Raw genomic sequence first — 144,179 nt, 5'->3', positions numbered from 1 at the left:
TATTTTCCATATTAATAAAATAAATTAATTAACTAACACATCGTAAACGCGGGTTCAACATAAACCGGTCGTTAGCCGTAAGGCACCCGTATCCTACCTCTGTAACAAATTTTACTACCAACTAATCCGACCCTTTCGTATACCCTTGTACGTACATGCATATACTTTTGAGTAAATCGCTGCTTAGACTCGGTTATTCAAAATTAAGCAATAATAATATTACAGCCTCTAATTTCTATATTTGTCACTTATATGTAAATAAATTAATAAAATATATATGCATATTTGTAATTGTTTTTCATTTTATTTTGTAATTGTTTTAGTAAAAAATATAAATGGATCGGCCTAGACTTTAAAATAATGGATACAAGATTTAAATAGTGCAATGTATCGCATGTCATTTTCACGTATGTAAATTCTTTTGCAAAAAAATCCGGGTATAAGAAAATATAAACTATTCTTTAGGTTTTAGGTATTAGGTAGGTTTGCAACCTTCAAGTAGGGCAATGTATGTGCGCTGTACCCTTATCGACTTATTTATCATATATTTATATATATATCAGGAAGTGGTATTATATGCAAAAATAAATATTTAATTTGGAGAAAATATCCAAAAAGTTTTGAAATTTTAGTTATCAGTTAAAAATCGTTCTAGCAATTTGCGAAGCCAATAGTGAAGCCATTTAATTTTCTTCTGTTAGTTTTATATTTAGAACGTCTAAATATTGCCAGATATAAAGTAACACGCCAATACTTTAACAAATTAATAAAACCTCTTTCTTGTAATATTCATTGAATTAGAGAAAAAAATGTAAAGTACTCGATTATTTTTCCAAAGAGTAGGTATATATACAAGATGTCTGAGATATTTTATACTTTGATTGACTCCGATGTAAGATGTTAGAGAACATAAATTAATTTTTATTTTAAAACATACAGCGGAATACTTTGACTTATATATCACCTATCGGTACAATCATATCGAATCTAATTACAATCACCGAATAACTTCGACAGATGTGTTAGAACTATCGTTAAATCAGACATTTCAAACTATCATTAGTCGAAGCAGATCCTACATGTCAATCCGGGAAAACCACACATTACGCTAAATGGTTCGCGAAACGGGATCCCAAGAAAGGGGAGGAAATAGTAATGTAAGGATGCTACTCATGGACAATAAAGCAATGTTACACGAATGGAACCCCGGATATGGGTTATGTTATCTAATTTTATGTTGGAATATGTGTAATTGGTGATAAATATGTTTTTTTTTATAGAATAGGGGGCAAACGTGCAGGAGGCTCATCTGATGTTAAGTGATACTGCCGTCCATGGACACTCTCGATGCTAGTGGGCTCGCGAGTGCGTTGCCGGCTTTTTAAGAATTTGTACGATCTTTTCTTGAAGGACCTTAAGTCGAATTGGTTCGGAAATACTTCAGTGGGCAGCTGGTTCCACAAGGTGGTGGTGTTTTAAAAACTCTTATTAATAATGGCTTTGTTATTCTTCCTTTACTTATAATGGTCAATGAAGCTTAGAATTTAGAATTTTTTATAAATACACTTTGTTATATTTTTGTATAAATAGGTAAAACTGTACTTAAATATATTTTTATACGTTTGAATGTGTATTCCGTTTTGGCTTTTGTGTAAAATGTAATTGTTTGAATATTGTTTAATAATTAGCTGTAAGAATACTGTTGAGCAAATAAATAAAAAAATTCAAAACGTTGTGATAGTCTTTGCAGACAATATTTTATAAGCCTACATTTTACTTTTCAGCTGGTCATAGTGTTTTCAATGATTTATTAGTAGCTAACAAAATGTTTTGACTGCAATTAAACGACGTGTATACAATAATATTAAATTATGTATGCATACAATGGCCGTAATACACGCAACAAAATCGCATACAATACTCCCAAAAATACTGCCATATATAATTGGTTACGCACTATTCAAATTAGAAAACAGGCCCTTTTCAAAAATCGAACTTTCACGAAACGAAAAACAAACATCAATTCAGCAATATTATTCAGTCTGGAACATTATCGCTGTTTGACTTCACATTAAATCTTCGCGGCTGCCCATAAATAACGCAAACTTTTATCCCGCTCGAAATAAGCACTCAAAAATGCAGAGCAGTACGGCATAGAGCACGTCTACTAAATTTATTTTGTTTCGTACAATTCAAATAACCATAATTCAAGTTACGTAACCGACTAAGCCTATCTAACGATATAATGAAACGCCGTTAAGTTTCCGAAGTGTAGCTTAAGTTTAAACGAATCGTACTTACCTTTGAGATAAAGATGTGACTTTCGATTTATTGATTGGGGGATACTTGTGGGAGTTAAGGCTTTAAAATAACGAACAATTTTTCTTGAGTGAAAGTTATAAATAATATTTATCTTTGGTAATGTTATTCTATGAATTTTCCAGTTGTTTTAGGAAATCTCTTCAACGTACGTTTGTTACTAGGAAGAAAACTCGACCTAAAAGTTGATACAGAAATTATTTTCACGACATAACTACTTATGGTTACCTGGAAATAAATAAAATAAATAACGCTACAAACCATGCCTTAGATTTCTGTATCGGTTCCCTGATCATTTGTAATAGACAAGTAGGATCAACTTGTGTGATACACATCGTCAATGTTTTAAGTCTACGGCATGCCGGTTTCCTCATGATTTCCAACGTACAAGCGAATGTTAAATAGATAAAAAGTCCATTGGCGCACAGCCGGGTATCGAATCCGCCAACGCAGGGATGAGAGTCGCACGTTAAAACTTCTTCAACACTGCGTAATACAATTTTATATACATATTTATAAAATCTCGTAAAGGGGCATTCGACATACTTCTAGGAATTAGCTGTCAACCAAAACATTAAAAATATAATGATTTAAATTAATATTAGAAGTTACAATAAATAAAAGCCCGCCATCTTGGCAATATAATTAGGCGCTTAGTATTCAGAACGCGCGGGCCGTATGAATTCTACCTATTGTCTGACATTGGACCTCGAAAGCTATATCATTTTGCACCTACCTTATCCTTAAGGGGATGGAATCGAGAGTGAAAGACGGCCCGGTTATTTTAAAAGAAATTGTATTGTTTGTGCTGAAATTCAATTATTTTAAAAGTTTCTAAGTTTAAACTAAAAAAATATTTGTGGGGCAATAATGATAATTTTATTAATTTCAATAAGACAGTAAGTCCACATGGTTATTATTGTGTTAGTTACAATATTATCTTAAATATTATATTACTTTTCATTTGTTGTAAATAACATCATTCCCGCTTATTTGAAATTCTTCCTAAAAACAAAATAATTATGTAAACAGAAAATGGTACACTGCTACATTGACTTTTTTAAATTAAATTAAATTTTCTTTTTAATAATTTCCATTTTTTATTATTACTATGTAGATACTGTATATTTGAATATTATGTTTAGGTTTTAATAAATGCAAACATAAAATATATTTCCCCGCTAACTAGCTCCCCTGTTTGCCGAGACGCATTGCCTATACCCAGACAATCCCTTAGAGTTAAACAAATGCTTCCATTGAAAAATATTAATCTCCCAATGCCGCTTAATAGATATTTATGCATGGTTGGAAGCAATTTAGATGAAGGCTCCTCAGAATATATTTCAAAGTATCTAAATCCAATCAACAAAGCTGTTTACAGGCGATACAACCGCCTGCCTCATTATCTAGAAAATTGTCTGATAATTAATTTTATGTAGTATATCTCATACTAATACTAATACTAAGGTAAGCTTTTTATCTTCCATATAGCAATAATGTATGTGAAATTTACGTTAGATCGATTTTGAATAATAATATAATAATATTTTTCAAGCTAGCAAGAGAGTGAGAAAGTTTGTAGGAGATAGGTCCTGTGATTGACTTCAGTTGTGCTTGCACGCTTGAATTATATTACACTCTAAGATTGACGTACTATAAATGCTTGAACTTGCAAGAGTATTTAAAACAAATAAATAAAACTGATCTACAATTCCCAGGACTTTTTTTAATTTTCTCTAAATCTGACTTTTTAACAACCATTTATCCCAATGATATAATAATATTTGAAAAGTGAACAAAAAAAAATTCTAAATATTGGTTTCATCTCTTCAAATATTAATTGTATGTAGTTTTAAAAACGCCAATTATAAAAATGAAACGTCGCTGTTATAATGCTATTAAAATATGTAGTCGCTTAGTCGATACAACCACTGTCTAGACATGTCTGTGTTAGGCGAATATTTGATGATGATGTATCCAAATTTATATAAGAAGTACGTTTTTTGTTTTCACTTATATGTCATGTCGTGGCCAGATTAGAATTGATCATTTTATAATGCAGTATGAATTAACAATTTCAAAAAATTATTTAATTCACATCTTTTACCGTAAACACCTTAAGATTAAATTTACAAGATATTATCACGTCATTTTTCTTCTATCTTGTGAATCGTTGATGGTTAATTATAATAATACATAAGGTTTTTTCTTATTACATATGATAGGTACCTCAATAACATGCCGACAAGGAATGAAAATTACTTGACTGTCAACCAGTTAAAATTCCAGTGAAAGGAACGTGCGAAGGAACAAAAGCATGAAAATCCAAATTAAAAATGTCCGAAAAAGAGTCGCCGGAGACAGGTTATGACAAATATGTGAGCCGATGGCGCTAATTAAAATGAACCTTTTGAAAAAGATACACTGAAAAGTGTAATTGTGTAACGTGTGCCATCTTTACACCGTTATTTTTTGGCGGGAAATTTATAAATTCTGTGATAAAAGAGTTCGATTTTTGGTTAAAAAAATATATATTTGATAATAAACTTTAATAGATAGTCAATCTTTAAACCATAACATAAGGGCACGCTTACAACAAAAACAAAAAAAAAACAAAAATTATCTTTATTAAGTTTCTGGTCTTAAATATACATTTTTGTACATCCCTTTTAAGTTCTATAACCTGTGTTAGGGATGCACACTCTTTCCTATATGTTGTTTCTTAACAAAGGTCTAATCTAAAATAAAAACAATGAACTTACATACTAAGTAGTAACCTTACCTTAATATAACTTAATGTAACTTAATAAACTTTCCAATACATAATATATTTCAAAAAAAAACCCAAAATCTAAACAAAAATTTACACCAAATCGTAAAAAGTAGAAGTAAACTACAAAAGTAGGGTAGATAAGTAAGTAGATACGATCGCACCATCATCTTTTGATAGAGTGCAAGTGCAACTACAAGACCAGGTATTTCTTTTTGATGTATAATTATTTTGTTATAAGTTCATTTCTCATTACTTACGAAGTTTGTTGTACGCTCCTTTCGTTAGGAGCGCGGTACAAACTTCGAATCTGTATAAAAAAACATCAGTAGCCTTACAAGCCTTGATCTTGGCCAACCATTTTTGTATATGTTTCTTGAACATTTGTTTTTGTAATAGGTAAGTAGGTGATCATCCTTCAGTGGCCTACACACTCGACTATTACCGTTTCGGAACCTATTAGTTTTCTTTCACCGTTTGAGCGAGTCTTAAATACCGATATAGACAGAAAATCAATTGGTTTAAAAACCCGGGGTTCAAGCATATGACCATAGGGCTGGGAGTCACATGCTGAAGCTAAGCCTTCTTAGCTTTTTATAAAATTAATATAAACATGCATGGCCTCCTGGAAAAAAAAATGTATGCCGTTTCTAAAGCTTTTGGCCAGTGCTTATTTATGTTAGGCAATAATTCGTTTATTCTGTATTTTCTGTGGAGCAAGGGATAGCCAGACAAATGGTTTAATTAACCTGATGGTGCTGTGACTGATCGCCTTGAATTCGCAAATTTCAACGCAATTAGAAACACTTGCAAATCTCATACCAATTAGGCAGGCACCCAAAATCGCGCCCTCGTAATTGTTTTTGAATGCGTAGTTTGTAATTCTGGTGATTTATTGTTGATATTAACAAATACCAGAACTTAATGTAAATCTGATTCTATATTCGAATTTATATTTAAAATTCTATATAAAAATTACATTCTTGCTGATAAGGATGCACTAAAATTATACACCCAATCTGACATCTCTTGCTGATAATGCTTTAACTCGAATTAATTATAACTATTTTCTAAGCATTTGAAATTGGTAAGTCAACATATAATTTGAAGACAAATGCATGAAGATTTGAAAAGAGGAGTATTTAGGAAAGTAAAATATAATTTTAAAAGTCGTACATAATTATATTTGATACCTACAAAAAACGTACACTATGTATTTTAATATAAGTGTTAAAACACTCTTTTTATACTTTAGTAAAGATCTTTTTTTGCTAAGACCATAGTCGCCACTGTCATTGTCACAGCTTACGTCAACTAGAATTAACGATAATGAATTTGTCAGTTCATTATCGTTAATTCTAGTTGTTTATTTCATTTACCAATACATATGATTAGATTCATTATCTCTGCAATGGTCGATACAGTCGTTATTAATAGATAGATTATACATATATTTACACCTAAAATCTTTAAAACTTAAAACAAACTATGTATCTTAAAGTAATCATTTGACAATTCTAGGACTGCCGTTCAATAATGATTTTACCTTCTGTTTCCCAACATGTAATTGTGATCTTCCTGTGTCTTCTTGTTCCTGGTTCCCTGTTGCTCTCTAGCTCACAGCAGTTCTACAGCTCGAGTCTGCTCGTCATGCTTAAGTTTTATTGTCTGCTCGAAAAAAGAACTCGACTAGATATAGGCATTTATTAATAAGGCGACTTTATTTAATTTTTCATGTTCACTACATGCACTTTAAGTCATTAACATTAGTATGAAAACATTAGGAAATCTGTCATCAACAAAACAATTCTTTCCAATCCCCACTGTCCTTTGAAAGAAATCGCTGGAGACATCCCTTGAATTATTCTGGGACAAACGAACGGAGAGCCTTGACAGCTAATTAGTGCTTTCTTTGTTAACCAAATCTTGCAATTTTAAAGTTATTCGAGGCAGTTAAATCCAAATCTTTCAGTGTTACGGTCCAATATTGTGCAGCGCTCTTCGGCTTATTAGCCGTTTCTTTAAACTGAAAAATACAATAATCCTGTGAATGGCGGGCATTGTATTGAGTCAGTGTCCAGGAAGGATGTTTTGTCGGGGCGGTCTTTTTATTGCCGAATTTGCGTTTTATGGTCTGTCACGAAAGGGAGTGTGACAATTCTTCGTTTTTCGTATAGCCGTCTTGGCTGGGTAATCAACTATTAATGTTGTTCATATGAAATACGTTACTTATGAGGATTATATATTCTTTTATAGTGTGATTGAATTCAAAAATTATTTAATGATAAGAGTAATATTTCTGACATATTAGTAAATTCAGAATTGTTTTTGAAATTTTTGTTCGTCTAAACTTAGTGTTTTGAGCCATATTTTTCTTTTAAATATATTTTCTTGTTCATCGTTTCCAGTGACATATATGATATATAGTTTTAAGTATTAATTAGTTTCAGGTTATAACATATCTTAATATATATATAAATCAGGTGTCACGTTGTTTGTCCGCGATGGATACATACATACAGAATACAGATACAGAACCGATATCAATCAAATTTGCACACCGTGTGCAGTTTAAACTAACTTAAAAGATAGGATAACTTACATCTCAATTTATACCCGCAATATTATTGTATTTCAAATATTTGTTTATTATTTGATACAATTCTAACAGATGTCACTGTGTTAAAAGTACCAATGTTTCACATAAGTTCTCCTACTGTATCCCTAGAATAGTTTACTACTATGTAATACAACAAAAACCTTAGCCATAGCAATGCTTGGCCGAGTCCGCTAGTATATTATGAAGATATATATACCTATTCACTTACACAGTATTATTCGAATTCAATTCTAATATTCATATTCAAAACGCAAGTGACTAATTGGTCAAATAAAGTAAACTGAAATAATAGCTGAGCCCTAAACAATTATTTATGAAGTATCCCCCATCTCAGTAGCCAGTGTCCAGATGCAAACGACTTTGAAATATGAAGGATATTTGTCGTTTGGAACATGTTATTAACTTCTTTTGAGTAATTCTATTTCATTAAGGGGAGTTAACGGATTCATATCTTCGCTCACTTTATTTTATGGTCAGTTTTATGCTATGTTTATCATAATTATAACGATTAGGGTCACCTGGCTCTTAAATGTCAATTTTACTGATAATTGTCAGCCCTATTTTGCTCTCAGCGATATATCGCAACCACACGTTGTATAAGATTAAAAAACTTTCTAAACAAAAGAATGAAATTCGTTCGCGCAAACGATTCCGTGAGAAAATCAACGTGACGTAATACACGCGTCATATCTCTGTGACGTAAATGCAAACGTAAGCACAAACAGTTACATAAACCAGCTCGATTTTCACTTTCAATCACACAAAATGTCACCAGGAATGCAGAGACCGCAAGAGTCAATAAAACATATTCGAACGAGGGTCATCACGACCTCTCACCGCACCGGACGTGACGAAGCCTGACGAAGGTCAGTTTATTGCTGACCTCTGTCTGCATCTGCGCTCCTAATTACACTTGTCGATACCTATTCGATAACCATTGTTTTTTATTTAAAAAGGACAAACTTTTATTCTTTTAGCACATTGACTGTTCTTAAAATTCGATTGACTTTTAAAATTTAACACAAATAATAAATATTACAAATATTATTTATTTTATTTATTAACACTTCGCATTACATAAAAGAAAAAAAATGAACATAATTTAATGAAAAGAAGGGCAACTGGCGGCCTTATCGCTTTCGAACGATTTCTTCCATGCAACCACTGAATTTATATTATATGAAATATTAAACGTAAAAAATATGAAAAACTGCATTGTATAATTACCAATTTTAATATAATTTTATAATTATTTGACATTTTTAAATATTCGTAATGCTTCTTTTAAAAAAAAATACAAATGAAGTGAAATTTATTTTGATGTGTATGGTATAAAAATTATAAAATAAATAAACAGATAAGTCTCAATGAAGGCAAAACACATGTAACTTTAATTAAGGTTGTATATGCACGAGCTCAGTCCATTAGACGAAAGACAAACAACGACCAGTTATAATAATCTCTCATCAAATTTGCTTGACCCCTCAACGTCCGTGTATATTAGGGCTCTTCATTTTGTACAGCTTAGACGTCTTTTCTTTCGCCATTTTAATATTTAAAGGCTTAAATCAGCTATTGAAATAATGTGACTTGTTAAATTGTAGTGCACTATATATTAGTTATTAATATTAGTTGTTTCTACTTTGTATCTGCGTGTTGTTCCCACGAGAATATAAGTGCGTGCTATTACACCATGCCTCCTGCTCATAGAGGACAAATCTTTGTTTCTAATTTCTTTTATTATTCTTTATTACTTAAGATGTCATATGGAGCATGGTGTAATGGTTGCAGCTCCTTACAAACGTTGTGTAAAAGAAAAAACTTGGCGATTAAAAAGAGTGGCGGAGAGTTAATTAATACTTTCTTCCGTTCTAGGCCCTTGATTTTGAGAACGGGCAGTAAATGTAAAATTAGAAGCATTTAATGTATATTTCTTTTCTGACGTTCATAAGTGTACAATATTGCCTACATTTTGAATTTTAAATTTTAATTAATATTTGAATAATGTTTTAAAAATAAGCTGTGTACTGACTGTATCCTAACGATTACAAATGACGATCAAATATTATTTATAGAATAATAACTACTTAGTTTTCACTCAAATTGGTCTACATATATATTCTGGTGTGTATATGGCATAAATCGGGAATCTAATTGTAAAACTTTTATTGCTATAATAAACGTTTTGATTAAATATTTTAACTTTGAATATCGAACTTTAAACTTCTATGTATTTTATATAAATCCTCTCAGATACAGCATATATTTGGATTACGCTTGCCCATTTAAACTTTTCTCAACTGTTCCGGCCGGAGCTCGTTACCGACGGATTATTAAATATTGAAACAGAGTTCGGATTAAATCCGATCCTAGACAACCATCAAGATAAGAGAATAAAGACAAGGTTTTAATAAGCATGTATAATAACTGGATTTGTTTCAATCAACCAATGCGATTAGGAGAGCCCGCTCACCAGTGTGATGCGATACCAAGACGCAGGTTGATGCTAACAAAAACAAATGGCGGCTTATATTGTAATTATCAATATAGAATTCGTAGATACGATTATAGTGTGCCTAGTAGCAGTATAGGCACATAACTTGGCTTATGTGGTCATGAAATTGATACCGAAAAATAATTGAAAAAGAAGGAAGAAGTAAGTTAAAAAAGTAGGTAGAACGAAGTCAAAGATGTTAAGTTAAAATTTATTAAATTGGTCTTTTATAGAACTTTATGGGTACTACGAATATTCAATAACTTAAACATACTTAACTATGTTATAAAACTTGTGGTAGTCCCATTAAACTATATAAAATGTACTTATACATAATTGACACGCTTAAATGTATAGTGATAGAATGTTTACTTGAAAATATAAATTTCATAAGAAGTATATAGCATCGCTGTACCTATACCCAACCTTAACAAGATTTACTTAAATTTAAACGTCTCGCTTTGTTTAGTATTCATCATCACGATCTGTCCATCCCAGGTGGTATTAAGCCCTGATCCTGTTGTAAGCTCCGCAAAATTGTGGGATCAGAAATGTATGGACTAAAAAAGAAACAAGAAATTTTGTGTTTGGCCACTTTCATTTCAATTCAAACGTAAACATAGGGATAGTGTTGGCAATTGAACCAGTACTTGTCAGTACTACAATATCCTCCACATTTAACAGAAGCTTGTAGCGTCATCGATAAATTTGATCCTTTAACTATACTCATTAAGGCTGATTAGAATGTTAAACACTTGAACCCCGAATTTTTTTTTTTTTTTGTAAATAAGAGGACGCATTTTTGTTCTAAACCATAATCTGATGATTTGATTGATATTTTTATGTGATGACGTATCTATAATAGACTTCGTTACTTTGATTAAAATATCTAAGAATCTAACCCGAAGTCAGTGTAATTCAAATATTCCATTATAATTCCAAATACGGATATCACTAGTAAATCATTAAAGTTAATCATAAGGTCATCGAAAAACTAATTAAATCAAACTTAGATAAAAATTAACACTTAATTAATCAGGATGGAATAAATAAAGAAATTTAATACATATAATGAAACTAGTTTTATTAAATAACACAGGCCAGGGGGCTCAGTCACGATGTAAGGCAGTAGTGTATGTAGAAAGTCGATTTTGTATGAAAATTTTTCGACACAGTCTTATTCATACAAATTTAGTTTTTGTCTTTCTTCATAGAGCAAAGGCATAAGGCATCCTTCATAAGGCATCTATACTAAGTCCCCTGGCAATTTACACTGAATTATTTGCTAAGATTAACTCAAAAGATACGTTTCACATTATCAATGAATAGATTATCATTTCACCTCTGCAGAGCAGTGTTAAAAATGTGAAGTAGATCGTAGTTAAGCTAAGTTATCGTCAGCCAGCAGGGGGTGTTTAATTGTGAAAAGAAATCTTTGCTCTTTGTCAGCCGCGGAGGGGAGCTATTGATTTCTTTTGTTTTATGCTGATTGAGACACCTTCGCGATTCTCCCTCGCTAACGCCTGACAAAACACTTTCAAAGCGGAATGCAAAAAAGTGGAATAAACTGCCAATATCTGCTTATTGAACTTTTAATCATTTTTTCCCTATACGCCAAATCTCTATATTCACTTCGTGGTATTTTGATGAAGTGAAATTACTTACGGCTTCATTGTCAAGCCATTAAAATGATATTCTCAAGTTTATAGCTAGAATTTTCAAATATAGATAATGTTTTTAATTATAATCTAGCATCAGGTCCTTCACGAAAAGAGCGTTCTAATTATTAAAAGGCAATTGCGAGTGCCCATGACATGACGTCATATTTTACTTTTATTTATATAATTTTAATTTACTGAAATATGCGTAATAATGAAATGTATTAGATGTAAGACGTAGATCAAATACGAATGTCTAATTGACTTTTATAATGTCTACTAGTTACACTAATGCACAGGGGTAGACAATATATACAAAGAATTCAGTTGATTGAGACATTTGAAGAAACTATTTTATAAATAAACGCTTTGACCCATTGTATCCAAAACATAAATCATACAAGATCATATCAAATTGGCCATCGATCAAATAAACGCGTAACGCCTTTGACACAAAGTAACTTAAAAAAAGTTAATCAGGAATAGTCCCTTCGAGAACAGGGCTCAATTTTTGGCATTGGCTTTGGGAGATTGGCACCTCTCAAGCGATACCGATTCTTTCACTAATGGGAGGCTGTTTTATCTCCGACCCTAATGTCTTTATGCGGGCCACGGTAATAAGGTTTTGACACGTTAATAAAAAATAGATTATGCTAATCATTGTTTGGAGGACTGTTCAATACTATAATAAATGTATATGTTATAATTTGTTTCAGAGAATAAAATAATCCATTAAATTAGCATTTTAAGTAATAAATAAATAAGTTTTAGCATAATGTACACAATAAAGATAAAGACGGTAAAGATGTCCATGTAATAAATACTGTCTGAGGCCAGATTCAAAAAATTTAGCGCCAATCATTACTTTAGGTAGTAAGTATTTATGGAATCACAACCTTTCTTTCTTTTGAATATATATGTAAGTGACTACTAAGTTTCTTTTATCTGTAATATTAGTATATAACTTCTTTTCAATATTTTTTAAAATTATAATAATTAAAAAAATTGAAATAGCCATTTCAATTCAAAAATGCTTAACATAAGCCTCATATAGCTTGACCGCCATAGTGGCGTTACAAGAGCTCTATTAATGATGACGAAGGTTCCACATCACTGATCACATCTTAATTTTTCAATTCGTCTCAAGGTGTCCTCCCGTTTGAAATTCTCGAGGACTCTCCACTGGGGGTGTGACGTCAGCGGCGACTTTAATTGCGCACCACTTCGTTAAAGGCGGACTTGATGGCATTTATAATGAACACCCGAATTAATGTAGTGGGTGAAATCGAAAATCGAAGTGTGGACACCCTCGTCGCTAATATTTATTTAGGATTGGTCTTCGAATTACCTATTCGTCTCTTGTTTTTGCTTGTGCGTATTTTCGCAACTATATGTATAAAAGCAGACTTGTAGTAGAATTTTAGCATTATTCGATATATGTCAATTGTGAGTCAATTAACATTTGGCAGAGCTTTTACATGGCTGTTTATACATACTATGTTTTATATTATTTCTTTAGATTTTATTTTATTTAATTTGAGTCATGGTTACAATTTATTTTTAGTATCTTTTTGTTAATTAATTATGCATTTCTTGTACTTGCAATTACTGTGCAATTAATTTTTACAAGATTTAATAATTTAAATTCAATTCTAGTTTACTTTTAAAGAAAAACACTTTTTTAACGGATTATAGATATGTATTATTACCTAGTTTACTTTGCTTTTGCCGTGACAATAAGAATTATGCTTCCAATTTTTATTTTCTGTCAAATCAATGGAGTATTTTTGATTCCAAACACTCGAAGATGAGGGGTCAGTAAAATTTGAACTCGTCAAGATTGACAGGTGCGCTTTAATAACTCCAGCGACATCTGTTCAAAGAAATGAGAAAAGGTAAATGACTGACTTTATGAATTGGAAAAATCATTTCCCTTGTTGATTTTTCCCAATACTTTGCAATAAGGATGCTGATGGATTAAGTTTATTATTAAAAATTTTACGTTCGTTGATTGTAGAATTGCATTCGTTTTATTTCAACGTATTATTTTAATGAGATATTTGACATTCTGAATTCTCAATTATTGTAATCAGACTGTATATGCTGACTATTTTCTAGAAATAATGAAATGATAATAAACTAAGTAAGGTATATTTATAAGCCAATCCTTCAAGTCTAGTCTAGTCTGCCTGCATATTGTGGCAACCCAGTAAATCTCTTTATGTAATGATTTAGCAATCAAATGGTGCAATATAGTTTATTGTTTTATTTGTGGTCTCTTACATTTCAAGAAACAATGCAAGCGCTTGAATCGATTGAAGCATGGTTGAAGCAAAAATATTTGCAGCTATAAGCAATTCTAAGTTAAATTAATTACTTTCTTCAAAGCATAGATAATAATAGATGGTCACACAACGTTTTGAATTTTAATGAAGATTAAAACATACACAGACAAATTGAATAGACTGGGCTATCCCTTCTGGTACTTATCCCGCTGGCCTGAGCAAATTTTCGCCTCTGTTTGTTTTTCGTCGGATTCCTATTTCTTCACTTCTGATTATATTATTTTATACTTTGTTTGCACAATAGTCTAACCCACACTATCAGAGTAATATGATTCTATATAGAAACGGGAATGGTATGGTATGGTTTGATTATAAACCGCCAAAATATTAATATTAAATTTATTCATTAAATTTTATATCATTAGATAATATTAGATATCAATCGGTATTAATCTTCATTAATTTCGGTTCAACATTAATTATTATGTGTTGGACAGCGAAGAACGCTGATCTTCGCCTATGAATTGTTCAGAGGGTAGAAATTTTCTCTTGTGTGAGTGTGTTGTTATATCAATTATAACACCATACTGGGTTAAATACAGGTTCTTTAATTATTTTTTATGTAATTCTATATTGCAATCAGTAAGCTAGACTATGAGCAGATGTGTTAGATAAAGTATTTTGCGGTAGTCTTGGGTATGATGCCCGGTGAAATAACGATTGTTAAGGGGTTTCATCCCGCCAAGAAGGCTGTTTTGAAAACTGTCTACAAAGCACAGGAATGCTTACTCATTGAGCTAAGAGATCTTACATCCTAATAACATACCACAAACAATAAATAATTTTTAATTCGTAATAGAAATATGTTTTTTAATTATATGGCGACAATAGCTAAAGCAGTGATTGTTAAAATAATTTATTCGATTACCAAAAAACTTATAAAACATATACGGGCGGCCTTATCGCTACTAAACTATATCTTCCTGGCAACCCTTATCTATTTCTTTTAAATATTCTCTAATTCCAAAGGAAATAGAATTGTATTATTTAATTAATCTTGGTTACATGTGCACTATATACACCATATAAATGTTATATCCAAGTTTAAGTAATGAATATCGTTATTCAAAATTCTTTATGATTAATTTAGTAACAAAATAAACAAGATAAGAACAAAGCCAAGACATTATTTGAAAAAGCGTTTATAATAGAAACGCTCCATAAATATTTTTCAGTGGTTGTAGCCGCAGTAAAAGGTTTTTGTATACGTTGCCTTTTGGCTCCTTTTGCTAACCCAATATTGACCAACCGGCAGGCTATTGACTTATGTTTGTACAACTCATAATTCGCCGACTACCTTTTATTATGCAAAATATTTAAATTGCCTTCGTTACAAAGATATCTAGTTAATTTTTAATGTAATCTAATAGAAGTGGTCGCAACAATTCACCCTGAAACATGTCTGGTCTGGCCCTCAAAATGTAATATTATTTTTTCTCAATAAGTAAATCTTATAGCGATTCTTAAGGTGCGTTCCAGCTTCAGCTATTTTCCAATGAAATTTATGTACGCATTTAACAGTTTCTGCTACGGTAAAGAATCTCTAAGAATCGAAAGTCAAGAGCCTACGTTTCTACGTATATAAAGAGACCATAATAGACACATTTCAGTGTTTGAGTTATTGTTTAAAATATTATATAACAAAAAATGTCCACCGAAATGTGAATTATCGGGCCGCTAATATTCATAGCAAATTTTGTGTTTATCTAAAATCGTTTGGTTAAATTATATTTGTTATAATATTATCGTTTACATTACTATATAAGCTTTTTGTAAAATTACGAAGGTCTTTTTTTATAAAATTACGGACTTAAATTTGAGATCTGAGGATTGAGATCCGGAGTTCGAGCTGGCTATCCTAAATGACAGATTCGAACTTCATTCTTCTACCGCTTCCACGTAGCCAGAACGGTGTGGCCAATCACAGTCGTCCTTAAAAATGAAGTCAACTTTAGAATGTATACCTTTCGTTTTATTTGCAAAATAATTTATATAGTAATAGTAAAAACGTTAATATTTATTTTCCCATTCTTATATTTCACAACATTCCATATCATTTTTCATTTCCATGTTCCAAAAATATTGGACTTCCTTTCTTTCTCGATTAATTTTGAAATACGAGGGTGACAAAGAAGTGTATCCGTTACGAACAAAACCTTGCGGTATCTAAATGTTAATCTTTGGTCAGTCGCGCAAAAATTATGTTTTTCGGACACACAAAGTTACTGGGTTGGAAATTGCACTGGCTTCATTAATTTGCTATGAAGACTTATTGGATTTATATACTGTATGTGTAAATGAGAATTAAATGTTTATTTGCACCATTAAGTTTGAAATAATAACAGTTACGGAAATGTGTTTACCGCATAGTTTCATTTCGGAATGTTAAAAAACATTGCAATTTAGGTTGAAAATAATAGAAGTGTGTATACCACTTTGTGGAACCAGCTGTCCTCTGAAGTATTTCCGAACTAATTCGGCTTAGGGTCCTTCAAGAAAAGAGTGTACCAATTCTTAAAAGGCTGGCAACGCTCTCGCAAGCCCTCTGGCATTGAAAGTGTCCATGGGAGGCGGTATCGCATAACGTCAGATGAGCCTCCTGCACGTTTGCCCATGTTCTATAAAAAAATTGTAGAAGTTCACTGCTGACTGGTATGTGTCTGTCTAACTAGGGCAGTGTAAGCTTCCGTTATTCTTGCCCATAAATATTCTCAATAAAAATATTTCCGATGCAGTTGGGGCGTATTTTGTGAGACACGTAACACACCATAAACTAGTGCATAACTACTAATGTGATTAATATAATGAATCTTGTTAATTTTTTTTTTAATTTTGAGAGACAGAAAATGACCCTGGACAAAATGGCAGGGGAGAAGATTATTATAAAAAAAAGATAATATCTCTATTTTATTTGGACTTTATTGTGATCGGTCATCAGCTTTCATTACTACTAAATAATAAAAATCCATTAGTATAAGATTTTTTGCCGAATAGTATTGTTTAATTTAAAATTGACTTGTACAATCAACGCATAACGCTTAAAGGCTTCGTTTTATTTCGCGTGAAAGCGAAATGACGCCAATTTGAATATGTAATGGCGGCTCAGTATAATCGTCTGGCTTACACTAATAAAGGTTCTACTTTAAACGGGAGTCTCAAAAGAATCGAACAATCGTTGAATTCGATTCGGGGGTCGTATAATTTATTCGAGTGTAGGTCGCCATTTTGCGGTGGGGCGGCGTTGGTTGCACGCCGGAAGCTGGCTTGAGACATAGATGCTCTCTTTTTTATTATGCGCCCCTGGTTTCTTAAAGACGTTAATATAAAGCGGCCATACATAAATAGCTTTTGTGAAGATTTCGAAAGGAAGCGACGCTACCCTCGTCTACGGAAAACAATCTAAATTACATTTTCACGCAACTTCAAATGTCTTATTAATTGCGACTTTTCAATGCGATAAATTTTCTTTTAACGTTCTGGAATCGGCTTAGATAATGCTGACTGAAGGCTGATCGCTCCATTGTGTTATAAATTTACTTGGAGAGGTTGTGCTTATTATGGGTAAACCAATAACATTATTAAACCACGTTGTTAAGCTAACCCATTAATAATATTAACAATGTACTCGATTTTCCTGACGTAAGAAAAAAGGACACTTTACTCATTTCAATGTATCACTTTTTATTATTTTGATATTTATTAGTAAATCCGCCTATTATAATAAAACGAACTAACAGGGAATTATTTAACGTTGTTCAAAATTATTCTACTTATTTTTACTTCTAATTTCGAGGGAATTTTTAATATACATAATATTTTATACATTTATACAATCCATAACACACGAGTTCAAGAGATAAATATCATAATTTTAAATCCCTTATCAATATATTAGTATCAAAATAATATGTGTATTTATATAATTAAATTTGTAATATGGGCCCTCCCATATACAAAAAGGACTTTCTCATTTTCCTAGCAAATATTCCATTGGAAACTAAATACGATAAGTCTGACAAAAGTCACTGTCAAACGAAAATACCTGGTTGAATGATTTACAGGTGCCGTTAGACAGCGATACGCTTTTCATCACCTCCAGAATGACCTCCCATCCCTCAAGCCAGATAATACGAGATAGTGCCATTCCCGAGGGATTTGTCAAACAAATGCGTTCGTATGTATCGAAAAAATCGACGGATCACTAGTGGCTATTACAGCTATTTATGGGTGATTCACGGAAGCTTTTTTATTAATAAAACGTATTATGCGCGCAAGTGTGTTTTATAACGTCCTTTTCGAGGATATTATCGTCCGTCTTCGGACATTCTATATTGATTATAGGGGACCGATATTGTTCTCCATTCATAGCAATATATCATTCTACATATTTTCAAATGAGGCTATATTCTATAAGGCTTTGTTTTGGCAAGACGTAATGCGTAGACGTTTTCATACTATAGAAGAGAAACAACATTATTTTGGCATGTATTATATTAATGTGTATTCATGTTATAGAGGTGATATGATTTTATACTTATATGTAATAGAAAAATACACGGAATTAACTGGTGACTACTTTTTCTACTTGTCTTATAGAAATAATATATCTGTGATATAATTCCATACTACTACTAAAATACGTTAGTTTTATATTATCTCTTTTTAACTATCATTATTATTTAGGTTTAGCATATTGTAAATACTCTATATTTGTGTGAATCAAATAAATGAAGACTAAAAAAATATAATGTCCAGAAATTTTAATAAATCTATTAAAGCCTCTGAACTGACGTTTAACCTTGAATGGTTGGCTGTCAGATTATTAGGAATCAGACAAATAAGAAAACCACTTCTAATAATAAAAAATCTGAATTAGAATTTAATATACACAATATTATAAAACTCTGTTTCATTCACAGAACATTAACTTTTTAACAGTAATACCATAATTGGGTACAATCACGAGCGAAATAAAAGTACGCACTTGGCCGGCTTCTTAAGTTGGATTTATCTTTGTTTTTCTAAGCCGACGCAAGAACTTTTCAATCCCTAATGTTTGTCTTAGAGCTTACTGGTTATATTTATTTCCCCTGACTTAAGGAGGCACTAACATAAAGCTGTTACTACAATCATACTTGTTATGTACATGTTTTTCACACACCTTATAAATTACTAGCAGGCCTAGAATAATGCCGCATTGCACTGGTGATTTTTTAGATTTTACGTTACAAACATTCATTCATTATAATTCGTAAAGAATCTCTGAATTAAATTGAATTGGTTCCAATATCGGCACCAATGGATTTTCTGTCTATGCGCATCACTCGATCGTGAAAGAAAACATCGTAATGAATCCTTGCATGCCTTTGGCTCAAAAAGTCGATGGCGTGTCCGATACAGAAGAATTATCACCTGCTTGACAAAAAAAACAAATGATCACGACACAGATACCGAAATCTGAGCTCAAAAGCTTAAAGGTTTCAAAGAGTAAGAGTAAATCATAAAGATTAATTATATAAAACCTATAATGTTAGCAAACGTAAACAAATATCATCAATTCCCGGCTTAGCACAACCCTACAGTAATAATACGGGATTGCCGCATCAACACTTCGAAAAAATCTTTTATGACACCTCAAGCGCGCTAATTCCTAGACTGACGGAGAGCACAAAAGACTGCTGACGCGGGAGAAAATTAAAATGTATTTATTCGAGAATAGTCGATATGGCAATAAAGAGAGAATGCAATGGAAATAAAAAGACGGTGAAAGGACGGACTTTTTCTTATCGTAGTTGTTATGAATTTTTCATTACAGTAAAGCAAATTTTCACGCTACAGTATGTGGCATTGTGCGTATTGTACATACACCACATTCTTGTTATTGATGAATTTGTATTATAATAAATAACCTAAACTATATCCTAGTAAAATTATGACCGGTTACAGATTTGATGAACTACAATTTTCAAGCTTTACCTCGAAAGCAGGTTTTTATGTCTCATTTTAATAATAGGTAGTCACTTCCTACTCTTCAGAATCCATCGGTACTCGCATCACCTCGATGTCCGTCTTTCCACAAGTGAACATTTCTTAAGCCAATTTTTGCCGCTGCCAACTAAATATTTCCGAACCAACTCGACTAAATGTCCTTCAAGAAGAGAGAGTGCGAATTTTTTAAAAAACCGGCACTCCTAAACCTTTTGCCAATATTAGTGTCCATGGGCAGCGGTATCCCTTAACTTCTCATGAGCCTCCTGCCTGTTTGTTTGTTATATAATTGAAAAAAACTAGGGAAGCTACTCGTATCGTACTTGACCTCTCCAAGTCACAGTTTTGGTCGTAGAGCCAGCGAACTGACTCAATCTAAAGGTCTGCATTCACTTTGATTAGTGATTAGTGCAGGTGATAAGTTGTCTGCGTAGTAAAGTGATTAGAAGCGTGTTCTATTTTTTTGCGAGTGAACTGCGAGAAGTGACGTCGCGTGCACCCTCCCCTCCCCCTCACTCGCAGCGTACCACTAAACTATAATTGGACACTACTTGCACTACACACCTGCACTAATCAATGTAAATTACGAATCACTTGCACTCGCACTAATCAGGCCTTAATCTTCAACATTCTAGTTTAAGTTTCATATATACAGACAAAATCGTTAAATTTTAAGGTTTCTTACAGTTTTCTTATTCAGGTTTTTAAAATAGGTTCAACTGTATAAGTGTATAGCCACTCGTGTATTGCGTTGTAAATACTGTTTGCGTAGTGGATAAGACGCGAATTCAGGATCCACAGGGGAAGTTAATACCTTCCTATGTGTCGCTTTTAATATAGATGAATATTGAGATTTATGTCCATATAGTCGCGGTTATATATTTTTTAAATTCTTTAATACAGAAATTATATAATACATAAAAATATATCTAATAACTAACCTTAAAATTTAATTATTAAAAAAATTAAATAATATATTATATATTAGTTCATTTGATAGCGGTTTTTAGCTGATTTTTAGAAAGTAAGTATGAAACACGATACACCTACGCGAAACTGAATTATCCACATTGTACATAGTCCCTTTGTATGCTTAAATCTTTGAAAGTACGGATTTTGATGCGGTTTTTTTAATAGATAGAGTGATTCAAGAGGAAGGTTTATATGTAATAACATCCATTAAATAGTGGAGAATTCAGTATTAAGTATCAGCATTGCACCCGTGCGAAGCCGGGGCGGGTCGCTAGTCTAATATATAATATACAATTCTCTCGTCACAATATTAGTTTCCATACTCCTCCGAATCGGCTCGACCGATTCTTTTGAATTTTTTTATGCATATTTAGTAATAATGGGGCTTTGAGAGTTTGAAAGATAGATAGTATATCTATCTTTCAAACCCTCAAAGGGATAAGGGGTGTCCACTCCAAAAAAAATATTTTTATTTTTTAGACAATATTTTTTGTTTTTATCATGATACAGCTTACAAAAATACATACAATCCTTAATTTTTATCTACCCTTTGTCAACCCGTTATAACTTGAACTCTGAGGTTTATATATAGAAAAATCACATAAAAACCTAATTTCGTTTTAAAAAATCACAGATAAACGTATTTTATACTGTTCCGGTAAACCGAACAGTCTCTGGGGTAGCATAGGAAAATGTTCCACGTTGGTATGTACTACAAAGGTAGACTTGGCAATGAGAAACGAAGTTTTCGGGAATAGCTAATTAGTTTATTAATAAATAGTAATACTATTAAAAAGTTAAATTTTATTTCAGACACATGAAGAACTCAATATAAATAGTCAAGTTAATGTTTATAAAAACACGATTCTCGACACATGGGCCTTATTAACCGGGAAGGGCGAGACATTTCATTTCTAATTCAGCGTCGTTGCCGCCGTTAAGTCGTTATGGAACCCTTGAGCTATCATACCGTAGATTACAAAAGGCAAGTTATAAAGGATATGGCATATTCAAAGAATTTTTGAACATAATCTTATTAATTTCTACTGCAACAGCGCGCTATTTTTCTGAAAGTCTTGCTAGTGGAGACGCACAACTTCCTCCACTCTCCCCTGTCTTCAGCAAGTCTCTGTGCGTGGGTGATGGTAAGACCAGTTAGTTCTTTGTTTACTTCCAGCAATTTGAGGATCGGCCTCGACGTCTGGTGCTCTCCACTCTGCCAGTGACGATTAGTTTTTTTATCGCTGGGTGTTACATGTCCACGAAGCTCAGGATGCGTTTGTTTCCTTTTAAATATGATATATTAAGAATAATCTTATATGTTTAATATATGTCACATTCAAGAGTGTTATATAGAGGAAATAAATATGAATAAATTTCTCTTCTCCTTAGAAAAAAAATGGCATTAATAAAAAAAACATAGACAGATCGTAATAGGATATGCTACCGTCTAGTTCCAGATACGTTCCTAACACTCATGTTTACGTATTTTTCACGCTATTATAGGCTTAAGTAGGTGTATCCAGTTTGTACATCCATGTTTTTTGGTATTACGCTGTGTTGTAACTTCATTTCGGTAAGTCTCCGTTCAAGAGTAGATTACAAGTAATTAATTTATAAGAATATGGCTGCGAACACCATTGGCTTACCTGCGCAGGGGAGGTCAAAATTATATCGTTTTTGACTAGAACAAATGTTTATTGTTTCTTATTAAGTACTTCATTCTAATGCTATTCCAAATTGTCTTATATAGGCAATGAATACGTATTGTATAGTGTCTTGATTATATGATGAATATTTTTAATTTCGACTTTGATTTGCGTGCTGTTCCCATAATAATGTAAGTGCGTGCTCCTATTTTCCTCCTACCATGCCTCTTGCTGATAGAGTACAAAACAAAGATTAGTTCTCTATCAGCAGGAGGCATGGTTAACAAAAAACTTGGCGATTTAAAATGGTGGCGAGTTTACCGCCAGTTCTTGTCTTCTGTTCTACGCCCTTGACTGGAGAACTGACAGTAAATTCATTTTTTCAAGTTCATAAGTGACAATAGTGTTAACTATATTAATAAACGATTTTGACTTTGTTATATAAGACAAATAATTTTGACTGGTCCACGATTTATTTGTAATTCAATTTGGGAAAAATATTAAAATGTTTTATTTACAAATTTAGAATAATAATGGATTTTAAGAATTTAATAACTTTATTAACTTTTCATATGCGTCAGCAAATTATATAGCCCGGTTAACTAAGTCATTGGAATTGTAGTTACATTAATATTATTGTTATCATATCACAGTATGACTACAAATTCAAAGTTTCATTTTTGTTTCAAGGATTTCGAAGCGTGTTAAGTATATAGTAATTTATTTAAAAAATTGTATTAATTATTATATTTCACGAAATTAACGTTTTACTTGAGATAAAGAAAACATAAACCGATATCTTAAAACCCTTGCCGTACGGTGCTACGGCGCTTCGCACAAGCTGTTACGTTTAATGCGTTGTTCGGTTTAGAATTAATGATTTAATTGCTGACAATTATACCGCTACGGTTTGTATCAGGAGTTTGTTGGTTTAAAATGTATTTTCAGAATTAAAACCAGCACCTCTTATCTTAGCAATGAAGATATTATTTAAATTAAATGTGGTTACGGTAAGAAATTATTATATGGTAGATTAGATTTCATTTTGAAATAGCGATATATTTTCAATAAACATATCACCACCTCACCCATATAATTAACTTACTTTATTTTTGCCGTTAATGATCTTCAACTTTTGAATAATTGACTAAGCAATTAAGAAACTTAGTAGATATTATGTCTCGCAGCATAGCAGCAATAAACAACATAAAACAATAGCAGAGACATATCTATGAGATGTTACCATAAAAATAGTCCGAAATAATAATGAATAAAATAAAATTCATCAGCCACGGAATAGTGGTTTGAGAACATACAACATAAACAACTGCTACCGTCATAAACATAGGCTAACATTTCTGAATATTTTCAGTTTTTTATGCGATAACAAAATCCCAATACAGTTAGACTACCAAGCTGTTCCCACCTCCCCAGGGACCGATTATCCATGTACACGTAACAGGATAACAAAGTCGGATGGAGATACCTGGTACCATTTAGCACGTACCTTGGAATGGCTTTGACACGTCTACTGAAACTTAAAGATCTGATTGGCTTTACCTTGTATTACATTGCTTGAATAGTCCAGTATTAGTTATCATAACTTAGAGTAAGACGTTTTACCTATAGTATATTTAAAATACTTATCCTGCTACATTACGAAATATCAAAAACAAATCATCGCAATTTCTTTTTAGTGAAATTTTGATAATCGGTTAAAAAACTGTTGTATGTATTTATTGAAATTAAAAGCTATTTAGTAGTTGTATACATTAATTGAAACGAGAAAGATTAAAATTATCGGTATATTTAAGACGAATGCATGCATGCATTTACCTTATTCCTGTTTTTAGTTAGATCTACTTTCTTGGGTGACTCTTTTGTTATGATTATTATTATTGTTTGTTATACAATACAGTATCATTTTATAAATATAATTAAAATTTACTAATCTCTCTTACCATTAAAGGACAAATGCAATAGAAAATATCCTCGTTTCTACAAAGAAACACTAATATTTATAGAAAAAAATATTTTTAAATTGCTATCACAAAACCATAACTCGTTTCATAATGAATTAACGAGTTTTGTTAGCAAACAACGATTATAATAATTAAAAGTTCCATTATAAGTGCCATCAATTCGATCTCAAAGGGGACATTTGTATTTTTACTGCTTTACCGTGTTATAAATGATGTCTTAAGATGTTATAACGACCGATTTTACCTTTAGATACAATTTGGAACTAATTCAAATTTTTATGTTCAGACAATTTATTACTTATAATGGCATTCTTTAGCCAAACAATGTTAATAATAATAATAATAAAAAGTCTTTATTCATTTTAAGTAGATACATCTTTCTTTTCATAGTGTAAGATTTGGGAACCCTTTTAAGTAAAAATACCTGTGTTAGGGTTCCCAGCTCTTCCATAACAAACTTAATTACTTAAAATATCATTATTTAACCAATTCGTTTCCTTTTTATTTTATTTTTTGAACCGTTATCATCACACCTGAGTGTGTGCATGAGTAAGTGTGTGGGTGTAAATGTCTGAGAGAGTGAATGAGTGAGTGAGTGAGCGAGTGAATGAGTAAAGTGTATTTACATCGTGGGTGTCAAAAGCAGCTCTAACACTGCATAAGGCGTGATCATAAGCCAGTCTTTTATTAGGGTTTTAATGTTGGTCTGTTAGTTAGACTCTGTTTATGAAGTAAAAATGATATGAAGAAAAATATTACACGCATTTATAAACATGAAATTTCTATGAAATCTTGTTAAACGGGTTTGGTAATTAATAGTAATTGATGTCTTTATGTAGCCTATCCCGGCTATGCGCGGCTGGCCTAAAATTTTCTTTTATAAAAAATAAAAGAAATCAGTGGCCCTACAACCTTAAATTTTTGAATCTGTTTCATGATTGTTTTTTAATCTTATAGGCAAGTAGGTAGGGGCAGCTTCCAGTGCCTGACACACGCCGTCAGATTTTTTGGTCTAAGACATTTTTTTTATTATTTTTTGTAAAACTGATGTTTACTCAATTTACATACATTTTAAATGCAAAATTTTGTAAAATAATCAGTAGATTTAATACTATGTATGACGTCGTAGTAAACTTAATAAATAAAAAGACATGTCGGTTTCCTCACGATGTTTTCCTTCACCGTTCGAGCAAATGTTAAATGCGCACTTAGAAATAAAGTCAATTGGGATCGAATCTACTACCTCAAGGATGAGAGTCGCACGCTGATGCTAGGCCAACACTGTTCAATATTTTTTAATACTTTAGAGAGTAGATATAATTATGAGAAAATACTTTCTATTTAAGAAGTCAGTCGAATTGTTTTAATTATTATTAAAAGTTTTACTTATATTCTCTCTTTAGCAACTTATTTAAGTGTTACTTTTATTTTCCTTAATTTAGATCAAAAGGCAAAATATAAGCGAGATTTTGCTTTAACTACCATCGAGAAAGCGGTGGGAAATAATGTATTAGTTAATTACTAACCCAAATATAAAATTATAGAATAATTCATAATTAATGATAATATAAGACATATATGATATGTATGTATATAAATATGAATCATTCTTACGTCTATATCTAAGCATTATAATAACTGAAACATTCTTAATTGAAAATTGCTTTATTAAAAAGAAATGAAATATCGTTCAATATAAATCACAGAATTATAAGCGAATATCAGCGATACGGCGAGATCAGAGTCTGAATCATTGCAGTTAATATCCTAAAAACGATCCACTGGATTAAAACCGCGTCTTTAATCATTTTTACAAATAGCAATTATTGAAACTTCTTTTGCAGTTTTCTTGTTTAAAAATACCCTTTGAGATACCTCGAATAACAGACAAAATTATAAGTCGTTTATGCATCTAAATACTTTCACGAGAAATGTTCTTTCGCATTCTTATTACGACAATAATTGTCAAGTGCGCCGTAGCTGAGTTTTAATTGATCCTCGAGGGCGACTTTACAGATAAAACTCGACTCAACTTTCTCTATTACATTTTAAGAAAACCGCCAGCGCCTCATCGCGCGATAACAAATTCCGTGACGTTTACGCTTGCAATGTGTATTCATGGTCAAAATTTATTGAAATAGCGTAATTTGTTTAACATATTTATTTGTAACATAACATACCGGTCTATTTAAGGCATACTTTATGAATATAAAAAGTTATACAAAATTGAAACGATTTTATTGTGAGACGTTTGTTGGTAATAATATGTGACGGTAGATGAAAAAAATGTGCCAACTGAACTTAATGGATTCTTTTTAGATACCTATAGTGACCTCCATAGCTTTGGGGTAAACGACATGTCGTGTAGTGCCGAGGTGCTGAGTTCGGTTCTCAAACAATGTAACTTCTAAGACACACTACTAGTTTTTATCTGCTGTGTTTGTCTATATATAAAATGTTATGTTGGTTTGTGTCAGCTTCAAAAACTCAACAAGTTCTGCACTGATCGAGCTGAAATTTTAGCATGATATATAATCCGCAACAAGTTTTGTTTTAATCTATTTTGCATCAGTCACAGATCCGCGTCCGTCAAAAAACTGTTTTTTTAACGATGACCGCGCCATCTTCAGGAATCGAGGAAAACACTCGCTGACTACCCAATAGTAATGGCGCAGCACATAAGCAACAATATTCGTTCCCAATTACATTGTTTATTTACAAAAAAAATCGATCCTGATTTTTATACAATCTAAATTAAATATTCACTTAAATCAAGGAACTTTTGTGTGGTGTCACTATATAGCCACAGCGTAGCTAGTTTCAAAATAACATAGAACCTGAATACAATAAAAACGTTTTAAATATGCTGGGTTAAATTAACATACCGTTTGCGTTACAAAATACAGTATATGATCAAATTATAATTCGGATTCATACAAAATCTCCCTCAGGGAATAGCCTCCAAATTCATAATAAAACGTTTAGTATAAACGTGGAACAACAAAGTTCCATATTTTATTGCGATCGTTATCGTAAAATCTTGCATCCGCGTTTAAAAGTTGGCCGTTTATTCCCTTACAACCCTTTCTAAGATTTCATTATGGATTGAACTAACCTCTTAACTGTATTAATAAATTTTAATAGTTTCTGCAGTGTTTGTATAGTCGTTAAGCGTTCTCAGAGATATTGTGGTTAAACCATGACATTTTTTATGGAATAGGAGGCAAACAGGCAGGCGGCTCATCTGCTATTAACTGATATCACCGATGAACACTCACTTTGCCAGTCTATCTGATATCTGTACGATTTCCTAAAAGTATTTCAACAAAATCCCATTCTATTCACAGTAAATTACTCCTACACTACCATCTCCAGCGCTTGAAAACTTATTTTCTTGGAGCAAAACAAATAAATTACGTGATTAATTGTTAGGTAAGGAATCGAAGGAGTAGGCAATTACGGCCTCTCGAATTTATGTGTTTTCGTTGAAAAACAGATTTATCTACGTAAAACTTAATATCTCCAAACAATCGTTAAACCTTTTCATCAAAAATATATATCAAACCATGAACTTGATTAGTCATCCAAATCCAAAATTAGTGTGAGCTTGGGATCGAATTCTCTATTCAAATTCAATTCCTCTTAAAACATTGTGGTATGTCAAAAGAAAAACGGGCATACGAAAAATAGACAGCTACTAGATTCGTTTTAAAAGAATAGCTGAGTGAGTCAACGAACGTGACTAATCGTTTTCCATTGTTCTTGGGCCACTATCTGCCCTGTTATAATGAAAAGCCGTGGACAGGACACTAAAACGCGCATTTATAAAACAGACCCACGTGGGGGCCCAAAATAGAGATCAGAACAGAATAAAAAGTATATTATCTGACTCTGCGCATGCAAAAAATATAGGTTTTATTGATTTCCTATTGATATAAAGGATCCCAAACGCCATCCATTCATTATTTAGCTCTTGAAAAAGTTAACAATGCATTGTACAGTCTGGCTCAATGCGAGTAATTATGATCGGCGGCTGCCAACCTTCAGTCAGCAGAAAATCGATTGGCCATAGAAAACCGATTTCCATTCGCAATAATATATCTTCCTAGCCCATGCTAGCCGTCTCGTCTTTTAGTCCACAGATAGTGCAAAACACACACAGTGACTCCGACGTGCGGCGCGAACGTGACAATTGACAGCTAAGCCGCTGCAAGGAGTTTTTACTCCTTTTGCCTCCCCCGTAGATATTCGCATACACTGCGCTGCCGCTTTCTGACGACGTTATTTTTTAATCAAATATATCCGGAACGGGTGACGGACGAAAGGGTCACAGCGACAATGTAAAACTAAAAGGAAAAAGTAGCCTTTTAAGCAAATAGAGGCGAGACGAAGTTGATTGGTTTTGTTAGCGAGCCAGTTGATTGGCACGGACGTAAACAATAGACTCAATGTTTAACGTGAAAGGACAATTGGGACACTACGAAATACTGCGTGAGCGGTTCATATCCGAGGCTTCTAGTATTATGAAAACCATATTTTGGTGTTGACGAACACTCGTGTCAGAAAAACGCTTTTAAAAGCACCGCGAATTGCATAAAAATGATCCGTGAAAAAGCCGACCGGAAAAATAATTGAATAACGAGTTCGTTTGTATTCTATTATTTTTATTCGGGTACGTTTTTGTTTTTAAACGGTATTATTATCTGTAAAGGGAGATTTAATAAATTTTCCTTATATTATTCACGGTGAGTAACCAGGAGGCTATAAATCAGTGGTACTCAGCCGCTATCATGGGTCCATTAGCGGTGTTGCCCATCCTCTTAATGCAGTTTTATTTAAGACCGAATTCTCATTATAAACACTATTTTTTAAATAATAGTGACATAGAATAATAAACATATTAGACTGAAGTGTGACAACTATATCTGACACCTTAAAACAACACTTTATTATATTATCATTAAATAAAAGGTGATATATTATATATCTAAATATGTGATAGAATTAAAAAAAATACTTTAAAATATGTACCGAATTTTAGAGCCATTCAAAAGAAAATAAGTATCTTTTCTCATGCAATAGGAAACAGCGTGAATGGTTTAATTTCCTGGGTGAAACGCTCGTGTTTTCTTCGTTAGGTTTGCATTAGGTACCTCTATTTGTAAATGTTTACCATACAATATATACTGCACAAGTTTGATGGGATTAGAAAAATATATTCAATCAAATAATTAGTAAATACATTTTTGTTTATACTAGGTACACATAGATACTTATAGATCGCATTCTATTAAAAATGTTAAAACTGTTTAAGCAAATAATAATATAAAAACGTTCTAAAAGTGAGTCACAAATGCATTTAGTGAAATATTAACCACCAACTGTTTTATTTGGAGACTTTCTTAAATTTCGACAAGTTTATTTTATTTTTATTTCTATAAAACTGAGTCTTCGTTTATATACTGTATTTATTACTCTGTGTATGACAGAGCGAAGAAATAATGTAAGATATACAAAAGCGTGCCTTAATTAAGGCTATTATATATCTCTATAAAGTTTTGCTATTTTCTATTTAAAATATTCAACATACGACGAAATAAAACTTATAACTTTATATACAAAATCTTTTTAAGCGTCTGTACGCATTATAGATAAGAATCTACGTATTCGAATATCTTAAGATATTAAAGATGTACACTTTTAGACCATGTTTAGAACATGTAACTAAACATCACAATTGGAGTAAATATAATTTTTAATTACTACCTTTCAAAGTATATTCATAGAAGCTTATGAATGGTTAAACAAATATTTTAATTAAATAATGTTTTTAAGTTGAATTCCACACTATTTAACAGAAGAGTAAATGAGGCATATTTAAAGCAGGCTTGGCTTACCAACAAGTATAGACCTTAATCATAGTAAAAGGTTTACACCAAGTATGGTGCGAGCAAACGCATGTCTAAATTATTATAAATAGGTTATATAGACAATTTTTGTTGTATAGTTTAGATACAGAGATTAGTCTTATTTGCCACCCTAAGAGAATAACGTAATAAATTATTTTTATATCAATTTATACTTGAATGCGTACCCCGACTTGAATAAATTTGACCGTGGTCCGAGAATTTCGGTCTCATTACCGTGTATTTATGTTAGGAGATAAAAATATTAGGGACACATTTAATCGGAAACGGATGAACAACGAACCCTTTACCGTTTATGTAATTTAATCAAAATTTATTTAAATTTCATTTAAGTATGATAAAAGGTTTTTTGTTCCGATTAGCGGAGTCGCAAGGATAATCTGAATTTTCATTGGCTCTAATACAATGAGATGTTTAATTGGTCGTCTACTACTTCTCGAAGAAGTTTTTAGTATTGGCTTTAGTTGGACGGTAAGAATACAACTCTTTACCCTGATTACGTACCTTAGATTTCGGTTATTCATCGATGGATTAATCTTGAATATGTTTTCGACACAATTTTTAATAAAAAATAAAATACTTGCTCGTCAATACAGGTTCGTAAAGAAACCTATTGGTTTAAAACCAAAAATGGACTAGCTTTAAAACCATCAAAAAATTTACACCAATTAAGGGTTTTAACACCAATGTAAGATTAACCATTAATATTAACGAAATGAAGTTTTATAAAAACAAGCTTCTTGTTAAAAAAAATCGTCTGAAATCTACGCCATATCTAGACCGTATTACTATATCCATTGAAAAGCATTCCTAAGTATAAAACAGAACCATACAAGAAAAATGATCTTCGTTACCAACATTTATCAAAACAAGCATAAAGTCAGGACGTTGTTTGGGACAGTTTTAAATGCTTAAATTAATTTCCCTGATTTTCTTTAAGAAGTTGTAACCCCCCAAGTGGGGATAATGCGATGATATATAAAAAAGGTCCCAGTGTGCCTGGCCCCTAATAAATTATACCCTCGATAACAATGGGATTTTTTCAGGGGCTTTGTTGCAACTTTTGATATCACCTGAAAGTATTTTGGGTGTAAAAAATACTTTAGAATATTTTTAATATTTTCTGTTTTTACTCTATATTAATTCCAAATAATGTTAAAATTTTTGACTTTTTCGGTTTTATTCTTAATATTTATAATAAAGCGTAAAAGTTCACGTAATTAGCTTATTATAACCTTATGCTAGGTTTGATGTTTTCGTTTCTGAAATTATTTCATCGATTTCTTAAAGATTTTGGTCTTAGAGGTGCCTGCTTCTCCACAACATATTCTGTACAAGAAAAGAAAATCTGTACACAGAAAAAAACTATTGGTGAAAATATAAAATTAAGCATACTTAGATTAATAATGTTTTGATCGAGGTACATGGTCATTCTTTGAACAATAAAGCCTCATAAAAAATAACACTTAAGAAAACGTATAGTGGCCAGTTTGTCACATATAATGCGGAGTTCTTTGTGCCGAACTATAAAAAATACAGCCCTAATATCGTTAAATGTTCCTTTGGGGAGTGACTGGTCACTGCGGAAAATACGAAAATGTTTAGGGTTACCACAAGGACTTTATAAAAATATCTTACTTTTTTTATATTTGATACCGTTTAATCGCTGTAGTTTTTCTTAATTTTCATACGTGTCAATAAGTTTTACACACGCCTTTATTGCCGTATGATATCGTGAAATCATGAATTGGAAAAGCATTTAAATGGTGATATACTTATTCAACTGTTCAAAACTTTCACATATATAGACGATATATGTGAAAGTTTTTCCTAAGTACTACTGATACAGAAATATATGTGACGGTGGAACAATAATTGATCACAACTTCTGCTTTGACATTCATTACAATAATACTTAAAAAAATCAATTACTTATTTAAATGAGCCAGTGTTATTCTGTGACCAGTGACAATTCCAAAGAAGAAATGTCTTAGTTATTATTATAGATGTATTATTTTTTTAATCTAGTATGATTTTACGTTTAAGTTATTCTCTTTTTTCATTGTAATGTTCCCCTATAAATGTTGTGCACGCTTGTTATTGATGTACATGCATGTATCTTGTTTTTGTATTTCTTGTATTTTCTGTAAATATTTGTGTGTGTGTGTGCCTTCTGAAATAAATACATTAAATGAAATTTCTAATAGGCATAATAATTGGTTTACAATCTTAAAGTGTAAGGTCTTTTATATAAAATTCATTGACTAAATTTTTAAATCTATAATAAAATAATAGTATGATATTCAAAATTGCTGTATTTTATTAACTATCAGCCCTATTAAATCGTTCGGTAACTGTGAACAATTTATATGGCAATAATCCTCGCGGACATTACGGAGCGCTGATACTATCGCTAGTTTGAGGACAAAAAATGACCTCTCATTTATCCGAACACTTCGTGGTGACAGCCCATCGCCATCGGCTCCCTTCAAATGGCTGACTTAGCATTGCGGATAGTTCTAATATGTGTGTGTACACACCATAATGCATACATACTGTTCTATATCTTATATATGTAGTTAACGTTTAGAGCTAGATGTCATATTATATTTAAGTTAATAATTAATTTCATGGATTCAAAGCTCTCCATTGACAATAAGTTGCTTTTATACAAAGCTATTCTAAAACCAATATGGAATACAGCTCTGGGGATCTGCTAGTGCCTCAAATATAATAATAATAAAAAGAGCTCAAAATTACATACTCAAGCAAATCAGACAAACACCCCATGGTTTATCAAAACAACAGACGTCCATGAATTTCTTAATATGCCCATGGTAAAAGAGGAAATAAACACACATGGGTATAAATACAAATTAAGACATCAAAAGCACCGCAATCAGCTAGCAGGACAGCAGGACTATACCAGAAACTTCTCGACGACTTAAAAAAGCGGCGAGGCATTTTTCACCAGGACAACCCAACAGACTGAGTTTAAATAAGAATAGGAAGGCTCCGCTGGGAGTAGCCTAACACGTTAAGAAGCACTCGACCTATCTACTTATAGTCGCAAAGACTGATAGTATGATTATTAAAAAAAAATTAAAGAGAAAATTTTCCTTGGGACATCAAGGCAAAATACGAAATTCCATCAGAATACCACCTTGACCAACGTCGTTCTACAACTGAGCCTTAGATAGGCAAATTGTGGACGCGCACCGCCACAATGTTGAACCAGGTACCCATTGAAGTATTTCCAAACCCATTCGACAGTCATTCAAGAAAAGATCGTACCGATTCCTAGAAGGTCGGCTACGCACGAGGCTTCTGGCTTTGAGATTGTCCATGGTGGACATGATCCCGCTGTTCTATAAAAAAATCCCTACAGTAAAGAAAATTTCGCCCTTTGCCTTATATCTTTTGTAACTGTTTTTTTTTATTTTTTATTTTTGTTATGTGTGTTTTTGTATAAATGATAAATAAATAAATGAATGTCATACATACCAACTAATGCACGTATTATATTATAATACTAAATAGTTGTTAAAATTGTATTTAAACTAAATATATTATAACACAATTGTCGATCCTATTTAGTAAGTAGGAAAACAAAACAATGAGTTTGCACGTTTATACAAATATAGTATTAACAATACAATGATTGGTAATTATCGAATTCTTTTATTTACAAGATAAACACAGCTCGTATTGTGATGTAATTGGAAAAAAATCGCTGCCTCCAACTACGTTCACGGAGATACATTATTCAGTCGACAATCACGTGAAATTCCGAAAAACGAAGTGAAAAAACATTCGACTGTTGTTTCACGACGATCTACTGTATAAAAAATTCAGTGACTTAATCGCAGCGTGACCAAACAAACTCGATTGGGTGGTTTCCCATACGATTTTCAGATTTTGATACTTAGTGGAAAATGTCAATGCAAAAAAATCACTGAAATCAAAATTACACTGTTTATTATTTATGTTATATATTAGGCCTAGGGTTAAGAGAAGAGTGTAGCACCTTAAAAGCCGACAACGCACTTGCACACCTCTTGGTTTTACAGGTGTCCCGGCGGCGGCAAACAAATTACTGGTATGTGATTCGCCTGCCTGATCCGTTTGCCTACTGTCCCAAAAATTTTCTGTAATAACTTGAACCGATTACGAGGATAATTATCTCTCTGTAATGTGCTATCAATGCATCGTTTTAAGTTTTGATAAAATAAAGTCTTACTGAGGTATGACATTCGTTTTATCTATATACAAGCTGACCCGGCGAACTTTGTTCCGCCTTAATGGCAATAAATAAGCAGTTTTTTTTATTGGAACAAAATACAAAAAAATTAAATACCTACATTAATCATTCATTATTATTTCTGTATTTTAGTACATAGGTTACTCTTCACTTAACAAACAACGCAGATGGTCTTCCGACCCGTGAACATGCCACGTATAATTGACCATGGGAAAAACATGAATGTTCTAGATTTAAACCACAAACTTTTAAGGATTGGCCTTGTGATTTGTTGATGGTCATGGCAAATGCAAGACGTATCGGAAATTGAAGTCTTTTAAATTCAAACGGCATATCGGTTGGGATCATCGGGATCCTCGGAATAAGAACTTCCTCACCATTACCGATAGTCAGCAATTGCTCCGAGAAATCTTCAGCAGATGTATCATTAAGCAATGTAACTCTCATGTTTCTTGTCAGCTGCAGTTTCTTCACATAGCGCCATAGATTTGACGATTTGAGGCAAGCGTTTATTTCGTCGGCAGTCGTAGATCTTGGAATTACTGGCAGTATTTAGCAGAAATCGCCAGACAGTAAAATCATTGCTCCTCCAAAACATCTCGAGTCATTGCGTAAATCTGTTAATGTTTTGTTAAGTGCTTCTAATGCACGTTTATGCGCCATTGTGCATTCGTCCCAGATGATGATTTTCGATGCCGCTAAAACTTTGGCCATTACTGAGTGTTTTGCAATATTACACGTTGGTTCTTCAATAGTTTGAAGATTTAACGGTAATTTTAATTCTGAATGAGCCGTACGGCATCCTTCTAACAATGTGGCTGCTATTTCAGAAGAAGCAACTGCAACCGCTATGTTGGATCTCACCCGAACAGTTGCTAAAACTAATGACATGAGGAATGTCTTGCCAGTTCCACCAAGGGCATCTAGGAAATATAAACCACCGTTTTCATCATCGTTTGCCTTCATTAAAGTATCATAAACTTCCTTTTGTTGGTAATTCAACAGGGTTACATTCGTTTGAACTACTAAATCTAATTCCTGGTGATCATATTCACGTTCCCGTTCCAATACTCGATTAAATGCGTCTTTCGACAACAACAACAAATAGAAACATTCATCATTCTTTGGACGAACTGTATACATACGACCATATCGAGTTTTATAGTTCTCTTCACTGTTTATACGAATGGGCAATGGCACTATCATTACATTTAATTATTTATTTAATAGAAACACGACTTTCTTTTATATATCTATATATATAAAAGAAAGTCGTGTTAGTTACACCACTTATAACTCAAGAACGAAAGAACAGATTTGAGTGAAAATTGGTATGGAGGTAGCTTAGAGCCAGGAGACGGACATAGGATACTTTTTATCCCGTTCGACAGCGTTCCCGAAGGACTTGACATGAAACGTCAGTCACTATAAAACGTGGTATAACAAAAAAGAATAATAAAACGCAAATGATAGCTATGTAATTGACGTATAATGACAGCTATGTAATGACGTATATATGACAATTTGATATTTGTAAGAAATCAATATTCAAAATATTTCTATTAAATAAATAATTAAATGTAATGATAGTGCCATTGCCCATTCGTATAAACAGTGAAGAGGACTATAAAACTCGATATGGTCGTATGTATACAGTTCGTCCAAAGAATGATGAATGTTTCTATTTGTTGTTGTTGTCGAAAGACGCATTTAATCGAGTATTGGAACGGGAACGTGAATATGATCACCAGGAATTAGATTTAGTAGTTCAAACGAATGTAACCCTGTTGAATTACCAACAAAAGGAAGTTTATGATACTTTAATGAAGGCAAACGATGATGAAAACGGTGGTTTATATTTCCTAGATGCCCTTGGTGGAACTGGCAAGACATTCCTCATGTCATTAGTTTTAGCAACTGTTCGGGTGAGATCCAACATAGCGGTTGCAGTTGCTTCTTCTGAAATAGCAGCCACATTGTTAGAAGGATGCCGTACGGCTCATTCAGAATTAAAATTACCGTTAAATCTTCAAACTATTGAAGAACCAACGTGTAATATTGCAAAACACTCAGTAATGGCCAAAGTTTTAGCGGCATCGAAAATCATCATCTGGGACGAATGCACAATGGCGCATAAACGTGCATTAGAAGCACTTAACAAAACATTAACAGATTTACGCAATGACTCGAGATGTTTTGGAGGAGCAATGATTTTACTGTCTGGCGATTTCTGCTAAATACTGCCAGTAATTCCAAGATCTACGACTGCCGACGAAATAAACGCTTGCCTCAAATCGTCAAATCTATGGCGCTATGTGAAGAAACTGCAGCTGACAAGAAACATGAGAGTTACATTGCTTAATGATACATCTGCTGAAGATTTCTCGGAGCAATTGCTGACTATCGGTAATGGTGAGGAAGTTCTTATTCCGAGGATCCCGATGATCCCAACCGATATGCCGTTTGAATTTAAAAGACTTCAATTTCCGATACGTCTTGCATTTGCCATGACCATCAACAAATCACAAGGCCAATCCTTAAAAGTTTGTGGTTTAAATCTAGAACATTCATGTTTTTCCCATGGTCAATTATACGTGGCATGTTCACGGGTCGGAAGACCATCTGCGTTGTTTGTTAAGTGAAGAGTAACCTATGTACTAAAATACAGAAATAATAATGAATGATTAATGTAGGTATTTAATTTTTTTGTATTTTGTTCCAATAAAAAAAACTGCTTATTTATTGCCATTAAGGCGGAACAAAGTTCGCCGGGTCAGCTTGTTATTCATATAATTATTAGTAATCTTACAGCTTATATAAATATTTTAAAACAAAACACTTACACCATACAGAAAGCAAAAACAAATTACATGGATAAACAATATATGTATATGAAACAGAAAACAAGTAAGTACATTAATAAAAAAAACTAAAGAAAACGGAAATTTGACATTTGAAATAACAAGTCATACTTAATATATCAAATTAATACTTAAACAAAATCAGAGTTTTCCCGGCTCTTCAAGTAATTTCTTACATCTTTTATCTTTATTAAGAATTATACCAAAGTTACAGACCATACTTTTTATTTTATATATCAAAGATATAAAAAGTATAAAAGAAGAAATCTAAAGAGCACATTTAAAAATCTCAAGAAGATTTTTTTCTTAAGTCCATTGTCGAATTGCTTCTGAAATACTTCAGGTATGTAGGTAGATGGTTGGCTAAATAATAAAGGCAATTAAAATTGTGTTCTATGAAAATGTTAATGGAAACAAGCCCATTCGTTGACCAAAACAATGATAGTTGGCAATTTATCCGACTTATTTGTAAAAACTTTGCGCAAATAGCCTTTTTTATAATAGACTTGTCTAGACACGAATAATTCTCTTAGAATGTCATTTTTGATAATTTCCACTTGAATAAACATTCTAATTAAAACCGACCAAGCAATAGCTACACCGTTAAAAGTCTAGGCCTACGATTTCTGTAACTGTTTCAGTTGTTTTTCTAACAGGCAAGTAGGTGATAACTCTGAATTGTCCCAGTTGTCACGGTGTTTCCTTCACTGTACTTAGGAGTACAGAAATATTCTATCGGTGCGCAGCCGAGGATCAAACTTTCGACCTCAGAAATTAGTCGCACGTTGAAGCAACTATGACAACACTGCTCACTGCCACTGTAGCTGAAATAGCAATAAAAAGAGTGAATGTTTGAATGTGTCCACTTGGAGGTGAAGAAATTCCTAACATATGCCTTATTCTACAGTATTCTGCGATATTAGATCCTCATTTATCGACTTGAATATGAGTCTAATATTTTAAGAATGTAATGATTGGTCCAACACGAAATTGTTTTTTTTTGTTTATATACAGTTAAACAGATTTTAGTCAAAATTAATAGATGCACATAGTCATTTATTTTACTAAATTAAGTTTGGGTGTTGAGTAAAATGTTTTGTCACTGAAAAGCGACCGGATTCGTAGCTCTTTTGTTTTAGATTCATAAAATTTCATGTCATTAATTTGACTTTACGAATTATCGTATATTGTAACATGTGTATCCGGATGTTACATTGCAAAACTTAAACTACAGTTTAAAATCGAACTGCAATGAAAATATAATTAGTAGTCTCAGTCGTCTCAAAAGCAAATATCCTCAAGATTTCCTAATATTTTTTCTTGAGCATATGCGGGTCGGAAGAATCCCCGATGCAGGGGGGAAAGTTGCTTACTCATCAAAACAATAAACAAAGTATCGGAGCCCCACTTATTTTATTATGCACGGCACCCTATGATTTACCCTGCATAGCGTTTATGAAAAATATTTACATCAAGAATAGCATGAAAAATATTTTAATGGAAAAAAATTGTCGTGGTTAAAATTTGTAATTTGTGTTGATATTTTATTTAGCTATTCCATCATAACTAAATGTTTCACTATTTATTTTTACAGGCCAACATTATTTTAAATATGCTTTCGTTGATCACACAATTTTCTAATTGTTTTATATTGTGAAGATATGTGCTTTATACGATAAAGTGGTAATGAGAGAGTATATATAACGAAACTATCCGTCATATTTTAATAAAAAATAAATCGGTGGCACTACAACCTCTTTAGGTCTTGGCCTCAGATTTCTGAATCTGTTTCATGATCATTTTTAAATCTAATAGGCAAGTAGGCCTCCTAAGACATGTCGGTTTCCTCACGATGTTTTCCTTCACCGTTCGAGCAAATGTTAAATGCGCACATAGAAAGAAACTCCATTGGTGCACAGCCGGGCATCGAACCTACAACCTCAGGTATGAGAGTCGCACGCTCAAGCCACTAGGCCAACACAGCTCGTCATCTTTTAATAGATAAATATAATCACAAATTCTTTATTTGCATGATGACAGTGGTTCAAAAAATTTATTAATGCAAAACATGACACAACATTTAAAAGAAACAAAATATAACCACATAGTACAACAAGCGCTCTTATGCGGTTACTTTTATATATATTTTATATATTGTATATCACTACAATGTGATACAATTTACAAAATCTTACCTATTAAATAAATGTCCGTTTTGTAACATACCGGTTAGTCATTGTTGGTTGGTATCTAATAGCTTGCCTTTTACTGTTAAGAGTGCGCATTCACTGAATATATTCTAATAACTTAAGACACATTGTCTGAATACATACGTTATTTTGTCTTTACTCAGAGCAATTTTTCCAAATATATATTTTTTACTTATTTATATTTCTCGCTTTTTAGTTTACATTAATATTTTGTAAGAATTAAGTATAAAACATATTGTGGATGCCTGTGAAAGTACTCGTTAGTTTGTTGTTTGTTTGTACATTGCAAGATGGATGATTTAATTGTAATATTCCTTTAGCAGAAACCCTTTTTTGAGTAAAGGCCTTCTTAAGAATATTCAATTTGGATCTATTCATCGATGTCACTTATTGCGTCATAATAAACATTAAAAAACAGGTATATAAAATAATGCAAATAGAATTCATTACTATTTAAATGTAAGTTGTCACAAAACTTATATGTTGCTGGTTAAACATAGTCTTTTCACACAATTGTTTCTTTAGCAACATTATCAATCAAGGAACATTTCGCGCTACAAATTTATCACGGGCTTCTTATTGTGACGCCGGATAACACAATATCCACCGGATATCCTGAGGGGAGTTGAACATCATATTTTTATCATCATTATGTCAAAAAATTTGTAATGAATTATCGCGGATAAGGCCTCTTTCTTATTTGACGGTATTTCATTTTTGTAGACGGCAAATGCTTAATCAATACGTATGCATACTTATGAGATTTTAGTATTTTTTATATATATTAGGGTTTAGTAGATTATTGCTTGCATCTTTTGACGCCTTCTAAAATACTTACTTTGTATAAATACCTATAAATGATTCGATATTAAGTATACATACATTTGATACATACATTACATAATAATAAGAATAATACGTAAAGACAGCCTGTGCTGATTGTAAAAATGTGACATTTTCGGAAACAAAGGTGTGTTAAAGTGATAAAAAATGTTTAATGAATGAGAGAGTCAAAGTTCAGAGTAGGCTGCTACGCTTTACAAATTCAGAAACTTCAACTAAATCTACTAAATCTTCAAAGGTATTGAACTCTTGAGCCCTCTGACGTTGACAGTGTTCATGAGCAGCGAAAACACTTAACATTAGGTGAGTCTCATCTTGACTGTTTGCCCACAGTTCTATAATAAATGAACTAAAAATATTGTATTAATACGAATGGCTGCATAATATAATCATTACGATTAGTAGAAGTTACAATTTTAAAAAATTACAATTAAACAATTACAACCTAACAATATTTTGGATAGATTAAAATTATCCATACTATGATAGTATTCTGAACCTCCTATACTTTTAGGAGCCCTGCATATCATTGGCTGATTAATGATTGCCTCGTCACCATAATCTGGCGAAAACATTTTTTATTAAGAAAATTTAATATCAGAATCATATATAATTTGGAGGATTTTATAATGGTTCTTATAAGATATAAGTTAATGCATAGGCATTCGGCACTTAAGTTTTAAGTTAAAATCAAATCAAAATATCACTTGTCTATTCTCTACAATTGTGATGAAAAGACACAGAAAATACAGGAATTATTTAAATAAATATATAAATATCAGACAAGAGAATAAGCTGTATTTAAAAAAAACAAAATACCTGATAAGTTATGTTGCAAATGAAAATGCATTTTCTTCAATAAAGTAATGTAATATTATTAAAATTTATGCATATGTATTAAAGTCTCAGCAACAAATAAAAACATATAATGTTCGAAATGGCCGCCTTTGGCTTTTGTACAGAACTTTTATAGGTTTTAAAAATTTTGGCCACGAATCTATGGATTTTGTTTCCAAGAGAAATATCGCCACTTGCTCAAAAGTTTTTTAAGAGACTCAATGTCGCGTGTCGTGCAGAGCAGGCCATGTCCTTTAAAACTGACCATAATTTGAAGTCTAAAAGGCTGAGGTCTGCGCTATATGAGGGCCAGTATTCAGCTCTTATAAAGTCCGGAATGTTTGTTTCAATCCAGGCCAATATTTCTTGCCTTGTGACCAGGTGCAGAATCCTACTGGAATCTCCACAATATATTATAAAAAAGAAAATTGCTGAGAGGTTTCACAAAATGATTCCATACATTTCCAAGTGTATATTGATACACTTTAGCTGAAGTATTCACTCCTTTTTCACAAAAATGTAGTTTTTTGAATCCTTGATAACACACACAACACCAAACCATCACTTGTACGTTGTAACACACAAACGTTGTACGATTCCGACCACTTGAACAGCTCCTTTAAAACTGTGAGCGAATACTTTATCATTTTGCTTATTGTAGTGTTCTTCAATCGTGAATTTTTTTGATCGGTAATTTTTTTTTGCTTTCTGTTTAATTGTAAAGATTATTTAGGGCATGTACTGAATACCGAAGAAATCACCGAGCATCAGGTCTTGTTTTATAATCCGAGCGATAAGATTTTCTGTTACCTAATGGGATTCCGACGAATTCTGGCTTTAACAGCATTATTATAAAGTTGTAATAGCAGGCGGCCGCCCTGATATTTTCTTTTTCGACAGCTGATGAATCTCTTGATAATAATACGAAAATACGGCTGATACCAAACCTTTGAAGTGTCTGGAATATGACCGACGGCTCCATACCCACTTTGTGCAAAGCGATCACTGCAATCCTCTTTTCTTAAACAGTAAAGTAAATTAACAGTTTAAAAAAAAAATTGTACCTAACCGTAGTTTTGGCCAAACTAGTTATATTATGGCCAAATAGTAATCGATATAAAAAAAAATATATTTCGTCTTGTTTTTTATACAGGCTTGAGTAACCTGAAAACGACATGAGATGTGTCTTCAATTTAAAAAATAATTATCGGATTTTTTCATAATTTCAGTAAATCATAATACACTTAGGGATAAATAAACATTGTAATGGTGGAGGGATTTTTGAGTTCACAGTAGGGGTTTTTCAGTTTATTCGCTATTAACAAAACTTTCCTCGTTGAATAAAATAGTAATTGTACTATTGTTACTAATAAGGCCTGCCTAATAACTGAAATAATATGTAATTGGTATCCTAACGCATAAGTAGCTTATCTCTCCATTCCATAGGTATTAATCAATCGTCTAGAAAGTTAGACCGATCAATATGAATTGTTAAATAATGCGACTAAATTAAATTTTACCTTTTTATTATACTCCTCATATTGAGCTTGATGCTCTGCATTTAGACGCGTTACAATGAATTTTCTCGCCTCAGAGAATCTCTACTGAAGGCAGTGGGCGTGCACTGTTTAAACACGCCCACTCGATGGGCGTATCTTAAAGTAATATTTGATATCATATAACAATTATATAAGTTCATAGAACAAGCTCGGTAAGATCCGCTAATTAAGTCGATATGAAATTCTTAGTGATACTCGAATCTGCAAATGTGATGACTCCACTACAAGAATTCTTAATAAACTTTTACTGGTTTCAAACGAATTACATTTATAACAAGCTCAATGGAGCTACACTCGTATTCAAGTATAAAAAAATGAGTACATTTTACTTCTCAACAGATTAATTCAGCCCACAACTTGACTTTTCTTAAGAAATTAATTTCAATCTATAGATATCCACATATTGAACTAATACTCCAAAAATTGAACTTTAAATGAAATAGGGTGGTAAATTACACACTTCATTAAACATATGAGAGCCCAGTAAATAAAGGGTTTTCGAATCCCGTAAAACAATCAAATTTTAGGATAACTTGTGCGTTATGTGAAAATGTGATTTTAAACAGTTGAGTTTAATATTAAATATTATAATTTTTCGCAACCAAAGCGCTTCACTAAATAAGAAAATTTCACACTTCCATTTCCTTTCAGGTGTCCAAGTCAAGAAGGCGGGGCTTGTTTCGATTCTATCCGAAGTTTTCCGACCATACCCGAAGTTATCAGTACAAAGAAGTGAAACCACTTTAGTATGACCTCCAGCGCTTAATACCTTCACTGCTATAATACGGACTTGAGACTATTACTAGGAGGCAGGGGAGGTCAGGTTAAATTGGGGATGTAAGAGAAAATGTATGAAAATTGAGGGATGGGTGAAGGAATTTGCCAGGATCTGTTACGTAACGGCAGTCGAGTTTCGAAAGCGGTGCTAGGAGCGTGTTTCAATTGTTTCACTGCTAACGATAAATAACAACAGCGTGTTTACTCACGTAAACAACGTGAAAAGCTTGGAGTTTTACTAACAGGTAGGTTATTTTTATGGATTACTTGAAAAAATCAGTTACTGTATTATAAATTGCAGTTATTTTATTAGTATTATTCTGATTGTGTTTATTATTTTGTGAGTGTGATTTTATAAATAATTTTATAATAATCTACTAATAGTTTTAATAGAATAACTTTTTTTATACATTTATTTTTTTTACTATTTTGATGTATTAAAAAATAATTATTGAAGTAATAATTTAATATGCTTTTTAATTAAAATTAATATTTCCCAATGTATTGATAGTAAATCGTATAACTTAATCCGGGTAATTAAATAGTAAAAACAATAAAATAACTTACGATCGGATACGATTTTAAATCTATATAATCTGGACTCAAATAAAAAATCATCCCAATAATGTATTGTTATAAAAATCCAGTACTGATTAACATAATCGAACGTTATTCAAATTTGGAAATACCAAATTACATTTTGTTGATCGATAAATAAACTTAAATAATTACTTAAATAAAATTTAATTAAATTGAATTTGACTCTTTCTGGCATTATTAACTATTTTCTAGCTAGAAAATAAACAAACTTTATTTTTCATTATATTTATGGTATAAGTATATATATTATATTGTCTAATTAGATCATAAGATCTAATTAGACAATACAATATCTGTTAAGATAATAATAGTATACCGAACCACTTCAACTTGGGGTCCTATAAGAAAAGAGCGTACCTTTTCTTAAAAGGCCGGCAACAGACTCGCGCGCTCTCTGACATTGAATGGAATGTTTATGATATCATTTACCATCACTGAGCCTCCTGCCGGTTTGCCCTCTGTTAATAATATTCTACACTATTTTTTATTTTCAATATTTTATAGATTATTTACTATCATTACAACATTTTCCCAACGCTGCATCAACCTTGTTTGTTCATCGTTGTCGGGGTACCTCTGTTATCTTCTTTGCCAATTATTTTATTTTCTTCTTGTATCATGTATTGCCATTTCAGCGTTTTACAAGGTGTTTTTGCATCCTTAATTTAGTTTTAATACTTCGTTCTATGTAATTTTGAATGCCTAACATTTATTTTGTGAGAATGCAATTTATAAGATTCCTACCGTAAAAGTAATTGTGTTCTTCACAAAATAGTATTTTTGTATAAGTCAGTTTGCACTGTATTAATGGTTTCATGTATACCAATAATTGTAGGTTTTAGAAGATATTTCTTACCCTATAATATTTGTCAAATTATTGATATCTGATATGATATTACTCTATCCCGTGTTTTACTTCTGATATCTGGCCCTATTCCGACATATGTTTCTAGTAAATAATTGGAATCCATCATCGAAATAATAAAAAGTATATATCACGTTATTTTAATCCGTTTTAAAACTAGGAATCAATACATTCTACACTAAAGACACAAAGTGATAAACTTCCTGCATGTATCGATTAAACTAATTGTTTATTGTATCGGGGCACCCTTGCACCCTTGTTTACGTCTCCCCTTTGTTTACTGTTTTCGGGTGTTCGCAACAACCCCCTTCTCCCCTACCTTTGCATCGCAATGCACCTATTTCAAAACATTTTATGAAATGTTTTTAGTTTTATACTATTTAGTCTCATATGTTATGATATTTTTATAAGATTAATTAATTTAAAATAAGTAACTTAGATATTACTATAAAATGTTTATGTATAATTTTCATTAAATTCATAATTTTTATGTAGAACAAGAGGTGAACGGGCAGTATACCGATGGTAAAATATACATGCCTATGGTAACTCAATCATCAAGGTGCTTGGTTGAAAAAAAAATAGTCTGTTCTGAAATTTCATTTATTTATTTGTAATCCCACGCATGTTAACACATTTTTTTAATTGATAAAGCTTGCCAACGCTCGGCACACTGATACATTGGTAAAAACAAACACAAAATACAATTTTTAATGTGACAAGCACTTAAAGGCAAACATGACATATATTTAGAGATCATACAAATATCAATCAAAACAATTATTAAACAAAACAAACTATTACTAATAAAAAAAAACTAAAATTTCAAAAAACTAAACAAATTTTTAGATTTTAAAGTTAAGTGCTCTTTTCTCGGATCCGGGCCATAGTAGGTGCTGTCCACTCGGAGCCGTGCGAACGGCTCAATCGTTTTTTAAAGCATTGCCATCAATGGCTGTTGGATCTGAGTGTTCGGCAATCGCAATGCTGTATGATGACCACTCGAAAAAACTCTTCTTTTAAAAAGAATAAAATACATTTATACATATTTTCAAAGATTCGTATTTACTCAATAAGATACAAACAATACACAAACATAAAATTCGATATAAAAAGTTTTAGTTTTTTTGTTACGGCTATTACTTTGTATTTATTATTTTGGCATTTAATGTATTAAAATGAAGACAGCAATTTTTAAATAGAACAAAATTTGATGTATAAATAAAAAGATATCTTACGAATCAAATAGTTGCGTGAATTGAGGGCATCTTGCTCCTTCGCTGTCTGTTCTAAAAAAAAATGCCGTAGAAACAATAATTTCGTCTTTCCCATTGTACTGTCCAATAAATAAAATATAATGAAAATATTTCAGTTACGCTACAACCTATTTAGGTCTGGGCCTCAGATGTCTGAGTCATTTTCATGATCATTTTTAAATCTAATAGGCAAGTAGATGAACCTCCAATGCACATGCTGTTATCTTTTTGCGTGTAAGACATGTCGGTTTCCTCACAGTTCGTGCGAATGTCAAATGCACCCATAGAAAGGCCATTAGTGCACATCTGGGGATTGAAACTACAACATCAGGGAAAGAGTCGCATGCTAAAGCCACTAGGCCAACACTACTGCTACCAATACTGAGATTAAAATTTTTGGACTGCCAGGGGAAAGAAAAATCAAATTAACACGAACCTAATGAATTATTTGTAAATTACTAATTAAAGAAAAGCTGATCTGAATATTTGATTGTTCTAGAGGGTAATAAGCTAACCGCGGCTCAGTTTAATAATTCACGGATTTGAACAATTGAATCTGAGAGCGATACCTGTATTAAATATGTAAATTAGTTATTTATTCAACTCGCACTTCGCCTAAAAGGGGAGTCTCTTTATGAAAACTTTCGCAATCCGTGACATTTGTGTCATATTACTTGATGAGAAATCTTAGCTGTAACTTGTAATACAATTATATAATTTTCTTAAGTAATTAAGACTGATTACTATACCATTAAGAAAGCTTTTTAGTAGGTACAATAATTGCATATGTGCCCTATTATTTCACGTTAGTGTTAATCAGATAATGTTATATCAAAGGCCATGAATATGTGATAGGAGGCCCTTTTAATGTTAAGAGATACCTATGGACTCCCACATTGCCAGAAGTCTCGCTCCCGGCCTTTCATTTTAAGTTTTGGACTGTACATAGGGAGACAAATATTGCTTGAAAAATTGACATAATTGTATTTATGCGTCATGTTATATTATATATTATGATACTCACACTCTCAATGCCAGACGGCTCGGTTGTGCGTTGCCGGCAAGTTGATCGGAAATACTTCAGTATGCAGCTAGTAGTGGTGCACGGGAAAAACTAAAAAAGCTGATATAATTTGCCTTTAGCTAATATACTTACTCAGGGAATCGAAATCAAAACTCTAGGTCACCGTCATCCGTTATCAAGCTAAAAAGTTTGCATTGTTTCATGTAAATAATAATTAACGTTGCCTCGAAATTATTTTATTAAACATTTCTTACGAATTTATGTTCTTTATCCCGGTACTTTCCATAGGGCTAATCAAAATTATTAATTGAAGTATATTAAACAATAGCAAGATATCGTTTCCCTCGAGGCCCGTTTCATTAATATTATTTATAATTTCGCGGCGACCGACCCAAGACGGAACAAGCTAATTTCAAAAATAAATATTAGCTCAATCAAACCGCTTCGGATAGTACCTAATAATTCATTGTTTTGTTTTATATTATAAATGTCTTAGCATTGTCGTTTGAAGTCTTGGAAGCCTCACGGGATAGACATTTCAGTGTCTTTTATTGATTATTTTTTAGGATGCGATTTTTGTTACAGCCAGGGAAGATTATTTCTAGTTTACAAAGATTTGAAGTTTTCTTTAATTATTTAAATAGCAACTTACGAGATAGGTGATTTCTTGTCTCTTTATGATTGAACATCATCATTGAGATTGATCCAGTTACTGTCATTTCATTTGTAGCACTTTCACCCAGATGCCACACAAGTATGCTTTCCCATCCTAGACTTGGAATTTTATCTTAAACTCAATCACTGGCTGATTGTCGATGATGATTGTTATAACTAAAAAGAGAAAATAACGTCAAAAATACATAGTATTTTTCAATATAAGAAATACCATCTTTTTTCATCAGTGAGCTCTAAAAATTCTTAAGACTCCATTAAGCTAAGAGCTCCAAATAATGACATCGAAGATAGTGTATTGTTTTCAATAAATTAAGGACGGCCGGCTCTCCGTAAACACCCACCGGCCTGCGTCAACACAATTATTATCCTCGGACAGCCACCCTTGTTGATAAACATACTCTAAATAAATTATCTCGTTGCCAATAGTATATAAACCTTTATTAAAATAATAAATCCCCTTATTAACTATTGTTTTAAGAGACTCTAGTTATAAACCCACTTTTACACAAGTAATATTGAAGTTTCATAATTGTAAAATGTTAATTAATAGTATTTTGTCAAATATATTTTCCGCATAAATCCCACATTTATTTACTTAAACTCTTCTGAGTTAAAGCTTGATAATAAAATATTAGGCATCTAGGAATTGTTATATTAAAACAACATACTGAAGAAATATTCTTCCGACGGAAGCAAATATTCTTCGGTCGTCAACGAATTCAAAAGATTTCGAATTGTTATTGTATGGAAAAACTTTGGCAAGGGCCTTTTGGTATTTGGCAAATATATATTTCTGTATATTATTATATCATCTCAATATTCACTACTACCTTTAGATTTATGTAAAATCTCTTATCAATTACGTTTTTTTGCATTACATATATCTAAGTTATTCTTAACTAAGTCAGACCTCTAAACTACAAGATATAATTATTTATATTAAAATAAAAGTCTAACATTATGAATATTTATTTACAGAATCGACAAAAATGAGTGCGCGGCCGACTACAACCGCCACACGTACGAAGAAACAAAACCATGCCAACATACCTTGTCCTATCGAAGATTGCGCAAGATTCACTTATGGAAAACTACCAGATCATCTCACCAAGATCCATGGTCTCACAGGCGCCGAACGCGATGCGCTCAACGAGCAACAACGAAAGAGATTCTTCAATGGCGAACTATGCCAAGTCCGTTATCTCAAAGAAACAGCTATTAGAGATCTTTGGGGCTCAGATTACGATGACCCTCGTATTAGAGCTAAGATACATCAGAGCTATGCGCTAGTTAAAATACGCATCATTCCACTAGCGGCTACACAGAGAAGTCGGCCCCTGACAGAACAAGACGCAAATGTTCTGACAGCTTACAATGCTAGAACTGCTCCAAGACCTGCGCGTGTTCAACGCACTAGAACTCGAGCGAGACCTTATGCGGTACCAGAGACGAATTCAGTTCAAAGTAGTTTGTCAAGCGAATCGAGTGAAGATGACAGTGCACGTAGCTCGTTGCCTCTATCACCACCCCCATCGTCTCCGTCCCTACCGCCATCACCAGCTCCCTATGAACTACAACCTGTAGAAACACGGCTACGAGATATTTTCGACTCTAAAATTGACGCAGGCTACAAAGCTGTAATTGATGATATGAAGAAATCGATGACGATGGGCAGAACACTTGGTACGAGGAAGCGAAAAATCTATAGAACATACCGCCGATATGCAAAGCGGCTAATAGCATTCTTACACCGACAGCACTCTCCTTTAGCGTACGATGTTGACGTGTTGTTATGCGGAGAGAGGCAAGTTTGCGCGTTTCTAGACAACATAAGTCGAGAGCATAAAACTAAAACCTTGAGAAACTACATTGTTGGTGCAATAAAACTATTGGATTCACGACTTTTCGCTTTAGAAAGAGACCCATCGTGTAAAGAAAAGGTGGTTTCAATGAACCGTGTATATGAAGTTTTGCTCGCTCGACTAAACGATTGTGATAGGCTGCTAACCCAAAAAGAAATGTCACATCATAAGGAAACAACACCTGAAGATGATGATTCCGAACAAGACTTTGACAATGCATACGATGGGCTGGTTTAAAAAATAAGACTTTTGTATATATAACATTCAATATAACATATATAGCGAGATCTACCCTTGGTAATTTGTGTATGTAAATAAGTATGTATAAATAAATTACCAATATATTTGGACTTTGGTATTCGTTAGTCAACGCATTATAATTTTGAATATAATTTATAGAGAACTGAAATATATTTTTTTTCTGATAGTGATAAAAGTAACTTATCGAAGTATTATTATGTAAATACCATTAAATTATAAATTATGTACATATGATTGATACGTGTTGAAAGCAATAATGTAAATTACAATTAATTTCATAACATACTCGTATTATAACATGTTATTAAACATATTTTGTAATATATGTATATAATTTTATACTATTGTATTCGCATGTCTCCGAATTCTATGATACAAGTACTGAAAATGGCATTTAACAATTTTATACTATAATAGTATGCTATTACTAAAAAAATAATTACCATAATAATTATTAAATCATGTAATTCATTTCATTTAGCTTACATTAATGTAACAAAAAAATTACGTAGATTATTATTGGCTATAAGCAACGTAATATTATGTGAATATTTCTCGTAATAATTAATGTTAGGACACAATAGTTAATAAAATATTTACTGTCTTAGACAATGCAAAGTTTTATTTTACCTAAATGTTCTAGTGTTTCCAAAAGTTTAGAAATCAATCAGAATCAAGGAAATAATACTTACGTATGATCTGGCAGGATAACTATTAAAACAACAGACTACTTACATACATTTTTGCAACGTCATTAAGCTTAACACATCCAATCTAATTAGCTACTCATTAATTTTTATATAATAATTCGGACCAAATATATAAAATAATATTTTTTTTAACTGGGGAATACAAATAAACGCATACATGTAACATATTTACTGTGTTTATTGGTTTTCACCATTTCAAAACATTCTCAATTTACAATTGAAAATTCATTTATCTGTGACGCCTCCTTAAGCGCATGCGCTGTTATGTCCTGGGTTTTGGCGCCATTTCTGTTTTAAAGTACAAAAAAAACTGAAATTATCCCTTAAAATGAAGTCAACGTGAATTCACGACTATTTATTATCCTTATTATTTGAATTTTGTAATTTTTAGTATAATCTGTTTACTACCTCAATAAAAATAAAGTGACCTCGTTCGTTGTTTGCATATTAAAGGAAACCAATTCGAGAAAATAATCTAGTGGTTTTTTGATATTTCCATATATTCTATTAGTATCTTAAATATTAAAATACAGACTACATCGCGTTTGAAATACTTGCAGCTTGAATGCCAATTTTTAAGATAGTATGAAACTGGACATAACTAGAATAGATTCTGCTAATGTTTAGTGCACTTGGGATAAATTGTTGATAAATATTATCTACCACCTTCGATGAGTTCGACGCACAACTATGGATATTAAAGTATCCATCTAGTGTCAAATTGCTAGTTTAGGCAGTTTATAATATCAATTAATAGGTGGCGTGATACAGGTATTTGATACTTTAGATAAAAACGCTGCTGCCCGCTAGATAGCGCTTATTTAAAAAGTCAACGCAGTTATATCTTGGGCGCTAGTTTCAAGTCCACCATCTTCTAATTCATGTTATCCTAATACACGGCGATCGTAAGTGCCTGCTCCAGATTCTCCGCTTACAGGCGCCCACGTTCCAAGCGTTCCGTCCACATTCTCGTTCAACAAATAATGAGGAATTTTCCGACATTTCGATTTCTTTCTACTTTTATTTTAAGGTGGGTTTAGATAATGTGTTTTTAATCTTCGTTTGTATTTAGGACAAATAGTAAAGTCACAAAAACACCATAGATATTTATGTTGAATAACAGATACGTCTTATCGACTAGTGGCTAAATTCGCTTAGAGGAGTGCGATAAAGTAGGGTTTTTGTATCACAACTACTATTTATATTGTTTAAATGGTAACTGTACTGAAAACATTCATTTTAATCAATTATAGATATATATTTATATTATTTTTGAACATTTATATAAATAACGATTCAAATCCATAAAATCTAATTTAATCTTATTTTTGTCGTGTAACTAAATTACTCTTACGTCTGTCTCTGTTTACGTTTTGATGAATTTTGACTAAAACAACATTCGTATCCAATCAACACTGTTTGTTGATGACGTTACAGTTTGGAAATTAATGGAAATTAGAATTCTATATAGAAGGATGATTCTATTTTAAGCATAACATTCAGAGGGCTATTCTCGTAACAATCTTGAACTGAAACGTCAAGTACGTTCTTGACGAGGTTTAATGATTTACAGAAAGTTCTGGAGACATATTAAAAAGGTTATTACTAAATACAGAATCTACCAGCTCATTCTTAGCATTTTATAGTTTTCATTTAGTATTTATTTTATTTAAATTAAACTCTAACAGGAAGGTAATTTTTAATTGCTATTATCAACTTTGACACTCTAATATTATAATAATAAAATTAGTAGTATTTAAATCATTTTGTCTATAACTCCGGGCACATATTTCAATCAAAAACCATTTCCCATAAGTTTTATTTAGATAAATCGTTTATAATCCTCTAACATAAATTCCTTTTTTTTAATAAAACGGTAATCAAAAGAAATTCGAAAGAATTATGTGTAGGTGCAACCTACGTACGAATTATTTTAAGATGGTGGCGCAGAAGTTGCGAAACTTATTTTTAATAACGGAATCCGCTATAACGGCCGTTACCGAACACGTGTTCTACATAGCTGAACGTAATGATGTGGCGATCGAAATAGATTTCGGAAAAAATATTATTGTTTCAACGATGCGCAGACACAGGCACATTATTAACGACATAAATTGTATTACTTGTGTTGTAAAAACAATATTTTGTTTAATTCTTGACGACGACGTCTTGACCTTAGAAGTCCCATTTGTATCTTGCCTGTCAATTACATTAAACATTCAATAGAAACAAAATAAATTCTTAAAATATAATTGAATAAAATAAAACAGCTGTACGAAACGTGCTCTACGCTGCGAGCAAAACAAATTAAATGACACATACTTGAAAAGTGCAACATCAAACAATGCAATGCGAACGCGATGACGTCACCCAGATTCGGTGCAAAGTGCATGTATGCACCACGATCTCTTTCCATTTATACGGACCTAGTTAATGTTCCTTTTGTGAATGACACCAAAGGGGCCCTATCCCCTTAGGTGCACCCTTCTCTGGGTCATTGCTCATTGTTCTGTTTCAAATTGTGTTGAATCTTCTTTAAGTTTACTGACATATTCATCATACATATTCTATCCAGCATAATCAAAAATTAAAAGACGCATTTCTTTTATTAATGTATGAAAAAGTTTACGATCATACATTATAAACTATTTTATTGTACTTTATCTATGCACAATCTATTAAAAACACACAAATTATTTTTCAGAATTAAGGTTACATCTTTATCTAGGTAATATTATTATTATTTTTTAAATTAATGCCATGAACGCATAACATCACTATCCTAAAAATCAATCTAGGACATTCAATAGACATCTTCACCTCAATTTCTGCCTTACCAGGAACTTGTTGGACGAGGACTGCAGATAATGAAGGAGTGATTTGATATGAATGCAATTATCTGCATACAAAACTGCAAATTATAAAGTTGGTAAGCCTTCTTGATGACGTACCAAAAACCTGTCTAAATTTACTGTTGGTAATGAATGTATCTTTTTTGCTATCAGTTTGTTGTCGAAGCATACTTTAATTTCCAACTCTAATAATATTAATAGTGACCGATAATAATTGTTTAGCATGTAACCGAAACCGTTTTGGTGATCATTAAATACACTAATTACTTATAAATGTTGTACGAAAATATTTTAGTCAGTTATAGATAAAGTGATCAATGAAAAAAAAACACTTATTTAAAGTTATTTCATATTCATTTAGAAAAAGATATATGAAATAACTTTAAATAAGAAGTTGGCTTAAAAGTTATCGAATCATCACGAAGTTTATCAAAGTTTCTGAAAATGGGACAATTTTGCGTCCCACAGTTCATTTCGGGGACACCGGGACTCGTAATTGGAAAAAGGGACAGTCCCGTTCAAAACGGGATGTCTGGTCAGGTTAGTTATAGATATGCAGACAACATTTATTAAGATAAAAATGGTAGGTATATTTTACTATGTATAATAATACTTTATTTTTAATTAAATTACAGATATACAATTATACAGTATTTACAATATTTTGAACCTGCATCGTAATAATAATAATGATTAAAACTTGATAGTTAGAAAATTAAAACAAATTTATAATGTTTTGTCCCTATGGCAGTGTACCTCTAATAGGTAGTGGTTTCTCACCATTTATCTACTTATGTATATATTATAACACAAAATTCTAAGATTAATATGATCTTCATGCTGTATTCAAAAGATTTGAAAGGAAAGATAAGGCAGTGAAATCACAAGCTGAAATTGAGTATCAGTCGTTGAGCCGAAATCTAGTCCTTGTATCAAATCTAATATCTCCAGATCATGCTGCAAATAGCGCAGAAAAGGTAGCGATGCTTTTTTTCTTTCGCTTGCCACAGGCTATTTTGTGTCTCTTCTCATCTCTTTCGTCCAAACTCTCTCACTCTAGCCTTTGTAGGTACAAATTACAAAAAAGCTCACGCTTCCATAATTTCCTTGCCCATAATAAAGTATTGACGACGGTAAGTACGTTTAAACTATACTTAGCAGAAACTAGTGTATATTACCAATAAAATTTATTGTATATAAGATAACCTACTCTGTATTGGGATTTTTTTTTACATTTTTTGTGTCACTTAATATGTACTTTAGATACTGCGCAGTTTAGAAATTATTGTCAAACATACGTTTAAGATATAATCTCCCAACAAAGTATGTAATTACCATAGGAGTTTATTTGTTGAGTAGTTTCTTTCTTCGTGAGAAGATATTTTGGGTAGCATTTAGCGGTTCTGCGTAATGTCTGTTCTCAGATCACATTTTGCGGCTCGTATAAAACAGGAATGGATGACTCAATACAGGTTATTTTGTTCTTCACTTTTGCAAGAGAGCCATCTAGTGGTTGACGTGCCAAACGGGCCTGTGTTTTGTGTGTGCTAGTGATTTGAAAAACAAGTAAAATGCCTGGTCGTCCTATTTGGCAGGTAATAATAATTTAAATATATTTAGGCCCTCTTATTTTTTTTTGTTGATATCCTTCAATTATTAAGGAAACTTCAACAATACGTACCAGTTTTTATACGTCTATGTGTCAACCACAGTCCAATTATATTTTATAGTAATTCTATTAATAGTATCGATTTCATGGTGATATTGGTTTAAAACGAAAATCCTAATATCGTATGGATGACTAACGTTAGTGAGTCATGACCTTGGCATCAATACCTGAAAGCTTCAGGTGTAAACAGCACGTGCCATCATGAAATCCAACATTACAAGGGAATCTAAGAAAATAATCTTTACGTAAACTCTTTTAAAGCTACTCAGTATATTTATTAAAATCATTATTTACAAAAAATATTAATCATAATAATACTTAGTTTTAGGTCATATAATTAGTTAGTGAGCACCTTAACAATTTACGATTTTCGGGTTTTAATTTAATGTAAAGTTAACGTTTAAGGCATAATGGCAGACAAATATTACATTTGTCTACTCAAACACATTGGGCAAGAAACCTATACTACAAACAATATTATATTCATAAATGTAACTTCTATTTAAAAAAAAATTATTGCAAAATTATTACTGTCCCACTATTAGAAAGATTCTAACATTTATTGTAAGTTTCATAGTATGAAAGAGAGTGTTTTATCGCTAAAATTAATTTATTATATTTTGTCATCCTTCTTGCTTAATAAACTATTATTTTTCACATCTTCTATCATAAAGGTTGCAGGTAAATTATGAAATATTTGCCGCATAAATCCGAGTAGAATATCTTCGATTGTTTTTGATAGAATTGGTCGTAGTGATTCGGACACAGGCCGCCAATTTGCGTTTAAATAGGCGTTCGTACTCTCCTCTAAAAATAAAAATAAATTAAATTATTCAATTACTTATAACAAATTTATGGACTCAATCAAATGAGTATTACTAACGTGTGTCTGTCTAACTAAGTCATACTATTTATAATAAAATAAAAAAAATAGCAGAGGCAAATTAAATAGAAAAAAACTTCGCAAATTAAGAAAGGGTTGAGTGGTGTCTCAAACGTTGCAATTTGTAACATACTAGTACTAGGATCGCATAATCCACAGAATGTACATTATTATAACAACTGCTGCCCTCTGTTATCGAATAGTATAAAAATTATGAATTAAATGTTAGGACATTGAAACAGATGTCGTTGATACAATGTATATTAGAAACAAAAATAAATCAACTTGTGATTCAATCTTACCCAAGGATGAAATTCCGTCGAATAGATTGTGCATATACAGTTTGAGAACTCCAATATTATATTTAACATGAACCTGAGTAACGTTAAAGAACGTAAATCCATCTTTTTCATATAATTTCACGTCACTGACGATATCAATTGTCATGTTACCTAAAAATTATAAATAATTGAAGTTGCTTGTCGATATCGGTAAATTTAAATACCTGTTTATATTTTACTTACTGGGCTCAAACCAGCACCGACCACGACCAACTAAAGGTATCAATAAAATTTTTCCTTTTAAATCATAAGTTCCTTCAATTCTTATTTTCGGTACTCGTACCTTTGTGTAAAAGTCGTATGTTTTGCTGTCCACTCTGGAACAAATAAAGTATTTATTTATTTATCAGATTTTTTTTTTTTTAATCACGGATTTCCGGATTTTTCAATTCCGACAGTTGGTCAGTCGATCAAATTGTTCCTACTGCTACCAGGAGCGCATAAAATATTAAGAACTTACTGACTCAGTAAAACATCGGTTTTACCGAAGCCGGACACAGTAACATCGTCAAGCGCTGCGTTGACATTAACCGGGCCATCTCCCTGTAATATTCTGATTTTTGGTATTTTTAATGGGTCTAATGGAGGCAAATCTATCTCTGGAAGACCTGAAAAAATCGGTATTATTAAATAAAACATTAATCCACTGTCTAAATATACAATACAAGATTAATCGTAATTAATTTACTGGTTTTATACAAGCATCATGACTATTTCCGTGGCTTACAGTGAACACATTCTGTTCCTTTGTTTCCTATGTTCCATTTCCAGCGGGACTATGTTATATAATAATAATTATATCTGCCCCGTTGGGTCTATGCCCCCTTTCAGCCAGTAAAGGACGATACTTCTATTATTATTATTATTATTTATTTTATTATAGTCTTCACAAGTTTAGTTATAACGTAAGTGATCTTGTTTCTAAGTACCAGCGAAGGAATAGACTTTCGTTTTCCGCGCTATATTGATTTCGTAATTGAGGCTATGTAGCTTGTTCATACCAAGTACTTACTGATGTTAGTAAACATAAATTTAATTGACAATTTGGTCATAAAAAAATATATGCAGAGATACCGTATACATAATAACCCGACCATATTTATATTATATAAATAAACTGGAATTTAAAATTAAAACAACATAATTAATAATAAGTTAATTGAATTGTTTAAATAAAATAAATTAAAACAAATAAATTTGTTTAAATAAAAAATGAATAGGCTCGCAGCGTACATGAAGAGGTCTTTAATCGGTAACCGCTCAAACACGTTCCATTTGTGCAATGACGGCTGGTGTTACCACTACTTACGTAGATAAGTACGTATATTTTAATTAGTCACTAGCAACACTTATTAGTTATTAGGGTTACATGTTTACTGTTTGATCGACGTAATTTTTTTCACGAAGAAGTAAAACTTTATGGTTATTTACTAACTAAATTAAGTTTGTTTTAAATACAATCCTCATATTACGTAAAATTTTAAGATAGACTTACCAGGCCCCAATGCATTGAACAATAATTGTACAGCCGTTTTAGAGCAATCGTCAAAATCGGGATCAATCAACGAACAGGTTTTAACAAAGCTAGCTGAAAAAAAATAGTTTCAATTATTTTATAAATTTAAAAATAAATGTTTTTAGCGATTTTTCCGGTACTACATAAAAATCGGGCATTGACATTATAATTTTAAAATTACATATTAACAACATAATTATAATAATAATACCTAATAAATAATAATAGCCTTTATTCAGATACAACAACCTAAATTTGCCAAAAAAGTGTGCCACAGATGCACCAGAATTGGATTAAAAATGAAAATTTGTTTAAATGTTTATGAAAAATATTATAAATATATAAACAACGTAATAAATAAATAATATATTTTTAAATTATCAGTCGTAAATAATTTAAATCTTGCATTATTTTATATAATCGCGATGTTGTAATACGGCATTAAATGTTTGACGGCATTTAAAAGTGGGTCGTCAGTGTTGACATAAAATGTACTTACGCTTCGTTTTATAGTGTTCCGCGGTTATTTGGTGTACCAATATCACTGTAACTAGTATAAACTTCATGATTATATTCTAAAGAACTGCTTTGTATACCTCGAGGTGGCCCGAGGTGGTGCGTACTAAGCCCCCGCCTGTTCGATTCTTGATGCAACAGTTGGAGTGGGGCCATGCAATTGTTGACTTCGTAAACAGAACTTAACTTTGTCCTCTTTATGGAACCTGTAGTTATTACATTCCACGGTTGACAAATTAAAATGTGTTTTTAAAGTTCAGAAGTATCAATCCAACTTAACGTTACATTTCCGTGATACTTGTACCAGTTATAACTAGATTTCGTAATAAGTCACTGTTGTTTATATATAAACGACAAAAGTTACACTTTATTGTTGACCTGTCTGGTTTTTTGAAGTTGGTTAAAAATGTCTGTAACCGCCCCTTGCTTCCTTATACATTAACCAATCGGACAAATTTTGACAGACAGACTGACATACCATAACCAACAAAACACACACATTACCACACAATATAACAATAATCAAAGAAAAAAAATAAGATATCAAAAATAATAATAATAATAATAATAAAATTTCTTTTGTCATTCGGCTCGTTTTAAATGTGTAATGTGTGTGTGCTGTGGCTGTAATTGGCCCTGGCAGCATAATGCTGAGAAGCAGAATTTTCCACAGCGCTGGTCATTCTGCCAGAGACCACAGCTACTTTGCGCCTCAGTCGCAAAGAATAGAAAGAAAAGGAATGTAATAAATACCAAATAGGAAAAAAAAATCGTATCTAAGTTGCACCATTATACTATACATATACAAGTACATAACTAGAGATAATTAACTTACGACTTTAAGACACAAACTCATTTATCATTATTCAAAATGATTCGCGTTATGGTTCACACGCGTTTCGATTCTAAACATCATTTTATGGTGGCCGTCTACTAGTGCTAAAATGGAAACAAACAGAAGTAAATAGTAAAAATATGTGTCATTTTCATGCGCATATATGAAATGTGCATTTGCGACATATGCCCGTGTTCAAGGAATTGATGATACGGAACGAGCGTAACAATTTTGTACGGTTTGTGGGTTTTACGATTGCACGATTTAGATTAACCAGTCTAACTTGAAATAGGACTTTTTTGGCATTCACTACCATTTTAGATCGAACGAAACTAATTCTTGTCTGTGTAGAATAAAGATTTTCCAATGCTTGTACATTAAGTGTCGTTTTTCACTTATTTGTTATAATCGATTAGTGGCGGCGAAAGCCTGATATTTCTAGACCTTTTTTGTTGATCTTTCTTGTTACAACATTGGCATCTGGGACTTTATTCTCTATTTTTTACATCTCTCCTATATTAGCCCTATTTTCTTGTATACACTAAATAAAGATGGCCATGTGACTCGCGGCATTCTAAAAGTAAAACATTCTTTAAAATCTGTGCAGTAGTTTTTGAGTTTACATTTCAGGTTAAAATCATATGTTTCAATCAAAAGTTTGATTTTGAAGTTAAATCCATGATTGTACAAGTAAAGCCACGGTTGTTGTGTAAATAAAAATATATAGGTAATAATCTTTTAATGAACCTTTTTTATTAGATTTTTTTGGATGTTATTATAAAGTTGGACAATAAAGAAAAGAAAAAAATATAAAGTCGGGAGTTTTAAATATAAATTAATTTAGATGTTTCGTAACCTTGATTTTTCGTAATTTTGCCAAGGATTTGGGAAATTTCCACTAGACGAGAGGGTGATGAGGTATGTATGTATAAGCAACCGGCCTTGAGCAGTGAATGCAGTCTCGTCACTTACACAACTCGACAAAGGGTAAAGGACACAGATGCAAATCTATCTTGCAACAAAATACATATTTTTGGTTTTAACCTCAACACATCAATAATAATAATAGTATTTTATTTCAGATACGTTTACACTTGAACATATTTATATTTCTGTCTCATTCTTTTTAGATATCTGTGTGCTCTATTTGCTCGCATTGTGTGTTGCCCATGAGCCATTTAATTGGTTACTTTGATTATAGCAAAGACTAAAATAGTCCATAAGAACACAATTATCACTTATGTTATTTGTTTTGATTCATAAACTTATTCAAAAACGTTTATTAATTTGCTAAGTGAAATAAAACATGGGTACAAAACAATTAATTGACAGTTGAAATAGATTCCACAGATATGGATTAAGAATTAACGTCACAATATTATTTTACATTACAAGTCGTTTGTTATAGATGACGTGCAAAAGGCTACTAATTTGGCAAATCCCTTTTTGACATGACGAATATATGTAATTAGTAAACACTCACACTAACATCAATGTGGGCGTGATGTTTGATTTCCAGTAGAACACTTGGCGCCTGGTCAAAATATATTGTGTGGGCCACAAACTCACGCATCCAACCTCTGCATTTACGAGTCTCCAATACTTTATGCATTCCTGATACCTATTTAACATATTTTTTTATTTTTTATTGTTGCTTCATGCATCCTTATCTACTAAACTTTTTACGCTAGCACCAATCAATACCAAAATCCTAAGATTAATAAATTTTGAGTGTTCTGATTAAAATGATTTAAATCTTTTAAAATATCTCCCTAAACATATCGAAACTTCAATCGAAAAGAAAATTATTGCATCAAAATGAAATAGAAATCATTCATCTGCAAGTAGGTAGGTACTGTTATTTCGTCAAGAAGTTATTTTCGTTCTCGTCGTCTAATTTATTATGAAAACGTATAATGTGCTGGAGCTTGACTGGAAAATAAACTAGTTCAAATGTTTCAGTAGATTAAAACGAGCAAATAACATTCGTTTTGATCTTTCATAAACCACTATATTGATTATGATTTAAGGAACTATTTTAGGACATGTGTTTTCGTTAAAAGTAATAAACAATAGTTAAATTCAAAGCTAAGTATTAAGAGAGTCCAAGCTTTTCTCAAGTATTACTTTTATATACTATACATAACATATTTATGTATGGATTTCAACTGCATAGTAAGATTACCAATGGATATTTGTATGAAATATCTTACAACGCCTCTGTTCCAGCGAGCACAAATCTAAGATTGAAACATAACACCCAGATTGTAGGTAGGCGCTTCGTACTTTGTAGAAAGTTTATCTACAAAAGTAAGAACGATATGCGAAGCATACTTAAAATCGATTAAAGGAAATTAATGTAAATCAGTGGCGCTACAACCTAATTAGGTCTGAGCCTCAGATTTCTGAATGTGTTTCATGATCATTTGTAAATAAAATAAGTAGGTGCTCGGGCTTCTGTTCCTGACATACGCCGTCGACATTTTGGGTCTAAGCCCGTTTCCTCACGATTTTCTCATTCAGACAACAAAGAAAGTCCATTGGTGTACAGCCGGGGGAACGAACCTTCTTCCTCAAGGATAAGATTCACTAAGTTAACACTGCAAGTTTAAAACTAAATTTGCCAAAGTTTCTCTACATTTCTGTCCTCGGTTTGGGCCACCCAAGTTGAACAATGTCCGCTCCTGAATAAGGTTACGAAGTGTAAATAAATAAATAATAACTGTATTAAGTGCCAAAATTGTACCTGATTATTTAGTTTATAATTTATTTCGTTTTTAAAATATGTTCTCGTGAAATAGATCGAACGTCGAGGGTGTACGACCGCAAGACCAAAATAAATGGAAAGTGTTGATTGATTGTTGCTCTTGACACCTGTATTATTGAGTCATGCTTCGGCAACAGTCATTTAGTGACTAATTACCAATAGTAATGCTAATCTATATTATATGTGGATACATAAGCTAAGTACAGATTTTATATTGAGCATAAATTTCCTCATCCGAAAACATCTTGTAGGTTTTTTTTTAAGTTAAATAGTAAACTTATCTTGAATTAATCTGTTGTAAAACTTAATTATTAACGAATAGCGAAGAATCCCTAGGAGCTAAAATATAACTTGAAGAAGTGTTTGCCGTTTGACTTATTGTAGAAATGCGTAATGTAAACACTAAAAATCTAAAAAATATTCGTCTTATATTTGTGTCCCTGATACATGTACTTATGGACAATCAATATATTAATATGCCCAAAGGAAACATCAATGTTAGGTGGTTCAAATTCCAGGCCAACGCCGGCTGTGGTCAAATACCACATAGAAAACACTAAATCGTGTTTTAACGTATATATTCCATAATAAGAGATCTAACAAAAGCTATTTTGTGAACATGGCAATGTTGAGTGGGTGTGTTACATTTAGATGGTCGGTACATAGTAATGTCATCGTAATTTAGAACGATTTTAATTTATCCTTTACGCGTTAGTTTAGTGGCTTCAGCATGCGACTCTCATACCGAATGCCGGCATTGAACACTTGTCCTATGGCGTTTGCCAGGCACAGGTTAGAGAAGTATTGATTACCTACTGGCCTTTTAGAAAAAACATGATCACGAAACAGATAAAGAAATCTGTGCCTTAGCACTTAGCCTCAGACCTAAAAGTTGTGGCGCCATTGTCGTTTTTTAAACGAGGTCTATTGGATTGCTGGGTTATGGTTGTATTTAGTAAAACAACGTCACGATTATGTTAATTATAAAACTAGCCAGAATTTACAAATCATGTATGTAACATTTTAAGATATACCTAAAAAAAGACACAAATTTGCGCGTCAAATGAGTCCTCCTAGCACTTAATCTAAAGCAAGTAAAAGTCCTCATAAAATATATAGTTAAATTTTACTTTAAACAAACAATTATTATGTTATTACAAAAAGATTTACTTTTTATATAAGGATTCGTCATATGTTACGTACATATATACGTATTATGTTATTGTGACAAGACCTCAATCTGTCTAATCTTGAACGCATAACAGATTTTAATAAGGCCATGGCCCTTCATACATTATAAAGCTTTAAAATTATTAATTTAGTATTTGGCATCACTTGAGCAAACACCAATCATCGCGTTTATAAATAGAATGACGTTCTCACTTGAAAATTCTGAGCAAAGTTTACTTGCTCTTCATTTAGCAAAATTAAAACTAATTGTGTTTGAAATAAAACAAAGCATTTAGAAAAAGATATTATTTAAATAAAGTAAAAAAATATTTACAAAAAGTCTTAGTTAAAGGTACATGTTAGATTTTAAATTGTAAATATTCCATTTTAATCATGTAAAGACAATATAGTAAAATTTATTCGTCAACAAATACAGATAACAAAACTAGAAGCTTTAATACATTCTTAAACAATATTTTATAATTTAAAAAAAAGTCCAAACTTAGTTGCTGTCCCTATACTGAATAGCAAATTTGTAAAAAATACTGATAATTTTAAAATGGACTTGTTCCATGTTTACATATGACGAGTGTTGCCAAATGAACCCAGACCAGCTTGAGAAGCACCTTTGTTGAAACCCATTTGCAGGTTCAATTCTGCGTTATGGGCTCTTAGTTGTTCTTCTGTGAATGAGCGCTCGTTCTTTTCAGCCATCTTTGGACCGAGTTGGGGGCCGGTGAATTCTGGGTGTTTTTGTGTCTGTAAAAGAGTAAATAGTTTATGCTTCTGTGAGGTTCGTGTAATTGTAATATAGGAAAGTAACTTACAATCCTGCCCAATGCGTAAAGGCATAATGTTACTTGCGGAATGTTACGCCTCTCAAACAAATCAGCTGTTTGGAAAATTTCTTCCTCAGGTACTCCGTACTTTTTAATCGCAGCTTGGAACCTTAAAAATTATAAAGTTGAGTCAAAGTCTCATTAATTTCAATATGTTGAACACTAAGAAGTAAAAATACCTTTGGATATTTTCCATTAGCTGGAAGTTTGTGCCCTTTTCCTGGATTTTCTTAACCGATCCTGGGGATAGTTTATTTGCTAGCTTGCACAGGACAATACCATCCCTAAGGACATCCTCGTACGCGCCATTTGGCAGGGGTTCTCCAAGCACAGCCGAGATCCAGTTGAGAACTTCTTGCTCCTGATCCTTGTTCCTGGGCTGTAAATATAAATTCTTGTATTACGCTATAAAACACTCTTGAACACTGGCCATAAAATATTCGCTCCAGTGCCAAGTCGTTTGGTAAACTCGGATTCCAGAATCATCTCTGAAAATACATTTCGTTACGAAAACATCACTTATCTTGTTGTGATGTCTGGCACATTTGGGTAACAGCAGATGGTGCAATTTATTTTACGTATCGCAAATGGATCCGATTATTTAAATGCTAAATATAGGTAATCAGTTAATAAATGATTCAAAACAACAACAATGTAAACAAAGATAACAATAATGTAAATAATTTACTTTATAAAATTTATACAATATCGATTTAATGAATTACTAATAATAACTTCGATAAAATAAAGTAAAAGATCTTACAGGCATTTTAAGGTCACAGAACTTTTACTGGACAACACGAAAGGAACGAGTTACTAGATCGGTATCAACAAGCGGACTGTGCCGCCCGCCCAACTTTTGACGCTGGTAGAGGCGCATACGTCAATCCGCCCTGCTTCAAAGTTTCCAACATAACATTACATGTAATAATAGTCATTACGACATTGGTTTCAGCTAGCTACAGCATGATCGATTTCGGATGTAATATTTCATTGCTAATACTATTACGAAAATAAAACTTAAGAAAATCAAACATTTCCGTAGAGATAATGAATTAATGTTGGTGTCAGATTTCTATGAGATTTTTAATTTTAATAGGCGTCCATCTTCATTATCATTCGTATCAAAATATGTATAGTTAAGACTATACATATATTATGAAGGCTTTATTGGATGGTTTAAAATTAAAAGCCGCTTGACAATTATACAACATACTCACATATTGTATACGTCAAACCTAATTTCGTATTCGTTTAAAAAAATATGCAATCTGTGCTCAATTTTAATTTAGAATCTATTCCATCGCATTGCATCTTCCGGTCTCTTGATTTATTGATCTCTAATAATAGTCTCCTTTAATTTATCAATACATAAGAATTAAGAATGACTAGTGCAACGACTAATTAAAAAAAAATTACCACACTTCATGACTATTTTTTCAACTGCATTTTTAATAGCATGAATATATTGAAAAAATCACAGGACCGTTTTTTTTGCGTTTATCAATAGGCTGATCAGTCTGAGGTGATTTCATTTATATTCAATGGTTAATGATTTGTTACACAGTAATATAAACGAATGTATCTTTGCCAAGACTTTACATACAGCACGCATTCGAGAACATGGCTATAAACTTTTTATATGTTTAACGATCGTCAAATCATCTTACGTCTATACATATACTTTTAGTGTATGGGTGTAAGTAATAAAGTATGACTGTATGACATAATATACAAGGATTATATCTTTAATTTTTTTAACATATTTCAAATTGCTAAACGTGATCTAAATATAAATGACATTCGTTCATTCACTCTTAAAGTCAAGCCATCAATTTAATCGGATTATGTATTTAGAGAACGATAAATAATTTTGTTTTGTATGAATTGCTAGAGCTAATAATATCAAAATTATTTTCGTTTATAGATTAGATTCTTCTAGACTAATAGTCAAATCAATCGAATTATCAATTATTTGTTGTTTCCGTATAATATTACTTTCGAAACTGATATAATGTTGATTTAGGCCGTTTCTATATGCAAAATACTAGTTGTAATTGCTACGAGTAATAGACGCGAAATAAAGGATTTTTTATGTTTAAAAAAATCTCGTTTTTTAGTTATTAAAATTTCTTTAAATGACGGTCAACAAAAATTTTGCATTTCATGTTTTTATTTCAAATTATAATAATATTTTATACAATTAAAAAAATTACAGAACTCTGCTACATTTAAATTTTTACCATAATACCGATACAGTTTTTATAAATATGTGATACATTTGAAATACATTTAATCCCTAAAGAATTTCATGGTTCTCAATTTTTCCTTTCTTCCTAGTGATAGAATGTTTTTTTACAAAATTCTAGTGTGCCGGCAAGCGCGAGCCAGAAAAAGAAATCGAAGCACAAAGATGGATTGAAGCTGTGATTGGTGAACGGTTTCCATCTGATCTTCCCTACGAGCTGGCATTACGCGACGGCATTATTCTTTGCAAGCTGATGAACAGGTTGCAACCAGGGATCATTTCGAAGGTCAACGTTTCCGGTGGGGACTATAAACTCATGGACAATATAAGCCAGTAAGTAAACGAATATGTATAATTGCCCGTAGGTCAAAACCAAAAATGTAGCACTTTTAGTGATTACAACAATAGTTTAATATATGCACTTTTATTTTATTATATGATACGCGAAAGCTGCGCAAATAAAAGACGCATACAATTATATAATCCATCAGACATATATACTCTGTCACCGGTTAGGTATTGAATCGGCTAAAACCTGATCACCTAATACATGAAATGAACAAAGAAGCAGACACTAAAATGTGTCTGCTCTGTTCCCAACAGTCATCTTCAATATTGTACTTGAAAATTCCAACACTATTCTAATAATAATATATTTAAGACTATACTTTAAAGCTATGAATAAATATTTTCGTATTACAGATTCCAAAACGCTTGCGTAAAGTATGGAGTACCAGATGTAGACCTATTCCAGACAACTGATCTTTGGGACCAGAAGAATATTGCACTTGTAACTCAAACTATTTTCGCCGTCGGCAGAACGGTAAATTAATCTTATTTAATATATGGCCACGGCCAGCAACTGTAAAGTTGAAAATATATAATAGCTTTTTGATTTCTAAGTTAATAATATAAAATACGAACAATTTCCAGCAAAGTAACTTTAATTAGGTAATTTGAGGTTAAAAACAAATTCTATTTTTATTCACAAGCTTGCAATTGTAAAACTGGGGTAGTAAAATGGTAAATAAAATATCGCCTAGTGGAATTTCTTAGTAACGAGAAACATGATATAAAATATAGAATATTAAACCCTACGATTTCTGATTGAAGATTTTAAATGAACATAGTTTTTTAGTCCTTCGCCACTAAAGGTACATGCGCAAACTATTTTCCATTAAGTAATGACAAAATACCCCCAAGTTATGAATCTCGCACTTTCTACCCGTACTGTGTATTATTAATACTTGCTAGGAAATGCTTTAAAGAATCTTTAAAATATGATGACGAATAATATCAACTAAATTACAAAAAAAAAACAATTTACAGGCCTACAAACACCCCGAATGGCGCGGCCCATTCCTCGGCCCCAAGCCAGCTGAAGAAAATCGACGTGAATTCAGCGAAGACGTTCTTCGTGCCGGAAATACTGTCATCGGCCTTCAAGCTGGAACAAACAAACTAGCTTCGCAGTCCGGACAAAGCTTTGGCGCCTCTCGTAAAATTATTCTTGGAAAGTAATCTATGGTTATTTTGTACTCGGTATATCATCTGTGGGTTTTTATGTTTGTGGTAATTAGAATTTTCTTTGAATATAATAGTTATGGTTTTAAATAAGAAATACTCCTCCAGTCTATTTGTAGATTGTTATATACATGAAATATACTCAAATTAATGTTCCTTGATAAATAAATAAACTTAAACGTGCTACCAAAAATTACTTCTATTTTATATATACTTATACTAGTATTTATTAGTAAAATGTGATCTCTGTGACATAATTTTTATATTTTTTGCCGTAATAAATAATAGATTATACCATTGTGAATGTATCGTGTATTTATATATCTATATGTTTTAGACTAAAGTTCTAAAAACTAAGATATATATTACGTAGATTATTTATGGAGCGGGACATTAAAATATAATCGCATAATATTGTCTTTAGCATGAAATAGTTATAAGGGCCACTGCAAAATAAAAATGATGCAGTTTTACACTATATATTTTTATTTGATGTAGGTATTGTGAATTTTAAAAATAAAGATAAAATATAATTTACCTCTTTACATTTAATAACCCCCTTTCGTAATAACAATCGCATTAATATATACAATATATGCCAGACCGTATTTACAAGTCTAGAAGTTAGTATATATTATATAGTTGTACCTTCCTTTTCATACATATTGTGAAGGAACTGTTAGTCCGATCTACCTCGTATCTACATTCCTTACCTCGTATCCTACGCCATCTCTACTTATTATACGCAAAGTAAACTAAAGTCTTGCCACATTCGCTTGTCACGAGAAGGATGACTTATAATTGGAAAAGCCCACATATTTTATGCTAGATGGCGTTTAAATCCGTGATTATCTAGTGCAGCTGTTGGCTGTCAATATAATACACAAGACAAAATATAAATAGGTAGTGATGTGCCTCAGCTTCAAAATAAAATCGCAAGTTCGATACTCTTTTTACCTATTACCATTATTCATCTTTTTGTGTTTGAAGAAGAATAATAAACTAAAAGATGATACAGATATTAATAGGTTTGGTATAAATTCGTTTAGATAACATAATGCTTTGGTTATGAAAATATAAAGACACTTATATAATATGGACACCACCATTATTAAAATATTTTGTAAATATTCCTTGATTGGTTTTTGTTTTTACTAATCTCTTTATTCAATTTGATGCATTCAGACTTCGGTTAAAGTTTGATAATAATTTTCGAAATACTATACGATTACGATTGTTTTAGTAGATATGGAGCACAACACTAATATTAAATAACAATTCAAGTTGGTTGTTGGTTCGTCTTGCGTGCATACCACAAGTTTTTATTTAATTGGTATCCTATAGAGTTTAATATACACAAAATTGTAAAACTGCCCAAATGTTTTGTATTCAAATGGAAAAATGATAACATTCGGAAATCCTAACGCTTCAAATGCGGAGGAGTCAGGTACAAAATGTCGAATTATTTTACGTTGTGCGTCTAAATTAAACTATTTTTGTAACAAAATTAATATTTTAGGTGAAGTAAGAAGTATTTGTGAAAGTGTATGCAGTGATGGGTCCAATGCTACTGTTCAAGCTGGGTCTTCCAACCAAAGGCCTAAAATGGACATTGCTTGTGTTTTGGATGTGTCCCAAACACAACACTTGGCGCATAGAAAAAGAGCATTAGAGGAAGTTAGATTGGCTTCAGACCTTGTGAATGCAAATCTACATCATATACATGTATGTATTGATTATAATATTTTAGGAGATTACTGTAAATATAAACTAACATACAATACACTGAATTGTATATTATGTTATCATTTTTACTGTAGTGTACACAGTATTATGGCTGAGTTATTTCAGTATGTTTCACTGTTCATATATATATTAAAGAAACATTTTTTATTGAAATTGAACCTTTAATCCAATTGAATTTAACATTAGATGGGTAAAGTGAATAATAAATATGCAATATTTTGTAAATAATAAAGTATTCCTTTGTTGACCCCTTATTATAAGGACTTTAGAGATTGTGGATATGTTTGGATCTTAATAGAAATAATATGTCAAGAATTGCTAACAATTTAGGGTAAGCTAAATTATATGTGTATTATAAGTATTCTTGTTTTAGTTTGAAAAACTTGATTTTGGTGAAACAAGTGTATTGGATACATTCTACAATGCTGATGTGGTACTTGTGGATCTCAGCGTTCAAGTGCAACAGAGTTCATTGCTGTATCATCTTGGCGTTAGAGAGAGTTTTGATATGAAGGAGAATGTATTGCTTTTTAATGATATTGATCCTGACGCTACCCTTCGTATTAAGGTAAGAATAGAATAGAGTAAAAAGCAAAGAAGTTCCCAATAACTCTTTTATTTTATTTATGTATTTTGAAAGGTAAATTGTGATAATTTCACATAGTGATAATTTAAAGTTTTGTCATTCAAACATGAGTCTTATTTATTGCGGATTAGTATCTATGCAATACCCAAAACTCAAATTTGTCACTAAAACATTTACTTTAGAGACAAAAACAATAAATTACTTAAGTAAAAAGATTAGATACATATGTATTAATTTATGGTTAGAATTTTATTGAAACACAATTATTCTATTTACTTCCACTCCTGATCAATACAATATTTGTGGAAAAAAGTATATTTATATTTGTATTTAATCAGAAACAATTAATTAAAAATAGGGCTGACAGGGACAAGAAGCACTGTGCTGTAGCATTGAATATGTGTATTTAGTGCCAATGCCGCAACACACCATTTAGATGAGTGTAGTGATCCTTTGGTCTCGTTCTAGATACTTCTAATGTAAGTCTTGCTTTTCATTAAGCAAGACGGCGAAATTTCAAATATCAATGGCAGAAGCAAATGCTGCATATATTCCAAACCCTTATTGAAAGAAATCTTTGCTTAAACTGCTTAATATAATAATGATTATAGGTCTGTGTAAGACTTTTAGATTGGTGAGGTAGGATACCCCTCGTATTCTTTGTATGAGACTTTTTCCCAGACACATTTTTTTACACATACAATAGGTAGTATATAAACATACCTGTGATTTCATTGAATTAGTGCTACTGGCTCAATCTTTGATCTACATTGATTACCTAGGCATTGTGAGCATGTCAAGGTCAATTATGAACAGCACTGTGCCCATTGTTATTTAAATAGATTCTCATCACTGAATATGCTGTTATAAGAGTTGTCTTTAGTTAGTTTAAGGGTACTCTATGTACATCTGATGACATTAATATCATATCTTCTATAGCACATATTGCAGCTACTGTTATTTAAATTCATACTTAGTCAAAATACTATCTATGCGTTCATGTTTTAATGAGAGGTGCGCTGGCCTAGTAGCTTTAGCGTGCGACTCTCATGCCTGAGGTTGTAGGTTCGATCTCCGGCTGTGCACCAATGGACTCTGTGCGCATTTAACATTCGCTGCAACGGTTAAGACATCGTGAGAAAAACCAAAGAGTAGATAATGTGTAAGGCAAAAGAAGCTGATCACCTACTTGTCCATTAAATTGACAAATGATCATGAATGAAAAACACAAATCTGAGGCCGATACCTCAAATAGTTGTAGCGCTAATGATTTATTTATTTAGTTTCAGTTCAATTACTGACAGTATACTTCTATATAATCAGTTATTTTATATAAATGTTTACAGTTTAAAACGTTTAACTATTTGTTTGCATGCTTGTTTACAACCAAAAAAAGAATTCAGTATTCTTATATTCAAACGCGTTATTTCAAAAGCGAATGTTATGTACATTTAATTTATTTTACAGATATCATTACCGAATTTCCTTTTTGTGTCATACAAGATGACTGATGCGGGCATATGTGTTACAACCAATCCGGCAGCGACAAAATTCAAGGGGGAGGAAACAGCTGATCCGAAACAACATCTCACCTTGAGATTGAAGAATATATTACAAGACGTAGAAGTGCAAACAAAGTACGTATTCAAACAATAGGTCGTATAAAGTATCAGGACATTACACACACAGTGACACAGTATTAAATATTGTTTAAGGATTGTGTAAAAGATATTTTTACCTTTGAATTATGACTTTACATGATGTTATATGAGTAATGATACCTTTTCATGTTCATTTATAACTAGCTTGCTTCACTTGCCCTGTATCGTGTGCCCTTAACAATCATCCATATATATTGGTTAAATCCGTTGTAGTTTTTAAGCTTATGTCATATAACGCTATATCCATTCATAGGCCGGTTGACTTTATGAAATGTAAGGATTATAACTATCTCACTCTCATGTAGATTTAACGGTTTCTCAATTTATAGTAAATATTTTTGTAAGATAATTTCTTCCTGCCTTGCCTTTGTTGTTAATCGATCTATCTCGTAGTATAGGTTCGGTGAACTTAAGAATTCTTAATTACGTTAATGAAACGTATATAGGTACGTACTACTTCAAGTCTAATGTTAACAATGGTCAGAATTGTTGTTGGCATACTGAGCAAGGCTGCATATAAAATCAAAAGCCTTAAATTATTATATCAAGCCGGCACCGGGGTTGCGAGACTTTGGCAATTTGAGTCTCTGTAGGTGTTTGACCTTAGTTATATAAAAAAAACGTAGGTAAAACTGGGGGGGCGCTGGATAAGAAAATGTTCAAGGAAAACTTGATATTAAATGTTACATGAATATTTAATGCAGATTTCAGCCCACATTCAACGTGTAGCTTATGATCTGTTATTATCATTTAAATCATGGTTAGTCATATCTAGAACAATCTAATTACAATTTTGCTTTAAAAACAGGTCTTTCGTAATTTCATATACTCTAGACCGGTGTTCCTAACGTGGGGCCCGCGCCCCAAAGGTTAGAAATTTGATTGTTAAGGGATTTCTTGAAATTGTATTAAAACTATTTGAATTTGGAATTTAAATTTTTCATTGTATGTTTTGTAAATTTACTTGCTATGTTTCGTTTACAATTTCCAAGTAATTGCTTACTAAACATAATTTATTTTGCTTCTGTGAATAATTCAATTTAATATTTAAATAATGTATGTTACATAAGGCATACAATTTTAGAATAGCAAAGGGTATGGCACAAAAAAATATATCGAAATAAAGTGTTTTAACTGTGTCTAAACCTAAGTCAATGAAATTTTATCTTAACGACTAAAATTACTCTCCAATTAGCCGTTGTTAACATGACACCTATGTACTTATGTCACGAGTCTTATGCAATTTAGTTCAGAGATAATATTTTATTGAGCGTGAACATTTATTATGTTTTCTTATATGCCCAAAACACTATTGATCTACGATTTTTCCACACACTTTTGTGCCACTGGATTTTGGGTCTTTCGTCATTATCTTAAAATCGTAATACAAAGAGCAAGTGTCAAGCTTAATTAAAATTGAGATTTAAGGCGATACTTCTTTTTTATTTTTTTATTTAAGGAGATTTTTTCGGTGATACTTCTTTAGGCGCATGAGGGTAATTTTTTTACGGATGAAACCTCACAAAGATGTGCAGCGTTTTTGTCGAAGAAAGGGAGAGAACGATTAAAACCGATTGAGAGAGAGTGAAAAAGGGAGATCGAGAAATAATACACGTGATTGGTTGATGTATTCGTTTAGTAGTTACATATTAAAACTTTAGATGGCAATTCTGTCGTATAACGTCTTGTGCAGTTATCGCAGATTTTATATTTATATTATCATTAGCACGTATACATTGTGTTAACAGTGTGAATATAGATTATACATGGAGAGATCTGGTACATGATCATCTATTGGGGTTTTTACATTATTAATTGATAATGAAGTTTTACTTCTCACCTGTGTGCTTTGTACACACGCATGTTTTGTATGAAAAAGCAATGTGTAGAGGTCGGTAAAGCACCAACAATAAATCAAATTTGGAAAATTCTTTAAATCATATTCTCATTGTCCACAGAGCGCATCTACAAGAGAAATTCCTTTCAGATCTTCGAAAAGCTCGTGAAACTTACAGCGGTGCGGAGCTTAATAATTATTTACATGCCATGCGACGTCGGCTGGATGATCCGGGAGTGTTATCGGGAGATACGATTTTGAATCTCCTTATATCGTATAGAGAAATACAGGACTATGACGCGATAGTACATATTGTTGATGATCTGAAGACTATAATGAACAGGAAGAATTATGTAAATATGCCGATTATAAGGTTCATGTACGCGTTTGCTATGAACAGGTAAGGTTCATACGTTCTAATTTTGAAATGTTTGAATTTCGAACGTCGGATGAATTAGGTTAACACAAAATATCGAATTTAAAATCGTTTAAACGTAATAATTATTGACACTATGTTATAGTTCAAAAATGGAACATGTATGTATCACCACTATATATTTTTGCTTAAGCGTGCATTTTCTGTAATATATGATATTCACTTATCTGTAGCCGAACCCTTATTAATAATAAGGATCGACTCAATTTATGAGGTTATATTTAAACTCTTACATATACTATTATTTATTCTGATAATAACACTAAAATTTCAAAGACGACTACGTTCGCGTGAAAATTGAAGACACATATTAACCACTATTAGAGTGACTATTGTCACTCAATACTAAAGAAATTGTTTGAAATCAGTTCAATAGTTTAGTAAAGTTTCTACATATTTGCAAACTGCTTAGTTACACCTTTAAGCGTTAACATAATCTTATGATAAAAATACTGCATTATAAATTTTAAGCCATATACTTAGATATTTATATTATAGATAATGATAATAATACTATTTCATGGTTTCAGGAGAAATAAAGAAGGCGACAGGGAAAATGCATTGCGAGTATGCGTGAAAGCGTTGGAAAAGAAGGAAAATAGATTTCCCGACATGCTGTGCCTCTGTGGGCGCATTTATAAGGATAAATTTGTTGAATCTCAGCACAGCGATATGGAGAGCTTGACGAGTGCCATACATTGGTATGAATTTAAAACAGTATTATAAAAAGCTGGTTATTATTAAAAAATATTCAATTGTCTTGAATATTATATGCCTTAATTTTGCGTGCATTATTGCCAACGTCCATACCACGTTGAATACACCGGTTCTCGTCCGATCACCGAAGTTAAGCAACGTCGGGCGTGGTCAGTACTTGGATGGGTGACCGCCTGGGAACACCACGTGATGTTGGCTTTTTACACTTTTTGACGTTTTTAATTATTGTTAGTTGTAATGTTGTTTTTGTTTATAGGTACAGACAAGGCTTTGAAGTACAACCGAATGAATATGCTGGCATCAATTTGGCAACTCTGCTTGTTATTGCTGGAAATGATTTTAAAGATTCTCAAGAACTACAACATATAGGTATTTATTTCGTTTTTAAATTAAATTTGGACTAAAAAAATAAAAATAGGTTTTTATGTAAAATTCAAATTGCGCTGTTTTATGTATCAACAACAAAAAAATGTAACATATTGTTAACTTTTTTTATTAATCTCGTCTCCTAGTAAATATTCTTGGAATTTCAGGCAGAGTACTCAACCACTTGATCGGTAAAAAAGGCAGTTTATCGTCCCTCAAAGAGTATTGGGACGTCGCCACTTTCTTCGAGATCTCGGTCCTTGCGCAGGATTACGTCAAGGCGATACAAGCGGCCGAATGTATGTTCAAATTGAAACCGCCCAATTGGTACCTTAAATCAACTATTGGCAATATCGAGCTTATAGATAGGTATGTATATAACATTGCTTCGTGGGTTAACCCCGCTATACGTTCGTTACTGCGTACGTGAACTGTCGCACGTACTAAGTTTCGTACAAGTGACTCGTGTCAAATGGATTCCGAATGATACATACACATAACATCATATATATTATTTAAATTTTCGTTCAATCGTTAATAAAATGCTTTTGTTTTTCGCTTATTCTCAATTTTTGCTTACTTAAAATAATTCTAAGTATGTAAGAATTTAATATTGAATTAAAAGCATTCATAGACGGAAGAACGGATGAAATTTTTATCTGAAAAATAATTCCAGCGCGTATTTGTACCCGAAGGACTTTTAATAATTAATAGTAAAAAAAACAGAAATTATTAATATGATTATTTTAGGTTCAGAAAAAAGAATGAAGATACATCACCTGAGCAACAGGTCTTCTCATTCTGGATGGAATTCTTCGTTGAGGCCACCAAGAGTTCCTGTGAAAACATCATTAGGTTCCCCGTAAGTTTAGTATTATTTTAAAATGTATGTTTCCTTCGACTTAAATCTAAGTTAAAATTTGTAATTTCAATACATATAAACTTATTGTAGTGTTGTTATTTGCGATGAGTTAAATAGGATTTCAATTATTAGGTCGTGATATTAGAAACTACAAAAGAATACATGCCTTCATATGTCAACGTCAATATGGGAGCTGAACAAAAATCGGTGGAAATTCTCAACCTGTGTCTCAAATATATGAGGGGAGATTGCAGACAGGTACATAGGTGGCTGTTTACATCTGATATGATTAGGACTTATAGGTAAGAATTATTTGTGTGTTCATAATATGTAATTAATATTATTTGTAAGGGCGTGGTGAGAAATGAATTTAAATAGTTTTTGGAACAATATTGAATACAACATTTGGGTACATATACGTAGAATGTGAGGTTAAGGTAACTTATATTAATATTCATTTCAAGGAATATCAATTGTATGAACGGCATGTTATTGGCTAAGTCTATAAGCAAATGGTCTATTTACGTAAGTTTCTAGTATATTTTAGATTTAGTACAACCAGACGAGTCAATTGCAAACATAATCATATTTTTTTTAATATACTTCATAATTAATTTACTTATTTGTTATGTAGAGATATCCTTTGAGTTTCACTCTTTGTTTTGAGGAAACTGTTATACAGAAATTGCGTCCACTAAAAAAAATTTGTGCGATTGATTTTTGGGTATTTTTTTCCTTTTTAATTAACGCTTAGAACACTCAATTGTATGGTATTGTTAATGTTTTTAGCTTATACAAACGCGACGATAGATGTCTCTTTCTATACGTGAGTGAGAATTCTGATGATTTTCAAATATTCCTCCCTTCACATTTGTTCCGGCAACGTTTGTATGAGTTTTTGGGAGAATTGACTGCGGACCATGAAAAAGTCGCGGATTTGGATACAAGCGTTATGCAGGACCAGTTGAAGGTAGATTAATTTAAATAATTTTATATAATCAAAACTCTTTGATATGTTTTAAGTATTTTACATATTCTTCCAGTTTCTGTAATAATAAAAAAATATTACTGATTAAGGGCACTTTAATTTATTTCAATTACAGTTTGAAGTATACAAAGGGTGACACAAAGTTATATAAAAAATAAACTTAATCAAAATATGTGTTGGATTAAATCAAAGGATATTTTAATATCTGATTTTATTTTCAGTTTGAATACGAACTAGACGATTGCAACAAACGTGTCGTACTTGGTAAAGGCACGTACGGAGTCGTATACGCAGCGAGGGATCTCAATACCCAAGTGCGAATCGCGGTTAAGGAGATACCGGAGAAGAATCTTGGAGATGTCCAGCCATTACATGAAGAGATAATGCTGCATTCCCAATTAAGGCACAGGAATATTGTGCAGGTATAATAAATATAAATAAAATTATTTATCAAATTAAAAAAAAATACAATTTCCTTGTAATAAAGATATACCTTGCAATTGATTATATTGACGTTCATAAATGTCACAGTGAATTTTGATTTGATACACTTGCTTAAGTAGCAAATAACTCGACGAATTGTAATTTTAAAAAAATATAGAAAAAATTACTTAACAGAACATACAATCCTATGTAAAAACATATCATAATTTGATAACACATATGTTACAATATGCCCTTGCCAAGATCCTGAATAAATTTAAATAACTTGAAAAAATAAAAACGAAATTTCTTATACTATTCATACAATTTGTATGACTCAAAACTCAAATCTTTTTAATCAAGAAGCTTGTGTCGGAAACTTTCTTGCCAGTTCTATTGCCCGCTCTACCGTCTTGACTTGCGAACTGGTATTAAATGTAAATTTAGAATTATGTTAACTTTTTTCTGGCGTTTATAAGTGTACTTGTTTACCTATATGAATAAAGTTATTTTGACTTATTGCAGTACCTAGGATCAATATCAGAAGACAACTATTTCAAGATATTCATGGAACAAGTTCCCGGAGGATCTCTGTCAGCTCTGCTTCGCTCAAAATGGGGACCTCTTAAAGAAAATGAGGCCACTATAGCCTACTATACTAAACAGATTTTGGAAGGTAAGAATTACAGGTTTATGGTTTATTATTTTACTCGTGAAATACGTTAGTCATTTTGTATTTGTTTAACATTACAAATAAATGTTTTAATAGGTTATCAACTCGACGTATATTTTTTTAGAACTCAGTTATTTGACCTCATTTCAGTGTTTATTGTTTACTGAAATAGGATAGAATTGGAGTGGTTTGAGAGCAAAAGATTTTATTTATGTATTTCTCCTAAAATAACATGTATGCTTAAAATATACAAGAAATTAAGACTACAATATTTACACACATCCACACAAAAATATTAAACTTGTAAGAAAAATTTAACTACGAAACCGCAAAAAATAAATAAATATAATAGATTATAAAATAAATTACCAGCAAATAGATATATTTAATGTTACTTAAAATAATATAAAAAATCTCTGGTCACTACACATAGGTAATAATTGTTAACTGTGCTTTTGTATATATTGTAATTATTTGGATATTGCTTAGTGAGTAGCTGTAGGGCAAATAAATAAATAAACTTAATCCTCATTGGAGCGTGATACACAAAATCACTGTAATTAGAAAATAAATAAACATTTTTGTATTTATATTATTATAATTTTAATTGTGATTATATAAATATATAAATAGTTTGTTTAGACGGATACACTAATTAACTATAGTAACAATATCTTTGCAGGTTTAAAATACTTACACGACCAAAAAATCGTGCATCGTGATATAAAAGGTGACAACGTATTGGTGAATACATACAGTGGGGTGGTCAAGATATCAGATTTCGGTACGTCAAAGCGATTGGCCGGTTTGTGTCCCTCAACGGAGACTTTTGCTGGAACATTGCAATACATGGCCCCAGAGGTCATAGACAAGGGTCAGAGGGGATATGGGGCACCGGTATGTCAATTTCTTTTAAACTTATTTACATTTATTGTACATAATGCATATGTGTTGGATAGGTATGGCTAGTATCGATTAACCAATAGGTAAAAGACAACTGTTAGTTGCTGAGATTCACTGCTTAAACGTGCATTGCATACTTCTTAATGTTACGGTTACGGTTAGAATAACTTTATTTCTCATATGAATTAAAAAATTCGCTTACTGAGAAACTAATACTTAATAATTATTACTAGAACGTACAGAAGGTACCTATACAAAAATTCACAAAACAAATACAGCAACAAAAATGCAGGTAGACACAACAAACTCGAAACGGTCAACCAAACGATCAACCAATGTTGTGGTTTGAAATCAAATCATTTATTCCAATTAGACCACCTAAAATGGCACTTTTGATTATTAATAAAATATAAAGATAATTCTAGTACCCCTTCCAAAAGCTAGTTTCGTGTGGAGAAGACGGCAACACTGACTCTTTTAAAATAGAATTAACAATGTTTAACAATATGTGAAGACAATGTATTTCCAGAATAAAATTCAGTTTAAATAAGGCATTGCTTATTTGCTATGGGAAGGTTAATTTTTTTATGCTTTTTCTTAGAATTAAAGCGCAACCTGGTGTGATTTTAATGAAATTATAGTTTGTTTTGTTTTAAAACTTATATATGTATTTGTGTTTTATTCGTAGTATTTATTTCATGTACATACAATTTCCAGGCTGACATCTGGTCTCTTGGTTGTACGGTTGTGGAGATGGCGACCGGAAATCCGCCATTCATGGAGTTGGGGTCACCTCAAGCTGCTTTGTTTAAGGTAATCCTATATTTTATCCTGGAATTTGAATTAATATTTAAAAAAAAAAATATTTATCTCTTTCAACTTATTTACAATAGCTAACATCTTGTCAACATAAGCGGTATATAGAATTAACATATAAACTGAAAATGCATATTAATACACTTATAAAAAAAATAAACACAAAAATTTGAGATATTGCAATTAAATGTATATTTGAGATAAATCAATGTATACTGGTTATAGTAAATAACGAAACTCTTTAAATAAACTTCTTTTACTCTGCTTCTTTTTCTGTCTCTGTCTCAAAGTATAATTTGAAATAGGTGGGGTATTATAAAATGCATCCAGAAATCCCGAGTGAGTTGTCCCAGAAGGCGAAGAATTTCATCCTTCGATGCTTCATACCGGATCCGGAAAATAGGGCGACGGCTGCAGAGTTATTGGAAGATCCTTTCCTTTGCGAGTAAGTTTATTTTTTTTTATTTTGCTGCCTATAAGTAGTAGAAAATTTGTACAAAATTGGTACAATTAGACATAACATTTATTGCTAAAAAACGCACAAAATGATATTAATAAAAAATAAAATAACAAAAAGAATGAGAGATAATATTTTGTAGAAGTAACCTCTGATCTAGTTATTTTCCGCGTGTCCTAAATTCCATTAAGCTATTTGCTTTCAGATTGCTCTGTCTATTTCATATATATCTCTATTCAATATCTATACTTTAAAGAATTAAAGAAAACAGTAGGTACTAAAACTATAGGTATCAGATCTATCTAGGTATCTGTTTGGTGATTTCATTTCTTAATAGGCACTTGCAATGTTCTATGTGACTGTGCATGCCTGCATAATTAGCCAATGTTTAGGGGTTTATCGAAGTATAACACCAATTATCAGGATATTGATCTTTTCCACCTAAAACAAAAGATGCGAGGAAGTACTTGAACAAGCGGGATGACTCTAATTTTATTTAATTTAGTTATTTGAAATTTTAAGTATTATTTGTTGTTTCAAATGTAAAATTTCAGTTTTCTTTAGCTTTTTTTTAATGTATCTTTACCTATTAATGTACTTACTTGTATTCTGTTTTGCCTTTTTGTATTGACTTAGTGTTTTGTGTTATAATATATATAGTATAAGCTGTAAGATTATTCATAATTAAATAAATAAATACGGTCGAGATTTTGCACCTACCTGGTTTTTTCTTGCACCACAACATTATTCTTATTGTATTTATGATATATAAATGGTTACAGAAAAAAGAAATCAAGCAGTCGCCTAGGAAACAATGACTTTAGCCGCAGTATATCAGTACCCGCGGATAAGGGAAGGCCGGTCGTAACTCAAAAGAAAATCTCTCAGCCGAGTTTGCAAGGAAATCTGCCGAGCTCCCCGGAAATAGAGTAAGTTTTTAAATGGGTCTTGTTAAGTCGTTATCCACTAACAAATAATCTGAAGTTTGTGTTGGAAATCTTTTAAAAGGCATTTTTTTAGTTTGAATTAATATTTCTGTTTAAGTACATAAGTTTCATTTTTGTAAAAAAATACAATAACTTAATATAATTGAGAACACTGACATGAAATATAGAGTCTGTGTGTAAAGAAAACCGGCGTGGTTTTTTTGAAGTTATACTTCTTTTGGCGCGATGGAGAAAAATTATAAGTGAATTTTTACGATGCGCGCGCACACCTACACCTAAATTCGACATCGTAAAGTTTGTAGGTGGCATGGAAATCGATAACTCTGTTCAAGTTGTATATTCTAGTATTTTTATATTTAGAACACGTGTTTCGTAACAGTACAGTTAAACAGTGTGAATAAATAAATATTATTTTGGTGTTTTTAAATCAATTTCATATACGACGGTGATAGTATTTACTAATAATTTATTTTTTTAAATACTTTAAGTAAATAAATTTATCGTTAATCACTACTGCATTATAGTTTTTTTTTCCATACGCCAAAGAAGTATAACTTCTAACGTGTGTACATATGTACACATACTCTTTTTTATAGTTTTTTTCTTGACTTCAAATACCATGATGGTACTCTCTCCACACAGATTATAAAAGCTTTTTAATATGAAGTTAAGCAATTCAGTTTAGTGGGTATCGAATTATTGTTATAGCATGGAACGTTATTTATCCATTTGCATGTGTTAAACGATTTTAAGTTCCAACTTCCATATTAATTAATTTAGGAGTTGTGTTTGTGCATTACAAAATACACCTTAATACAAAACAACACATTACAATTAAATTCGTACTAATAGTGGTGATATTTAGGCTTTTGTTTTTATCCTAATCATATTTCATTATGGACAAAATTAAACCTTATATTTTTTAACACGAGTGGTTTATTCATAGTTAATTAATTATATATTTCGACTAATCCGATTTCAGTTATCCATATTTGGCCATCTAAACATACCTTAAATAAAAGTACGATTCATTCCAATACTGCTACCCATTCCATTATTCCAGAATTTCTCACAACTAAACCAAATTTGCATTAAGTGTCATGCCTGATTGTCATATTAGCTGCGAAATGAGCTTCTATATATTTGAGAGTAAAGGTGTTTGAACAATATCCCATATATTTTCGTATTACTTACCATTTAAAAGATGTACGTTGTTTGCGAACATGAAGTCTGTTTTAAGAGTATATTGTAAACAGTTAATTAAAATGAAATGAAAGTGAGAGAATTGGGCATTGAGAATTTGGCATTGGGCATCTATTTCAGTTTTGTTCGCCCGTAAACTAAAATACAAATATAAAAAAGCAAAGAAAAGGAAAAGGAATTGGAAATTTTAATTTAAGTAATAATTCCTGGTATAGATTGTTATACCCTAACAAATAGAAGATCAGTTAGGTTATTAATTGGTTCATAAGAATTAAAAACTTATTTTGACTGCTTAGTTCAGAACTTCTACTCGACAATAGATTGCATTAATACTAAAAATTATTTAAATTTGATTAACCAGTTTATACCCCTTGTGATAAACATTGCTGTATCTGTTTTATTGGTATTTTTCTCCAGGAATATATCATAGGCATTTTATTTGCATTTTACCAGTTGAGTCACGGAGACAGTGATAATCAGACATAATGCCTCATTATAGGAATATTTTAAAGGTACCCGTTCTTTATTTAAAATTTGGTTTAGTTGTGACTTTCGACCCCATTGGCTAACATTAACCGTACGATTGCTAAGTGTTTATTTTCCCTCAAAGGGTTAAAACGGTCCGGTCTAACCCGACAATCACTAGGACGGCGTCCTCGATGCTGTCTCCAATATTGATTTATCCGCCGGACCTATCTCATAGCAGGTAAACATTGTTATATACCACAATTATTTCAATGCACCAAAATTTCAGAAAGAATGTCCAACTGTACAAAAAAATGTAAAGTTAGCCAAGTAATTGAAATATTCCGTATTTGTTTTATGGAATTCGAATCTACCGTCTGCGTAAAATATTTGAATAATAAATCGCTCCTCCAATGTATAAAGATAAGTATTCCTCATCTGATCAGCTTTACAACGAGGCACACTCAAAACGAGAAACATAGAAACAGTTAGGTACTTATTGCTATAAAAACTTTTCTGTTCAAAATTTAAATGAAATTTTTACGCTTGGGATTAGCGTTTTCTACGTTTAGCGCCCGGGCAAATTTTTTTTTTCAAATATTTAACGTAGACGTTTTAAAGAAATATTTTAGAGTTCAGCTACTATTGTTAAAAAAGATCATTTGAAAGATAAACATTTTGATGAACTTAAAATCGTAATAGTAGTTAAATTGAGACTAACACTTTTATAGTATTGTACTCCTATTTAGAGATGTATGTTGTAATATTAGCACGATCAAAATATGTTCTACATAATGTATACGTAGTCATAGTAGTTGACTTAGCTTTGTCAATCATTGCCATTTTTAATTACCCTAGTCATAAAATGTTTGGTATCAGAGATATTGCGCTGAGTATAAAGCTTACCACATGCTATGCTATGCATTTCATTGTTAACTTTTATTTATTTAAAAATCCCCTTATTCATAAGAACTTGTACGGTCTAAATTTGTTATGAAAATCTTTTACGATGTTTTGTGAGTAATGGGATTTCGTTATATTAATAGAAAGCGCATGTATCTATTTTTCGTGAAACAGGATATCGGTGAAGGATGTTTATGCCTTGCTTTTATTAATTAAAATAAATTATAACGAGACCAGAAGAAGCATTTTAAATTATCAGCGGAGGACATAAAGAAAATATTAAGGATTAATTTCATAATATTTTTATATTTCAGTACAATGCCGAATACGCCGTCCACTGAAGAGATGGAGAATGCCGATACTATTTTAAATAGACGGAGCTCGTCTGGAGGGCTTTTGTCACCTGAGGTAAGGCTAATAATGTGACTTTGATCTCTTATTTGTATCAATTTACGCTGGCCATAGACGGTCGCCGCACGGCGATCTGAAGTTCCTTACTAAATTCATACCGCCGGACCCATACACTCCTTCCACATTCTCCGCTGAGTACCAAACCTTTCCTCTCGGCAGGCAACCGAGACTAACTAATTCATTAAATGAAACCACTGACATTCTAAAGTAGTTAAAAAAGTGTCTTTTCCCAGCACAGTATGAAATATTCCATACTGTTCTCTTGATTGCATTATTGTGCGCACCTACATATTACACACACCTATGCTTGCGTAATAGTAGTACAAGGAGGAGCGTTTCTTCATCGAAATCTATCTTGTAAATGAAATCGCATCAGTATTATTTTGCAGGCGATCACAACTGCTCCAAGCAGTCGTAGACGACTGTATTATGCGGTCGTGTTGCAGTCGTGTACGACTTCAACGCGACCGCTCTACGGCAGTCGGTCTCGACTGCAACATGAGGCATGGCATCCATAGTCTTTCAGCTGAAAATTGGTTCGATTTAGAGAATTGAACTATGTTTTACCATCGATTAAGGAACATTTTAATAAAGAGAGAGAGCGGTAAAAAGAATGATGCTTATAAATATAATATGAGAATATCAATTTTTTTAAATAGGTCGTAAAAAATATTTTTTTTTGGCTTTGTCCATCACATACGCTATAACTTAAATCAATGAAACACAACTAAGAGTCATAAAATTCTTAAATATTTTTTTTTACTTTTAGGTGGACATGCCCAACGTACCGAGATCATCTATTGATATAGAACACGACGGCTTCTACCTGCTTAAGAAGGACTCTCAACGGCGCCTCACTCTCTCTCGTGTGTTAGAGCAGGACTGCGAGAAGATTTGCTCAAAATGGATGCTCAGTATACAACAAGATTTCGGCACTACCGTCTTGACTATGGTAAGTGAAAATTTTTTTAACCTTGTGCCTTGGGCGTGCGATTCCAGTCCCTTAATACATACATAGGTTTGAACACCTTTAATGGCTTTACACCAATGGATTTGTCTGTATAAGTCCGCATTTAAGTGTAAGGGAAATTCGGAAGATCTGTCTTCATAGAAGAATTGTTATCCATTATCAAATTAGAGAAAATAGGACACACAATATAGTCTATGTGAAAAGTACCTGTGTACTAATGTAATATATAAATATACGAAATGTTCTTTTATAAATCTCTAGTATAATTAAAATGTTAACAACTTCTGTTTCTTTCTGTTCTTTTACAATTAAAATTAATATGCCATATGCCTTAAATTAGAAAGTTATCGGTGCTTGAACTCTCCAAAATTGCGGTACTGATGAGACATAGAAAAAAGAGTGCACTTGTAGATATGTCCATTGTCCAGTCACTAATAAATGCACCCACACACTTATTCATGCACTCACGTAATTCTTTGTGTTAAAAAAATGCAGGAAACTGTGTCGAAGACGGTTAAAATAACAACTTGTTATAGAATTAACAATTTAGTTTGAAGAGCTAGGAATCCAGACACAGATACTTAATACTTTAAAGGGTTCCCTAATCTTATTTATTGAAATGTATTGTTTTAATGAATGAATATTTTTTTTATATTAAGCAGCCCGAATATGTAGGAGGAACAATTAATAAAATTCTTTATCATTTCACAGAACCATCTAGAAACCCTCCGATGCGCGCTCAAAGAGTACATAATGGATCAAAACAGATCTGTCATCGAGCAGGCGATAACGACATTGAAGGAAGACTTGGATTTCGATTCAAACGCTATAAATGAACTCCATTCAGCAATTTACATGTTCCAAGAAGCGGTGAACGTTGTACTACGAATGCATAGTATTAAGCCGCATTGGATGTTCGCTTTGGACAATTTAGTCAGGAACGCGGTGCAAGCAGCCATAACTGTTTTGTCACCAGGTATGTTACCTAAAACTCCTAATAACTTAAAGCAAAATTGTATGTTCCTTTCTAGCGGTAGTTTTGACTTGCGTTCCTTAGACGGCCTAATTCTTGAAACTCCTATTCATAAAACTGAATTCTATCACTCTTTCTTGACTATGTATCCTGTTTTGGAATTCCCTACCAATTGATATTAGACGAGCTCAGTCTTTAAATTTATTTCGAAAGCTTCTTAATGATCATTTTCTTTCTGCCTCGTCATTAGCTCTGCTTATATATAATTCTTAGTTAACCTTTTGATTGGCTTTTAAATTTTTATTTATTATTATTGCTATTTTTTCTTTAGATTTTACTTTATTTTATTTTAGTTATATTAAGGTGTTATTTTGAGTTTTTTTTTTGTTAATAATTTTGCATTTATCGTACTCTACCCTCTGTAGTTGTTTCTTTTTTGTTGTTCCACATTAGGATTGCCTGGAAGAAATCGCTTGTAAGCTTTTGTAACCTGTTTTTTTGTTATGTGTATGTTTTTGATAAGGTAATAAAGTTTACATAAATAAATAAATATGTTGCACTTAAATCCGCTCAACATAAAAAAAATAGTCGAGGCGCGATATAAGTTTTTGTATGGATATGTTTAAAGCTAAGTAACAACTTACTTTAATGGTTTAGGATATGTGCTTGTAACACAAAATAAGAGGTAGTGGGATTGCGACGCTTACAATTTTTTTCTCTTAATAACACGTATGTAATTGGACGTTATCGGAAACTCGAATGTTTATATATTTATTATATATATATATATATATATATAATAAATAACATCGAAAATGGAAATGATTTGCTCCAGTTCAAACAAATGACTCAAAACGAGTGGCGGAACTTTTCTTGCCAGTTCTTCTTGCCCACTTTACCGTCTTGACTTGCGAATTGGAAGTAAATGTAAATTTACAATTAATTTCTCTTTTTAGACGTTCATAAGTGTACTTGTTTCCCTATATGAATAATGTTAATTTGAATAAAAAATAATCGAAATCCCTTATTAAATCTTTTTTTCTGATTTTAGAGCTAGGAGCCAACCTAGCTGGCCAAGATGGAAGAAGGGAACGCGGAAGTAATGAAGGTGCCACGCCTTCCGCTCTATCAACTGCTACTTCCACCAGAGACCACCAATTGCATCAGATGCATCAGTTGCGGCATGAGAACCAGAAGTATGTACAATGAATTCTTGCCCGGGGGAACAAGGTCATAAATGCAAAATCTTTTTTTTACTCTAATTATATTACATATACAATTATGTATATGGAATGTAAACGTATGTTTCCTATTCAATTTAAAGATTGCTTTTTATTTATTTATTTATTAACACTTCATTACATTACAATTTTATTATATTATAGTTATTATTTATATTATTAGTTATTATTAGTATTTTTTTTGTTTATTTTGTGGCCGTTTCTTTTGTTTTTCTTTTGATATATTGCTTAAGTTGTAATGTAATTGATGTGTATGTGTGTGTTAAATTTGTAATACACACTGTTTTAGAATGTATATATAAATAAATATAGAAATTGAACATAGTTAAATGAAGCAACTGGCGGCCTTATCGCTTTCAAGCGATCTCTTCAAGGCAACCTAAGTTAGTACAAATACTTAAAAAAATAACATGTTTTTATTTTTAGATTACAACAAGAGTTAATGGATAGTTACCAGCAATACCAGTCACTGCTCCGCTGCATGTTGGAAGAACAAAAGGCGCAGACGCAAATTATTCGGGAATTCGTTGAGAAAAGACCAAGGTACTTCTAGACTACTAAAATGTTGAACTAACTAAAGAACTGTAAAAGGATATTTTGTCTTTGAAATATGGTTTTGACAACATTGATATACGATAGTGAATGTAGTTTCTTTATTCTTTAACTCATATACTATAACTAATACTACATTCTAAACAAACTTTTACTTAATATGGGTTCTTTGAATTGCCTTAATGAAAGTGACATATTCAAATACTATTATTTTCTACGTTATACAAAACAATCACTTATTTTAATATAAAATTATATATATATATATATATATATATATATATATATAATATAAAATAATATGATAGCATCACCACTAAAATAATTGGCCTAGTGTCTAGCGACGAGTATGCCTATAACTAAAAATTAATCATTAATTTATTATATTTTAATACAGAATGCAAACCAATGAAGAGTTTGACGAAGAACAATACGAGGCGATAAAGGAGTGGATGACGTCACGGGGTGTGCCCGAAGAAGCTAGCAAGGCGCTAGCACAACAGGGATTTACTTTGGTGGACGTACTCCAGCATGCTCAGAGGGAGGATATCGCTAAACTTAATCTTAGGTAAGGATGTGTTTGTGTGTCGTTTTTAATGTGTGATAATTAATAATGTGTATCAGTGGCGAAGAGTCCATACAAGCCGATTCCCACCGGGTTACCTTTCAAAAATCAGTTCCATATTCATACAAATTATTTACATTCTATTTCATTAACAAAGTATTATTAATTAAATGCCTGCGCGATTTACAATAGCAATAGTAATTCTTAGCAATACCCTAAGTATCACATTTCATTTTATAGTCGTAAATTAATCAGCGCGTCAATTTTTCGTACCTAAATTACATTAAAGGTAACTCGACGAATTACAGCTTATCTCGGCCAACGTTTTACTATGAGGCGAAAAGAGACAGAGCGTGTCAAACCATCTCTTTCTAATGCTCGCTAACTGTACGTAAAATTTAAAGAAAGATAAGGCTGATCGCGACCGGCTTGCAGTTCTCTCCTCTCCTCTATTAGAAAGAGACAAAGAAATTATTGTTATTGAACCACGGCACGGGAGAAAGAAAACACGACAATATTAAAAAGAATTAGCGTTATAATGAAATCCTTCGCAAGTCATATTCTTTTTATTTTGGCATATTTTCGCGTTCCATTTCGTTTGGTTGAAAATAGATTATTTTTAGTATGTGACATGTGTTCCTATACCACTGGTGCGTGATAATTTCGTTTGTTATATTTTAATATTTGTGTTATTTAAACTGTGACTGATTCTGTAAGGTAATTTAATCGCAGATTTGGTTAAATACTGTGGATTTTGTTTGTTATTATGGCTTTAATTCATATAGAGTGCTGTTCAACATTTTTTTGGACCGCCTTCCCTTTGCCAAAATTTCACCCTTCGCCACTGATGTGTATTCATATCCGAGTATGACTTTCTGCGTGATAAAAAATAGCATCCTGGCTAAGTTCTGCTTTGTTATTGTTATATCAAATTGAAGAAAATTAAACTCGTTTTAAAAAGTAGTTTGTGTATTTAGTTCCCGCGGTCTCTCTACAGATTTGAATTTAAAAATGTTGTGTTGTTTTTTGAAGGAAGGCTGTAGGGAAGGAATTATTTGGGTCGATTCACCGGACACAGCTAGTCTAGAAGATGTTTCATCATCTCTTATCATAGATATTTCTCCATCGTAGAGTCGTTGCCTGTCGCCATTTTTTTATCTATTTTTTTATTAGCAATTCACGTGAACCTTTATAAAATAAAATAAAATACTTTTATTAAGGAACATAAAATAGACAGGTATCACTTATTCCCCGTCATTAAATTTGATTTTATTAAAGAAGAGTAAAAAAAAGAAAACTTTGGCAGCTAGTGTCTGCATTTGCCGCAGTGTTTTTTTTAAGTTATGTGGAAAACACTTACAACATTTTAGTTCGAATACTTAATATTTAAAATTCGAATGAAATTAGCGTAGCAAATAAGATTTATATTAACTGATATGCCAGTTCTCTTTGCACTCAAAGTCTACAGACTACTTTATTTATTTATTTACAAAATCTTGCCAACACTCGGCACACTGATACATTGGTACATAAAATACAAGATTTAAAGTGACAAGCTGTGATAGCAAACATTACTAACACGAAGAGTGAATAATCATCAATCATCGTTTCATGAATTATAAAAAACTAAAGGAAAACAGATTTCAATATGTCAGTATAGCAAATCCAAATCCAGACCTAAAAAAATAAAGTATTTACTAAAGAAATATTTGATATATTTTACAACTTGGACATTCGCTATATGTCTTATAACTTTTTAAGTTTTAATTTAATAATTACTTTTTATATTTAATTTTTCTCTTGCTAGCTTGCTTATGTTCTAATATAATTGATGTGTATATGTTTAAAATTTGTGATGTCATATTTTCTTGTATAATTTTCTATGCATACATATGAACTTATAAAAGAAAATTTTAGAGGCGGCATCGAACTACGACTTTGGCGGGCGATACTCGAACACCGGCTTCAAATGAACAACAATGTCCTTCGCCGAACAAGCAGCACCGAAACAGATATGGATACGAATTCAATGGTTGTGGTTGAGTGCAATCAGTGCAAAACTGCGCGCTCTCTATCGAACTCCTGTTCTGGTAACCCAACTGTAGTTATAAAGGAACAGGTTAATGGGGACAGCGAATACTATAGAGGCGATATTTGACTAATGCGAGGGTGGTGCACTCTACAATAATTATTATTTTTTTGTTGAGAAATCTAAATATTAGAAAAAATTGAATATTGTTAAATTGTTATTAGATTGGTTGAGTTTTGAGCAGAAAATTTATAACGATACTTATTCAAAAATTATTTTTCGTATAGTGCAGTTGTTGAACCGACATTCGGAATATAATAATTTTTAATACAAAACGTCAGCCTATAAGACAACGTAAAAAATGTTTACCAAAAACGTCTAATAATTAGATTTCTTATACTTACGAATTGTAGAATTAACGCACACACAACATAGAAGATACATCTATTTTAAATACATATACATGTAAGGATTTAGCAATAACTATGGCAGTGAAACTTAATTAGGTTTTTTATGAGGGATAACTGCTTTTAACGCTTCTAGTGTGCCACCCTTAATGTATATAGATATTTATAAGAGACACTGGTGCTAATTTTGATGTACATTCTCACCTACGAGAAACTATGTTATTGAGTTAAAATTACAGAATTTATGTTATTATAAAGAACTTAATAAGTAAAAATAAATATATCAAAATTAGTATGTTGGAAGGCTTATAACTATACATAAAGAGCTTAAAATTAATTTTAATTCAAGAAGTAAGGAGTTGTACACCAGAATTAGTACCAATGATATTTCATACAAAGTTTTAGGGAAAATGACGTATCACAGATATTCATCCCATTTTTGCACCTTAATTGTATACGTCTTTTGTTATGTATCAGATTTTTATATAGTTTTTGTGTTTTTTTTTAAATCATAATAAATACGTATATGTTACGTATCTGCACGTATACGTGTATACGTAAATTTGATATTTATGCATAATAAATCACATAGTCACGCCTTAATACTTCTAAACATGGTGCTAATGTTGTGATGTTATATGAAGTGCCTTTACATGCTTTAAATAAGTTTCAAAAGCGTTCATGTTCACAATTATTGTTAAAATTTAAGTTTTTGAGTGTTGTTTAAAAATTAGTTTTAAGAATAACTTAAGTAGTTTCGCTAAGCGGCAATGTTAAAATATGTTTTTTCTATTTTGAGAAATTATCGAACATTAACTTAGAAATAAACTATAAACCCCGTTTAGTTAGGGAATGTTTTGTCTCGTTTACTTATTGGCAAATGGTCAGATATGATAGAGACAGAACATTTAATATTTGGTTTAATACACGTTTATGAATAAGTCTTTCGATAATTCTTGGTTGTTATTACATATTTCCTTTATGTGCCATAATAATGAGTTTATTTATATTCCTAGGAGGAAGGATCGATCTATAATAATCTATAGAGTTAAAATGTATTTTATATTGGAGTTATCCTGATAACCGAGTCTCTTCAGTAATAATAAAACCTTTAAAAAAATTACGGTAATTTCTTTAAGTATTCGTATGCGAGAATGTTATAATTACAATACATGATAGTTCAAAGTAATAATAAAACAATTTTGCTATAGAGCTCAGTTTGAGACTGGTCATATGCTTTTCGATACTATATTTTTGGATTCAAAAGGCAATACTGTATCTAAGTAAGTAAGACAAAGCGATAAAAAAAATATCTAATTCGATGTATTTTTTTTACAAATTATTAAAAAAAAGTTTACAAACAACGATTTTCGTAAACGTTTTCGTTTACAATACATTTATTCAACTATCAGATATTTGAATTGCTTTGTCACAGCTCTGAATTTGAATGAATACTTTAATACAATATTTCACTGCGCGAAATTCATTACTGTCAAATTAAAAAAAAAAAAAATCCACGCAATTCATAATTCTTATGATGATAGCCAATTAGAAAAACACATTGTAAACGTAAAACAAAAGACGATTAGGCATTTCTATTTTTATTCATCTGGCACGAAGAACGTCTGTGGTTGGATTAGAAAGAAATAGATTCGTCTTTTGTTTCACTTTCTATGCTGCCTATTTCTATTGCAGAAGATATTTTAATTTACTATTGTATACACTACACAGTTATGTTAATACAGTGGCTATCTATTGAATCTAGAAAAACATTTATTTGTTCCTCGTTTTCCTGTTGATCTTTGTGCTTCCTTGATATTAAATGGGAGTGTTACAGAATATGTATTTTAATAAAAGTAACTTGTTTTGTTTAAGATTATTGTAACATATTTACAAATTATTCTAATACTCAATATTGTGAAGTACAAATATAACTTAGTTAACATTTTTAATTTTATTTCCCTGCCAGATGTCCCATTTTGTATACTTTTTTTATATTATTGTGTTGATTTATAGACATTTGAGAGATTTTCTACAAATTCATTTTTTTTATTACGAAAATATATCTGAAAAAAAATAACTAAAAGTTTAATCTACTTATTTATTGCGTCTTATCATAATAAGAAGGTTTCTACTACAATCACCAATGCCTATGCATAGCTAAGGGGTATAAATTCTTGTTAGAATTTACTTTCCATTCTATCAAGTGAGTTAAACTCGAAACAATAATGATGTATTCATTGTAGGAGTGTGTTTAACAAGTAATTTAAATACGATCTTATTAACAAGACGTGTACATACGATTCGATATTGTTACAATTTAAGTTGTAACTCCCCTGGGGCGTTCGCAAGACGTATAATACATTAATTCACCCGATGTTTGCGGGATAAAGTCTGCTTAATTTACATATTTCGCGAAATGTATTAACTTACGTGCCCCTAATGGCTTATTACCATGCATTTACATGTGTGTCGTCTGTGCATTTTCATATAAAATAACATTGGATTTTGAGTGCACTTAACTTTGTTTATAATACATATTATTATACACAAACATACATTATACACCTTGATGGATGGAATTCTTCCACTCTTTTCACAAGGAATTTTCTTTTGCAATCTAGTGAACTGTGGAATCGACTCCCAGTGGGGGTCTACCCTGAGAGATTCGACTTCCAACTAATCAAAATTCTAGCGTACTCCTCACTCAAAGGCCGGGAAAGCACCCACTAAACGTGGGGTCTTTTTTTTATCTTATAGAACAGGGGGCAAACGGGCAGGAAGGAGACTCACCTGATGTTAAGTGATACCGCCACTATACTAGGGTCTATGGGCTGCGATGACTGCCCCTTGTTGCGGGACGCCGCAGACTCGTTGTCCCCCCTATTATATATATAAAAAATATTCTATATGTAGTAGTTGAATAAATGATACTTGCGATGCTACTACTTGTTTAATATATTTTCTTTATCAAAATATTTCCTTTAGAATCGCATTGAAGTTTTAAAACACAGTTATAATAATATAGCATTTTGTTAGAGACGTTCAACTCGGACCCAGGGTAACACAGTATCTATCCGGCTATTCCTGTCATAAGTGTTGTGAGAGCTACGTTTATGACATATTTGCTTTACATAAAAAGTAATTAAGGAATCTAACGTAGTAATTTGGGGTACATTGCTTGTTCTGCGTCTGCTAAATTTGATTATGGCAACGTAATTTCTCCGTAAGTTAAAACCGAACATGAGGTTAGAAATCTCGCGCTAATGTATTGACAAAGCATATAACAATTTTGTTACGCTGATTTTGAGGTGTAACACAATTTCAGCACTATTTGGTACAAATTGACATTGAAGTGTTTACATTCGCTGGATAATGCAATAAGGTTGTAAGGTTAACTGGATTTTCTAACGATTTGTCTATGATGAAAACTGAGGGTAAAGATAGATCTCAAATTTATAGAAAAAGTTAGCTAAATTTTAAACATACCAAAAAAAATTGGTCATAGGGAATTAGGATGAAGTAAGCTAAGATAAATGGAATATGTACCTATATTTAGTTCACGCGTTTATGAATCGCCTGTATAATAACCAGCTTACGATCATAATTAAAAATATAAATTATAAAAAATGTTATGTGATACCAAATGACCATACTGGACTAATAACCGGTAGTTAAAAAAAAACTTTCTGGTCAGTCTGCTTTAGTACTTCTTATTATTATTATTTTTCTTATGACTTAAAAAATAAGTGGTTATATACAATGCTTTTAGTTACTAAGGAAACAAAAGCTTATAAAAAGTTTGACACTGTGCTTCGGGTATCTACTCAATTACTGATGCTTCTTAATTATATTAAATATGCTTGAGACTTTGGATTTGAATTTCAATTGCAAAGTCGAAACTGACGAAGAATAGAATTGTTAATTTTATTACGTTCTTCGTAGACAGACCTTTTTAATGTAAATCTGAGTTGATCTCATTACATCAGATTGGAATCCCTCCTAAATCTCAATTATTTGGAAGTATTTAAAGACTGATACATATACGTAATTATTAGAACAGGTATATTTAAGCCAGATGAGACGGATTGACAATGAAAATTAAAAAAGAAATATTAAGTCATACAACGTTATAGTAGGCAGTATTATCTATATGTATATAGATCTTATAGCGGGCTTAGAGCGCGGCGACCGAATCAAGAAATTCCGTAACGAATAAACCTAACACACGATGTAGAGTGAGACAAACTATATAGGCGTGGTAGTCTGAGTCTGGTAGAGTGGTTGATTGTTATTGTAGAATATCAAATAATAATAAGAAAAAAAACTTCATAAATAAAAAATAAATAATAAGTTGACCAAAAATGCTAAGCAATAGCTTTACAACGGCAGTCCCCGAGTGCCACACGTTTTTTTTTCATTATATAACATCAGGTGAGCCTTTTAACCTCCTAAAAGTGCCGCCCATAGGCTCATATTTCCAGAGAGCTTCCAAGTGCGTTCACGGCCTTTTAAGAATTGGTCCGCTATTTTCTTGAAGGACCCTAAGTCGAATTGGTTCTCAATAACTTCAGTGGTAGCTGATTACATATAGTTGTAGACACGGACGTCGAGGTGATACGGGATTTTTAGTACATTTTTTTCTGTTTCATTCATAATCGGTATCTTTAGGCTAGGCTTACATAGTATAACTAGAAAGTTCCAAGAATCAGAAATGTTAATTTTATTTAAACGCGAGTCTTATAGTCTGGTGTCAGTAGGACTGATCGAAGAAGCCATAGAAATATTTTCCTCAGTAATTGGTTACGGACAGTATATAATAATAATAATAAAGCATTTATTACTTGAAACAATATTTACTAACTACTTCTATACAAAACTAACTTTTTTTCAAGGACCTCTTAAAGAATAAGGGCCTACTCCGGCTGGCTCCATCTCTATCTATCTTTTGTATTTTCGCCATACTTTCTCACAAATTTAATTAAGTTCCTTAGCCCACCTTGCAAGAGGGTGACGTCTCTTTCTCTTCTCTGACCTTTCTTATTTAAGTTTATTGGTATGTCTGCCTTCAGTTCTTTATTGTACCCCCAGAATTTGTTTTATGAGATCTTTGTTCCACTCGTCGTGTATCAACTTTGACTTTTTTAACGGATTGAAGCTATGTATTATTGTAAACATATAATTATTCAAACATAATTTTAAATTTATCTGACGTTTCATAACGTTAAAATTATGTTTAAATAATTATAAGTTTACAATAATACATAACTTCAATCCGTTAAAAAGGTGTTTTCTTTAAATGTGTAAAAGTTATGTTAATAGAAGACAATACTAGATCAATTGTATTTAATCGACCTGTCAATGTTACTATTGTAATAGTTACATGACCACATTGGGCCCCAAATTATTTGCGGGTAGTAAACAATGGTTGGGATCACAGGCATTTGTATGAGAGCCAAAAGCTTACTAACAGTATATAAACGATATAATACATAATGGATATGAAAACCGCAGAATTAGTCAAGGCATAGCATATAGTCTGCTGGCAGTGAACCAAAACGTTGTTACTTGCATAATGTGGATTTATATCAAGCGTGAGACGACGGAACCTTAAATCCCAATTTATTTGAAGAGCTCGTTTCGTCAAAGTAAAATTGATGTGATAATTAGTCTGTGGATAATATCGTCGCCGGTGTGATTAATTAGGTAAACTAGATTTGTAACAGGACTAGAGCATCATGTAAAATAAAATAAATAAATCAGTGGCGCTACAACCTCTTTAGGCCTCAGATTTCTGAATCTGTTTCATGATTATTTTTAAATCTAATAGGCAAGCAGGTGATCAGACTCTAGTTCTTGACACACGTCGACTTTTTGGGTATAAGACATGTCGGTTTCCTCACGATGTTTTCCTTTACCGTTCGAGCAAATGTTAAATGCGCACATAGAAAGAAATTCCATTGGTGCACAGCCGGGATCGAACCTACGACCTCAGGGAAGAGAGTCCAACACTGCTCCTATACTCCTATACTCTATAGAATAAATAGCATTACGCACTCAATATAGGTATTGATGTGTTTAAAACCGCCTTACTTCTTGACTATCATCACTATGAAGTCTACAGATTGAGAAGTAATAAAAAAAACTGTCAGAGACGATCACAATACTTAACATAAGATAGCGTTGGAACGTTCAGTGCTGAATGTTATCGCCGCGCACGCCGACTTATAACAATTTATGCCTAGCAACCCAACATGTTTAGGTCAATTAGTACTATAATCTTGTATATCGAAACTAATAAACAGTTCCATTCTAACATTATATATTAATTTATTCTAACCTAGTATTTCGTTTAATTTAAAGTTCATTTACTGGTGTCCTTAAATACTTGTAAGCACTATGTTATAGTGTTTATTAGCAGTAAAACTTTGTGAATAAAAATGTAATATAAATAAATGCGGATTTATTTAAGAACGAAGAAGTTTTTAAAAAGATTTCGGTCATTTTTATAATACTAATTGAAGTGAAACTTCTTTAATGACGTTGGGATAAAAATACCGTCACATTTTTCGGGCCATCTTTTGCTTGTCCCTATCCTACTAAAATTGAGTCGGAGTCATTAATAACAAAAATATATAATAACGTTAACAATGATATTCTATTACAATTAATGAAATTCTCTAATAATCTTAGCACTAATAAGGTAAATTAAATAATTATATTGTTTGTATTCATGTCTATGATAATAAAAGCCTTTCGTTGAACTTTATAAAATTTAACTTTATTAAACCAATTTCTGTAAAGTTGCATAATGTAGATCATTTTTCGAAAGATAAGGTCATAATTTTAGAAGTTTCACTTCTTACGTGTGTACACTAGCACATGCACACATTTTGGCTTATACATTCGTTCCAAGTTTTAAAACGGATACTACAAAAAGTCCGCCATCTTGTGTGTAGTAGATTCCGAAATTGTTTTATTCTAAGATATTTATGCTGTATATAGTTTATAGATTAAAATATATTTAATTATACTGTTAGAAAAGCATCTGTCAGCTATATGGGGTTGTACCATCGATTATTACTAAAGGGATTAGTTATTTAGTGTTCACTTTCACTTTATGTAAATCTAACTGATTTAACTGAAACATATAATAAAATTCAATGAGCTGATTACTATCTTTAATTTAATACATATTTAAATGAAATACGGTTTGGAGTATGAGCTGGTTGTTATAACGTCAAGTGGCACTTGTACGTTGCAGTCACTAAATAAAACTGAGAGTCTACAGCATGAAAATATTTTCAACGACGATGTCATTTAACTAAATGTAACTTCTTTAACATTTTATTTTATAAGGTATATAACAATAAAAATTTAACGTGAAGTATTTAACTATATATACTATTTAAAATATATTATATAAAAAACTAAATTAAAAACCATCCGTATCACCTCGACGTCCGTCGTTCCACAACCAAGCGATTCTTAAGGCAATTTCTGCCACGCACCACCACTATGTGGAACCAGCTGGCCACTGAAGTATTTCCGAACCAATTCGACTTAGGTTATTTCAAGGAAAGAGAGTACCGATTCTTAAAAGGCCGGCAGCGCGCTTGCGAGCCTTCTGGCAGTGCGAGTGTCCATGGGTGGCGGTGTCACTTAACATCAGATGAGCCTCCTGCGCGTCTGCCTCCTGTAACATAAAAAAAATACATGATACTTTATTGGTAACTAACCTGATATACGCCACGTTCGGATCAGTTCACGATGTAGCTATTCAGCGTAAAAGTATCAGCAGAACCGCGATTTAACCCACCACCCCCGACTTGACAATCGTTCACCTGGCTTGCCCAATGGCTGACTCGGTTACATCTGCCACAAGTCTTTCTCCCCTTTAAGAATAGTTTTAAAAACGTCTTGAACACTAATTTTCTAAAGTAATTCTGAAATCGGCGTATTTACGGAATCTATACTACAGCATATTCGGCCTTTGTAAGTAAAACAAATGTCTATTTTTACGAGCTCAGGTGACAAGCGTCGCGTACCCAAGAGGATAAAATCGAAATCGATTGATCGCATCGACAGACGGTTTGCGAGTTGAAAGGTCTAGATAATATAATATAAAAGCTTTCAAGAGAATAGCAGTGTCTGAAGTATCAATTCAGCTTGTAACATCACCTCTCGGATAATTCAGACCTCCGATCGCTGTATTGAAAATTGTTACAGCGATCTTTTTTATAAAACCTTTGTGGTTGATTTGTTTAAAAGGAGATTATTAAATAGTATGAGTGCTTTTTCTACGGTATTTGTTTATGAACCTAGATCCAAACACTAAATAAAATAATTGTAATCTAATAATATAAAGCTATATATTATTAGATTACAATATTGTTTGATTGATCTTGCTAATGTCAGAAACTATTGGATTGAATAAAATAAATTGATATGTAGGTCGAAATAACACAGTTGAAATAGTCATAGGATGTCATTAAACAGATTCAAAAATGTATAATGATTGTACAATACTATAAATAATTACGTAATCTTTATATAGCAAACACAGAAACTTCTAATAAAAAACGATATGACTTGTAAATAAAGTGTATTTTCTTGAGAAATTATATAGGTATATATGTAATGTGGGTAACATAAAAGATGTTTTCCATACCAGTGGGTCGTTTCGAGGAATGAGAAGAATGTTCCTACAACCCTGTGATATTTTATCGCGAATTGAAAGCAACTTAGGGATTCTTCTGTTTGTTTGAACAAACAAGCAACAAATGCGTTGTGGAAATACAAACCGCTTTTATTTTATCTAGTGAAGCAATTCAAAGGGATATTCCTCGAAGGCAACAAAGGAAATAGTTACCTTCATTCTCAACTTGCGGCACAAAGTGCTCACTATATTTATATTTATGCTAATAACTTGAAGCTCCTGTGATTATATCGCATCTTACGCTCGCAATTCCAGTCCTCCAGCATAAAGAACGATAATATTTTGTAATAACTGTTTGAACATGAAAATAATTACTTTGCGGCTCGCGTAATCCCTGCGTAATATTAATATGCATACAAAACGGCAGACGTCATTTATGAAAAGCAAAGTGTCTGTTATTATATGCAATATTTGTTTAGGCTCTCGTGTGTTGGCAACGGCGGATTTGCATATTGGTACACTACAAGCTGTCTTAATTTCGGCGTAATGTGTCGGGGCGTGATTGTGTGGGGCGGGGTGACTGTCGCCCACATGATGCTGTTTCTATGCAATTTATTGTCTCAATTTGTGCGCCGGCTGAACTTTACAATATATTGAAACTGAAAGTGAAAATGAATGCATAGAAAACGAGCTTTGTACTCACGATAATTACATTGATATATAAATGGAGTAACATATTTTTTTAAATATTTTAAAACAACAGAATATATTCATTATAAACTTTCCGAAAATACAATAATCGTCATCGTTATTAGCGTGCGTGGTCACGATGACTGAAGACAAAAGGTGTTGAATGTCAAAAAGTATCACAGCTGTAGAAAAAGTTACATTATCTGAATTTATTTCCCCCCAGTTGATATCAACTCCGCTGTAAAGCACGCGAAACTGTTAAATAATTATAAGTTTAAAAATACACAGCTTCAATCCGGTAAAAAGTGTTTTCTTTAAATGTGTAAAAGTTATGTTATTAAAACACAATACTAATAGTAATTTATTACAAAATAACAAATCTAATTATAAAGTTTTCATACAGTGAACAGTAGAGTACACTAGCTTTTTTATTTTGTGAAAAATTCCCAATACCAAAGCTGAGTGCACATACTCGTCGGGGCAAAACACGGACTGAGAAGCAATAAAAATACCATGCGAGGGTCAATCAGGTTAAGTGTTTGTCCGGCGAGTATCTACGACCGAATTATATATATTCAAGATTTATATTTCAGGGAGTAAGTGGTGAAATTGCTGGAATAATAGCGAAGATAGTTGTGTGGGTTGGACCGAGCTGTATATCCGAGACGCTGCATTCCCGGTCAAATATATGAGGCAATATTTTTTAGGAAAACAAAGCTGTGGTATAATTACATTTTGATCATTTCCTCTCCGTATCGCCGGAAGTTTTTGTACCTAGTAAATATAATGTAGTTATTTAATATAATATAGTGTATTTATTTATTCACACTTCGTTGCAACGAAACACAGATAACGCAGGATGCAACGGGTGGCCTTATCGCTTACCAGCAATCTCTTCCAGGCAATGCTAAAAATTCATTCTTTTCGGTTTTAAATATTTTTTAATAGATCAGTATACTTGTTTTACGAATCTGAAGACAATAAAGAGGGTCATGAGGATAATAGATTTTCTCTCTTTGTGTGCATCTAACATTCGCTGGCACGGTGAAGGAAACTTCGTGATGAAACTGGTTTGCCTCAAATCGAAAAATTGACGACAAGTATCAGTTATGTTAGTTATTTCGACTAGACTGCGTGTTGTTCCCACGAGAATATTTGTGCTATTTCGCCATGCCTACTGTTGATAGAAGACAAATCTTTGTTTCTAAGTTTTTCGTTTTTAATTGACTATTAATAACTTAAGATGTCATGTGGATCATGATGCAAGGGTTGCAGTTCCTTACAAACATTTTCTAAAACAAATTGGTGATTTAAAAGAGTGGCGGAGAGTTTATTGCCAGTTCTTCTCGTCCGTTCTACGCCCTTGATTTGAGACTGGTAGTAAATGTAAAATGGAAGCTTTGGAAGCATTTAGCACTAAATATACCATTTTATTATTGACATTCATATATGTACATTGTGTTACCTTAATAAATAAATGCTTTTGAAGACATAAGGCTGATCACTTATTAGTCTTTTAAATAAAAATGATGAAAGAAACGGATTCAATCTGAGACCAATGTATATATGTATCCGGTTGTAACGTGAATGGGTTATTATTATTATTATTAGGTAATAACTAATTATAATAATAAATCATTTTTAAATTATCCATAATACACGTTAATTCTATATTCTATATCTTTAATACTGTTGTACAAACTGTCATACTTATAGTATTGTGTAAAATTATTATCACACCTCAAAGCCTATATAAAGTGCTCAAAGTATTACACTGTTTATTAAGCGTAAGATTTACGTGCTCACAAATATTTCCTCAGTTTTAAGTTAGACGTCCGAGGCTCAACAGGTAGTCTTGAGACTTCTAAAAGGAATCCTTTTTCCTTGTAATTGGCTCCTTAAGTTTTGCATTCCTTTTTAACATGTTTTGAAAGACTAAACAGATCATAATTAACTTGTAAACATGAGTTTGTGATCACTATCAAATTAATTAAACTATATTTGCATTGAATTGTAATTAATATTAAGCTTAAATACAAAACTGTCAAGACGCAAAAATTAATGTAAATATTTCTATTTCTCTTTGATATTAAAAAGAGATTGGAAAGATTTGTAATCGCAAGAGCCTTTGTTCGTGACAGACAATACAAGTAACAATAGAAATAAAAAAGTTTTTGGACTCTCCAATTCATAAAGACACTTAATTTTATTAGAGATCCTAAAAATAATTATAGAAATGTTCGAGACATTTTTAATTAAATACCTACCACAACGGGCGTCTGAGAGCGTTTTCTTATTATTAATTATTAAGTGAATTTTAATAACCTTTCCACTTTAATATAATTGAAACTTTTATTTCTAAAGATTTCATTTTTTAACAAAGTCAACGTTCCATTGTATTTTGTACACTTTTTCATTACAATATTATATTCTGTAGTTAGGTGTCGAACGTTTGCTTCGAGCGATATTAAAATTTTCAAAACCACCCAGGTGTCGGGTTTTCAACGCTTCTAAGGATGAAAATGTTTTATTTATAAGTGCTAGAAGTCTGCAGGGGCAAAAGTACTTCAATGCATAACGTTGTATATTGAGTGTTGCACTTGTATAGTGTACACGTGCCACTACATATGTAGAAATTACGGATTAAGTTTATTTTTTGTTTCAATATCATCTTAAGACCTCTACTTGAAAGAGAAAAATTTTATTTGGTTAATTTATGGATGGATTTTAGCCACATTCGTCTCTATTAAAGAAGAGGTCAAGAACGAATAGAGAAATCAAAGGCTGAAATTGTTCGCTTTTTACAGACAATCTTAAAAAAAAGTCAGTGGCGCTACAACCTCTTTAAATGCACACATAGAAAGAAAGTCCATTGGTGCACAACCGGGTATCGAACCTACGACCTCAGCTATGAGAGTCGCACGCTGAAGCCACTAGGCCAACACTGCTCTCACAGACAATTTTTAATGAGTCTAAATTTATTCAAATCCTAATAACCTTACAATCGTTAACAAATAAAGTAGAGGTTAGTTGTTATCGAATTAATTAAATAATATACGCACAGTAAGACTTATCAATTATTTATTAATTACCAGTGTAAAAATTCAGATAAGTTTCCAAATAAAAAATTCTATACTGTTCTACGAAAAGATATTTTTATGACAAATCTTACGGCAGAACTGTTATTTACTGACTTTTGTAAAATGCTACACAAACTGAGTGTATAATTTATTAATCTATTATCACGTTATATAATATTCTCTGCCACATAAGGCTATTGTAACAAAGCCATATCAAACTTCACAACTTACCAAAACCAGTCCTAACAAACCAAACAATGAAAATTAATTATACGCATTTCGTTTCATACGTCGCTGCGAACAAGTGATATTTGTAATATCATTAGCCTCATACGAAATAAGATTCTGCCTTTGTTCCATAGAAAATTAATTTATGAACAAATTAAATGTGTATTTCTAATTTAACAGGGGTTTGTATTGTGTTATTGCAACCAACCAGAGTGATTTTTAATCTGTATATATTATATGTATTTAAAGAACGCTTTATTTAGTCAAGTCAATTCTCTCCTTAGCCCGGTTTAACGATTGATTAAAGGAAGGCATTGAAAACCTTTTTACCTTCTATCTATAAATTTTAAAAATATTACTCCATCATTATATAATCATAGTATATCGCCATGAATTTACAACTACTACTCTTAAAATAACTAAGTTAAAAAAAACAGTGGCGCTACTATATTTTTAAGTCGGGGCCTTAGATTTCTGTTCACGTGATTATTTGTTTATCTAAAAGGCAAGTAGATGATCAGCCTCCTGTGCCTGACACACTTTCGACGTTTCCAGTCTTAGGTAAGCCAGTCAAGCCGAAAGAAAGCGCAAGGTGTACTGCAGGGGATCGAACCTACGACTTCAGGGATGACTGCGCGTTTTCAAGGCAGTTATTGCCGCGCACCACCACTTTGTGGAACCAGCTGCCCACTGAAGTGCATCCGAACCATTTCGGTCCTTCAAGAAAAGAGCGTACTAATTCTTAAAAGGCCAACAACGCACTCGCGAGCCCTCTGGCATTAAGAGTGTCCATGGGCGGCGGTATCACTTAACATCAGGTGAGCCTCCTGCCCGTTTGCCCCCTGTTCTATAAAAAACAGCTCAAGCTTAGACAAAAACTGCTCTTAGCCAGAACAGCTTGCAGGACGACTTATAATACACATATACAGCTCTATCTGAATGCTTTTACTTTTTTTTAATATGTGCAAAAACAAAGGCTTTATTGTCCGCGTATATAAGCATAACTATATATATATATATATATGCTTGAGATTTATATATATCTCAAGCAAATTCCTATTTCTCAATTCCCTAACGACGTTACTTTCGAGACGTTAGCATTAGTTATTAAATGACAGACGAGAGGAATGGATGCTAATTGGAAATACATGAGAATTTGCATTTTACTTTGTCTCCCGAATGCTGAATCTCGGCGAGACAATCTATGCAGGTATTAAATATTTAATAATACCCGAAATCTTTGTCTTAAGAGGAAGCTAAAATTAATATTATTTCTTTGACGCTGCGATGCTGCAGTGAAATGGAATAAAAATTACACTACTAAAGTTGAAGTACACATATATAAGATTTATGTGATTTTTCCAAGATTCTTTTATATGATGAGTATAAGAAAGAATACCAGAAAAGAATGCCGTTTCAAAGTTATTCCATTCTAATTCTAATTCCATTTCTTAAATCCATTCTAGTACTAGGAGGACATAAGCATAAAATTTTTATGAAGAATATCCATAGCGTAAAATCACCTAAATGATGAGCACACCCCACATACACATCATCACGTACATACCCACACTTTTACACCATCACACAACACAACCAAATTAGGCTTAGTTAAATAAATTGAATCACAATTAGTTAAATGTATTGAATACTTTTTGTTTGTTTGTTCCCTTTTGCAAATCTTTTGCAGTAAAATATATGATGTATTCCATTTTTGGCTATATTTTCAGTGAATTTGTTTTATATATAATTTATGTTAGCTGTAGGATTACAAAATAAATAAATTAATTAAGAAATAAGAACCATTTCAGTACGTTAAAAATTAAGATGACAATGGCGGAATGTATGACTTATTTTATATTTATTACGGTGGGTTTAGAATTAAATACATACACATTATAATCAATGTGTGTCACGTAAGAACGTATCCCTTGTCCCGCAATTTGAAAAGTCAAAGACATTGAGAAAAAAAGAATAAAACAAGGAGCGTCATGTAACATGTTCATTATAGCTTTAACGCGTACAAAAGTCCCTCAAGGCACTAAAATACATTCACAAGCTATTAAATAAATAAACAGGTACGAAGTACTTAGTCATGTCTTGTAGCATTCCCACGAATTTATTCAAATCTAAATCTTCTTAAGCGACTTGAATTCAGCGAATAACTTTCAAAATATGTCCCTTGCAATTTGTCTTACATAAACCTCTCTGTACAAATGAATTCCAACTTAATCTAAATATATACAGAAAACACTCTTAAGTATGATAAAGTATTTTAAAATCACGTGTATAGCTAACGCCTCGGGGGAGTCTAGCAATCAGTGCAAACAGTCGCGTATCTAAGCCATTAACGATAAATTAAACCAAATCACATCCCACGTAAGGAGAGAGCGATATCACCTGTCTCGTTCCTGTATATTTCAGAATATTACTTATTTATAGTCTAGTAAATCAATCAATCGAATTTTTTTTATTCAGTTTAGATGTTATTCTTAGAGCATGCTTATGAATGTCAATAACGTTTACAAAATTCGCGAAAGAGCAAAACTACGCCATCACTAGAGTGCGTGAGGTCACATTGCTTCTGAGCAATCTCCAAGCAACTTGAAAGTATTACGCTTAATAATAATATTTTTTTTTTGTTTTGATAATTTTTTTACTTAAACAGTATTGGTATATTTTACCACAAAATTTAATGGTCTTTTTTCTCGGAACTCGAAACATACATTGTTACATACGTGTCAGGAAGTTAGTAATTACTTCATATCGTAATGAAACTGTTTTAAGAACTCCAAAATAAAATAAGCAATATTTAATTATATGGAATTATCAATTACTACCAGAAATATATTATAACTATTTCTTAAAATATACGTATAAAACTGACCCACTAATAAAATTCTATGGATGACTTCTGAATCAACGATAAACCACTTTTGCTAAACAGACTATATCAATCACTTTTTCAATATCATATTGCATATATCAGCACCTTGAGTCATTTATCTTGCACATGCGTGCTCTAATGGCCCTCGCTTAATATACAATTTTTATACCTAATTGTACCAGGGTTGAAGATTAATGGAGAGACTCCCCGTTAAAAAATAGCGTCAAAGGGTCCAATGCATCATTGTGTCGTTAGTATCAGTCATGCGTGCCACAGATCTGTTTTGAATCGCGCCAAATTTCAATATCGTTCTGTGAATTTTTGAACGTCAAAATATACACTTTAACCGGTTCGCGATGATTGATGTTTACGAAAATGCACTTAATGATCACTGAGTTTAGTTTTGAAATTGGGTTCATTCAAAATGTTAAAACATAATAAATGTATCGTGTGTTAAAAAAAATTAAATTAATTTAACTTCGCCGATTGTAGTTAAATAACGTAATTTAAGTTATACTTCTTTTGGCACGATGGAGAAAAATGATGAGAGTGAATTTTTACCGATGCGCGCGCACACCAACACCTTAATTCGACATCGTAAAGTTAGGTATTTTAGAACACATGTTTTGTAACAGTAATATTAAACTGTGAATAAATAAATATTATTTTGGTGTTTTTAAATCAATTGCATATACGACGGTGATAGTATTCACTTATAATTTCTTTATTTATATAAAATCTTTTTGATTAATATTAATATTTATCGTTAATCACTACTGCATTTTAGAAATAAAAGAAGTATAGCTTCTAACTCACACGCGCACACACTTTTTTTTTTTTTATTTGGCACATGATACTATTTTTTACATTATATATTTACATTACTGTAACATATCATGTTATGAAGTTTTGTGAGAAATAAATAAATATTATTATTATTATATTTTAAATATCAAATACCTAAGTAAATTTTAACTTATTAAACTGTAATATATAATCGTTATAATAGATATTGATAGTAGGTAGTGAGACAAATTCAATAATCTGTTGTAGAATTATGGCTGCATCTATGGCTAAAATAGCAATTAGTTAGCTCTAGGGGCGAAATCACCGCTATCAATCAAGCTACACACGTCTGACCCTAAACTCAGGCCACCGCAGGGGACTTACTGTTTATAATATGTATATGAATCTTAGCGCCGAAATTAACACCAGACTGAATTTTATAGTGCATATGATATTCAACCTTTTATTAACTGAAATATTATTATAGATGATAGATGGATTGTTTAAACGCACGAGCCCAATAATTTATCCATAATCTCAGATTTGAAAACAATCTGAGATCAGACCGTGACAGTCGATCGATTTCCTATCTGCATCCCAATAACCAAACCCTACGAAGACAATCCATTTTTGGCGACGGATAGAATGCAATCTCTTCGCTCTTTACTTTCATATTTGATAATCAATATAAACTAAATAAAGTAAATAAAATCGTACAAATAATATTAAAATATACATATCTATCTTTGAAACATATCAAATAGGTTTTTAATTATTTTAAAAACTGGTGTAAGTTAAAATCTTAAGATAGGATATTGGCACATTTGAACTGTCATTTTCATACAAAGGTCTATCCACAACCGATCCGACCTTCTATGGATAGCTTGTATCGACAGATGGCTATTACTATCCGTCCATTGGTTATTGGCATACTTTTATCAATATTTTAGATTTAGATGTCTATCTCAGATGGTAAAAAATGGATTGAGATATGGATTTGGGCGAAAATCAAATATCTATTGAGTGTACCTCATAATTCTCAGGTGACAAGTGAAACATGTCAAAATATTATTTGATTAATTTAGGCTGATTCGAGTGAGACTGATGTCTCAGGATTAGAAATAAACTATGAAGCTTAGTTAAATGCCATACATATTTTTAGTTTGCTAACTTTTCCGTGTATGAGATATTTTTGATTTTATAATAATTCCTTAATATGCTGTTGTCAATACAGTCCCAACCATTTACGAAGATTTCGTTTAGAAAAACATACTGCTTGACCAAAATCAAGGATCCCGGCTGAATCTGTTGTGTTAGGTACTTATTAACTACGGCATCGGTTGTTACGACTATCGGGTTTTACGACCAAATATGAGTAATGCCTTCGATGTCGTTATAACAGATTTTGAATTTACATTTATACTGCTTTGATAAAACGTAAATAAACATATTGTTTATGTCGTTTTACATTGTAACACGAGTCGATTTCCATATAATGAAAATGCGCGCCGTTAATGTGTTTGGTAATAATGACAAATAATTATACCTTAATTATATTTAAATTATTAACTGCAGTACTTCACAGATAAAAACTTAACCACTTCAGATTTGTTGATGACCTTGTCCTCATAGCTGATAATGCTATAAACCTTTGACAAATGCTCTAATAACTAACAAATACAAAAGTTGACATCACAATAAATAAAACGATGACAAAGTGCTGACAAATAGAGCGAAAAAATTGTAGTATCGGTGGATGGAGAAAGCTTTCAATACGTCGACAATTATGTCTATCTGGGCCTGTTTATATTTATCAGATATCTTACGGATAAGGAAATTGTTAGAAACTAAATGGATTCAATGTCACAGTCGCTGAAAGAAGTATTTAAAAACAAATACTTTTCTAATTCGATTAAGAAAATGCCATGACATGCCAAACATGGGCACTCAACCACAGAAACCTAAAGCTGCGTACATGCCAAAAAGAAATAGACTAAGACTATATAAGGGCAGAGAAAGTCAGAAAGATTACAAATGCGGAAGATGTATTCCAGAAAATAAGACGATAGTCGGGCACTTCACAGGAGCAAATCGTGATGCAAATATTGATAAAATTCTCTACTGAATAGTAGCCCCGAGATGGAAAAAGAAAAACAGGTAGACAAGTCAGGCGATGGGGGGATGATCTGCAACCACGGCAGTGTGGACTGGTTACCCTGGATAGGAATTGAACAGAGATAGAAGAAGCCTACATGAGCCCAGGGTCGATTTTCTATTGTATTAATTCAATTATATGGTCACAGAAATCAAATAAAGCTTCAATACAAAATGTAATACTTTAGTCTAATCCGAAACATATAATGTCAGTTTTAATTAAAGTACTGCCTTTATTAAACCATAAAACATTTCAAGGTTTCTAAAATAAAGTTTCATTTAGATTTACCCAAAACTTGACGAGGGCTGACATCGATTAGGCTATACGCAAATAGAATATCCATTACTATCCCATTATAACCGAGCACTGAACTTATTCAGCATGTTTGCAGATAATTGTCACCTTCATTTCGCTCTGAAAATGTCAAGTTTATGCTACTATGATAATGTCATTAGATGTGACATGAAATTTAAAATACATTTCGTGTCATTTTTCATTACGTTTCTATATAATGTTTTGATCAGCAAAAACATCGCAACGCCTTATTGGATAATTGATTACAATAAACGAGGCTAAGGGCCTGTTTCACAATGTATGGATAAAGTGCCAAATAGCTATGCAACACATAAATTATTCGAAAGATAAAAGTTCCAAATAAGATACTTCACATTTCATGACGTATAGCGCTATCTGACAGTCGTGAAACGCAAAAATACTATTTATCGTACCAATAAGTAATAAATAGCTTATTTGGAACTTATCCGGACATTGTGAAACAGGCCCTTAATCGGTTGGCGAAAATTTAAAATTGGCTTAAGAGAATTCGAATTAAACCTACCGAAAGGTCTTATAAACATCTTCCACCAATCTAAGCATAATATAACTGAATTAGCACACATGGCTGAGCTTGAATTCGCGAGCTGCGTTGCGTCTACGAGATACGCAGCTTATAATAAAACAATATTAATTATCAATCGACGCTCCACTGCTCCCTTTGTTCCGAGCGGGCCAGTTTAATAACAGAGGTATGCGTGCATTAAACCTCCGGCATTTCACGGTACTTTTGTTTAAATAATAAATTGAATTTCTATTAACCAAGTACCATCAAAGAGCATGAACCCAAATGAGTATTAAATATTTTTACTCTCGAGCGAATGCCTCGGATATTAGAAATAGAATAGTCTGCATTGTCTTAATAGCTCCAAGTTTTTCATATAAGTTGAACTGTGGGATGCAAAGTACTCATATTTCATATTTATAATTGCGCGCCCGACGATATAACGTTATATATCGGCGAAATGACTTTTAGGGGCACAAAGTTGAATTCATTTCGTACTCTGCCAAACCAAATGTTTTAACAATTATGCTTTGCGAATGGAAAAGTTTAAATTGGTGAATTTATTAAATTTTATTCAACACAGCAGCATAATTACATCCTAACAACTAAGATGTGAATATAAAGTAAAAAAATCAATTTTGTTCCCCTCGAGTTGTCAGCAAGAAGGCGGGGTCTCAATCAGTTTGTTAATACATTCAAATTTATTCGTTGATCGGACGAGCGTCTCGCTGCTAACGTATTTAAAAAGTGATTAGAAGTTAAATTGACACAATATGAAGTTTTTGTCCCCGCTCCGAAGCTTAATCAAAAACGAAATTATTCAATTTGCAACAAAATACTCAGATCGTTATTAAATCGTCTTTATTAAATAATTTCAACGACAATAATAGTTTGTGAATCACTAACAAAAAAAACTTTTCTTGCTAAAAATTAAGATTAAATTCTCATTGTTATATTCGTAACTAAGGTTTCTGCCTCTTATGAAAAGGTATTCATGAAAGTAAACGTTTTGTCCCAGAGCGACGACCGTAGCGTAAACACTTGCGAGAAAACGCACAATCATCTACCTAACTTAGCTTATGGTAATTACTTGCTAGAATAATCTGCCTTAGGCACACGAACAATAATAATAAATAAGAATAATTTCGCTTATTTAGATATTCAAGAAACCGTGTTTGCTGTATAATTCACGATGAATTACTAGATCAGAAACTTATGCATAGATACTTTCTTCTTGGTTATTTGCTGTCTACGTGGCCGTCTTGGAGGTTCAAAACTAGAGTACAAAGACTTTGTAAGAATGTTACACTCTTTTAAGGTTCTCTGCGCCAAAAGTGCTCGTTTCATAATTTCCCTGTCTTCTGCAAACAGCTCTTTCGTTGCCATTTTTACAACTGTTTGGTCTAAATCGTCGAACTGGGACATAATTTCTATAAATTGCCATTCTAAATTTCGAGCTAACATTGTGATATTATCCTTGGGATCTTCTTGAGAACCTATTATCTGTGTATGCGCATATTGCAAACACGTAAACATTTTGGTTGCTTCGTAAGAGGCGAAGCCGTTATAAAAATCATTGTTTAACACTGTGTAAAACTTAGCTTTATATGTAGCTTCTTTCAATTCATAGAAACGTATTTGTTTTTCGTAGTAGTCTACAGCATATTTTAAACCATCACTTTCAGATTCAATTACCTTTTTTAGATAATCTTTTCGTCTTAGAACATTATTCTTAAGACTAGTTATAAAAACTTCTTTTTGCATATAATTAAGGCACTGTTTACTTATTTCATCAAATATGTAATACAACTGCGCTGGTTTCTTGAAATACAATTGCGGCTCATTTGTTTTGAAAGCTGTTATAAAGCCATCGTATTTATTAACAGATGGTTTCGATGGAGTATACACGTCAGAAGATAGCGCTCTTAAAAGACCTGATGCTCTAAGAAACATATTTCTACGCGATTTTTTCCAAATATCAGGAGATATATCATAAAGGAATTCACCATACTTTGATAAAAAATCAAAAGTTGCATCTAAAGCATCAACTTCACATTTAAGTCTGTTGTATGTGAAACAGTATTCGTTCAACTCTTCAGTAACATTACATACTCTAATTTCTATTTTTTTGCAAAGTTGCTCACTTCTTTTAGCATTTCGATAGCCGTTTCTAACAAAACTTATGAAACTAGATCTTACGTTGGTATAAAGTTTTAAGATGTTTTCATATTCTTCCATCTCATCTGATTTAGCGTTAACCATTTGTAGTATTTCATCCTTAAGATAAGCAGCATTTGCTTTAAATAAGGTTATGTCTCTTATATTCGTCATATAGACTTTAATGTCTGAAAATTGTCTTAGTGGACGTCCTTCTATAATCTTATAGAATGATTCATCAACATCACATATTGTCTTTGGCTCGTCCAATTTATAATTAGTAAGAATTTCTTTTTTCTTTTTATTAGGTTTGCTAAACACCCGCATATTCTGCGGTAGTTTGAAAGGATTTTTATACGGTACTGTGCAATCATTGCTGTCCTTCCTAATGTTCCTTACAGTAGATTCTTTTGTAATTTGCTTACTTTTATTAACACTTGTCTTACTTGTCAAACTCACACCGTTATTTCTGAAAGCAAATATGTACATGAAAAGTAATACATTTCTATAAAATTATAATTATGGTTGGATTATATAATATATATACATGTATATAGGTTATAATAACGCACATACCGTTTCATTGTTTCAAACTGTATAGTTTTAATTTATTTAATTTTATTGTATCATCCCGAAAAAAAAACAAAATATTTTGCATCGATGACTTTGACGAAAGAAAAATATGTCTTGTTTACATCATCATGTACTTTCATAGAGGTTTTATAAAGACCGCAAAGGAGTTTCGTTCTATTGTAAAAAAAACAAAGGTATCTAAAAAAAAATTGTTCATTCATAATAAACAATGCATTATAAAGTGTAAGATTTGGAAATACCTGCGTAATTTTGTTTCTTAAATACCATTTTTTTAACTGTTTACTGTTTAATGATCTATTTTAAAAACTTATGCTATTAAACCTCTATTGTTGAGATAACGGCTCCCTTAATCGTTCACACTACTTCCCACTTGTGAGGAACAATGTCGAGATGGCCTCAGGGGATTTGCACAGCTGTCCGTCAAAATGACGCGCCTCAAGTGACCGCAACGGCCCCCGGCTGTTGCTTGCTGACCACCATTAGATGTGTTGTGTCTGACACGAAGAGTCACAAGATATGAGCGCTACGCGATTTTATTTGTTTGAATTCACTTTACGTTCAGTCCATAACATATATGAAACATTAATATTACATAACTAAATTATGTATAATATTAATATTCAAATTATTTATTAAATTTTAACTAGCAACACCATGGATTAGGGCTTCGATCTTTATGTTACATAGATTTAATCACACAGTCAACAATTTAGTGGCCGTCCTATGAGCATAATTACAAGTATTTATAGATTTATTATTCCAAGTTAAGCCCAAAAATATATTTTGTGTTGTTTAGAGGATTTGCATTTTAAATCGAAACGAGAAAAACGACTAAACTAAATATTTCAAATTGCTCTTCGCTTATGAATTAGAATACAAATCTTGTGAGACACAAATGCCTTTTCAAGGAACAAAATAGCGGCTAAGAGGAGGCATTTGTTAATTAACCGGGTTTAATTCTAAAGCCTTCGCAATTCAATATGTCGCCTTCACGCCCCCGTGCTAGACATAATGAATTAGCAAACATGCCCAGCTCTTCTTTAAATTGAATGCCATTTCCACACACTTCCGTCTTTGTCCTACTAAAAAACTTCCGTTTTTCTATAGACAATTTGTGCTCTTGGGCTTTTCAGTATTCCTTATTAAAATGTGTGCATTTTGTCATTTAAAATATTAATGAAAGGCACTGCTTCACTTGAATGCATTACATGTTATGTCCATACTAGTTTAAATATATCCGTTTTCTCGTAACCTTATACCTAGTTTAAGTTGTTCATTTTTAAAATGATTTTTTTTTGATTTGATGTCAAAAATAGAACGTGCGGGCGAAAATATATTTTTCTAATACTTTGATTTACATCTATTGCATTATAATACGTATAATAATACGTATTGTTCAAGGTAAATGTCAAAATTCAAAATTCAAAAATAATTTATTCATGTATGTAACATAATTTACCCTTATGGACGTCAAAAAAAGAAATATACATTTAATGCTTCTAATTTTACATTTACTGCCAGTTCTCAAATCAAGGGCGTAGAACAGAAGAGAAGAACTGGCAATAAACTCTCCGCCACTCTTTTTAATCGCCATACATAACGTTTGTAAGGAGCTGCAACCATTACACCATGTTCCATATGACGTCTTGAGTAATAAAGAATAATAAAACAAATTAAAAACAAAGATTTGTCCTCTATCAGCAGGAGGCATGGTGAAATAGGAGCACGCACTTACATACTCGTGAGAACAACACGCAAATACGTAGTAGAAATAACTAATATCAAATGTACATGTACTTTGTAAATGTATTTTTTAAATATCGTTAGATAATATAATATAACCTCATAAGATAAATTATTCCACAATTTGAATTTAAAGTGGTTTGAAGCAATCGAGTACAAAGTTTTTATTAGTTGCCCATAGACGCAACTTGTTACAAGATAAGCTGTGGTCGCAAACGGTGGAGTTATTGAAACTTTTCAGTCATAATAACCTTAGGGGAAATACATTTTCGTAGCTACCTAGTACTATAATTTGTTCAACGTTCCTTCCGGGGGCATGAAGAGTACCTACCTCTTCCGTCTCTTTCTGTTCCATCGTGTTTATGCTGTGAGTTCATAGTTTTAAGTTATAACATTGATTTTTAATTGAGAGATTAGTTTACACAGTTGTTTAACTTCAGGATAGAGGTCATGGGTTCGAATCTCGGAGAAATACTGGAAATCGTAGTTATTACGAACACAGAAGTACAGAGACACAAACTGGCGTAACTAAAAGGTCTGTAAATACTCAGTAACTTCACATAAGGACATTGATACCGATTGTGTGTGTGGAAGTTCTATGTGGTTCTTACAATATATGATTGATGTTGCAACCATCGCTCGGAATGAAAAAACACTTTTGGGATTGTAATCACTGTCATACCAGCGGTTCGGATTCTTGAATTTGCAAGAGTCCATATTTGAAGGAACTAAAAACTTGAATTAGAGATACTTTAAAATAATTAGCAACATTTATGTAAATGTGTATATATATCACATCGTTCCGTCGAAATTGCAATTTTATCATAATAAAACATGCGAATTTCCTTTTACAAACGTAATACAGACTAGATATAGTATTAAATTTAATTACTTGTTTCAACTAAACCAACTTGTTTACAAAAACAACATCCGAGCTTTCTAAGACCAAAGTGTAAGATTTCATTTAGCCCGAAGCGATTATGTAAATTTTCTAGTAAATGAATATATTTCATTTTAAATTAGCCTTTGTTCGAATATTTGAGATACCGCGTTATAGTACTTGTAGTAATTGTATTACTATTGATAACAACAATGAGATAAGGGGTCTAGACTCCAAATGTGATGTTATCCCATTCGGTGTCGCGATCCTTGGTACGTCCTAGCGCTATAAGGCTGTTTATATATATAATATCAGTGGTGCTACAACCTCTTCAGGTATTGGCCTCAGATTTCTGAATCTGTTACATGATCATTTTTAAATCTAATAGGCAAGTAGGTGATCAGCCTCCTGTGCCTGAGACACGTCGTCGACTTTTTTGGGTCTAAGACATGTCGGTGTCCTCACGATGTTTTCCTTCACCGTTCGAGCAAATGTTAAATGCGCACATAGAAAGAAAGTCCATTAGTGCACAGCCGGGGATCAAACTACGGCCTCAGGTTTGAGAGTCGCACGCTGAAGCCACTAGGCCAACACTGCTGTAGGCTTTTTAAGGAATTAGCAAAAAGGTTGGTTGACATCACAGGAGACCGAAGAGCTGGCAGCTACTTCGGACTAAGAATATGCTAGCTATTCAAAGGTGGAACGCTGCCAGTATCTTCGGAACCTTCTTAAAGGGGATTTTATACTATCTTTTAAGGTTAGCTATTGACTTTTGTTGTATTAATTTGTGTTAGCTGTATGATTACTTTATATACGTTAATTATATATAAGGTTGTATCAAAATCAATTAATCTTTGATTAAGAATACTTTAAACAACATATTATAATTATAACATAAAGCTTTACATATACTATTGTCATTATTATTTAACGAAACATAGTACTCTAAAGAATAACTTTATGCAGTTATCTGTATTTCCTCCGCCTTGGACCTATGGCGTTCTCACATACAGATGTTCCTCCCTAATATGATGGATTGATAGCAATGCGGACATACGTAATATTTGAGATTTAAGAAAAAAATCAATGAACAACGAATTCAGATTTTCGTTCACAACCGCTTATGTTCAAGTGACCAGTAGGTATTGAGTAAAGTTTGCATTAGGTTAATTTCATTATATTCGTTTCAATAACTCATTGTTTTTTTGTTTCCATGGGCATTGAAAAAAGAGAAACGGTATTGCAATCGAATGGAATCCAGCCAATGATTCGATGATCCAACAAATATAAATTTGGAGAAAGGTTGGTGAACAGTTTCTCCAACCTTTACGAAGGATCGGGCCTCAACCAATACGCCAACACAAAGGCCTCAGTACAAATGTCGCGAAGTTGTGCAGTCAAAACCGTGAACGAAGACATAGTTTTGATGAACATACCGGGTATATTGACCTGATATGAGTCAAAGGTTCCAGCTGAATTCTATTATAGGTATTGTTATTATTATAAGTATTAGGTACTTAATAGCAACGTTATTGGCTGTTACAACTATCTTTACGATCAAATACTAGTAGTCCCTTCGATGTTGTTATAATAGATATGACTGTATATCCTTAGCAGCTAGAATAACTTCGTTAGTACTTTTCTGAGTATAACATCCTCGCAGTGATTTGTGGCCGTAGATAGGCGTTGCTACAAATCTATTGAATGTATTAATTTGTTCCTTATAAATACTTAAAAAAGGATACCTATTAATTATGCCGTGTACCAGGAAAACAGGAGGTCAAGCAAGCAATAGCTCAACCACTGAAGTCAAACTAATTAATAACAGTTTGACCCCTGACCGCATTGGGGTACGACGTACCAATTATTCTTGAGACGTCCGATCTTTGGCCACTATGTCTACAAGGAAACGACTGTCATTTGTTTGGTTCCCTTGTTAGCTACGATGCAAGATTAATTAGACCGAGAATATAATTGGAATATTCATGTTTTCTATCAAGATACATTTGTTTATTGTATAAATTTCAATGGCGACCGAAATAATTGTTTTGCCAAGAATGGAACCTTGATAGGATGAATCTAGTGGCAAATTTAGACTATATAAATTTGTTCTAACAGAGTCTAGTGAATACCCTTCCTTTTATTTAAAGATTTTTACCCAATGTGTAAAGAAACCCATATATTTCGGGAGATATCATTATGCAAGCTGAATTGACTGCACTTATGGAAATCGAACGGTAATGTGACTTCATTCCAATCGGGCCTAGGCAGAGTTGAATGAAACGTTATCGTTTTTGAAACTAAAATATATTCTTTTAGTACCTCGTAACTAAAATTAACATCTAAAAAATTAGCTACCTCATCTATAACAAGAAACACAGTGGGATGATTAACGATTATAATACGAATTTTAGTGGTAAACATAATTTCATAATCTCAAATTCACTCAGATGATGATGATTAAACCAATTGTAAATAGTGGCACGACATGGGGCTTCATTAAGAAATGCTAATCGCAGCCGATCATAGCTTAGTTGTTGAGTAAGTCCACAACGAAAGCCATAATAAATCATTGACCGAAACCTTCTTGCGTTAGGTTCATTTTCACGTGCAACAAGAGGTTTAGATTTGCCGCCAATTCACAAAAAATGACAAATGAATGCAATATACTACATTAGGTTACCAATATAGTATATATAATACAAGAATTCTAAAATTGAAACTCAAAAAAGTTTTTATTAGCAATGTTTCTAACTGGCCAGTTCTTAACATTTTCAGTGTTACCAACGTAAATAAAATATGAATATTTAGAAAAAGAATTTAAACGCGACATTTTCGTTTTAAGCTCATACTAGAGCCACCGAGCCACGATGAAGGCGATAAAAAGCTAAATAAAAACACTCATGTGTCGAAAGGGATTTGCTCATTCGATCCAGGAGTGTCGATATTGAATTTAAACCCCCTTTATTGTATCGTTATAGTATTCTATGAATTTTGTCAAACGACCCGTTTAACATAAAATTTAAGGGGTCTGTTAAAAGTTATTCCGACTGAAGCAGTTTTTAATTTGACTTTAAAGTAAGGTGAAAACTTTCAATGCTTCTAAATTTAAAGTTACACTCTAATTAGCTGCAGTAAGTGATTTGAAGGCGTATTTTAAATTCTAACGAGCTCCTACAACTTCTTAGAGGATAATTATGTTAACATAGTTTGCAATATTTAGTGTTGAGAGTTCTTGTACATTAACTGTTGACTCACCTAACTTTGCACTGTGCACGATTTTAAAAATTTGCTGATGCTTATGAAGTCATGTAACTTTTCCATATAATTTTGTTTGGTAGTTGATTACTTTAGGTAGCTCAAACGCCAAATCCTATGCGCATTACGCTATACCAAAATTGTTATATCTTATGATACTTAAAGACGTTAAGAAGTGGCTATTTTCTTATATTATTCTTTTATTCCCTTATGGACTATTGCGCCAAGGGGTTCAGGTGCACAGGCGCTAATTACAGATTTAAGTTGGCGCAATAAGTATCGCAATATATATATATATATATATATTAATAATTATATACTTTGATTATTATTATACTATTTAGTTTATGAAAGAAAGTGTTAATTATGATAATATTAATAAATGTGTAAGGTTGTTAATTTCGTTGTTAGATATATCTTTATATAACATATTTAGTTTAGAATATTTCCTTTGAGCCATCACAAAATTGACAAATTTCCTTACAAAGAATGTAAATGTCCTTAAAAATGCTTAAACACATGATTCAAAACATTTACATGCTTATAAAGAACAAAATCATATTCACATCCCCTCACTACTCAATCCACGCACAAAACTGATGTAAAAAGGGCTTAAGATAACGTTGGAACATTCGCTCCTAATTAGTAACACCGTCTTCACCATCTCCATTACACAAAAACTGTGACATAATTGCGATTAAAGATTCAAGCAGGGAACCCGTCCGCCTTTTAAATTTTCTAATTAACGTTTGCAACCTGTTTACTTGAACTTAACAAGCATTAAGAAGCTTCTAAATCTTTAGGGATTGCTAAACTAAGGGGTAGAAAACATTATGCATCTATAGCAATGAAATGTATTTTCAATTGTCTATGAAAGTATTCGAAGTTCAAATTGTTTAAATTTTTTTATTACTATTATTTTTTATTATTAATTATTAGGACTAATGGTTTGCGATTCTCATCCCTTCGGTCTTGGTTATATCCTCGGATGTGCACCAATGTGATGAAGATTGTGTTCTATATGCATTTAATATTCGCTTGAACAGTGAAGAAAATTGGTTAGCCTTAGACCGAAAAAGTCGACGGCATGTGTTCCGTACTTGCGAATTAGATTGTCAAATGATCATGAGACATATATATAAGTCTGAGGCCAAAAACTAAAAAGGATTTTTAATAATAATTCATCTTTGTAAGGAGTGAGAGGTGTTAATTTTATAACATGGAACATTTCCTAACATAAGCCAAATTATCAATTAAATGTAATAATTCGCTCAATCACGTCCTAATCAATACAAAATCGAATCAAAATTTTCACACTTTTTTTCGATGCCTTATATTTTAAATGAAATGTATCAGGGATTTCATTCAACTGTCTATAACAACTCTATTCAAATGGACTAGCGTCGCGATCCATCTTTCCGTTTGACAAATCACAATCAAACGAAGCCATTGTGGTTCGATTGCAATTCTCACCCCACTTTTGCCAATAATCGAACAAAGTACCTAAGGTACCTACAGGTTATACGTTTATTACATTAGTAAGCCGATATGTATATCATATAACAGCAGCAAAAACAAAACACTGTTGGCAGAAATCCACGCATAATTGACTACTGTAATCAAATTTGCACCCATTTCTATAGGTCGTAAAGGATTTGGAAGGCACAACTCGTGCACGTGATTGTAATTGTGTATGAAGTTAATAGGGACGATTATTTTGCTTCTTTATTGTCGCTTCTGGATGTAACTGGCTTAATGGAACGTATGTAATAATGTGCATTAACGCAAATTATATGGGCCCGAATTATAGATTTGATCTATGGTATGGTATGGTTTTCGTCACTGGTAGTTAAGAGAAAGTTGTAGAGTACAAGCAAGCGTTTAATATGTTCATACCACCATACTTCCGTACGTGGATAGTCTTTTCTAAATTTGCAATAAAATACTTACTAAAATTCGTATTTTCTTGAAATTAAATTGTATAAAAGCTCTGTGAAGATAAAAATAAAATGATTGTATCTCGTTTTACCTCGAAGAAAATTGTAAAAGTGAAACGTGACCGATTCAGATTAAATAGTCAAGAGAAAGGACAATATTTCTAAATAAAAATACCTGGGCTATGTAAATACACTGAAACTTTATTCATGTGGATGGCTATTCAATTCGATCGAAAGGTCCGAGGCACTTTTAAATATTCCATGTGCGGTCAAGCGAAAAATCTACAAAGAAAATGTATTACCAATCTTTTATTGCATTTTTTTCCAAGGAATTTTTGTCTTATATGCATTCAGAATGATGATTTTGTAACTATAAGAAGGTTGATTCCTAACTCCAAGAAGTTTTTTGTCGATTCAAGCGCATGCATAATTAATTTTAGGTCGTTAAAAATTAAATATTTTTTTCGATGTTTTTCCTAATTTATATTAAGTATATACTGGTTGTAAATGTAAATTTACAATTAATTTAATTTGTTTTTCTTGACGTTCATAAGTGTACATGTTTACCTATATGAATAAAGATATTTTTGATTTGATTTGATTTATATAAACTAACAATAGTAATTTCTTATTAGAATAAGAGAAGTGACTTTTATATATATATGACTATAGAAATTCTAGCGCTATATATCTTTAGTTACTATAGTAACCGAATGAAAATATCCCTTGACATAATATCGTTGACAAACTCCTAATATAAGTAAATACTCAATTACGCAGTTAATTAGTATGCTGTAAAAGGCTTAAGTAGCTCTCAATCAAAATTCCTTTTCGCTTAAGAAAGAACCCTTTTTCTCAGATGTCACAAGATTTTCTTTCGTGTCAATCGCAGGCACTTTGCTAAAGGGGATCTTAATTGAAATAAATATTTGCGTACTTAATTCAGTTTAGAATTAACACTTGTTTTCACTGGCAATTAGTAAAATACCTTTATTGTATAAAATGTAAAATGTCTCAAACAGAAGATTTCAATTAATACGATAGCTATCGTCGGTAATAAGTATTGATAAATTTTTAACTAGACATATCTATAACAAGTACAAAATATACAAATATAATTTTAAGTGACGTATGTTATCAAAAACATAACTTAAACGTAAAACAAGTCTCGCAACTCAGTTCTTCCTTAAAAAATTATGAGATCCGTGTAATACGTGGGTAAAACTTAAAATATTTAGACTTGGCCAGTTAGTAAACTTACTAAAAACTTTTTTGAATTTCAATTTGAGAACTCTTTGGTAACGTAAACATTAAATTAATTTCTCATTAATTTTTGTGAATTGGCGGCAATTCTAAAACTCTTGTTGCACGTGAAAATTAATCTAACGCGAGAAAAAAACGCGAAAAAAAAACCTTAGCAAATAATAATTTAGTACAATATCTATTTGGGCCTTCAAAATTCAGACTTTTAGTTTTATCTAGACAAGGTGGGAGATATTAATAATTAACAATTATAACGCCAATTACACAAGTATAAGTTCCCCTACCTACAAAAATATTATTATGAGATTGGCGGTTATTTTAGTTGTAGTCCCATAATCTTATGAGACAAACACATTTTAGCATCTGTTTCCTGTATTTCCATTATATATTTGTCCGTTCGCCATCACCCATGGTTATTTACGTTTTATAAGCTCAAAATAAGAAATTGCTATAATTATTGTGTCAATTTCGATCCAAATTCGGAGTAGGTATAGTAGAAAACCACAAAACTATTTTAATCTTTTATTTCCTTAGTATTATCCTTATAAACATATAAAACTACTATCTAGATGTAAAATGTGTACGAACATACATGTATTCTAGAGCACTACAAGTCTTTGTGGTTCTAGAGAAATCTATAATTATAATTCTAAATATATAATTCTATAAGTTTTCGTTTTTTTTAAGGGACAGGATGCAAACGCTGCTAATTTATCACTCACTGTGAAGAAAGTACCAAAAAGGTTAACTAGGTTTTTTATTATTATTAATTCCCTACTCCCCTGCCATTGATTGTGTCCAAGGACTTTTTCTATTTCACAAATTTTCCAAAAAATATAATACATTTCATTAATTCCAATACACTACTTCACGAATGGCGTGTTAAGTGTCGCGAAAAACGCCCGGCTACATCGGTTATATTTTTAGTCACAATATTCGTGGATGAGCCGGGAAGGTTAACTAGTTAGGCTGTGTTACCGGCCTGTCAGGGGTTTTATAGGTAATGATGTTGATCCCTGTACCCTAGTTTTATTTAAAATATTTTATTTTATATAAACTTTCGATAGAAGTCATACCTGTATGCAAAGTGGTCATTAGAGATTTCGATCAAGTTTTATCGCAACGAGAGCCATCCGAACTCCACTAATGGTATGGTACAATTGAAATTGCTCTGCGGAAAATCGAGCTATAAGTATGCGGAGGCTGATGCTTCTAGATGTCTGAGCGAGACTCAATACTATTAGTGCATTGGTTTTCACCACGAATTGGGAACATTTTATTGCTTTGGCATTATTGAAGATAATCCAGTTAAAATACTTACACGATATACTCGTAATATCTTATAGATACAGAAATATTTATTTAATTCGAATAATTAAATTAGAAAAAAATCAATGGAAATACACAAAGCAGATTATCTGGACTGCTGAATTTTATTATTTTGAATATTTATTTAAATTTTTTAATTTTTACTATTAATAACTGAAATGTGTGACTGATATGCGTATATTTCATTGAACACATTTTATTTTTGTTGATATTTATGATAAAATTTTCTTACTTCTTAAATTTGTTTTATTTTTCTATTGTTTAATTATTATTATTATCATGTAATGTAATTTTTTTGTATTAACAGAACAAAGTATTTAATATATACGTAACCCAACTTATGTATAATTCATTCACCAACATCGCCCCATGTAATTTTCACTTGTTATTTTTCGTACGAAATGAAACAGACGAAACGGGCATCGCAAGTGCTGGGAACGACCAGTATCTTTTCTTTACGATTATTTGAGTGGGCTGACAGCGTAACATCCTAATTTATATCGCTAATACCACTACATGATTGTGGTTCAGCCGATTTTGGCTTCTAATATTAGCTTTATTGGTAGGGCTATGTTGCCAGAATTTACACTGAATCCAAAGAATAGGTTCTGTATGTACCATCTGTTTTCGAATTAGACATTGAAGAAATATGTGTGTGTAGTTATAAACTGCAACATTTAAAAATTTTTGGGAGATATAGTACCTAGGTACAATAATATATGTTTGCTTGTTTACAATGGCGCGCAAATTTGTCTTAAATTATTACATATTGAATTATTTGACTCGTCTTCACATTATTGAACTATTACATTATCAAATTAAAATAAGTAACAATGTTACATTCTAATAATTAATCATTAATAGAATTTATATTTCAAAAAAAGATAAGATAACAGATTATTCGATTTCTACACAGATTTATTAATTTTTAACTTTATTAAAATCACAATTCATATCAATTGCTTACACAAAAACAATATAAAATATTTTTTATTTTACTGATGAATTTATGGTATAACTATAATGATTAACGATTTATACTGTTAACCACATTAGTATAAATCTTAAATTATCATGGCTCCTAAAGAGAGTCACTCGGTATTATAGAGCTAAGCCTAATACGCAATTATCATTTTACATATACGTATTCCTTTTTGACAGTGGAACTTCATCATACCCTTAGATTAAGACTAAAGGTTAGAGGTCCTAACGAGAACCGAACCCACTATACACGGTACGAAATTATGAAACCGCTTAGTCACAAATTCCTCTTTTATCGTAACATAATAAAACTCGAAAAGCATAGAGCATAGAAAATCTCGCTTTCTTGTTGATTCATTGGGTGAATCACGTAAATGAGTCACATTGCAAAAACAATTTTATGCAAATGTAATACTGACCTAACATAAACTGCATCGTGCAGGTCATGTTATACTAATATTTTCTGTTTAAACAGCTGAGTTTATTATGTATGTTTGTGTTAACTGTCAAATTCACTGCAGTAGAGTAAAATGCATCCAAAGCATTGTAAAGTTAGGGCCGGTACTATTTTAAAAGTAAAGTTATTCCTTTTTTTCCTACGTCATAGGAAATTTAAGACTCCTAGAACTCTCTTGTTTTATCGATATTTTAGCATGTTAATTAGCTTGTAATATTATGCTAGTCAGCGTTTGTGACGTGTTCGTTTCCGCACGATATTTCCTTTACTTTATTGATATTTTTTTTACCATGTACGAGCGTGCTTATTGCATAAAGTGGAAAGAAGAACCTATTCGTTCACAGAGGTAAGAACGAAGTAAAGGAACGGGCAGTAGCACCATAATTTGTAAAACCCTGATACTCTATTATTCTTTCGTCTTTGAATATTAATTCGATTCGAGGACTTCTTATGTATATAATTTTTTTAGACTATTATATATATATATATAAGAAGTCCTATGTCCAACCTGACCAGGGCGGTTAAGGATAAATTATTTATTTTTGCTATATAATTAGATTTAAGAATATTACTGTTTGATAAGAATAGCATATAAGCTAAATAGTCAGCGAATAAAGGGCTTTTATTATTATTATTTTGTATATAATACTAATTAATATTCTAGTTTATAGACTGAAATAATTCGCACCCTTTCTTCAATATGCAATGCATTAAATGCCATAGTGGCCGAAAGGTAAACCAACATCATTAGAAGAATGATATATTTATTTTTTGTTTCGGTAATTCCATTCCCAAACACAGCAAGAAAAGGCTTTTATCTCCCGTGTAAGACAAATTTTATCTTAAACCTGTGAGCAATTCGGATCTCGTGTGATTTATCTGCGTCCGGAATATTTATTGTGGCTATCGATCGCGTCGTAATCCGGTCGGCCACAGACGTGCCTGAAGAGTATTGAGCATCGGTATGTGAAGCAGTTAGACAAGATTTCAGACGCATTGTTTGAAATATTTCAAACATCTAGAACCTTCGTTTGCGGAATTGTATTGCTATATTTTCGTTATTGATTAGTGTCTTGAAATCTGCCGGCGTGTCACAACAAATTCTATAAATTTTGAAATGTACGAGTAGTTTTAGACAAACGGTTGGGCCTGCGACTCTCATTTATTGGACTGTTATTAACAAGCTATACACTCGTTGGTCAAGGATACAATCGTGAGGTAGAAGGCTATCTATTGGAAAAATATGAAACGTATACAAAAAAGTAGATGTATCGTAAAGCGTTGATAGATATAATATTGATCATTTATATATGTACTACTAAGCCTTCGACACTGCTATTACAAAAGCGAAAATAATTAGATGTTCTGTTCGACACAAAAAGGCTAAACAAAATTGAATCTAGATAATTGAACATTGTATCTATTTCAAACGTGCGATCCCCGTGGGTTTGTTTCATAGATTCTTCAGAATTTCGTGAGCTAACAAGCAGACGCTTAATTTCTTTAATTGCCTTGTACCTAATATTACATAGCGTATGAATATTTCTTCAAATCAAAGTGTGTAAAAGTTTAAACACAAAGAATTTTGTCAAACTAAATTTGCAAGTTATAAACAAATTATTTACTCTAAGTTGAATGTATATTTTGGTATTTAGTATTGCTTTTGTCCAACAAAGAAATGCTCTTCTTTTGTGTCTTAAATACACTCTGTATTACAAAAGGATATTCACTTAATACAATACAATAAAAGTATTACAAAAATAAAATTGGCTTTCAACTTACACATACACGCTATAGAAATTGTTGTAGAAATGTTCACAACAGCACATTCTCAACAATTCTCGCTTAATGTGTGTACAAAGAAAAATGGAAAACTAAAAATATCTCCGCAGTTGCGACGCAGCCATATTTCCTTTAACATGGAACATTATGTTATTTAATGTTGCACACATTTGCAGTTTATTTTAAGAGCTTCTTAATATCGTAAAACGTTATTGCTACAATTGATTTGACAATATATTCGTTTTGTTTGTAAAGTGAATTTATATAATATGGCTTTTTAGTTTGTTAAACGTATCTTTTTAGCTTGAATGTTTTGTTAATAGTAGTTAATTATATTTATGTTTGATATAAGAGAAAGATATATCTTTCTTTACCAAAGGACCTTGAACTTCTCAAAAGAAGTCTCAAGACCTCTTGAGTACATACGTCAAAACATATGTATTCAAGAGGTCTCGATAACTTAAAGAAGCTGTGTGGTGACAGTCTTCTTCTACTTGCGGGACCGACCATGTTAAAAATTCTTACAGGCCTTACTATATATTTATATTATATAGGTTATTATATAGATGCTAAGGCTTGTCAAAGACAGGGGGGAGTTGTGGAAGATGCCACACCCACACCACCATCAGACACGAAGAACGAACTAAAGAATAAGACTATACAACTGAACTACCAAAACAGTTCTATGTAGATTATATAAAAATATCATCAATATAACCGTGGGAATATGTTTCGAAGCATTGCAAACCTTAAATCAATTTGACTTCCGTTGTCATTCTTTCATATCATAAAATCAAATTTGTAGCTAATTAGAATTTATTAAAGTTTTCTATTATATAATTTAATACGTTTAATTAAGAACATCTTAAATTGTGAAGTAGCCAAGCTTTTGAACGTAAACATTTCCACAGTATTCCCTAATTATTCAGAGCAAACTGCAAAGCCGACGCCAATAGGCACTCGTAAAGGCCCACTAAAACGTACTACTCCATCAAGAGCGACCCCTAATTCTGCATAATTTCGTCTACTGACGACCTCTATTAGGTTCCCTTTAGACGGTAAAAAGAAAACCGAAAGAGCCGGCGAAAAATGTTCTCGAAAACTGAGCATGTTGGTGTTTTTAATAAAAATGGAAATGTCAGGTAAACAGTAGAATTTTGATCTATTTGGATTTATCTATAGGAATCATTTATTTTCAAATAGAACAAGTGAAAGTTTTGTTTTTTTTTCGTTTAAGACGTAGTAGCTATCTATTACGTATTACAATTAATTTTGTTTTTATTTATAAACTGGGGAATATGAAGCTTACAATAGTAGAAACATAAACTGGACACAGTTTTCCTGTTCACCAGGACGTCAAACAGATTTTAAACTAAACATTCCAGCAAAGCATCATGTACTATCGATGCAATATTTAAAAGCGACCACATGTTACGCTGTAAAAAATTACAAGTTTTTATTGTAACTCATTCCGATAGTTCTTCATTTCAGCATTGAACCTACGTTCTACGCAATTCCAAGGATTACCGATATTGAAGAACTATAGTGACGTCAGATGACGTCATCATTTTTATGAAGTGTCGAGGCCATAAATAGTTTACGAACTATTGAGCCATTTAAATCGTTAGTTCGAGGCAGATTATCGTCAATTATCGGATTTGTTTCTAAACTTGTATCGTAAAATAAATAGATTTAATTTGGTCCCACATGGAGTACTGTTCTAACTTCTGGGTGGTAACTCCTCAGTACCAGCTTCTTCTACTTCCACTTTCCGTATTCAAAGGGGAACGGTTCGAATCGTCGACAACTGATTGTCTTGTTGACACCTGAGCGGCTCTTTGCATCTTCTACCATAACGTATGTACCATAGAAAGATAATTGTTAAAAGGCCGGCCACGTAGTTTCGACCATCAGTCACAGTAAGTGTCTGGATATCCGATTTGCCTTTTGCCCGCCAAAATATGCATCACAATTATTACAACAGAGGAACGCTTTCTTTGGCGCCAGTCATAACAAATTTTACATTACAAATTGTACTACTTACATTGCGTTTTCACTGTTCTAGGGCTAAAGATTTTTTTATTCGTGGATCTAATCAGTTTCCTTTGTAAACTCGTCGAATAGAAAAAAAGTAAAATAGATCTTATTACAACATATCCTAGAGTACATATACATATACGTACGTTTTGAAGGGAAACCAGAGTGAGTACATATGTTGTTAAATGATATCGCCACTGTGTTGGTTCAGACTTTGACGTAAATCACCTTCGTCGTGGTCGGTGTTTTTTGTAAACAAACAACGAAAGCAACCTTATGCCTCAAATAATAAAGTATATATTAAAATGCTGCCACACTTTAGACGTTCAATTATATTTAATCAATTAAATTGATTTTTTTTATTTTGTCACCTAAGAACGTATGGTACGTATATATAATGCTATGAAAATTACCATTCCGTATTCATTCAGTATTTGTATATTACCATCAGACCGTTTGTGTATTATCTAACACAAATAAAAATATGGGACTAGTGCTGGGCAGGCTTCTTCTAATTAATTTGCTATATATGTTTTAAATATTGTAGAATTGTTTGATGATTTGCTTTTTTTTTTAAAGAGTACCGAGAGTTTTTTACGCCGGCTTTTTCTCTCGGCCAACACCCTCTGTCTTCTTTGCCGAAGAGTAGGGATGCCAACAGGCTCGAATTTAATGCCGTGGAATAATGATCATGATGATCTTATGTTCCAAAATAAACATATTTTTCTTTTTCTCTTTCCAATCATGGCATAAGAGAAATGAATCCATTTTTCGCGGAACGTCTGCTTCGCTCGTAAAAATAACGAAATGAAGGTGAACAGTGCTATTTTAATTTGATGTTTTTCGATGCAGTCACGAACGCGATTCTAGAAATAAATCGGCGAAAGAAAATTTATTTCTTTGTAATAATGTATCATTAAGTGAACGCTGCAATCAGACGAACCCAAAAGTTTTTATTGTAACTTTCATTCCAATTATGTCTGATTTTTAATACAGCTTACAAATGTTATTGAAAATTTGTATATTAGTATTTTAATAAAGCAGACTTAAATACTAAATGCGTTGTTTATACTGTTTGAGTTATTCAATGTTGCCACTTGACAAAATTTAACCTATGAATTAAATATACTATTTTTTCTCTTACGCGACCTCCAAGTGGCCGAATGGCAGGGAGAAACGCAAGATCGTTGTAGGCGTTCTCTTGTTTTGCAGTCGTTGCGCCAGTGGATTAAACAATTACGTACTTAAATTTTATGTTTTCAGTTCGGTTTCCGAAACAAATATTATATATTCAAAGCAATCAAGCCTAGAGAGCTTGATTCGGTGATGTTAATACAGATATATTTGTGGGATTGTGTTATTAATAGTTATTATAACTACTAGCTAAAATCAGTTTTTGCCGCGCACCACCACTTTGTGGAACCAGCTGCCGACTGAAGTATTTCCGAACCAATTTGACTTAGGGTCCTTCAAGAAAAGAGCGTACCAATTCTTAAAAGGCCGGCAACGCACTCGCGAGCCCTCTAGCATTGAGAGTGTCCACTTAACATCAGGTGAGCCTTCTGCCCGTTTGCCCCCTGTTCTATAAAAAAAAAGAATCAATAGAGATGTGCGAACGTGATATCCAACCCTTGTGTATAAACTTTGAACTCATATCAAGCAGCGCAGTAAATATTTGCCCAAACAATGAAGACAGTAAAAGTAAAAGCATGTATCAGGCACACGGTTTATTACCCTTCCTAATCAAACAATTATCAAGACGACAAGAGATACAAAACTCCGAGACCAATGGTGATGTGCTGCCACTATTTTTAACGATATTTACCAATATTGTGACATTGTATGTACGTGTTTTGAAATCCACAAAAATAAAACTTACATTGTAAAAGACAATTGTTGGGTACACTTAGTCGTTGGTCGTAAATCTAGTCTCTGAACAATAAGCAGTTACCCAATTTAAAATCGTCCAACAAAGTGGGGAAACATTGTATTTGAGTTTTGAACTTTGGTTGTGATATAATATGATGGTTTCCATACCATAGAACTTGATATTAGAATAGAACAAGATTTTACAGTCGCCCATGGACATTCACATTGCTGATGACTCGCAAGTGCGTCGCCAGCCTTTTAAGAATTGGTACGCTCTTTTCTTCAAGTTGAATTGGGTTCGAAATACTTCAGTGGGCAGCTTCTTCCAGATAATAGTGGAGCGCGGCAGATGCCTTAAAAAAAAGCTTAGTTTTGGAAAGGATGTCGTGGTATTAGGTGGAATTTCATATTCTGCCTCGACGTCCGGTGAAACTCAGCGGCAGGAATTATTCCGAAGAACTCCTCTGAACAGTGTTCAAAGGAGAATGTGTGTCTGAGAGAGTGAGAAATATATATCTGATAAGAATTTTGTTATTAGATTACTCACATCTGTTAAAATACATTCGTAGCAGTTTCTAATCTCGTAATATTACGTATTCTACATTAAACGGCAATTATATCCAAAATGGGAGTCGTCTTTATAAGAATATAATATTATTTGTGACAGCTAATAACAGTCATTTGAAATAGTTAAAATCACTATAAAGTGTATACACCAAGTAACAACCAACCAATTCAGCCGTATGATCAGAGAAAAATATAATTTATAACAAAAATAATATTTTTCATTGTTGGCCTAGAGACTACAGCGATAATTATCCTTGAGGTCGTTCAAATCCTTGTTGGACTTTCTGTGTGTCTCGCTCGTACTGTAACGAAAGCATCGTCAGGAAACCGGCACGACTAAGAATCAAAAAACACAGATGGTTGACTAGTCGTTAACAAATATCAATCAATAATTATAAATATAAATTTTATAATTAATGTTTTATTTAAACATTGTTCGTAAATAATTACAGAAACATTTGTATAACCCAAGCACGGACATTCCTAAGTCAGCTGTCTTGGAAATGCTTTGTACCTAAGCACTTAGATCACCGTTAATGGCAATGAACCTTCAGACAGGCGAAGAAGGGTGCAGTTAGTACCCGGGTAATGGCCTCACCTTCCCCAAACAGCGTCGCTTTGGAAATTTCAAATGTCAACTCCTATGTCTGATTTACACTGACTACAAAGACTGGAATTTATATATCTCATGATTTTGTTTTCTGAAATACACAAATTGTTTTGTTAACCTATAATAGAGTTGAGAATTATTTTGTTACGTCTTTATCGGTTATATATGCTGATGTAAAATGAATTGCGCTTCAACGGTTTTTTGAAGTGAAACTTTTTTGTTTATTATAGCTGAATGGGGAGGCTTACATGAAGTTAAGTTATACCGCCGCCTATAGACACTCACATTGCCAGAGGGTTCGCAAGAGCGTTGTCGGCCTTTTATGTCTTTAACTAATCTTCATTGTACAAAAAAAACGAGTGTGTACTTATGTACAGGCCTTAGAAGTTATACTTCTTTGGCCCTAACAAGATAAAAATCTTTCCAAAAAATTATTCTTCGTGTGTAGTAAAAACATACATTGAAAGTTTTATTATGACGCATTATCTAGGTAAATAAAGTTTATTTAAATATCACAAAAACGACACCATCAAGTTAACTGAAGCTAACTTGGTGTCGGTTTTTTTGTGATGGTGTGCGCGCGCGTCGTAAAAATTTAGTCTCATCATTCTTGCCTAACGCGCCAAAAATATACTTAAAAAAATTGGCAATACATTTGCTTTCTCGAAATTTTTTTTTTCTTTCATTTCTTATCTATTATGATTACTGTGGGGCGCCCTATTCTCCTTCGTCTCCTTGGGTCCATATAGTTGTTTTTAGAGTTCACCTCTTATCAGATAAGACACAGATTCTGTGTATCGCCCAAAAGTCAATAGATTGAAACAGTAGCAGGAAGTCTGTTGGGAAAATCTGGTTCGACGGTACTGAATGCGCGTAAATATAGGATAGCAAGTTAAAAAATATGTATAAAATTTAAATACAATCTATATATATAATTTTTTGTCAAGATTGGAAATTAAACGGACTTTTTATTACTATGAATACTATGGCCACTACAAATGCGACTTCAATCTATCCTGTAATTGTAGTTTATCAAAATACACTCAGAGTCAACGGAGGACTCAATAACATTATATAAAGGCAGTATAGGTTGTCATAACATCGAAAAATCTCAAATAGTCTGCCCTTAAAAACTCTCAATTTGCAGCGCTAGTAAACACGCTAGCATCGAAACGAGCAAAACAAATGAATTGCAATGGCATCTGCAAAAAACGAATTGAAACGTTTGCTCGGCCGAGTCGCACTCGGTTTGGAAATTAGCCGCACAAAATATTCAACGTGTGTACCTACGAAAAAAGGGCGAAAGTGCTAAGTGTCACGGACAGAATTTGGCATACAGCCACCGCGGTATTGATGGGGCAGACGGCATCTCCTTATTTATTCATAAACGTTCAAAACTTGTCGCAGCTTCCAAACAGGCTGCACCAGCTCACGTATTAGTTGTCTTTTATATTTGCGAATGTATTTTTGTTAATGCAATAGAGTTTTTGCAAAGATATGAACGGAATATGTAATGAATGCTTTGTTTAAGTTCTGCTTATGATTTGTTAAAGCTTTTTTAGAATGTGTTGTAAATTATGTGGCTGGCAGTTTTTTGTTGCTCGTAATCTTACTTTAAAGGTATTATTAGGCAAAGCATAAATCACAACGTGAATTAAGCTGTCAATCTATTTTATGAAGCTTAATTTGAATATATTAAATTTAACGCTATTCCATAATTATATTTCCATATTTATTTAATAAATTATTAATACAAATCTTATGAATTTTGTGTGTTCGGCTTTAATTGCAACATATCTTGGAATTTTATTACAAAGAAATGCATACATAAAGATGTAAATAATCGTCATCTAATATATATGTATACTGCATAATAACTTCAACTATTGCTAACTAAAGTTGGTGTTTGGTTTTCAATCAGCATATTGTCTATGTTTACAAAAATAAATAATTTCTAATCTTTGTTTTGCTGTCTTAACTTAGAGTCAAAATCTAAAAAGAACTAAAACGTATGGAAAAGTCCAACACGTTTTTAATATTCGAGAGTCATACTTGTCACGATCCTAACATACCCCATCAAAGACTCTCACTCTTAATACCGCATTTACATTCAGCCGTAGTGACCAGGGAAGTAGGCAGGACGAGTGTGTAAGCGTTATACTTCGTCCTGCCCACTTCCCTGCTCACAACAGCTGAATGTAAATGCGGTATAAGGTTCTAGGGTAAGCAAAAACTAAAATCCCAAATTATTATAACGTCTACATTCATTGGCTTGCAAGAAACACTGTTATTACTGTTAGGTTTAATGATGGTTTCGTGACCAAACTCACTTTTCACGCAGGGAAAGTTTTATGACCACGGTATCCTTGTCATATCCGTGCTTAATCTATTAAGTCGATATTACATCTAACTTGTAACGTTTATTGGTATTTTGTTTGCGAAATATAGGAAAGTGAATTGATGGGATTAAGCGTTCTACTTTTAATATAGTGGACCAATCAAGTTTTTAGTAGGTACTTCGTAATTAATAACAAAAAATTGTAAACATAAGTATTTAATTGAAGCGATAATTGGAAAATGGAACATATGGAACAACTGTGTTATAATAAAACTATATCAAAATACATTTAACCTCGTCCGCTACTGTACGGCGCCAGGTTTGTTTGGGACGAGGTAAAGAGAGCTGGTAGGACTTGGAGCGAGGTGAAACACGAGGCGCAAGACCGAACGGGATGGAGGCTCGCTGTGGACGCCCTCTGCCCCACCTAGGGGTTATAGGACATAAAGAAGAAAGAAGAAAATACATTTAAAGTATAAAATTGCATGTACTAGGAAACTTCGCTAGCATATTCAAGTGCAGGTTTATTAAGCGGTTGTCAACTGCACATCGTATGATATAAAATGTATAGTATACGATCGCACTCAATTTCCGCATGGTTATCGTTGTTAGGTGCTTATTATGTCAACTGCGAAACCAGCCTACGATAAACTGTATCGTACCATCATACATTTTCATTAAATACATGGGCTTATGTGTTTACCACGTTATGTATATTTTTGCTATTCGCATTTGTTAGAAATGTAATTAAAAATTAAGTGTTTAATATACAGTGGTTTGAAGGAAATTATTAAAAAAGCATTGCCCATTAGTGTTAAGAGTTTACACTTTTACTCAGTTCCATAATCAGTAATGATTTGACAAAAATGCATTTATAGCTTTTTCTGTCACATAGATTTAAATTGTGTTAATATTTATGTACTGTTTTGAACATTTATCTAATTTGTGAACAATCTGACGAATTAAAATGTATACTTTATTGGTATTGTGGTAGTGTTAACTTGATAGAAGCATATATTAACGTCCACATGCATTTTAGTATTCTATATTCAAAAATAATTAAAGGTATTATGTTAAGGAATTGTTAAATATTCCATTTTCGAAATTTATTCATTCGTAAATCGAATATGTGTGGAATAACACTCTCGTTACAATTGTGTGACAGTGCGATATGTTTCGAGTTTCGGACACCGCGTCGCAACGCCGGAAACAATGACGTGTGTTGACATTCTGTTATCAGCTAGTTACAAACTTACAACAAACGATTTTAAATTAATGTAGGAACAGAAATATTAAAAAAACAACGTGGAATCTTGTGAGCAAAACCAGCAAAGGGAATTTTTATGTTTTAATATAGACGTTTATGCTGGAAGACCTAATTTAAAAATAGAACTTGTAATTCAGCAAGGTTACTTACTAGTTATTTATTTATTTATTTATTTATTGGGAAACCAAACAGAGACATCCTTATAATAAAAACAAAGTCAAAAATAAAACACACTACAAACACACTGGATGCATCCACAACAGGTTACACTTATACAACCATATGTTACAAAAAATAATACATGACAACAACAACTATAGTTAACTATAGTATTAATAACTAAGTCCCATCCCAGTAAGCACATATTGAAAAATACAATTTTTATCCATTTATCGAAAAATGATGCATTCATTTCAATGTTAAAACATACTCATGAAGTCTGCAAAAAGTCAAGCTAGCATTAACTTGATAAACCAAACTATAGACTATATAGAAAATTCTAAATTTAAAACTTATAGTAAAGTAATTTTCTATTTTCTTGTAAAAAATTTATACGGTTTTATTTGAATTAGTACAATCAAATCGAAATACAAAGGTCATTTTCAGATATAGAATTCCATTTAAAAAAGGTTCTCTGCAACACGAATCGAATGAGCTAATTTCAAATGCCAACATTATTGTATGTATCATGCTATACACATTTTTCCTAAAATCAATGTCTGAAAATTGTTTAATCAAATTCATACATCGTGTGGGTAGGCTGTCTAGCCCTCTCCTGGCGTATAATCCCCATATCATAGAGGATATTGTGTTTGCACTGGTCTCAACTACCCATTGTCCACTACGCAATATCGCTCAAACTGTTCAGCTTCATGTCTGGCTATTTATGAAAAGTTGAACTTGTTAAGATCTTAAGGCTTTGTTACAGGCTTTATAGCTGACAAGTTTTACATAATGTAGAAGAGAAGTTAAACAAAAATTCAATTGTCTGTAAAGTCCGTTTACTGACGAAAGATGAATGTGACAACGTCATAAGAAAATACTGATTTTATTACATTTTAATTTTATTTGTTTGATAGACATAATGTATGGATATAAAGGAGGTAAATGGAAATCACAATTGAATTAATCAAGTTACATTTATTTGTACGCATAAATACAATCATGTAAAATTTTTAACGAACGTACGCTGCCGTACGTGGAGGCCGATTGTGCCTCTTTGTCGCTTGTTCCGCGCTCTCACTTGCACTTCAAATGGAACGCCTCAGAGCGGGGTAACGTCGCATGCGTCGTGTGTTTTCATGCGTGCAGCCAGCTCCATCGAATTATAAGAGGTTGTCACTTCGAAAAGACGACTCCTCTTATTTATTACTAACAGCCTCTTCCAGATTAGATTGGGAGTTGATTGTTGTTCAATCGCTTATTCAGGGTTAATGTAGCATTCTAGAGTTTATACGATAATAATGATATAGTTTTTTTAGAATTAATAATAATACAAAAACTGAATTTTATTTCAGGTACTTTACATTTAAACATTTATTGCTAAATATCTGTGTGCCCTTTTCCTTGCAAAATCCCGTCATTTCTGTCTCCACAGTGCCACTCCCTACCATGTGTGTATTGTTTATAATTAAGACTTCGTAAATTGAACTTAAATAATTTTATTTAATGTACATTTTATCACCATCCTGAATAACTATTATCCAAAATTATTGTATTAACACTCGCACATTAGTCGTCGAAAATCAGTTGAAATTCTTTAATTTAATGACAGAACAACAAGTCAAACTTTGTAATGAATGTTAATCTCATTTTTATCATAGCTATCTTTCTAAATATACTTGAGAATTTCTCTCTGTGTGTAATCCAGAACCTGTGACGCTAGTAAATCATCCATCAATAACATTTTCATCCCAATAAAGTGTCGAGAGACAAGCTGTATTTTAAATTAAAAAGTTAAATCAATTATATTAAAGTCGTGTCACTTAGTGTTTATTTTATCACTTTTCAATTACGATACGACCCAGGGCAATTCTTATCAAAAACGCGCGAGTTGCGAGCTTTAAAAGTGTATAAATAAAATGTTATCAGAGTCTGCTGTGACTCGGCTGACTTAAATGGCTTTTAAGCGAATTCATAAATAACAAGACAAGTTTTATTTTATTTACTTGTATGCGGGTAATGATGTACTAGACGTGACCTCGTATACGATAACAGTTTCGTTTTAAAATCGCCTTTCGTTTAACTTTAACTATATAAATATCCATTAATATCGATGTAGAAGCCAGAAATAAAAAAAAACATAGTTTCACGTATATTTTTCATGGAAAGGAGGCTGGCCTGATGTTAAGTGATAACGTAGCCCATGGACATTCCAGACGGCTCGCGGGTGCGCTGACGGCCTTTTAAGAATTAGTACGTTTTCTTGAAGAACCAGCAGAACTTTCAGAAGAAGTAGAATTGTATTCATGTATTTCATCATAATAAATTTCATTCATAATATTCGTTAAATAATAATCTATAAGTGTTTGAATTTAGATTTTTTATTGCTTAACATTTAAGGTGTTCTTATTTGAGGTTTTTTTTAAATTGAAACATACAACTGTGACAATAACAAAAAAACATCATTGGGGTTAGTAATTATTCATAACAACGACATAACAATGCCGCGTTTCGCTTTATTTTGGTTCATCAAACGTACGGATTGTATCGCGTATCTGTAATTGGACTAAAGATGTAAATCAAAATCAAGCGAAACGCGCAACCATTTCATCTTAAGTTACATTTATGAATTGTAACTAGAAATATATACGTCTTCTGATACATGGATTACAACAATTATTACAAACCGATTTTAATCCTATTTCAGTAAATGAAATTAGCAGGTAAGCTAAAATAAATGAAAATCGTTAAGTGAAAGTGCAATTAAGTTCATAAGTCCTAGAGACAAAGGGGAGTGCCGCAACGGGTGGTTATTGAAAAAAATAATTAGTTAAGGTTTTCCGTTTCCCGACAGCTGCCAGTTTCACCTGAGGCTGGGTAAAGGGGTTCCTTGAGTAATGCAGAAATATTTCATACGATTTTTATACGTTCTGTTTTGAATTACCTAGTACTTAGAATGAGAGAAATGCAGCCTCAAATTAATTTACTATGACTACGGGACGAATATTGAATATGCCAGCCAAATTTATTGATACTAAACTATGAGACTATAACTTTTTCTGTTGTATTCTGTGCCTAATATAATCGATGTTTGTCTGAGCCCTCGAACGAACGAAGGAAGTGAACGATTTTCTCACATTTTTTTGGTAGCGTACAAGCTAGTATTAATTATTTTTTTATTCCTGGAATTCAATAAAAAATATAAATAAATAATAATATTTTATCTCATGTAACCAGACTTTTATGGAACATTGGTTTAATTTATAGCTATTAATAAGTATTTCCCATCAAATAAAAAATAATTCATTTTTTAAATAGGTATTGGGGCAAAAAAGGGGGGGATGTGATGTGGATACCGCCCCGCCTAAGGACAGTCTAGAGTGATCTCGTTGCCAGCCTTCAGTACAATCTTTTCTTGACTGTAAGTCGAATTGGCTCGGAAATACTTTAAAACATATATCAAAATCTGAAATCTTCTAGAAAAAATTTAACAGGCATCGCAAGAGACGATGGCAAGCGGCCGGGTTATTGTTGAACCCTTGAAAGATGGGACGGGCTTTTTGATGGGATAATACTTGTATGGACACGTTTGCCCCGTGTCACCTCCTCTGAAAAAAATGCTGGACCGCAGAGCAGGCAGAAAGTCATAAACGGCTCAAATATAAGAGTTTCCTCCAACTTCATTTTGTTACCTTTGGAATGGAGGCTCTTGAGCCTGGGGTTCCAGTACACAGACGCTAATTACAGATTTGAGTTGGGCCTGGTAGACAGTACCGGTACCCCAGAGCTGGCTGTCCTCACCCCAACACAACGGGGAAATTTTTCAAGCGTTAAAGGTACACTGCCATATGGAGTGATTTAAATTTGTAATAATTTATATTTTTATTAATAATAATGTTTATTATTAATTTTTAATAATTTTTTTTGTTACTAAGTAGGTTGAGACAACTTAACGTACTATATATTTTCATTGTTATGATTACTAATAACTAAATATTTATTTAACACACTACTATTATATATAATTAAAAAGAAACAAGTTGCTCAAACTGAATCCAAATTAATCTGCCGAATAAATTTCCGGATCGCACGAACAAAATCGACTTTATCAAACAATATATGGTTGAAATTGAACTCGTCTCAAATAATATTAAGACTCGTGAGATGGAGTCACGTGTAATTTGCGATTATAACTCGATATAAGAGCAATTATATGCTTATCGAAGATCCGAATAATCGATGATCCAATTATAATCGAGCTTACTAATAATTATTAGTCGAATGGGAGGGTAAACTTAGTATTTTTTGTTTACTTACAAATTTAATTATAGCATTCATTATTAATGCTTTCTGTTATAAAGCTATTAATCATATTTGAGAACAGCGATTTAATGCTTGATAAAAATGGTTTTATACTAAACCTAGAAATGTAATCTTTAATATTTATCTATAGGCGAGTAAGCGATCAGGTTTTTTATGCCCGAAATAGGTGTTTTTGAATGGCATGCCGGTTTCCTCACGATGATTGTGATTCTTCACCGTTCAAGCGAGTACTAATATAAGAAGGGCAAAACTGAAGTATTTCCGAACCAATTCGACTTAGGGTCTTTCAAGAAAAGAACGTACCAATTCTTAAAAGGCCGGCAACGTGCTCGAGCCCTCTGGCATTGAGAGTGTCCATGGGCGGCGGTATCATTCATCAAAGGTATCAAAAAAACCACTCACTGTTTATATAGATTTTAGACCATAACAATACTAAAAGTTATACAGTGAAAAATGCAATTTAAAATATTTCTTTAACCTGAGCTTGAACAATAGAATCGCTAAGTCTGCTTAAATTCGTCTGTAATAAAAATGTATCAATACATAATGAGTGCCTGAGTGGCCATTTAACGTAAAAATTACAAGAATGTTTCAAGAAATTCGAGATAAAAGTATCAAATTAATTTTTAACAAAGCACGGTGAATACACTCGCGTTTTTCTTTTGTGGCCCATTACAATGAAAATTCGTTTTGAAAATTGACGTTACGCTAAGCCTCCCTTGGATAATGATTTATTTATGTCAATGGGTATATCTTGAGGCGGTGTTTTTCCGCACAAATTGGTTATTGTTCGAATAAAGTTCTTTTATTACGTTGTTAGTAATTCGAGATGTTGAACAATAGCTATTTACCGGCTCATATTTTTTTCAAAATTATCTTATTGCTACAGGCGGGTTTTATGAAGCATTTTTTAACGTAAAGTAGCTTACTACGAAACTTAGGGATTTCATTGATTATAAATAATTCGTTTACAATTTGCTTGCGTTGTCATTTTCTAGCAAGAAACTCTTGAATGGAATTAGTTGGTATAATTGAGTATGGGAATTACGGAAAGTAAGAGTAAAGCTCTTGGTTACGCCATCAAATCAAGTGATGCTTTTTCGAATGTGAAATATATACGCAAAAGTTTGTATGTATTTCTAAGATATATTGTGGCTAGACTTAGGCCTGTGTGCACCTCATGAGCGCTAACACTAATAAACCTTAGTATAAAAGTAATTACGGTCGACTTAATGTTATTAAGAAAGCGCTTCTAATGAAATAGTTTCATTTTGCCTTTGTGAGACAATATTATCGTTGTACATATATTTAACGTATCGATTACATTGCATTGCATTTCATTTTTTGAATATATAAAACAAAAGAACCGTTTAACATTTATGTTTTAAAAATGTTAAACCTGTCATGTTTAGACGTTTCGAGAGCTGTAATATATCGCCTTTAAAAAATGAGTATGCATACATTTTGTACAAAAATTGAAAACATCAATTAAGCAGATGTCTTAGTTATTTCTCCTGATACAAAACTACAGATACTGAGTCATGATATTACAAATAACTATTATAAGTTTACTCCGTATATACGCGATAAACACAAAACCAAATCAACGGATGTTCGTACGGTTAGTTACAATAGATAGTGTAATTAACGAGAAAGGGGACTTTTTATAGTAACAAAAGTATGACGTCACGGTAATCGAAATGCACCCGGGCAAGGCTGCGGGCGGAAGCTCGTAGTTTCTAATATAATAAGGGAATATTAAAAACAGGGCAGTGTTGACCTTGTGGTTTTAGCGTGCGACTCTCATCCCTGATGTCATAGTAATGCATTTTTCGAAGTGCGCATTTAGCATCCGCTCCTTCGGTGACGGAAAACAACGTGGGGAAACTGACATTCCTTGGACCCACAAAGTCAAAACCGTGAGTCAGGTTGTTCACGTACTTTCCTATTAGAAAAAAACAAATGACACAAGGCTTAAAAGATGTAGCATCTTTGTTTTTTTTTTAATTTTATTAAAGTATTCCTAAACCTAAAATTTAAACAATTTTCAAATAATTATATTATACACAAAAGCCAAAACGGAATACACATTCAAACAGAAACATACAGCACAGTTTTACAAAGCAAAAATTAATACTAAATTCTAAATTATAACTCCTTAGATTGATTGATTGATAGATTATAATATATATTTAATATGGAGGTTCATATTCAAACATAGTCAAAGTTGGTAAAAGATACCAGAGTTTTTGAAATAATTTTTTAAGAATTTCGATTTGCTGGTAATTTATATTGTAATCTGTAGGTATAGGATACACAACCGAGTTTCGTAAATATTTGGACTTAGATCGAGGAATTTTGAATAATTGGGTTTGCCTTGTATTTTTTGTCTTGTTACTATTAGTATATATCAACTATCAGGTGCTCACAGAGATATATTGTATTTATAAGGGACGATAAGCGATCGTCCTTATCCCGGAGTTAGCAGGATTCGCAATAAGGCTTTCGTCTCTGCGTTAATGGTCACCAACTCAACGGCTAAGCTGATATTAATGATACCTTCGTGACCGTTCTGGCCTTAAATGAGACAATTTTGCCAACTTATGTACGAGCTTTTGTCATGGCTAGAACAGACGTTTATAGCACTTTCTCGGACGTAGCTTTCTATAATAAGCTAGCCTGTTACCGAAACTACTGGAAAAACCAACTTAATTATAATATTTACAGAATATTACTAGTTTAAGTACTACAGTATGAATATACAAATCTATTAATAATTGTTACACATAGAAGGCTCTGTAGACTCTCAACATAATAAAATTTGCCTGGATCGGAAGAAAGAGGGATGTCTAGCAATATAATACAAATGAATATATATATATATTTACACTATATACTTTTCATTCTCTAACAGGGCTTATTAAAAATATTCTTATTTAATACTTACTTATTACTGAAGTTTTCAATCCGTTACGTTTACCTATAAATCCTCCTATCCCTATAGATATCCTCAAAAAAATATACATAAATAAATAAATATAAATTAAAAAAATAAAATAAACTCACGGAAATAGTCAAAACGTTGCTTTAATTTGAATTATTTTATTCCATAAACTTTTATAAATATTATTATTGAGAGAAGATGTATCTTACATCTTCTTAGTTGTATTGTCAAAGATTTTCCGGGTCAGACAATAAGAATTCTACATTCTTTACGTTATTTATTGTTAAACATTCATGACTACCCTTTTATTTTTTTAATTACGATTCACTAAGGGTTCGTCATCCCCCGTCGCGCTGAAATTAGCGAAGTCAGAAGAAATTAAAAAAGAAATCAGGCGAAATCTCATTGTAAAGTTTTAATTACGTTTATAAAGTCGTCAGGAAATTCGGCCCTGATTAATTTAGGCTGATGTTTTTTTGTAAACTGACCTGTATTTGTAGATACGTCTTCTTAAGTCTTTTGTTATGCGAAAAACAGCTGAATAAATGGGATTTCCAAATTTAAATGAGCGCACTCTAGCAACATTAAAACCAAAAAGTTCCAAAAAAGTACATACTAAGGAGTGTGAACGCGAAAGTGTTGTTTGCACAAGGTAAGAGCTCTTGATTGCACTTCGCACCTTCCGCTTGTGCGATGAAGGGCACTTGTTACCGCTTACAATATCCACGTCACGTCG

The 144,179-nt window shown here is 32.2% G+C and overlaps 6 protein-coding genes and 1 non-coding gene across 8 annotated transcripts; 4 read left to right on the top strand and 3 right to left on the bottom strand.

The window, feature by feature from the left end:
• Positions 1–44,218: 44,218 nt before the first annotated feature.
• On the top strand, positions 44,219–51,001 carry LOC110996759. The gene is made up of 2 exons (XM_022264584.2): positions 44,219–44,317; positions 49,471–51,001. The coding sequence occupies exon 2, from the start codon at positions 49,482–49,484 to the stop codon at positions 50,589–50,591; it is 1,110 nt and encodes a 369-aa protein (XP_022120276.1). The 5' UTR covers positions 44,219–44,317; positions 49,471–49,481; the 3' UTR covers positions 50,592–51,001.
• Positions 51,002–55,615: 4,614 nt separating this feature from the next.
• On the top strand, positions 55,616–68,958 carry LOC110996745 (muscle-specific protein 20). The gene is made up of 4 exons (XM_022264569.2): positions 55,616–55,772; positions 67,083–67,294; positions 67,664–67,784; positions 68,291–68,958. The coding sequence occupies exons 1-4, from the start codon at positions 55,749–55,751 to the stop codon at positions 68,480–68,482; spliced, it is 549 nt and encodes a 182-aa protein (XP_022120261.1). The 5' UTR covers positions 55,616–55,748; the 3' UTR covers positions 68,483–68,958.
• Positions 55,931–59,349, bottom strand: LOC110996744 (circadian clock-controlled protein daywake-like). Its single transcript, XM_022264568.2, has 6 exons — positions 59,086–59,349; positions 58,566–58,658; positions 57,531–57,678; positions 57,254–57,387; positions 57,032–57,181; positions 55,931–56,653 (listed from the first exon to the last, which is right to left on the bottom strand). The coding sequence occupies exons 1-6, from the start codon at positions 59,150–59,152 to the stop codon at positions 56,460–56,462; spliced, it is 786 nt and encodes a 261-aa protein (XP_022120260.2). The 5' UTR covers positions 59,153–59,349; the 3' UTR covers positions 55,931–56,459.
• On the bottom strand, positions 64,166–65,638 carry LOC110996746 (myophilin). The gene is made up of 4 exons (XM_022264570.2): positions 65,477–65,638; positions 64,893–65,092; positions 64,702–64,822; positions 64,166–64,633 (listed from the first exon to the last, which is right to left on the bottom strand). Exons 1-4 carry the CDS (start codon positions 65,480–65,482, stop codon positions 64,451–64,453), a joined length of 510 nt encoding a protein of 169 aa, XP_022120262.1. The 5' UTR covers positions 65,483–65,638; the 3' UTR covers positions 64,166–64,450.
• A 472-nt stretch (positions 68,959–69,430) lies between the features above and the next one.
• Positions 69,431–93,567, top strand: LOC110996751 (mitogen-activated protein kinase kinase kinase 15). Of its 2 annotated transcripts, XM_022264574.2 has the most exons (26): positions 69,431–69,513; positions 69,732–69,932; positions 70,005–70,210; positions 70,605–70,799; positions 72,285–72,454; positions 74,437–74,715; positions 75,282–75,452; positions 75,725–75,837; positions 76,002–76,203; positions 76,585–76,696; positions 76,829–76,998; positions 77,486–77,666; positions 77,906–78,106; positions 78,633–78,783; positions 79,463–79,677; positions 80,401–80,496; positions 80,805–80,944; positions 81,739–81,885; positions 83,717–83,812; positions 84,789–84,882; positions 85,655–85,837; positions 86,567–86,831; positions 87,880–88,024; positions 88,496–88,612; positions 89,019–89,189; positions 91,104–93,567. In XM_022264574.2, the coding sequence occupies exons 2-26, from the start codon at positions 69,887–69,889 to the stop codon at positions 91,342–91,344; spliced, it is 4,107 nt and encodes a 1,368-aa protein (XP_022120266.2). In that variant the 5' UTR covers positions 69,431–69,513; positions 69,732–69,886; the 3' UTR covers positions 91,345–93,567. The 2 variants fall into 2 exon arrangements, with proteins under 2 accessions (XP_022120266.2, XP_045487286.1); XM_045631330.1 differs by lacking the exons at positions 69,431–69,513; positions 83,717–83,812 and having other exon boundaries at positions 69,688–69,932.
• Positions 75,548–75,666, top strand: LOC123689852. The gene has a single exon (XR_006750725.1). It is a non-coding gene; the product is annotated as a 5S ribosomal RNA (ribosomal RNA).
• An 18,369-nt stretch (positions 93,568–111,936) lies between the features above and the next one.
• LOC110996766 lies at positions 111,937–113,708 on the bottom strand. The gene is made up of 2 exons (XM_022264591.2): positions 113,679–113,708; positions 111,937–113,571 (listed from the first exon to the last, which is right to left on the bottom strand). Exons 1-2 carry the CDS (start codon positions 113,684–113,686, stop codon positions 112,146–112,148), a joined length of 1,434 nt encoding a protein of 477 aa, XP_022120283.2. The 5' UTR covers positions 113,687–113,708; the 3' UTR covers positions 111,937–112,145.
• Between the last annotated feature and the right edge of the window lie 30,471 nt (positions 113,709–144,179).

This window comes from Pieris rapae, chromosome 15 (genome assembly GCF_905147795.1).
Source record: "Pieris rapae chromosome 15, ilPieRapa1.1, whole genome shotgun sequence".
NCBI classification, from domain to species: domain Eukaryota; kingdom Metazoa; phylum Arthropoda; class Insecta; order Lepidoptera; family Pieridae; genus Pieris; species Pieris rapae.
This window is presented reverse-complemented; position numbering and strand designations above follow the sequence as displayed.

What these genes read in the sequence shown, in the direction of transcription:
- LOC110996744 (XM_022264568.2), bottom strand. Translation starts at nt 59,152, where the DNA reads ATGAAGTTTATACTAGTTACAGTGATATTGGTACACCAAATAACCGCG. An exon ending in GGAACACTATAAAACGAAGC is followed by an intron (nt 58,659 to 59,085) that starts GTAAGTACATTT and finishes ATTTTTTTTCAG; the next exon opens with CTAGCTTTGTTAAAACCTGT. An exon ending in GTTCAATGCATTGGGGCCTG is followed by an intron (nt 57,679 to 58,565) that starts GTAAGTCTATCT and finishes CGATTTTTTCAG; the next exon opens with GTCTTCCAGAGATAGATTTG.
- LOC110996759 (XM_022264584.2), top strand. Translation starts at nt 49,482, where the DNA reads ATGAGTGCGCGGCCGACTACAACCGCCACACGTACGAAGAAACAAAAC.
- LOC110996746 (XM_022264570.2), bottom strand. An exon ending in CTAATGGAAAATATCCAAAG is followed by an intron (nt 64,823 to 64,892) that starts GTATTTTTACTT and finishes ATAATTTTTAAG; the next exon opens with GTTCCAAGCTGCGATTAAAA. An exon ending in TTTACGCATTGGGCAGGATT is followed by an intron (nt 64,634 to 64,701) that starts GTAAGTTACTTT and finishes ACTCTTTTACAG; the next exon opens with ACACAAAAACACCCAGAATT.
- LOC110996751 (XM_022264574.2), top strand. Translation starts at nt 69,887, where the DNA reads ATGATAACATTCGGAAATCCTAACGCTTCAAATGCGGAGGAGTCAG. An exon ending in GACGTAGAAGTGCAAACAAA is followed by an intron (nt 72,455 to 74,436) that starts GTACGTATTCAA and finishes CATTGTCCACAG; the next exon opens with AGCGCATCTACAAGAGAAAT. An exon ending in GCACTACCGTCTTGACTATG is followed by an intron (nt 85,838 to 86,566) that starts GTAAGTGAAAAT and finishes ATCATTTCACAG; the next exon opens with AACCATCTAGAAACCCTCCG.
- LOC110996745 (XM_022264569.2), top strand. Translation starts at nt 55,749, where the DNA reads ATGCCTGGTCGTCCTATTTGGCAG. An exon ending in CTGGTCGTCCTATTTGGCAG is followed by an intron (nt 55,773 to 67,082) that starts GTAATAATAATT and finishes ACAAAATTCTAG; the next exon opens with TGTGCCGGCAAGCGCGAGCC. An exon ending in CTCATGGACAATATAAGCCA is followed by an intron (nt 67,295 to 67,663) that starts GTAAGTAAACGA and finishes TTCGTATTACAG; the next exon opens with ATTCCAAAACGCTTGCGTAA.